General features: G+C 42.2%; 2 protein-coding genes across 7 annotated transcripts in view; one reads left to right on the top strand and one right to left on the bottom strand.

Annotated features, from left to right (window-relative positions):
• Positions 1–44326, top strand: part of camkvb (CaM kinase-like vesicle-associated b) — a 46171-nt gene extending 1845 nt beyond the window's left edge. The window contains exons 2-11 of one of the 2 annotated variants that reach the window (XM_061786029.1): positions 33617–33724; positions 35113–35244; positions 36408–36482; positions 36720–36858; positions 38011–38131; positions 38234–38309; positions 38918–39054; positions 39221–39299; positions 39404–39491; positions 40296–44326. In XM_061786029.1, the coding sequence (XP_061642013.1) occupies positions 33630–33724; positions 35113–35244; positions 36408–36482; positions 36720–36858; positions 38011–38131; positions 38234–38309; positions 38918–39054; positions 39221–39299; positions 39404–39491; positions 40296–40619 (1266 nt within the window). In that variant the 5' untranslated portion in view covers positions 33617–33629 and the 3' untranslated portion in view covers positions 40620–44326. The remainder of the gene's footprint in view (positions 1–33616; positions 33725–35112; positions 35245–36407; positions 36483–36719; positions 36859–38010; positions 38132–38233; positions 38310–38917; positions 39055–39220; positions 39300–39403; positions 39492–40295) is intronic. The other variant, XM_061786030.1, reaches the window with a different exon arrangement.
• A 7448-nt stretch (positions 44327–51774) lies between these two features.
• Positions 51775–137307, bottom strand: sema3fb (sema domain, immunoglobulin domain (Ig), short basic domain, secreted, (semaphorin) 3Fb). Of its 5 annotated transcripts, none has more exons than XM_061784456.1 (19): positions 136879–137307; positions 135139–135313; positions 79756–79916; positions 79346–79408; positions 78865–78984; positions 77612–77701; positions 76091–76184; positions 70125–70244; positions 69855–69994; positions 67524–67638; positions 63699–63768; positions 63436–63580; positions 62986–63208; positions 61507–61595; positions 61292–61333; positions 60536–60693; positions 55963–56030; positions 55542–55675; positions 51775–54123 (listed from the first exon to the last, which is right to left on the bottom strand). In XM_061784456.1, exons 2-19 carry the CDS (start codon positions 135254–135256, stop codon positions 53674–53676), a joined length of 2400 nt encoding a protein of 799 aa, XP_061640440.1. In that variant the 5' UTR covers positions 135257–135313; positions 136879–137307; the 3' UTR covers positions 51775–53673. The 5 variants fall into 5 exon arrangements, with proteins under 5 accessions (XP_061640440.1, XP_061640439.1, XP_061640442.1 ...); XM_061784455.1 differs by having other exon boundaries at positions 55963–56046; positions 60537–60693; XM_061784458.1 differs by lacking the exon at positions 77612–77701.
• Positions 137308–144179: the final 6872 nt, after the last annotated feature.

Genomic DNA, 144179 nt, shown 5'->3' with positions numbered 1-144179 from the left:
CAGCTGGGATAGGCTCCAGCACGCCCGTGATCCTAGTGAGGATAAGCGGCTCAGAAAATGGATGGATGATATTCTTGTGTGTTTTTAGCTGTCTTTATCCTATTGGAGGGACCCATGACCTGCGGTTGAGACAAAGCTTTCTGACGCTGGGCAGCACATTCCACTGGAACGAATGTCTTGACAGTCCCAAGAATTTTGTCCACGTGTCTAGTAAATGAGCAAGTTCAATGTCTTAGTGAAGGGGTTGAATCTAAACTAATGATATCAAATTTATTCTTTCTCTGGCTGCTGTACTGTATGCGGACTCAAAGAAAAGTGGCGCTTAAAAAAATGATTTCGAGTAGAGATGGTGCAGAAGCTGACTGCTTTATTTACCTAAGGTTACATTTACACTATGCTCCCAAAACGTTGTGCGCTGTGGGATTTTGGCCATATTTTCCGCCCATATTAAATTCTCCTGGTAAGGTTTCTCACTGCCTATCACCTTAGATGGGCCATGGAGGAATGGGGCTGCTGAGTCCCGAAGGATCAAAGGCGCATTATGTTTCCAATGGCGGTTTACCACAGATGCCAGTACATTCCCACTTGGCCTCTCACGTTCTAATGGGGTCCCTTAAGTTTGTCAAGTTCTGTCAAGGCTTTCTGTGGATGACACATGGACACGAGGCAGCTTTGGAGCGCATTTATTGTGGCTCCAGAGTCCGCCACAGCGTGGATGAGCACATGGGCTAAACTGCTGCTCAATAAATGTTTGATATTATTAGTTTTCAACTAATTCACTAATCCATCTCTTGTACCAAAACATGTACGATCCCGTTATTCACATTCATGCTGCACGGGCTCTCTCTCTCTCTCTCTCTCTCTCTCTCTCTCTCTTGCTCTCTCTTCCCCCCTCTATCTCTCTCTCTCTTACTGTCTCTCTCGTGCACGCTCTCTCTCTTACTACTTACATGTACATTCAACATTAAATGTAAACAGATATGCCACGGCGGGCAATTTAGGTGAATTAAATACATGGCTTAGCTTGAGAAAAACTATCGGTGACAAGTGTGAGATGCCGAGGAATTTAATGCTTTTCATCATTTTATCACACAACGGAGAGGCTGACACAGGAGCAGATTTGGACTCTCGCTCCCTCCCACTCCCAGAGAGATTGATGCCTTGCCCTCTCAGTCATGATTGAGTGTTTAGAAAACAATCCAACTCCCTCCCAGGGATTCATCCCATTCCCTTCCAATCCTGAACCAAAACTTTACAGAATTCCCACTGCAAACCCCCCTCACCCCCTCCAGTATGCACCATGTTTTACTATGGCTGACTAGGTTTCTCATTCACACTATGACTACTGTGGGCATGGGCGGTGATGGTCCGCGCTTTGGTTGGGCTGGGGGACCACCCTGAGTCCTGGGGAGTAGGTAGCGTCACCCTGACCAGATCCCCCACGGGATGGGCGCGCTGGCTTGGCCCCTCATTGCGGGCGAAGGGGGCCAGGCCCTTCCTTCCTCGGTGTGCCGGCACATCAACTCCGTACACCACTTGACTAACATGCATGTAATATGGTGTTTATTCACAAATAAGTTCCATAGACACGGTATAGGCTTCAAATGCTTGTGCTGGAACCACTAACAATAACACATGTTGTATTAAGATATCATAAAAACATTTCACCACACCACTCATCAGTAGCACTGCCTTGCTCATTTCAACATCCTGTCCTACCCTTTTCCCCTCTCTCATCTTGTCCTATTCGTTAGTTGTTGCATGTCATCACGACGTGCCCCCAGCCACTAAATTCCTTTTCTGTTCAGCTGCATTTTCAACAAACATCCACCCATCCATCCATTTTCTTTACTGCTTATCCTCACTCAGGTCGCGAACTGCTGGAGCCTATCCCAGCTATCGTCGGGCGGGAGGCTGTGTACACCCTGAACCGGTCAACAAACATCATAATAATAAAAAAATTCTAAAAATAAACAGAGGGAGTATTTCAATACACCCCACCCCAATCCCCCCTTTGCACAGCAAAACTGTTCCAACACAAAAGCCATACAGATCCACCATCCTGCATAGCCATGCAGTTGAACAGGACAGGTTAAAAAAAAGAATAATAAAATAGAACCCCTCCACACACACACACGCACACACACACACACACACACACACGTGACGTGGGATTTTCATGTAATGCCAGATCTCATCTCATCTATTATTCCTCACAGTAGGCACATTCAGTATTAAGCATACAGGTGTCCCCCACACTCTCGCCTCAGTTTGACATTGTGTATATTGTCCATACTGAATGCATTTTTAATATTTGTATACTGATTAGAACTAGGCGGCACGGTGGCCGACTGGTTAGAGCGTCAGCCTCACAGTTCTGAGGACCCGGGTTCAATCCCTGGCCCCGCCTGTGTGGAGTTTGCATGTTCTCTCCGTGCCTGCGTGGGTTTTCTCCGGGCACTCCGGTTTCCTCCCACATCCCAAAAACATGCATTAATTGGAGACTCTAAATTGCCCGTAGGCATGACTGTGAGCGCGAATGGTTGTTTGTTTCTATGTGCCCTGCAATTGGCTGGCAACCAGTTCAGGGTGTACCCCGCCTCCTGCCCGATGACAGCTGGGATAGGCTCCAGCACGCCCGCGACCCTAGTGAGGAGAAGCGGCTCAGAAAATGGATGGATGGATGGATGATTAGAACTATAATGAGACCTTACCAAGTCCCATGTTGCAAACCATTGGCATCCTGTGAGTACTGAGGGAACAGTGCTGAATGTTGACATCAAAACACTGCTGTTACACAGAACAAACATCAGAATAATAAAAAATAAATAAATAAATAAATAAATAAACAGAGGGAGTATTTGAATCCCCCTCCCCGTTGCACAGCAAAACTGTTCCAACACAAAAGGCATACAGATCCAGAATTCTGCATAGGCATGCAGTTGAACAGGACAGGTTAAAAAAAAATACAAATAAAATAGAACCCCTCCACACACACGTCACATGGGATTTCACGTAATGCCAGCTCTCATTGTAAAGTAGGAAATAAGAGAGCTTCAAAACAAGCTACGTTGAGCCCTCAGAAGAACTCAATCAACCTTTACTGTCCTCCAAAGGGGACATTAAAATTTACAGTGTCAGTGTCAGGCTAAGGTAAGCTATACACTCATGCTTTCCATGCATTATTGGAGAGAAGTTCTGTGAGCATGGTTACTGCCTTGCTCAGGATGTACGACGGCCATCTTTGTATAGCAGCAGCTACTGCCGTGCTCAACCATATGGAGTTATTCAATGATACTGTAAATACATTATTTTGGATAATGGGCTATACTGTCCTTGCATAAAAAATCAAACACCACCAGAGGTTACATTAGACTTGGCCTCAGTGTCGTTGAATATACCCAATCTGATGCACATTCAAACAAGCGGCTTAGGCACAATGGACCAAAAAAATAAGCATATACATAATAAGTAATATATATCTCGTAGTACGCAAGTATACATAATAAGCATTAACCAGGTTTAGACCATTTAAAATATGCAATTATTCTGGAATAATGAATACAAATTGCTGATAACTAATACAGCAGTGGATGAGAAGGAAAATGATGAGTGCCATTGATCATGAATGTGATGATTTAAGATACTCTTCGCAGTAATTTTCTACAGTTCACATCTTTTTGCTAACAGGTCATCATCATGATTCAAATATAGACAAACTCACTCAATGCTCACAACTCACATGAGAGCAACTGTAAACAGCTTGCATCACAAAATGTACAGTGCGTAACGTATTTCTTGAAACAGTTGTCCGTCTAATACAATTTCACTGTTTCATTTATTGAGCCAAGGCACCGATTTGACATTAGAAAAATCTCATGGCACAACACAAAAGAAATGTCAAAAAAGCATGAATATGGGAATAAAGACAAGATCATCTGAATGTACCCACAAATTGACTTAATCAGGGTGAAATGTTGCTCTGTTTGGGTGAACACAAAGCTGATATACTAGACTTACAGGAAGCCATGACTTTTATAAATTGCAAAATGTGGATACTAGGGCCACCACAAACGATTGTTTTGATACTTGACTAGTCACGATTATTTTCGCGATTAAGCAAACCAAAGGAAATTTTATTATATAGCGCATTTCATACACAAGGTAACTCAATGTGCTTTACATGATTAAAAACATTTTAAAACAAAGGGAAAAAATGCTTATAAACATTTAAAACAACAGAAAAACATCAAAGTACAATTAAAGCAATGTACAGTGCAAGAAATATGCTCTAAAATGTATGAGAAAAAAAAGAGTTTTTAACCAGGACCTAAAAACATTCACAGTTGGGGCTGAGGTCCCTTCTGTTGGCAACGTATTCCATTTGTGTGCAGCCTAACAGCTAAATTCTGCTTCACCATGTTTGCTTTGGACTCTATGCTCCACTATTTGACCTGAGTCTGTAGTTCTCAGAGCCCTACTGGGTTTATAATCCATTAGTATTTCTTTCATGTATTCAGGACCTAAACAAGTTAGTGATTTATAGACCAGTAGGAGAACTTTAAAATTTATTCTAAAGCTGACTGCGAGCCAGTGTAGAGACTTTAGAATTGGAGTAATATGCTCTGAACTCTTTGTTCTGGTCAGAACCTGAGTTGCAACATTCTGAACGAGCTGCAGCTGTTTATTGCTCTTTTGGGGGAGTCCAGTCAGAAGACCATTACAATAATCAAGTCTACTTGAGATAAAAGCATGGAGGAGCTTCTCCTGGTCTGCTTGGCACATGCAAGCCTTCACTCTGGATATGTTCTTCAGATGGTAGAAGGCAGTTTTAGTATTTGATTTGATGTGACTGTTGAAAGGCAGGTCGGAATCCATCAGTACACCAAGGTTTCGACTTGGTCTTTGGTTTTTAAAGACTCCAGGTATTTACAAACAGCAATCCTCTTTTCTTTATTTCCAAAAACAATTATCTCAGTTTTGTTGTGGTTTAATTGAAGAAGATTTTGGCTCATCCAGTTATTTATCTGTTTTAGACTGTGACACAAAACCTAAATTGAACTGTAGTCATCTGGAGACACTGCTAGATATAACTGTGTGTCATCTGCATAGCTATGATAGTCAAAATTAAAGTTCTGAAGAATTTGACCCAAGGGCAGCATATACAGGCTGAACAGGAGGTGTCCAAGAACTGACCCTTGAGGGACCCCATAAGTGATTGCCATTTGATGAGATTAAACACCTTCAATGGTTACAAAATAACTCCTTTCCTCCAGGTAGGATATGAACCATTTAAGGACTGTTCCATTTAGTCCTACCCATGTTTCCAACCTGTATATCCAGCAGTATATTTTGATCTACTGTATCAAAAGCTGCACTGAGAACCAACAAGACCAGAATTGACAACTTTCCTGAGTCAGTATTCAACCTTATATCATTTAGCACTTGGATAAGAGCAGATTCTGTACTGTGATGAGTTCGGAAAGCTGATTGAAATTTGTCAAAAAGTCAATTTAAGCTCAAGAAATTGTTGAGTTGATTAACAATAACTTCCTCATCAATCTTGGCTATGAAAGGGATTTTGAGATGAGTCTATAGCTTGCTAACATGGAAGCGTCCAGCGATCTATTTTTTAGAAGTGTCATGGTCTGTGTTTTGGTTTGGGTTGTTTAGTTTTGTTCCATGTTTTCCTGTGTTCCATGTTTGTCGTGTGCTCATTAGGTTGTTGTGTCCACCTGTTCTCGTCTACTTTGTGTTGACCAATCAGCTCTCTCTAGCCACTCGTCTTGTCCAGGTGTTCCTCGTTGTCTCGTCAATTTGTTTGTATTTAGTTCCCTGGTTTCTTTCAGTTCTCGTCGGTTCATTGTCGTTGTCACATGTCTTGCCATGTCATAGTCGCCAGTTGTTTTTGTCATAGTCGCCAGTTGTTTTTGTCATAGTCGCCAGTTGTTTTATCATTGTGATTAAATATTAAATATTATTATTTTGAGATTCCCGCGCTCCTGCCTTGCCTCCCTGCTTCCCTGCAATTGGGTCCACCATGTTCTTGCCTTGCGTTCCTCGCCGTCGCCCTAACCATGTTCATGACAGAATGAACCGACCAGAACAGGACCCAGCGGGAAGAACATGGCGTCACCCTGGACGCCACCAAACTGCCTCCCACCGTCCTCAACCTGCCATCCATACCTAGCCTCCTACAGTAAGCCCTATCATTCAGTCTTTTCTGTCCTTTTCCTCGGGTCCCCCCACTTGTCCTAGTTATTCACCATGCCCTACTATTGTACATCCACATGTTTCTTTAGATTCAGATTTTTCTGATTGTGAAGATTCTGTCATGAACATGGTTAGGGCGACGGCGAGGAACGCAAGGCAAGAACATGGTGGACCCAATTGCAGGGAAGCAGGGAGGCAAGGCAGGAGCGCGGGAATCTCAAAATAATAATATTTAATATTTAATCACAATGATAAAACAACTGGCGACTATGACAAAAACAACTGGCGACTATGACAAAAACAACTGGCGACTATGACATGGCAAGACATGTGACAACGACAATGAACCGACGAGAACTGAAAGAAACCAGGGAACTAAATACAAACAAATTGACGAGACAACGAGGAACACCTGGACAAGACGAGTGGCTAGAGAGAGCTGATTGGTCAACACAAAGTAGACGAGAACAGGTGGACACAACAACCTAATGAGCACACGACAAACATGGAACACAGGAAAACATGGAACAAAACTAAACAACCCAAACCAAAACACAGACCATGACAAGAAGAGGCTTAAGAGCTTTAAGAGACTTTAAGAGCTTTAGACTGAAGTGAGCAATTGATTATTTGCTGCAATTCAGCTAGCACAGACTTTGCAAAAGTTTTGAAAAAAAATCAGATGGTATTGAGTGAAGAAGGCTAGTTGATGGTTTCAGCTGCTGAACCATTTCCCCTATAGTATTTTGGTCAAACTCTATCACCATGTCAAATTCTGACATGGTGATAGAGTTTTTCCTGGGTGGCTTCAGATGTAGTACCATTTTGAGGACAAAAATGGGTATATTCTGGACAGGGAAGACAAATGGTTTGAAAAATAAGTGAGAGGCCATCTACGTGAAGGTGGAAAGACCATAACATAACAGGGGGCTTACGACATCTCCTACTTACAATGCCGTTCTTTCTTCCGTTCCAAAAAAACTCAATAAATCAGCCTCCAACAAATAGCACGACCTCCTTGACCGTTACGCAGCTCCACTACCACTTTACAACTGAATGAAATATTAATGGTGTTTTTACCTAACAACCCTTGTGAGTAAAGTAAGATGAGCCGTCATGTTCTTTTTGGTCAGCAGTGGTTTTAATTTAACTCAGCCATGGATGCCATTTTTGCCCAGTCTCTTCCTTATTGTTGAGTCATGAACATTGACCTTAACTCAGGAAAGGGAGTCCTGTAGTTCTTTAGCTGTTGTTCTGGGTTTCTTTATGACCTCCTGGATGAGTTGTCACTGTTCCATGTTTTCTCCGTGGATAATGGCTCTCACAGTGGTTCGCTGGAGTCCTACAGCTTTAGAAATGGCTTCGTAACCCTTTCCCAACTGATTTTTGTTACTTACTTTATATTTTATCTGTTTCTTTGGATCGCAGCATTTTAAGATCTTTTGGCCATCTCCATTTTGTCAAACATGTTCATTTCAGTGATTTCTTGATTGAATAGGTCTGGAGACAATCAGGCTTGGGTGTTGCCAGTTAAAATGAACTCACCTTTCCCAAAAAGGTGATTGTAGCCACAGTTAATTCATGATTTAACAGGGAGGGCATTTGCTTTTTCACATAGGGCCAGGTAGGTTCGGAAAGCTTTTTTCCCTTAAAACATTAAATCAGCATTTAAAAACTGCATTATGGTTTTACTTGGGTTATCTTTGGGTTGATGGTCTTAAACATTAAAGTGGGGGAAATATATTTTAAAAAATAGAATTCGACTAGGAGGCAAACACTTTTTCACAGCACGGTATAGGTGATTCTTGTGAGACGTTTGTGAAAGTACAAGAGATACTTGATGATTTTTGCAGTTGTAGTGGTAGCTAAGTGTTTTAGCAATCTGACATTAGGTTGCATATTACTGAAAACAAATCTTTGCTTATGGGTCTCCTTATACACACATACACACATCAATTCTTACTTATGTCTCACATGTGTGTTAGCTCCATCTGTGCTTGTAGACAAGCCTTCACTCATTGTATCAAAGCTTTAAATATTCATATTGTTGGCACATTTCTACTAAGTACAAGGAAGCAGCTATTTAACAAAAAATTCTGGAGGTAATATCAAAAGATTTGTGCTCATGAATATGACTCACTAGTGATTGGCCACTTAGTGGGAGTGAAAAAAAAAAAACATCTTGGTCACCAGATAGGTGACAATAAAATTTGACAGGGATTTGGAAATTAATGTGTCATCTGATTGACTTGCAGCTCATTTCCAGGCACACCCAATAATATGCAGAGAAGTCAGAAATCCAAACAAAGATGAGTGACAGTGACAAGACAGATGGAACAGCTTGTATCACAGTTCTGTGGTCAAGAGCCATTCGAAACTGTAGCAAGGTCAGTCTTTCAGAATGTTACTGGAAAAAACACTGAGTATTTCAGATCCATTACAGGCCATTTACACTGGATATATATCTTTTCTCAAATGGGGGGCACAAGTCAGTGCAAACTGTAGGCCGGTCCCAAGCCCGGATAAATGCAGAGGGTTGCGTCAGGAAGGGCATCCGGCTTAAAACCTTGCCAAACAAATATGAGCGTTCATCCAAAGAATTCCATACCGGATCGGTCGTGGCCCGGGTTAACAACGTCCGCCACCGGTGCCGTCAACCTGCAGGGCGCTGTTGGAAATTCAGCTACTGTGGGTCGAAGTCGAAGTCAAAGAAGAAGAAGAAGAGGTGGAAAGCGGGTTCTTCGGCAGAAAGAGAAGAGGAAAACACAGAGCCTAGAACTGAATGTGGGGACTTTGAATGTTGGAACTATGACAGGAAAATCTCGGGAGTTGGTTGACATGATGATTAGGAGAAAGGTTGATATATTGTGTGTCCAGGAGACCAGGTGGAAAGGCAGTAAGGCTAGAAGTTTAGGGGCAGGGTTTAAATTATTTTACCATGGTGTAGATGGGAAGAGAAATGGAGTCGGGGTTATTTTAAAAGAAGAGTTGGCTAAGAATGTCTTGGAGGTGAAAAGAGTATCAGATCGAGTGATGAGGCTGAAATTTGAAATTGAGGGTGTTATGTGTAATGTGATTAGTGGCTATGCCCCACAGGTAGGATGTGACCTAGAGGTGAAAGAGAAATTCTGGAAGGAGCTAGATGATGTAGTTCTGAGCATCCCAGACAGAGAGAGAGTCGTAATTGGTGCAGATTGTAATGGACATGTTGGTGAAGGTAATAGGGGTGATGAAGAAGTGATGGGTAAGTACGGCATCCAGGAAAGGAACTTGGAGGGACAGATGGTGGAAGACTTTGCAACAAGGATGCAAATGGCTGTAGTGAACACTTTCTTCCAGAAGAGGCACGAACATAGGGTGACCTACAAGAGCGGAGGTAGAAGCACACAGGTGGATTACATCTTGTGCAGACGATGTAATCTGAAGGAGGTTACCAACTGTAAGATAGTGGTAGGGGAGAGTGTGGCTAGACAGCATAGGATGGTGGTGTGTAAGATGACTCTGGTGGTGGGGAGGAAAATTAGGAAGACAAAGGCAGAGAAGAGAACCATGTGGTGGAAGCTGAGACAGGACGAGTGTTGTGCAGCTTTTTGGGAAGAGGTGATACAGGCTCTCGGTGGACGGGAAGAGCTTCCAGAAGACTGGACCACTGCAGCCAAGGTGATCACAGAAGCAGGCAGGAGAGTACTTGGTGTATCTTCTGGCAGGAAAGGAGAGAAGGAGACTTGGTGGTGGAACCTCACAGTACAGGAAATCATACAAGGAAAACGGTTAGCTAAGAAGAAGTGGGACACTGAGAGGACCGAGGAGAGGCGAAAGGAATACATTGAGATGCGACACAGGGCAAAGGTAGAGGTGGCAAAGGCAAAACAAGAGGCATATGATGACATGTATGGCAGGTTGGACACTAAAGAAGGAGAAAAGGATCTATACAGGCTGGCCAGACAGAGGGATAGAGATGGGAAGGATGTGCAGCAGGTTAGGGTGATTAAGGATAGAGATGGAAATATGTTGACTGGTGCCAGCAGTGTGCTAGGTAGATGGAAAGAATACTTCGAGGAGTTGATGAATGAGGAAAATGATAGAGAAGGGAGAGAAGAAGAGGCAAGTGTGGTGGACCAGGAAGTGGCAATGATTAGTAAGGGGGAAGTTAGAAAGGCATTAAAGAGAATGAAAAATGGAAAGGCAGTTGGTCCTGATGACATTCCTGTGGAGGTATGGAAGCATCTAGGAGAGGTGGCTGTGGAGTTTTTGACCAGCTTGTTCAATAGAATTCTAGTGCGTGAGAAGATGCCTGAGGAATGGAGGAAAAGTGTACTGGTGCCCATTTTTAAGAACAAAGGTGATGTGCAGAGCAACTGTGGCAACTATAGAGGAATAAAGTTGATGAGCCACACAATGAAGTTATGGGAAAGAGTAGTGGAGGCTAGACTCAGGACAGAGCAACAGTATGGTTTCATGCCTAGAAAGAGTACCACAGATGCATTATTTGCCTTGAGGATGTTGATGGAAAAGTACAGAGAAGGTCAGAAGGAGCTACATTGTGTCTTTGTAGATCTAGAGAAAGCCTATGACAGAGTACCCAGAGAGGAACTGTGGTACTGCATGCGGAAGTCTGGAGTGGCAGAGAAGTATGTTAGAATAATACAGGACATGTAGGAGGGCAGCAGAACAGCGGTGAGGTGTGCTGTCGGTGTGACAGAAGAATTTAAGGTGGACGTGGGACTGCATCAGGGATCAGCCCTGAGCCCCTTCCTTTTTGCAGTGGTGATGGATAGGCTGACAGATGAGGTTAGACTGGAATCCCCGTGGACCATGATGTTTGCAGATGACATTGTGATCTGCAGTGAAAGCAGGGAGCAGCTGGAGGAACAGTTAGAAAGATGGAGGCATGCACTGGAAAGAAGAGGAATGAAGATTAGCCGAAGTAAAACAGAATATATGTGCATGAATGAGAGGGGTGGTGGGGGAAGAATGAGGCTACAGGGAGAAGAGATGGCAAGGGTAGAGGACTTTAAATACTTGGGGTCAACCGTCCAGAGCAATGGTGAGTGTGGTCAGGAAGTGAAGAAACGGGTCCAAGCAGGTTGGAACGGGTGGAGGAAGGTGTCAGGTGTGTTATGTGACAGAAGAGTCTCTGCTAGGATGAAGGGCAAAGTTTATAAAACAGTGGTGAGGCCAGCCATGATGTATGGATTAGAGACAGTGGCACTGAAGAGAAAACAGGAAGCAGAGCTGGAGGTGGCGGAAATGAAGATGTCGAGGTTCGCTCTCGGAGTGACCAGGTTGGATAAAATTAGAAATGAGCTCATCAGAGGGACAGCCAAGGTTCGATGTTTTGGAGACAAAGTTAGAGAGAGCAGACTTCAATGGTTTGGACACGTCCAGAGGAGAGAGAGTGAGTATATTGGTAGAAGGATGATGAGGATGGAGCTGCCAGGCAAGAGAGCTAGAGGAAGACCAAAGAGAAGTTTGATGGATGTCTTGAGGGAAGACATGATGGCAGTTGGTGTTCGAGAGGAGGATGCAGGAGATAGGCTCTCATGGAAAAGGATGACGCGCTGTGGCGACCCCTAAAGGGACAAGCCGAAAGGAAAAGAAGAAGAAGAAGATATATCTTTTCTCAACGTGTTTGGGAGATTTTGTTATTGTCCGATGTAACCAAAGTTGACCTTTTTGGCCAAAATTCCAAAAGGTATGTTTCATGCAAACACAACACCACTCATCACCAAAAGGACACAATACATACAGTGAAACGCATAGTGGTTGTAGCATCATGCTCTGAGTTTGAATGTCATTTTTTTCTTCTGAACATAGTCAGATCCCAGTCATAAAAGAGTGAGATTTTTTTTTTTTTTTCAACTACATATCATGGCCATCACAAAAACCTGTTATTTGAATGAGGGTGTGTAGACTTTTTATACCCATTTTATTTGACACACACTTTTTTTTTTTTTTTTTTTTACACAGGGTTAGGGTTCGGATTATCTTTCTTTTAATCTCACAATCACAGAGTGCGTATCTTGGTCGTCCTCAGTGTCGGCCACAGATATAAAGATTCTCGATAGCAAATATATAATGCCTAACATTTACAATTGTCATCCATGACCATTTTCCTAGCATCTCGGAGAGGAGAAACCACTCTGAATTAGTCAGGATAATCTTGAGAGACATCTGATTATTGGGTCTTTGCTGAGTTTGAAAGGTGGGGATCTGGCCAAAAATTGTCCCAATAATACGTACCGGTATGTACAGTATGTACTACGGCGAGTCAAATATTTATGCCTTAATTCTGTACTGCAGCAGTCCATTACTGTGCCCTTTTTAGCCTAACTGACCTAATGTAAGACTAATAATTTTTTCAGAGTCAAAATCCAATCTAAACCATTAATTTCGTATAGGTAATGTACAATGAGTTTGAAAGTATATTAAACTTTTGGGGGATTATAGTTTGTGGTATAATTATGGTTTAAACAATTAATACAGCATCGGCGATGGTAAAAATTTTGGGGTACTGTTGGTGTCAATGACTCACAGTGTTTTCCTATTAGGTGTTACTTTACATCAAATTTGTTTTGCTTGTCGTGCATCTGACTGTCCATTTGTATACGGCGTTCTCCTAGGAAATAAATTACAGCAATTTGGAAGTGGAGACCTCAGCTTTTGCAGACAGAAAATTATAATGCTGAAATTAGTTTTATTTTTTTTAAATTATGAGCATTACTACTTCTAGTAGTGCTACAGTATATGTTTTTCCTTTAAAATGTTGTGGCCCTCTAGAATGTTTCTCATGTGGTGACCAACATGTGGCACATATGGCACTGGCAGGGACGAATCATTCTCTCAATCAAGAATCATTTACTTTAATGACACATTCACTGCTCATTCTTTTCATTACACAGAAATAGTACACCCAATCACAAATTGAATTGGATTGGAATTGCTTAAAGCATCATTTATTATTAATGTCAAGCAATCCAACAGAGGGGATTGTCTGCCCTTAAGTATTATCCATAGTTGAAGGGTTACTCACGGCATCCTGGAGCTTCAAAGAGCCATCCTGCCTATCATCCACAAATAGAAAGTTTGAAGGGGAATCTTTAAATGGAAATGGTTAATATTTCCCCTTGACATTGATTCATGCCGAGACTGTAGCCATGTTCCTCTGCATCGCAGATTTAATTTATATCGTGGATTTTTTGCTGTATCGCAGGATTTTGCAGTGATTTTGTTTTCCACACGGACTGTTACTGCAGAGCAATAAGCGCAAGCCAGGAGGAAAGAGTGCATAAAAGACTGTAAAAGAGAATGTCCAAAGTTTTGGTTCACTTCACACTTAATAAAATAAGCTAAAGTGCAATGTGCCTATTGCAGAGGACAGCTGGCATAAGTTATGCAACTGCACATCTACAGTAAAGTAAACATCGGAAGCTAATTTAATATAGCCTACCACCACTATTTAGAACTAATTGTAATTCCCTCAACCCAATTGAGCTGCTAGTGCACTTTCAATTGCTTTATATATATATATATATATATATATATATATATATATATATATATGTGTGTGTGTGTGTGTGTGTGTGTGTGTGTGTGTGTGTGTGTGTGTGTGTGTGTGTGTGTGTACTGTACGTTACTTTGGTTGCTTTTCAGAAAGGACCAGATCCTGAATATAGTTCTCATGTGAATCACAGGATTTATTGCTGCTCTCAGTGCTTGCGCCTCTACTTGTTGTACTGGAATACGTAGCAGTTTGCACAGATGAAGGACAGGGGAAATCTATTTTTTTATTAGTTGCATGACGACCGGATGTCACATGACTTTAATCGATGGCGCGCCATCATGCTGTAGCTGATAAATTTGTTATTGTTGTTTTTTTTAATGAAAAAGACAATAAAACATTCATCTTGCTCTTTTCTCAGGGTGCAAAAGTTTAGTGTTGCAAAGAGCAATCACCAAAGACAATCTGGTGACACCTTTATAACTTTTAGTTCGACAACTTAAATTGTTTTTTTTTTTTTTTTTTTTTTTTAGCAACAAGTCAACACTGGACATAAACCATGTTAGAAGCACACACTTGTTCTGAAATACTGTACAGTATCTGTTTTTGTATTATTATAATTATTTATTTTTTGTATCTAAGTTGTTGTATCAGGCCCATTTATTGTTTTTAGTAAGTATAGTCCATAACTCAAATGCTGTTCATTAGATAAGTCGAAGCTGGTACTATCCTGTATGATACTTTCATTGGTCAACCATTCTTTGGAGGTCTTTTTCAAATATTCATCAGTGAAAAAAAGTCAAACAATGAGCAGGGAATACGTTTGATACATTATTGAGAACGCATGTTTTTTTTATTTGTTGCACCTTCAAGACATAAGAAAATAACTGTAAAAAAAAATAAATGTGCCCTACATTTGTGCAGCATAAAACATTAACCCACCCCCCTGCATTTAAATTGTGTGAAGCAGAAACAGTACAGTATTGCCATGCCACACACAATGACTTTGTAACCAAGGCAACCAACAAAATCCACAGAGAATGGTCAGATTAATTACTGAGGTGTGAGGAGGAACCGTTTTTCGATTTTACATGAAGCTACTGTAAATCGCCAAGCTGTTTTACATTACTACTATTAAAACAGGAATACCTTGGTCAGTTGTTAGTGGCACAGATTTTATGACCCAACCAGATCTGGAGATGTCAGTATAGAATTGGTTGTTTTATTAATTCAATCACACAGAAACGCCAGACTTCTAGTTCAAAAGAATACTGGCATTAGTTTTAGTGGGAACAGATGAGCAAAGCACAAGGATCAGGACAAAAATCCTGGTGGGTGGTGGTGAGTGCTCCATTAGCAACAATAATTCACACCACAGTCGAACATCTCCCAACCTCTCACCATGCCGACCTCCTGTCACATGCTCCCATGTGGCTGGCTTGACACTGCTATGCCCGGTTTGTTCTTTCAGCATGTTTTTTGCTCTCCTCATTGAGCATCGCCACACACCATATTACAACAAAACAGATTAACTGCATCACTGCCAACACGAGGCAGAAAAACAGTATATTTAGGTACAGACTGCTACGATTGACTGGAGAAAGGCCTCTAAGATTACATTTCTTCATTCACGTGGGCGGAAAAGATGCTTGAGTCGAGCTTTGTGGTACATAGAAGATTTTTGCAGTGTGCCGTGTCTGCTCTTCGAGCCCTATTAGTTTATATGAAAAAGGCCAAGCATGCATCAGAGGACCAAACCCATGGGCTTTTAGTGTTACGTCTCCAGTTTTCTCCGCACACTTTGTGCTGCAGCCACTTGTTTGCTTTAGACGAGTCAGTTAAAAATGGCTCCATTATGCCCGCAGAGTTGCATTTCATTAGAGCCAATGTTGTCACAGAACAGAACAAGTTATATTGTAAGTGGAAACAGAATTTGAATGTGATGTTTGAAATACATTAAGCCTAACATAAGAGGGAGAACAGCATGTTATGAAATTGATAAATGCCTTTTTAGCAAGAGTCATACTGTACACTGTCAACCCGAATAAGTTGAGTTTACTTAGGTAACCTCCATCCATCCATCCATTTTCTGAGCCGCTTCTCCTCACTAGGGTCGCGGGCGTGCTGGAGCCTATCCCAGCTGTCATCGGGCAGGAGGCGGGGTATACCCTGAACTGGTTGCCAGCCAACCGCAGGGCACATAGGAACAAACAACCATTCACACTCACAGTCATGCCTACGGGCAATTTAGAGTCTCCAATTCATGCATGTTTTTTGGGATGTGGGAGGAAACCGGAGTGCCCGGAGAAAACCCACGCAGGCACGGGGAGAACATGCAAACTCCACACAGGCGGGGATGGGGATTGAACCCCGCACCTCAGAATTGTGAGGCTGACGCTCTAACCAGTCACCCACCGTGCCACGCCTGGATAAATAGACTCTACTTATTTAACTACTCATTTAACTCAGTTTGTTAGGTACACATAATAAACCCTGGCTAAGTAGACTCTACTGCTTGTACTACTAATTTGACCCAGCTTGTGAAGTACACTGCGAACCCTGGATAATTACACTGATGGGTATTTCATAGTTTTTGGTTTTTTTTTGCCAGTAAGTTACTGGCAACATGGCTGTCGTTAAGTTACTGTCAACTTGAATTACAGTAACTAACAGGCAACAGTGTCAAATCAATGCTTTTAATCATTGTCGTACTGATGACCAGACCGTCACTCTATTGCATACAACCGACAGTCAGGGTTTCATGAAAAAAAAATTGCTAGAAGTAACTAAGACACACATCCAACAAACTATGTGAAACATAAACACATGATCAACATTACGTTAGTCCTTATTGTTGATACACATTAAGGATTAACGTCTTTATTACGGCAACAGGTCAACATTTTATGGTGTAATGCGTGATAGGAGCCGCACGGCTTCACAATTCTGCTGCATGCGCAATACAGTAACTCTGTATGACGTCAACCAAAATACCATGATGCAGTGGAAACTGTAGTTAATTACTGTATCATCACTTTGAAGTATTTCATTCGGTAAATAGCTGTAGAATTTACAGGAATGTCTAACAGTGTGCTTTATCTTAAAGTTCAAAATCAGATCTCATCGATCAATGCCTCTCTGTCAAAACTGGCTTGAACTAGATTTTTGGTGTACCTGTGTATGTGCGGGGGCAGGGCCAATGCACCTGCATTGTTTGAGCTCAAACATTCTTCATGCATCCGTTTTCTGAGCCGCTTCTAATCACTTGGGTCGCGGGCGTGCTGGAGCCTATGCCAGCTATGATCGGGCAGGAGGCGGGGTACACCTTGAACTGGACGCCAGCCAATTGCACAGCACATATAAACAAACAACCAATCGCACTCACATTCACACCTACGGGCAATTTAGAGTCTTCAATCAACCTACCACGCATGTTTTTCGGATGTGGGAGGAATCCGGAGCGTCCGGAGAAAACCCACACAGGCACGGGGAGAACATGCAAACTCCACACAGGCGGGGCCGGGGATTGAACCCCGGTCCTCAGAACTGTGAGGCAGACGTTCTAACCAGTCGTCCACCGTGCCGCCTGAGCTCAAACACATAATTACAATAAGATAAGCAATGAAAAAGTACCATTTACTCAAATTTCACAAAAAATATTGGTAATTTAGTAATACAAAATAAATTGGTTTTAGTAAAAACTATTGACTGGACTTAAAAAAAAACAACACAATTTCAATAAGAAAGCACATAAAAAAGTTCAATTTAATCAGAGTTAACAAGTAACGCCAACAAAATAGATCAATTTAAATTATATATACTCGTCTCTTTGAGTTCAATACAAATCTGGATTTACAGTGTAGTTCAAATTTGCAGCCAACATTTTTGTCAAAAAACTTCATGATGATGACAGAGCGAATATGAAGCAATACATTTGAGTGGTTTTAATGTCATGTCCAAGGGGGATCTGGACAATACTTTGGGACAGACCAGAATTTATCTAATAGCAAATTCTTATTTCCATATATTTTGAGAATGAAAATCAACCTTTTGAGCCTCCAAGTTATACATTTACAAGCTGCTCCTTGATGATTTATTGAATTTAAATATTAAGGTATATTATTCTGATGACCTATATCATTGTTTTCTATTATTTTAGCTAATGGGAGCATATAATGTAGATGTTAAACAGTAGAGGCCCGAGGATGGAACCTTGAGTAACTCCACGTGATTTACATTACATTATTACTGTACTCATTGTAGTAGCTTTGTCAATCTATATTATTTGGATCACTGTTGTTGGTTACTACTCGCCACTTATATACTTAAGGACTCTGCATTATTTGCACAATTTTCACCTTATCAGACTATCGCACTAATTGTTAAATTTAAATTGCTTTAAATTACTTGACGACTGCATTATTTGCGCACTTGTTATTGTACCAGCATTACCACATTACTTTACCCTTTCATTGCTCCATGACTCTCTGTACTAAATGTGCTTATTGGTGAGATTTTGAATCTATATTTTGTCATAGTGGATGTTTTCTGTCGTACTAGAGTGGTTCCAACTACCGGAGACAAATTTCTTATATGTTTTAACATACAGTAAGTACTTGGCCAATAAAGATGATTCTGATTCTGTCTGCTTAGACTATAAATTACCTATTGACACAAAGTAGTACCTGTTTTCCAAATAGGACTACAAGCCAAGTACAGTAATACACACAATTCTCTAATCTGTGGCATAATATGTTATGATCAAGCAGTCGGCATTTCCCACACACATGAAGCTTTTTGGTCTTAAATATTGAACACGTTTAATATTTAAGATTGTTGGCCGCGACCCATTTCGAACCCTATTATTTTGACAATCCACTATTAACACACCTTAGACCAAATGTTAATCTTATAGGATAAACTTATACAGTAAAACATAAAATAGCCTGACGTTCGACGTCCTTGGTCTTGGAAGGGGCAAAATCAGGAGAAAAACTGCCTGTTTTTCTTTATGTGTGTACCGGGCCCAAAGGGGCTGGCTGTCTCTCGTGAAAGTGACTGATAGTATACCCTGCCCCATATACTGCCAATGGTGAGTCCAGCTGTCATAACCTTGATAACTGGGTGCAAAACCCTGACTACAGTGGCTTTTATTTGTGATATCAGAGCCCAGAGTGAAGGGTAAAAAACAAGCGTGGCTAAAAACTCGTGGAGGCAGCACTCACGTACACTATACTGTGTGTATGTGGCACAATCACCAAACACAAATACTCCACCATCGTGTTGAAAACTCCACAGAGCAATTTGGACTCCAGCTGTCACTTGAAAATGCCTCTGGATCTTCACCCTGTCCATTTCATGAGCAGAGAAACTTGAACAAAAGATTAATTTCGCCCCAGGGACTTGAGAGACACATTTTGTCGACACACTGGTACATTTTCCATGATACTATGTCTCCAGCTAATGGCCGCAAATAACAATGTTTGCGTTCTGTATCAAATTATCGTTACTTCTTTCCCAAAGCTCATACATTCTCCAAACTTGATATAATTAGTCATTGCCTGAACTTGACTGTTAGTGGTGGTATTCAGTGGTGTTTTTATGTGAAAAACTAGTACTAGCCACATTTCATGCAAACTCAAGTTACTCTCTCTTAATGTCTTGATGCAACTTATCAATATAAATTACGCAGATATGATTTACTATGAAAGAAGCAGCAATGTAGACCAACAAAACACACAAAACTGCTCTGAAAAAGCTGCCGTTCTGCTCCTAATCAATGAAGTGCACTGTGTGAATTTCAAATCACATTTTGGCTTTGCCGTCATGTTTAATACCACAATTTAAGCGCCTTTTAATTTTTTTTCTGTTTTCTTTGTGTTGTGTGTGTTTCACAGAACAGTTAACATGGTTTTGTTAGTTGTTTCCACGTGGACAATCCATGTGATTCCTCAGGGTTCGTCAAGGCCATATGCACAACTGCTTCTAACCTCTAGTGGTTCTGTTCTCACAGTAGGACATAAAGACATGTGCTCACCCTAATTGGATGAGTGGACAACAGCAGGCAAAGTTCTTTTTTCTTCAAGAATATGTCGTCTCCTGTGGATAGAGGCAGTCTCTTTCTGGTAATGCAGCAGTGTTACCATGGTGACAGGGCTGATATCTAGCATTTCTGTTACACATAAGCTTTTAAGTCACATGGTTCTGTGACTCCGATGGTTGGAAAGCCAACAGCGAGGTCGCCAACAACTGTTTACCAGCACAGAAACAGACCCACAAACACAGCTGCTCAACTCTGATGAAATTTGTAAAACAACCACTAATATGGCTTCTCTTAAGAAGAATCCAAAAGCATGCTGCAGTAACGAAATCCTATTTCTTATGAACATTCTGTCAAGTGAGATCATATTGCATTGTTTTGTTTTTTTTTCCCAGCGAGAAATTAGTTGGTGAGACTGAGAAGCACATTACACATTTACATTATATTTTAAATCATTGCGCAGTTTTAGGAAAGTCTAAGGATGTAACTTCATTGCAAGCTTTGAATATTACTTCTGAAAGAAAAGCAGAAACGCCATTTGAATAAAATGTGGTTCACCTCTTATATTGTGTAGTAATATATACACATCAAACATAGCACACAACAACTTCTCCACACCAATAAAAGCAATATAATACTATCCCTGTTTGGTTCTTTTCTTCTCCTTTTCTCTCAGGCCCATCACACACTGAGCAACATGGTTTAACATGAGTGAACTGTTGTACAGTGTGCGGGGTTCTGCAACTAGTTTTCATAAGCGATCGACTGTCGGCAACACTGTTTGAATGGCGTCGGAATATCGCAGATTTAACGGCCAATCAGAAATCCCATGTCCTATCAGCTTTCACAACAAAAATTACAATTTCTGGGCAACAAACATGAGCCATTCGGCCACCGCCAAGCAGAACCAATACAGTTTTGTGCAACAATAATAAATAATTATGTGTGGCTGAAATGCACGTGTGCAGTCAGTGAATAAAGCCTCTCAATATCCACACCCTCTCGGCGGCAGCCGGCTGGCTCTCGCGACCCAGAAATGTTTATTTTGTTGTGAAAGATCATGTGATGCGACATGGTATTGTTGATTGAGCTTTATATCTGTTGTGACGCCCTTCACCTGTGATTCAAATTCGCAGTAAAACTAGTCGCCTACAGTCAGCCACTCTTGAAAACATTCAGATCACTGCATATTGCACAAGTTCAGATATGTTCAGGTGTGTCGCTTGGTGTAGAGCAGGTGTTAAGAAGACAAACTATTGATGTTGCACAAAACATTTAAGCTGCTGATGTTTTGTGTTAATTTTCAAAAACTTTAAATCTGTCCCTGTTAAGGCAAAAGATAAGCAGTTGTTGCATTGTGTTCCCTTTTTATATCGAATGTGTACCCTATTTTTGCCTTAAACTCAAAGTACATACCAAACCATGGTTTTTGACGTTCAGGTACAACCCCAGTAATTATAAAGTACATTTATGCGCTTTCACTGTTTAACTAGCTGCCTAAAGGCAGCCATAACTATGATGTGCCCCACCATGAAAATAGGTGTGATACCCCGAGTTTATAGTCTGATAGATTACCATTTATTGACTGAGAGGACATCGGAGCAAAGGTGGTGCTACGGTGTCGACAGTGAGTCTTGTCTCGGCTGATTCTGGAGGTCCATGAAGATGGATGATGATTCTCTGATCAGCAGGGATATTGGGAGAAACCGGTTATTATTTGGAGGAGGTCTGCCCCTTGGAGAACGCTTGATGGAATTTATGGATATGGATGGTTATCCACTGATATTGTCTTACACTTGGTTATGTTTTCACATTTACTTTTTGTGTTTGGACAGGCATTAAGTACAGTACTTAGTTTTCAGTAGAAAATTGAGGTCCAATACAAGGAATCAAAATCTTACCAATATACACTAACTTCAGCAATGAGTGCATTAACGAGTAGAGCTGCACATCAGACAACAAAATGCAAGTTTGAAACAATACCCCCCAAAGGCATTTTCATGCTGTGGACTTCTTATTTTCAACTCACTAAAATGGTATGAGACTCTTTGAGCAGCCTCAAACCTAACGAGAAAATAACTTACAAGATGGAGCTTGTCGACAATACTTTGAAGAAATTAGAGCATTAGATAGCAGATACTGGATCTGCTTTTTTGTCAAAAGTAAGGACGTCACAACAAGCTATGAGTTGAACGTTTTTGTGCCTGGAGTTACTGGGTGTCTTTGTGATTAAGTCATTATAAGGCTATGTGACAATTAGCATACTAATTGGTAGTCTTGGCATTGCAATATTGCTGCTAAATACCAGCAAGCAAATATGTAATACATTTCCCCGTGTAAACTTGCACTTGACTTCAGGGCTGCACTGTCAGTAACCGGAGCAGGAGAGCTTGTGATGTGAGGATTGTGTACGCGACAACATAAAAATATACAAAGGAGCACAGGTACAGAAACCTACAATATACAGTACTTTCATCTTTTTTCCTTCTGAAACATTACTGTTTCTGGTGGCAAAAGCAGCTTTGGATCAGAGAATATTAAAGCCAGAGGTGGCAGTCGCTGCAGGTGAGGACTCAAAACTAAGTAATGAACTTGAGATAACTTGCCTGGTATTTAATTTAATGTGATTATGCGTCTCACCACCTGCTCACAGACACACAAAGAAATAAGGTCTCCTGCTGGTTATCACTGTATTTTGCAGTCAAATTGTTTGGTCAAATTATTAAATCTCGTATAGCTGAAATATCATGAAAGCCAGTATACTCAGATGTCACACAGACAGTCTAGTCCACTGGAGGTCATCTCTTGATCTGGTTTCGACTGTATACAATGAGGCATTCAACATGGTGTAATCTTGTTGATTTTTTGATGTTGTTCGTTTACAGTTTCTCAGTTTCCTTAATGCGCTCTATTAAATTTCCAACTCATAATTGGCAGAGTCAGCATTTGTGGGAGCCTTTCAATTAATGTGAGTTCGACATTTAAAATGTGTGAGCTTTATTTACAACAGCTTTTAGGTTGTGATCGCTCATGTAATGTTGATTTTATGTGCGCAATTAACATTTCTGTACACACAAGGTGTCATGAGCCATCCTGCAGTACTACGGTTGGAGCCTGGGTGGCACTTTGCGCCCTCTCTCTCTCCCCTACCCTCTCCTCTTTCCAGCACCTTCCTTGAATGCGTACCTGTCACCAATTAGCCTTCGTTACCACATGCATAAAAGCCTGACCAGATCCCGGAAAATCTCGCCAGAGTATTGAAGCTTCCCCAGCAGTATAACGGCTCCCCAGTATCCATGTAAACTACGCAAATCCTTGTCATCATTCTGATCTCTGCCATCACGCTGCCAAGCTAAACGACTGTCCTCGTCACTGCCTGCCACGCATTCTCTGCCTCAACAACCCACCAGCGCATATCAAGTACCATCTACATTTCCCTTTTCAATAAACTATTCATCACAACCTCTCAGCCTTCGCCTGCTCTTGGGTCCAGTATCCATCCATTTGTGACAAAATACTGGACCCAGCAACCCCGGAGGTGCTAAAACATGCGCTCACCCTCGAAGGCGCCCACATAGGGCGACAAGACAAAACTCTTCAAGAAATCATGGAATTTCTACACTCCCTTACGCAACAAGTCACCCTCCTTTCCTCGAACATGCAATCCGACCATCCCCCAGTAAGTACTACTTCCGAGCACGCAGCCTTTGAGCCACCACGCCTCCCGTACAAAGAACCTCATGTCTCTCTGCCCGAGCCCTACTCCAGGGACCTAAGTGCATGTAGCCAACTCCCTAGTTTTTAACCTTCAACCGTACAGTTATCCCACCGAACAATCCAAGGTCGCGTTTGTCACTAACCTTCTCCGCGGAAAAGCAGCGAAATGGTCCACCAATTCATCATCCGCTCCATCCATCCTACCGCTTATCGGTTGCGGGGGCAGTAGCTTTAGCAGGGACTTCCTTGGCTCAAAAAACATAACCCCGAAATAGACTGGACGCGCTTATCCATCACTGGATGGAGCCCTCACTGCCATTCTCACTGCCTGCTTTCTGCTATTCCGCCCTCTGGAGACCCATCACCATCTGCCACACCAGCTGACCTCTCCCAAGTCTCCGAAGACTATCATGATCGCTCTCCGGTGTTCAAAAAAGACCTGGCCAGTTCTCGATGGACATTGGAAGAGTGGAGGCACTGGCTGGAGGGGACTGATCATCTGGACAGATCACAAGAACCTTTCTTACCTCCGTTCCGCCAAATGCCTTAATCCCCGTCAAGCTTGCTGGGTCCTCTTCCTAAACCAATTCAATTTCAGCCTCTGCTTCCAACCTGGATCCCGCAACAGTAAACCTGACGCCGCATGTTCTCACCCCCATCCAGCCCTGCTGAACACGAGACTATGCTCCCTTCCTCCTGCTTCGTTGGTGCTGCCTCATGGAAAATAGAACAAATTGTCAAACGCGCCCAAAAGTCTCACCCTGACCCCAAGATCGGACCTCCGAACCGTCTTTTCGTCCCCGATTCTGCACGCTCTGATGCCCTTCAGTGGGCCCACAACCATCCAGCCTTCACGGTTTTGTGCATCCTCGACCTGAAGCCCAGGGGGACGGGTTACCAGTGCATGGTGGACTAGGAGGGGTATGGTCCGGAGGAGCGTTCCTGGATTTCCCGGAAGCTTATCCTTGATGATTCCCTGCTATCAGACTTTTATGTGGCTCACCCGGGGAAGCCTGGCAGGATGCCGGGAGGCGGCAGTTGAGAGGTGGTTACTGTCACGAGCCATCCTGCTGTACTACGGTTGGAGCTTGGGCGGCGCTTTGCGCCATTTCACCCTCTCTCTCTCTCTCTCTCTCTCTCTCTCTCCCCTCGCCTCACTCTCTTTCCAGCACCTTCCTCGGCCACGCATCTGTCACCAATTAGCCTTCATTACCACGTGCATAAAAGCCTGACCAGATCTCGCCAGAGTATTGAAGCTTCCCCAACGGTACAACGGCATGTAAGCTACACAAATCCTCGTCATCATTCTGACCTCCGTCTTTTTCCTAGTCCACAGTATTTCATGTGTCCCTCGCCAAGTAGATTACTGCCACCATGCTGCCAAGACAAACAACTATCCTTGTCTCTGCCTGCCACGCATTCTCTGCCTCAACCACCCGCCAGCGGATCTCAAGGACCATCTACATTTCCATTTTTAATAAACTGTTCATCACAACCTCTCAGCCTCCGCCTGCTCTTGGGTCCAGTCTCCATCCATTCGTGACACAAGCAGCATGGAGGGATGAAGACTAACAGCATTGGCCCAGAACTTGTGTCTTCTAATGTAAAAATATACAACAGGCCAAAAGACGTGTTTGGTGACCCCAAAGTTTAACAAGCATTGCAATGTTTAACATGAGAATGCAAACAGAAAACTCTGGATGTATTGAGCGAAGTTAGAGATAGTGGATATATTCTTAGTAAATAGGAGAGGACATACTTTATGCTTTGCATATTGGCTTTTAGGCATGCACTCATGTTTGTACAATTTCATACTGTCCCCATGCCCCCCAGGATTGATTGTAGCTGGCAGTTTTTATTAAACTAAACTGGCACAAGTTGTCACACACTCGCTACAGGGAAACACATGCAGTATTTACCATGTTACCCAAAGAACAAAATATGTGCAACTAAACAGTAACAGTATATAGCACAGCAAAGGTTCTCCAAGTCGAGCATCAAAATGTATAGCACTGATTGTAATTTTCACAGAAATTACACTGCAGGTCTCGTTACATGTATCTTTAAAGTGACACATTTTCTCCTAATGCTGCCATGATGCATATCCGAACTTTGCCAGCAAAAATATAGAAATCACAGTAGGTTATGTCACTTTACCCAGGTCATATAAATCCAGCCTTTGTCCCAAATATCTGGAAACACAATGTCAAGAAAAAAGATACAATTCTATTGTATTCTGACTATATTTATTGGTCATATTGCATAATTAATTAAATATTAGAGGGGACATATTTTACTCCCCCCCACACACACACACACATGCACACACACACACAAACAATTTAAAATAGTTTCCAGGTGTCCGTGACATACAGTACTTTCGTCAAAATTCCCCATGGATCAACTCTTACATTACACTTTTCTCCTTCTAATTCAAGCTGAGCTGAAATTACCCAATTCTGAGGGGGCGGTCCTGTCTCATATGAATGAGCGATTTTTCACCTCGCCCACTCTACTGAAGGACCACTTCGGAGTAGGACTTTCAGTTCCATGATTACTAGGAGCTGAGTTACTAGGTGGCTACTAGTTAAAAAAGCCAGTGCAAACTGGCATTTTCACTCATGAAGTAAGCACTTCATTACCAAGCATTACTAAGCATTAACACTCTTGTCAATGAGTGTGCTGATCCATATATGTGGTGCATGCAGCGGATAAACCAAAAACAAATACGCGCCACCCACCACAAGGGTGACATCATCAAACATTAGAGTACATTATTTGTACACTTATGATGAAAATCCTTTATCTCTATGAATTATACAGAATAAAATATGAATGAGACATGATAAGAATGTAGAAGCAGAATCAGAATTAGAATCAGAATCAGAATCATCTTTATTTGCCAAGTATGTCCAAAAAACACAAAAGGAATTTGTCTCCGGTAATTGGAGCCGCTCTAGTACGACAACAGACAGTCAATTGACAGAGAACACTTTTGAGACATAAAGACATTAAGAAAAACAGTCACTGAGCAATAAAGGGTTGCTCGTTATCTGGTAATGCCGGTACATTTTTTTGTTTTTTGTTTTTTTTTGTCCACTTCAACATATCAAAACATTAAATATGTGTAGATCAGTGTTCATGTAAAACATACAGTAATGTTTTTGAAAACCTAGATTTGTTTGCAGTGTTTCATTACATTTTCATTTCATTACAGTTTTTTCTGATTTTTTTTTCCATCAGACTGACGATTTCTAAAATAATTCCAATAAAAACAATGTTTTAGGATCTCTCTACCAAAATAAATCTTCTCTAACACCATCCATCCTTCCATCCATCCATTCTCTACCGCTTATCTGAGGTCGGGTCGCGGGGGCAGTAGCTTTAGCAGGGACGCCCAGACTTCCCTCTCCCAAGGAGGAGGAAGCAGTGCACCATCAACACTGTGTATAGTGGGGATGGGGCACTGATGACCTCAACTTGAGACGTTGTGACTCTGGGGGCCGAATACTACAAAGACCTCTTCAATTCTACCGACACGCCTTCCCAGAAAGATGCAGAGTCTGACTACTCTGTACTACTCTTATCTCTCGGGCTGAAGTCACCGAGGTGGAAAAAAAGCTCCTTGGTGGCAAGGTCCCATTAGTGGACGAGATCTGTCCGGAGTTTCTGAAGGCTCTGGATGTTGTAGGGCTGTCCTGGTTGACACGCCTCTGCAACATCGCGTGAACATCGGGGACAGTGCCTCTGGATTGGCAGACCGGAGTGGTGTGTTCCAGCTATAGGTGTATCACACTCCTCAGCCTCCCTGGTAAGGTCTATTCAGGGGTTCTGGAGAGGAGGGTCCATCATGAAGTTGAATCTCAGATTCAGGAGGAGCAGTGTGGTTTTCAACCTGGCCGTAGAACAGTGGACCAGGTCTACACCCTCGGCAGGGTCTTTGAGGGTGCATGGGAGTTCGCCCAACCAGTCTACATGTGTTTTGTGGACTTGGAGAAGGCGTTCGACCATGTCCCTCGGGGAGTCCTATAGGGGGTGCTTCGGGAGTATGGGGTACCGAACCCCCTGATACGGGCTGTTCGGTCCCTGTACGACCGGAGTCAGAGTTTGGTTCGACTGTCCCTTGGGGAGTCCTATAGCGAGTGCTCCGGGAGTATGTAGTATCGGACTTCCTGATACGTGCTGTTCGGTCCGTGTACGACCGGTGTTAGTTTGGTCTGCATTGCTGGTAGTAAGTTGAATACGTTTCCAGTGAGGGTTGGACTCGGCCAGGCTGCCCTTTTGCCATTTGTCACCGATTCTGTTCATTAGCTTCATGAACAGAATATAGGTAATATATATATATATATATATATATATATATATATATATATATATATATATATATATATATAGGTGCAGCCAAGGGGTTGAGGGTTTTTGCGACGTCAGTATTATGTCTCTGGTTTTTGCACGATGTGGTTCTGATGACTGCATCAAGCCGCGATCTTCAGCTCTCAGAGCAAGCAGTTTGCAGCCGAGTGTGAAGTGGCTGGGATTTAGATCAGCACCTCCAACTCTGAGACCATGGTCCTCAGTCGGAAAAGGGTGGAGTGCCCTCTCCGGGTCGAGGAAGAGACCCCGCCCCAAGTGGAGGAGTTCAAGTATCTCAGAGTCTTGTTCATGAGTGAGGGAAGAATTGAATGAGAGACCGACAGGCAGATTGGTGCAACGTCTGCTGTGATGCGGACTCTGTATCGCTGTTGTGATGAAGAATGAGCTGAGGCGCAAGGTAAAACTTAGAATTTACTGGTCGATCTACGCTCCTACTCTCACCTATGGTCACAAGCTGTATGTGTAGCTGTGTCCAAAAGAACAAGATTGCGGATACAAGTCGCCGAAATGAATTTCCTCTGCAGGGTGTCGGGGCTCTCCCTTAAAGATAGGATGAGAAGCTTGGTCACCCAGGAGGGGCTCAGGGTAGAGCCGCTTCTCCTCTGCATAGAGAGGAGCCAGATGAGGTGGGTCGGGCATCTGGTTAGGATGCTCCCCCGGACGCCTCACTGGTGAGGTGTTCCGGGCGCGCCTTCCTGGGAACGCCTCAGGATTCCCATGGAAAAATTGGACGAAGTGGCTGGGGAGAGGGAAGTCTGGGCTTCCCTGCTTCAGCTGCTGCCCCTGCGATCTGACCTCAGATAAGTGGCAGTAAATGGAGGGATGGATGGCTGGATGGATGGATGGATGGATTGTGTAATCTAAGGCAAAATTCAACAAAATATGTTTTGGCCTGTGATTCCCAGAGAGGAGCTGCTTGGGTTATAAAACCATGTACACTGGAAAACTGACGATTGTTTCCAGCAAGTGGGAAATATGGGAAGGCTATGCAATAGAATCAGCTGTTTTACAGGTGTGACATCTCTTTTCAGAAGAAACAATCATCAGTATATGTTCCTGTACCCTGGTTTTATTGCAAGCAGGCTCTGAGGTGCTGTTCACTGGCTTTTCAATTACATAAATATGATTTAAATTGTTCCGCTTCTAATGAGGCTATGCTTTTTCTTCCCTGCTCTGAAGAAGAACAATAATGTTCAGGTGGGTAGTGGGTAAAGAAGAACAGTGCCAGGGGGTTGATTGATGTATAGAACTGCAACTTGTTTTGTCTTTTTCTGGCGTGTTCTTATAATTACACCTCGTTTTAGAAAGCTGTTTGTCAGGACAGGTTGTGCTGAGTGAGGGAAATGTTGCTTTCTTTACACAAGCTGTTACTCATCAGGACCTTGAACAAGATCCTCAAATTAAATAGCATTCCTCAGGCTCCAATTCTTTGTGATTTCTGGCAAACAAATGAGAAATCCAATCTGAGAGATAAACCATGCAGCACGCTGACGTGGGATTATAGGTGAAAGGAGAAGCCTGATAATTATTACTACACTGCCAGAGCTCCCATGTCTGTGCTCCTTGCATACTGTAAAAGCAAGCGCTCCGGGATACAAAGATTCTCAATACAAGTAAAACATTAATTGCGGGCCTAGTGAAACACATTGTAGATAAGGAGACTGGCATTAATAATTCAATCGTGTATGCATCGCCACTCTATCTTTTTCTCTTCATGCGATAGCCAGCTCTTTTCTAATCGTTCTACACTCCTCATCGCTGCTGTCCTCGGCAGCTTCTGGTGAATACAACTCTAATTAGTGCACTGAGACGTCAAGATTTTCCCTTAGTCAAATATAAAAAAATGAGGCAGTCCAATGTTTATGCAGGATGTTGCTTTATAATGCCCAGTGATGTTTTGAGTAGGGTCGCCTTTTTCACACTAAAGCCTGCAAAATTGATGATTCACAACCGTACTACTGTGTCTTTTAAACAGAACCCAGCGAAGTGGGACTGCCATCACAGCATTTGGTGTGATGTATAAAATAACTTTCAACACAATAGAGTGGGTCTCAAGAGTTTACGCCCCTATCTTGGCATTGCGGAAACCCCTCACGCATTTTTATCCACCTCTGTTGCAGCTGTGATACTACCTCAAAGACTTTACAGCCAGTGTGTAAGGGGGCTGCGTAGTATGAACGGAATCAGTGACGTGACAACAGCCAAGTGGGCGTGACTGGCACCCGATTTAGCTCATTGAATTCTGCCGTCCCAGAAATGATCATGCAATGATATGATGTGACGAGAAAAAAAATAATCCAAGCAATTGAGCCGGATAGACAGCAAACATTTTATTTCAGTTTTATAATGAATCACAATTGCTACTGCAGTAGGAAAACGATTCAGAATACAGTAGACTTCCTTTTATGTTGCAGAGGAAAGAGGTTGGTGCCTCACCATTTTGTTAGTTAGCTTAGTTAGTTACAGTAGTTACTTAGCCCTTGTACACACATTAAGATAATCAGGATATTTTGGGCCCAATTTTGCCCTTTCCCAACCAAGGACGACAGATGCCAGACTAATTTATGTTTTATAAGATTATCCCATCAGATTATCCTGTGGTCCGAGGTGTGTTTAGAGTGAATATGTCACAATAACAGAGTCCGAGACGGATCGGGGCCGACAATTTTAAATATTAAACCTGTTCAATATTTATATAATAGTTATATGCCTGATAAACAACCTTTTAGGATAGGAAATAGCCTTATATGTGTACCAGGCCCAAGTTATTTACTATTTGTGTATGTATGTATTTTGTCATTTTGTTACTTCGTAAGTTACTCACAGTTGTTACACATCACAAACATCTTTATACTATAGTGAAGTGGTTCACATTGCTGTCATTTGTGCAGTTGGGGATGGATCAATTCTTACTCAAAAAGCTCTTTACAATCGTGCTATATTTAACTAGAGACCAGTCCAGGGTGTAGTCGAAAGCTTTAATTGGCTGAGATCCACCCACTGTTTTGATCAGCATATGACATTTGTGTCCATCTCCTCTTCCACCTCGTTCGACAGCGAGAGTTCCCAGCAGCCGGCTGCTTGCTTCCATTAGTATAATCAAAGTGCGCGCAGCATGTAGAAAATAAGAGAAGTTCACTCTTTGTATATGGTGCATTGACACATTGCCAAACACTGGCGTGGAATTCATTGACTGTCAATGTCTCATTCACAAATGCTCTGTGAATGAGTAGTGTACATCACCTTTAAGACAACCCTCAACTGGATAAGCAGTAGAGAAAATGGATAGATGGAATTTGTGTTTCTGTTGACTGATCTCTTTTTATACCCCCCCCCCCCCCCCCCAAAAAAAAATCATCATTTACAGCAACACACCTCACTTGAATTTGAAAAAAAAGAAGTAACTGAGGCAAAATGTCAGTCTTGCTGTGTTGAAATTTACGTTGACCTTTTGCGGGTAAATGTTTTATTTGTGTTGCTTTCGTACACACTCATCAAAGGAAACGCTTTTCATCTTGCTCATGGGCGAAGGTTTGTATAAAATGTAGTTTGTGACTGCTGAGACTCAGCACTGTTTAACTCCACTTTCGTAAATCAGCAATGGCTCCTGGTAGTCAGCAGTTCAGTGAAGCCAGAAAGAGTGTGGAGGCAGGGGGGCGGCAGAAAAGGATGGATTTGAAAAGTAAACATTAAATAGATGCTTTCCAAACCTTGCTGATGTTGATGCATTAGATTGAGCTAGTATTTGATAATTGCTCACATTAGAGTAATGATATTGAACATTTCCTGAAGATGTAGTTCCTTATTATTGCATAGCAGCAGAAGAAGTAATCCCCTATTCATTTCAAGCGCATGCAAATGCTGCAGCCTCGCAGTAAGCTTTAACCTAGACTCATGAATTTACGGTTATGAAAAGGCAGAAAATCCCTCATATGCTCCCTTAATCTTGCCTGGACTGAGCTGTCTTTGCCAAACTGAACTAACATCTTTATCACAGTCCATGTGAACTCTCGTAAATTTTAAATGCTCCACTATGGTCTACTGCAGAAGACAACTGAGTAATCAAGCTCGGCCAGACATTGATCGGATAGTCCATAGAATTGAGAACAGACGGAACAAGGGGCGATAATGCCCAAATGGTGCCAGTAGTCGTCGGTGTAAATCACGCCATAATGGCGAGCCTTCTTTTTTCATGAGAAAGCCTTTCACGATTACCTTATATGGACATTTGCAGTATTCTGCATCATAGCAGACTACAAACATGACAATTTTTAATATCTTTGTGTCCGGCAACAGCGCATACTACAAGCTGCTTCTTGATTGGCTATCGTTCCGTTTCACATCACAGTCACGTATTCCGTGGCTCAGTCAACCCCGGTCGGTGTTGACCACACACAACGGAAATAATGAACATATTGAACATTTACGATTGTTGGCCTCAAACGCTTTCCGACCAGATTGGGGAGGAAAAATCACTCTTAACAAAGCCCACAATACAGGATAATCGGTGAGGATAATCTCTTTGAGATAGCTGGGAATCTGGCCTTTGCTGACTTTGATTGCAAGGAGGGAAAGGCTCAAATTTGGCCCGAATGTTAAGTGCATAAAGGGACGCAGCCTGTTGATAGTTTGTAGCTTCCTGTTTAAATAATGATTTTGCCTTACCGTAAACCTTCTTTGTTTCCTTGCATCAGCGGTCAGAAACATTGCAAAATGCTCTTTTGCTCTTTTCGAGTACAACTTTGCTGAGCCCAAACATTCACCACATGGACGGTATAGTGCAAGTGACACCAGGAGATGCAGAGCCAGCAAAGGTCACCCACTCACATTAAGTACACGACACAGACTCATGCCTCCCATGAAAACAGGGAGTCCAGAGAGCACATCTATCGATCTATCTATCTATCTATCTATCTATCTATCTATCTATCTATCTATCTATCTATCTATCTATCTATCTATCTATCTATCTATCTATCTATCTATCTATCTATCTATCTATCTATCTATCTATCTATCTATCTATCTATCTATCGATCTATCTTAAAATAAATCTCCCTCAGGGGGAAAAAAATGTTTTCAGTCGCATGTATGAGAGCATTTGAGATATTTTTTGTATCTATCCATCCATCCATCTTGCTGGCTGGGCTCATTTTTGGGTTTGCATCTATAATAGAGGCTGCCAGCACCAATGCGGTGTGATATGAGGAAAAGCATACATTTGACTCTTCGCTCAGTTGGAGAAATGTTAGAGCACACTGACTTAGCAACACTCTCCTTTTTATTCACGCAGATTTACTGATTTTGTTCAATTCATTTCTGCGATAGCCATTAAGCATACAAGAAGCTAGTGTTCAACACTGACAAGTTCCCCTTGAGGAATTTAGTGGTAGTTGTTTTAACCTCATGTGAAGGGATTTAAAGCAGAGCAACATTCGCTGATCATTTGCAACTGAGTTCAGTGTAAAGGCTGACGCGTCTTCCAAATTGTAAGTTGTGTTTTCGTATACAAATATCATCTTCAGTTGTGATTGCCTGGCAACCAGTTCAGGGTCTACACCGCCTCACAACCGAAAGTCAACTGAGATAAACCCCAGTTCACCTGCGACCCTAAACAGGTTAAGCGGCAGAAAATGAATGAATGACTATCGTTTTCAGCATAACCATAAATTATTTATGGTATTAATGCTCCCCCTGGTGCAGTTTTAAGTCCCGTATTATCTTCATATTCAGCTCTTTTTCTGTCTGTCTCTGTCTATTTGTCCCCACAGGTCAGGAGTGGCCATGCCATTTGGCTGTTTAACAATCGGCGAAAAAAAGGATTACCACAGTCCTTCAGACGTGACGGACAAGTATGACATGGGTCAAATTGTTAAATCGTGAGTGCTGTACATATTTGCAAACATGTTTTACATCATACAGAATCATCATAGTATAAAGATCAGAGAAGATTACATCATCATAGTATAAAGATCAAGTGGAATCGCTGAGATCTGACTGTCTTTGTTGTATTACTGTTTTCATGGTAAATAATTCAAATTGAACTCATCCATTTCAGCGTCATGCATTTGCTATCACTGTTATTAATTTCAATGGCAATGTTTTAAGTGACTAATTAGTATTCAAATTGTTGTTCATTGTTTAAAATTTTGAAGGATTGGTAAATGGTAAACGGGCTTCCGCTCGTATAGCACTTTTCTACCTTCAAGGTACTCAAACCCCTTTAACACTGTTTCCTCATTCACTTACTGATGACGCAGCATCAGGAGCAACTTTGAAGTAAAAAACAGTTAAACCTTTCTTTGATGACGAGTGACAGACTTGGTGATTTGTGATATTTGATACTACCGATTTCCTTTCGCTGATTAAAATTCTAGCTGGTATTGGCAGTCCCGATCTGATACAAATATTTTTTACTCCTCTAATGTCCAAAGCTCCGCTTCATCAAGAAGTGTCTCATATTCTGTGTTGTGGTTTAACCTGAATTGTTTACGAGGTTTGTTGTGGTGCTACAACTTCTTACATTTTTTTCACAGTCCTCACAAACCACGTCTTGGCTGTTTGGAAGTTGACATAATGTAGTTTCACACGACTCCTACTTAAGATCTGCCATAATGCCGTTGTACAGACTTGCCTATAGGCTTACACAAACGGAATAAAATGTTGTTCCCACCAAGATCTCAATATACAAAGGTATCAATATTTTGGTTTGGGAATCGATTTGAGAGCACAAAGGCCTGGTGTTGGAGTTATTGAAATTGTTGAGAGGGAGATTTACTAAAGGTGGATTGCATCATGTAAAGACTTCTTTCAACTTGTATGACACGCGATGAGAACTGAGAAGAGGGAGATTACTGCTACTGAGTTATTTCACATAATGACGTTGGAAAATGTGGAAGTGTGGACTTTCCACTTTTAATTTTTATTTTATTTTATTTTATTTTATTTTATTTTATTTTATTTATTTTTTTATTTATTTTTTTATTTTTATTTTTATTTTTATTTTTATTTTTATTTTTATTTTTATTTTTATTTTTATTTTTATTTTTATTTTTATTTTTTAAATCTCCTATTGAGTTAGCCATGTTGTACTTAGATGCTAGGACAGAGACATGTATTGTTTGTTCTACATTTGATATACATTTAATGGGTTCCTATAATTCAGGACCACATTCAAATTGTGCGACTTCAGAGGCATTCAACTTTAGCTGTTCCAATGTACCACTTCATCCATATATTAATATCTCCATGAAATGCTTATTTCCAGGGAGGAGTTCTGTGAGATATTCAGAGCCAAGGACAAAAATACAATGAGAATGTACACATGCAAAAAGTTCCTCAAGAAGGATGGAAGGAAGGTACGCAAAGGTGCAAAAAATGAAATCCTCATCTTAAAGATGTGAGTTCCTTTACTTAAATTCACCACTGTTTTGTAATCATGTAATCTCTCTGCTTTTATTTGATCATTTAACAGTCCCTTTAACAGCATATTAGCATTGGACATACCGCCTAATAGCAAACAAATAAACTACCAGTCAAAGTTTTGGACACACTGTCCAGTGCTTTTGAATGTGAAACTGTGTCTAAACCTTTGACAGGGAGTATCACTAAACCAAGAAGATGATACAAGTCGTGTTTCTCTGTAAATAGCCCATTTAAGTACGGCTGTAGCTAAATGTAGTTACATTCCAGAGGCATGCAAATTGTGGTGTGTGTATTTTTCCCTTGATACTTACAGAAATGACATTCTGTAATCTTTCAACTGAATTGTGTATTACTTTCAAACTGCAACTCTGCTTTGAGACCATTTACATATACAGTGTGTTTAATGTAAATGTCTATCCATTAGGTTGGGGTAACCTAATTGTGTGCCAACCCCTGGTGTCTAGTTATCAATATTATACAGCTGTGTGATTTTTTTTTTAATCTCTCCGTCGGTGGGCCTTATGCTCAACATCTCGTGACCAAGCCGGAATACAGGTTGGCGGACGTCTCGTGTGCGTAGGGAGAACTAAGACAACTACAGGCTGATGACATGATGGTTTGACCCCGAACTTGCTAGAATATATCAGTGATAGTTTAAACATATACGGATGATAGTATACGGAAACATGAACAAAGACTAAACGTATGGTGATCTTTGGTAGCTCTTGCAGACATCTTGTGTAGATGAAAAGGCATTGTAGACATTTAGCATTTCTAATATTTTAATATTTTAATATTCCTACAGGTCCCAGCACAGTGCTTCATTCTGTTTTGCTGAATGCGCATGTTGGTTGCGCATAAGCCTGATTGCTTATAACTCCAGTGTACCTCTTTTTTTTTTTAACCGTCAACAAGATAGAACTCGGCAGTTTATTATTGTCAAGGGAAGTAAATAATAGCAGGGAAAGGCAATTAGGTAGCAGCACATTAACGCACATTTGCCTCATTCAAGGCTTAATGTGACATAGTTAATCAGTAGGGCAAACCAGAATTAGGCTCCTGTCAAATCCTCCTTTTTTAATGCTGCTGATAGTAACACATGCTTACAGCTAATCCCTATTACTTAAATCTCCTCAGGGTGAAGCATCCCAATATTCTCCAACTGGTGGATGTCTTTGAGACTAAAAAGGAATACTTCCTCTTTCTTGAGCTGTAAGTTTGACGGAAGGAGAAAGGGCTATTTGTGTCTTTGTGGTCATTCTGGGTTGCTGTGTTGATCATTTACTGTACTCGTGAGTAGCAGCTTCAGTCATCACATACAATATGTTACAAATGTTTAAAGAGTGACATCCCAGCTTTTCAAATTAAATATGTACAGTATACTGTTTACATAGATATACACCTTCGACAAATGTGCGACATAATAAGGGAATTCCTCTTCTTCCTCAGTGCAACAGGCAGAGAAGTGTTCGACTGGATCCTGGATCAAGGCTATTACTCAGAGCGGGATACCAGCAATGTGGTGCGCCAGGTCTTGGAAGCTGTCGCCTACCTCCACTCCCTGCACATTGTTCACAGAAATCTTAAGGTAACACGTCACTCACAAGAGAGCTTCTTCTCTAGATTAAACTCATTCACTTCTAAGCCTCAGAAAACATCCAACACATTCCTTTGAATATCCAATCAATTATTCCGTTCCTATTAGAGAAAAGGATGTGCACACACAACATTCAACATTTTGAACTAAGTTCATCATAAAATGAACAAAGTTCATCATTTCAAAAATGAACTACTTAGTTCCTCTTGTTTTTTTAGTCCCCTGAAAGTACTGGCATTTCATTTCCCCATTGGTACCACCCATTCACTCCACACTAGTAGCCAGCTGCAGCTTTCACACTACAATATCAAAAACATGAGGAAAAACGTGTTGCTCAAAGGTTTTTGTTTTTTTTTTAAATCAGGAATTAAAACAAAAACAGGACTTTTGTCCTTAATATGCAAAGAAAAACACACAACACACTATGACAGAAACGATGGTGAAAGGACATTGATAACTTTGCATTCCTCGCAGCTCTGCCTGACTCTTAAAAAAATATTGAAATTTATCTATTCTTATATTACAAAACAAATTAAATTCCCTATTATTAAAGAGTGATCATACAGAGTAAAAATCATACAAAAAAAAAAGTGTTTCGTTATCTATTTTCTGAAATCTACTCCATGAAAAGTCTGGTTTGTTACATATTTTTTAGGGTATATAAAATGTATATACGTATAAAATTCCGTTTTGTTACATAATGTTCGGAAGATGCTGCATAACAATTCCGGTTTGTTACATATTTACAAAAGCTACTGCATAAAATGTTGTTTGTTACATATTGCTGGAAAAACTACAAAAAGATCCCGTTGTGTTTTGCCAAGAAAGCAAATGCATAAGTCTGGTGTTTCATCGTGGAAGTTAAATATGAACGCTCATATTTGCCTCAAAGATTTATTAAGAGCCATTATGCAATTTAAAATGCTAAATGTTTCTACTGTTTCTATCAAATTGTAGCCCTTAACCCCTGTGTTCATTCTTTGTTAGGGACAAAGCGGTGAGTATTTCAGCTGTCCTTTTTTAACACGGTGCATTCAAAGCAGATTACACTTCTCAATTTTTGGGAGATCCTATAAGCTTTTGAATTGTTCTTGACCACTACTTTTAACATAATTATGACGTTACTGTTTCTAATTGCCACAGTTGGAGAACTTGGTTTACTACAACCGCCTGAAGCACTCTAAAATAGTCATCAGTGACTTCCATCTTGCCAAGCTGGAGAATGGATTAATCAAAGACCCCTGTGGGACTCCAGAGTATTTGGGTGAGTTTTTGAAGGGCATATACAGGCAAATAAGACAGTACAAAGAACTGTTGTTATTACCTAATAGCAATCAATTCATCCTGATTCTTTGTTCCTCTGCAGCGCCCGAGGTGGTTGGCAGACAGCGGTACGGTCGGCCTGTGGACTGCTGGGCAACAGGTGTCATAATGTACATTCTGTGAGTTACGAGATTAATTGCTTGTGAGAGACTGAGTCTGTGATACAGTAAAACTGCAATTTGTCGAGTGCTGAGTTATATTGATTAAGGTTCAATCCTAAACTAGGTGTAATCCGAATGTTTTTCTTTAATTTTTAATTGTATTGTGTTTTAAACAGATTCATCTCTATAATATTTAAGTGTCAAAGATAATTCCTCTGTCGGCTTTGTTTTGCCAGCTTCACAGAGATTTACAGAGTGAAACTTTCAAGTTGGGTCACACATACTAATTTTTAACATCAGACAGCACACATGACGAGGACTAAAAATGGCACGCGTGTGCTTACTGCTCCTATAGTGTGTGGTGTGCTTGAGATTGCCAACAGAGCACACCGCACACATAGCGATATCTCCAGCGACAATCGCAATTGTCCTTCCCAAGCCACACGTCTGTTCCAACACTGAGCTCTGAGAGGCAGCGTTCCACACGGCATCCACTGGGCCTTTTGTGTGAACCCCATTTAAGATCTTAGTCCTGTTTCATGATAGGTCAGTGTTCTTAAAATATATATGGTGGTACACACGTATATGTTGTTTTCTTTCTATTTCTTTTCTCTTTGCAACTGCAGACTGTCGGGCAACCCTCCTTTCTATGATGAGAGTGATGAGGATGATTATGAAAATCATGATAAGAACCTGTTCCGAAAGATCCTTGCAGGCGATTATGAGTTTGACTCTCCATACTGGGATGAGATCTCAGATTCAGGTATTTTCATGCTGAAGAGATTCACCATAATGACACCACTCCATGTATGCGTTCTTTTTTTCTTTTTTTTTGTAAAAGCAAAATAAAATAGTCCAATATAAAACCGCTGACATCCATCAGAAGAATAAACCCTTTGTTGAAATTTCCATTCATTTCCCTCTGACAGCTAAGAGTCTGGTTGCACGTCTGATGGAGGTGGATCAAGACCAGAGACTGACGGCTCAGGAGGCTATAAACCATGAATGGTAGGTGTTTTAGAGCACATGAATCGCATTCTTTGTAAACATGATCCAAGAAATTGAATAACAATAGTGTTTCTGTGTTCCCTGTCCCTGTTTTTATAAAACAGGATCTCTGGTGGTACAGCTTCAGATAAAAACATCAAGGAAAACGTATGTGCGCAAATAGAGAAGAACTTTGCAAGAGCCAAATGGAAGGTAAGTGCTATGTGTCCTCTTCCAGGTGGCTCTTTTTTCAAAATTTTGAAAACACATTTCTTAGAATATTGACAAAAACAAAAAAACAATAATACTATTGAGTGAACAGTCACAATTCCGTCAAGCAATTATACTGAAAAAGATAATGACAAAGGTGTTAAACAATAATTGCAGCCCTTGTTGAAGCACTTGTTGGGTTGATTATAAACAGTGTGTTATGGTGCAATAGCAGTAGGATGGGGGTGAACACTTGTGACAGTTTTAAGATGGCAACTGAAGAGGAAGAACACAAATGCCTGATATTGAAAGACATTAAGGATTATGACACAATTCAATGCCATTTGTGTTTGTGTGAAGAATTTATTATTCAACTTTAGGTAGCAGGGGCACGGTGTACAACTGGTTAGCACATCCGCCTCACAGTTCTGTTTATTTAATTGTCATGTTTGCTTTTGCAGGCATTGTGTGACAGTGTCTGCAGTGCTCGTATGGTACAGAAAATATACATGCTAATGTTAGCTGGTTATTTGCATTTACGTTGACCCACCTTTTAAGTCACTGTTTAGCTTGTTTGCTGCCTTAATGTTGACGTAAGACGTATGTTATTTTTTCACTCAACCGATTGACTTCACTAAAGTTCAGCGTGCTGTCGTCTGAGGCTCGGAGTGGGAGGGAGCAAAGTCAAAGACGGTACCGTGTTACTTCTGGATGTACTTCAGAGAAAATCGACCATGGGGTGGCTCGTTAAAAAAACTCTTGTAAGTCAAGTCACCAGTTCATTTAGCCTGCTTTCTACTCCTACAGAAAGCTGTACGGGTCACCACAATCATGAAGAGACTGAGAGCAACTGAGCAAAGTAACACAAAGGTCTCCGGTACGGCAGCCAGCGCCACAGCGGACCCCGCAGCGCCCGAGGCTGCCGCAGACGCCTCTGCATCTTCACCTGCTGCCGCCACACCACAGGAAGTGGTCACGGAGATAAACAAGCCTCTTCTAGAGGCCGTAGATGGGGCAGAGCAACAGCTGCCGAACCCACCGCCGCAGGAAGCAGAGCCCGTATCTCGCTGCAATGGAGATACTGTGGCTCCGCTCCATGTAGGCAATGATGTGGGGGATGAACAGGGCTAAGCCCCCCTTTGCCCTTACTGCTGTGACCTCTGCATACCTGCCAACTCCTGCACACTGTACATTAGCTGCTAGCATGGTGACACTGACTCTGCTTCTTACTTGCAGCATTATTATCATCTGGAGGCTGTGTGCTACCTTTCCTGAGTGCTCTGCGTTGCATCAGCATTCTATTTAACTGAATTGCATCTTATTTTCCTAGCCCCCAGTGTACAACAGATTCTATGAAATATTAATTAATATTAGTTCGAAGGGGAAGAACAGATTTGCTGTCAAGTTGTGGCTTAACAAAGACTTTCTGTTATGTCTCTCAGTGATAAGAATTTAAGAAGTCTAAATCAGTGATGATTCCTTTTTAAAAGCTGACTTGGGAAATATCTCTCTGCCAGCATTTGTTCTTTAAAACGGACAAAGGTTTAAACTTGATAATGTTAACGCCACGTACCCCCGTGACCCGAATAAGGGAGGTTGTTCTGTCATATCCACAGTACCTAACAGTTACTATATGTTGGACAATGCTGAAATAGCCGAATATTTGGCCCCTGTGTGACCTCACACAAAAGCACAAAAGAAGAAAAACAGTTTGGTCATTTGCTTACTCCCTGATCAGGAAAGAACCACATAGTTGTAGGTCTAAAGATTTTGTACATGGAGAACTTTGTAGAAGTAGCTGAAAAAGCATGCATTCTCACTTTTTGCTGTTTATTTTGCATTTACAGTGGATAGAAAAAGCCGACACCTCACTTTTCAAATGATATATATTATTTGTGAGATTAAAAATGACACTAAGATAAACCATTTCAAAATCGTTTCCACCATTAATGTGACCTATAGCCTGTACAACTCAATTGAAAAACAGTAAAAAATAAACAACTTTTAAAAATGTGCTCGTAAAAATGTGCACAGTCGCTTGTAATTGGGATGTAGCTGTGGTCACAATCAACCAATCACTTAATGGTTCAGCCCACACCTGCCACCATGTAAAGTGCCCCTTAACCCAAAATAACACATACCACAGCAACACATTTTCCGACGTGTTTGGGGAATTTTGTTAAGGTCCGACGAAACCAACATTAAACTTTCTGGCCATAATTCCAAATGGTACATTAGGTGCAAATGCACCACTGGAGTGAAGCACCTTTTGACTTCTGCTAGAAATTTAAAGAAAAAAAGCACCCTAAGCCTAACCACTAGAATTTGAACCTGAAATTGATTAGGGGTTGATTAGAGGCCCTTTAATTGGTTAGTGCTGCCTATTTAATAGCAGTTTGAATGTGATGGGTTAACTCTGAACACAGCCACATCCCCAGTTTTAAGCAGATGTGCAGACTTGTGCAACCACACCATTTCAGTTGCTCAACTTCCCCTCTCGAAAAGATAATTTGTTTTCCAATTGTTTGATCCATATTTTTTTTATACCACAAAATCCTGGCATCTGAACAGGGGTGTGTAAACTTTTATATTCACTGTACACAGCCACTTGGTGGTTAAAGACACACTGGTTCCAACTTTACACTTGACACATGGCGTGTTGAAACTGTTTTAAGAGTGGCCTTCACTCTATGTGCTGTTTTATTTTGTGCCCCACTTCATGTTCATGTTTGCCTTATAAAATATGAGCAGTATTCATCACGTGGCAGTTCTATGCAGTTAAATTAGTTTGTAGCTTTTCTTTGCTAAAAGCACCACAGTAGACTTAATGACATCACAACTGATCATATTTGAGAGAGTTATTGTTTTGCTACATCCCAGTTTGCCTTGGTCTACACTTTGCATTGGGGTATTTACTCCTGTGCCACAACGTCTTAATCACACATTTGTTATAGTAATAGTAGTAATCAATATCAATGCATGTGTACCATTTCTTGTCAATGGTACCTATAAGCATTAATAATGATCAACAGAAGGAGTGGAAATTGCGGTATATTTGACAAGCTGCAGAAACACGGATTCATGATGTCCTTTGGATTGTCCATGTTACTGTTGGAAGTTTGTAGTCCCTGCCAGCTGCCACTTGGCCATTAAATCAATAGGAGACTGTTTAATTGCGTGTGTGCGTGTGTGTGCGTGCGTGTGTGTGTGCATGCATGTGTGTGTGGGTGTGTGTGCGTGCGTGCCTGCATGTCACAAGTGGATTTTATGTGGTGTTGGTGTGGAGGCAAAACAGGTGGAGCCAAATTCAGGGAAGGAGGAGAAGCAAGCCAGGGGAGGAGGTGTATCGCCCCCCCCAAAAAAAATTAAAAATTAAAAATTAAAAAACAAAAAACGCAAACAAGGCACATTGGCTATTCAAAATACTTAATTAACGAAGTCCCCCTCCCCCCCCCCAAAAAAACCTTTTCAAAGTAACAAACAAAAATGGGGAGTAAACTCCCCACGACGACAGAAACGTGACATATGGTGACAATGATCTCACATAGATTGAAAGAAACCAGGGAACGAAATACAAGCAAATTGACGAGACAATGAGGCCCATATGGAGGCTGGAGGAAGCCCATTGGTAGACACAAGGAGCAGGGTTGATGAGAACTGCTGGGGACGAAAACCTAACGAGTAGACACGACAAAAAGGGACGCAGGCAAAACATGACATTACATGAAATAAAAACTAAATCTAATCAGAACAAAGTCAACCACAACAAATATCATGGCAGTGTGTGTAAGTATGTAACAAAAAAAAAAAAAAGGCTGAAGGCTGATGGACGCAATGACAGAATTTACTCTGCATGGTTCAAATGACACAAAAAAAAAAAAGTAACACAAATTGGATATGTGTCAACTGTATAGGAGTGGATATCCTTAGATTTGAATCAGGCCTCTTCCAAATGTGGAAATCTGCATCGTGAATGGACTGATCAGGTATACGACGTTGATGCCATCGAAATACACCGATTTATATACACTTGTGTCTGCCCAAACAATGCAAATAAACACTTTAAAATGTGTCGATTGAAAGCAGAGACAATTAAATATGGTCTAAGTAAGGCACATCAGAGGTGTATGAATGATTAATTGAGAAAAATGATTGCTGACGGCAGCTGGGGAAGTCCAATGTACCTCCGCATATTCGCAAGTTCACCTTTTCACAGATATTTGGGGGGAACATATACGGTGCGTGTGCGTGTAAATATGTTGTTATGCCTGTGTCCCCAGTTGTTCTTCTGTGCGAACACGTTGAAATACGACTCTATAGGAAACAAACGGTGACATACAAAATGTGCGCATTTTTTCTTCACCAAAAAGATTGTCCATAATCCAGAATTAATGAAGAAATATGTATTTTAGATACAAATGACACAAGATTTGTTAACATACATTTCAAAGTGATTTGTTGCTGCAAAACCATATTCACCCTGTGTTTAATCTGAATCCATTATTATTATTTTTTTATTGTGTCTTTGATAAGAGGTTCATTCAGAATTTCAGATAGATGATTTGATGTAAGTCATCCTGTTTGTTTAGATGACAGATACAGTAAATACTGTACAAACACTGTTACACTGTTTGAAGTAATGCTTTCGCCCCATTACATTTCTCAATGTAGTATTCCATGTCTGGTCATTTGCCACACATTCACAGGCGTATTTTGTTGTTGTGATGTTTTCTCGGACCAGTGGTCAGCTGTAGGTCCTATCTTGCATTTCTGGGCTCTGTATTGTACTACTTGACTGAGTTGATGACTTTGGTGGTAATAAAATATGATTCACCCGATCTCTGTGATCATTTCTCAGTGCAGATGTGATTCAGTTAAAAAGGAACAGGATTTCAGAAAAAGAAAAAAATATATATGGTTGAGCTTGAATCATTATATGGCCGATTTCAATGTGGGTTACATACAAACACATGCGTACAAACTTCCTGGGCATGCATGAATTTCAGTAGTTACCGCAGTGTTATCTGACAATACGCTTCACAATACTTCAATCAGCTTGAAACAACATTCCACGTTTCTTGGAATTCTGGGGTTTCCGTGGCTTTTCATACTTTTAAGTCAATCCATAATAAACCGTAATACTAATCATGCTATGTTCTTGTGCATATGGACATCAGTCGTGGGAGGGTGAGTGGAATGACACAAACCAGCATTTAAAAAAAAAAAAAAAAGCAAAGATTGAATACAACCTGTCTTTTCTGGAAACGAGATGCAATGTTTGAGTCACATTTTTCGGCAAAATATCAACCAACAAATAGTTCCTGCCAAAGCAACAGCAGATTAAACAGTCCACACACTTGTAATGACGTCACCTCTCGAGTAGCTTTACTGAGTAGAAAGAATTATAATACTGTTAGTGGCGGATGAATGTCGCGTGTATTGCACGACTGTCCTTTGTGATGTAATATGCACAACATTCACAGGTAAAAGTGAGACCGATGGAACCTTTTACCCAAACAGCTCACACTCTAACTACAATATAACATAACATATAACAGATTGGTGTCTGTAACGGAGAATCACACATTTTCCCACTCTGTAGCCAAGTGAAAATTGCATTATTCATATTTTCATCACAATGGTTTGCATATGTATTTGTTTTCACACTATCCAGTGTATATATGTTCAGGTGGATAAGTTTTAGCAGTACCTGTGTTATGAATATATTCCGTGTGACGTGCGGGTCGGCAGGTCCCTTAGCATGTCGTGGTTGGTCTCCATGTAAGTAAAGCAACAATTAGATTTAGATTGTCTCGGCAGGGTAGGTGCTAAATTATGACCAACCTGATAGCAGATAACAGAAGAAGAATCTCTATTCCTTGGGAGCTGATTTGACAACAAGCGGATAATAGAAGCAATGCTTAGAGGAGTATCACTGGTAACAGACTACAGCTCCTTAGAGAACAAAAGATTTCATTCCTGTTGACCTCTCTCATCTGTGCAAGAATAGATAACCAAGACAACTTCTAGTATTTTCTACATGAATAATTCAAAGACATTTTAGTTGTGACTAGCATCCCATATCTGCATTGGTGTTATCCATTGGTATTCTTTTATAGCATTACATTTTGCAGGTCAATGTTAGTCTTTGGTGTGTTTCCAACCTTTGCTGCAGACGGCACTAACAGTCAAACTGCACATCTTTGTCTCTCTCACTGAATGTCTTCTCATGCATTTGAGACAACTGGCTTGCCTTGCATATGCTGATGGTTCCCTCTAGTGTTAGCGCTGTTTTCCTCAGCAGCCGGTCTCAAAGCTTTTTATATTCTCATATGATTTGGTACCTTCATAGGCTAGATTTACACTGGGTGTGCCAGTGCCCAATTACATTTTAATGGAGGGGGTTCATTGTACTCAGCAAGGTGTCAGCAATGATTTTCCTTATTTAATCATCGACACACATTTAACGTGGCATATTTAGGCCCTTTTTGGTTGTCTATTCTTTGTATACTATGCTTTTGTTTATTTGTGTTTTTTGGGGAGACGCGGGTTTATAGAGTGGATATAAAGTCTACACAACCCAGTTCAAATGCCAATGATATAAAAAAGGTGCCAAGAAAAATTATTTCAAAACCTTTTCCACCATTAATGTGACCTACTGTATAACTGGTACAACTCAAAAATAAATTAAATCTTTTAGCTTGGGGAATTAAAATGAACATTTTGAGATAATGTGGTTGTGTTGTGTGTTTTATATCTGTGGCGGTGTTCAGAATTGACCATGAATTCAAACTCATGCTAAATTACCTCTGATTAACCCCAAACAAAGATCTTGTAGTATGATTTTCATGATATTTTAGGAATCACGTTACAGCACAGGCGGCACGGTGGACAACTGGTTAGAGCGTCAGCCTCACAGTTCTGAGGACCTGGGTTCAATCCCCGGCTCCGCCTGTGTGGAGTTTGCATGTTCTCCCCGTGCCTGCGTGGGTTTTCTCCGGGCACTCCGGTTTCCTCCCACATCCCAAAAACATGCATTAAGACTCGAAATTGCCCGTAGGCATGACTGTGAGTGTGAATGGTTGTTTGTTTATGTGTGCCCTGCGATTGGCTGGCAACCACTTCAGGGTGTACCCGCCTTCTGCCCGATGACAGCTGGGATAGGCTCCAGCACGCCCGCGACCCTAGTGAGGAGAAGCGGCTCAGAAAATGGATGGATGGACGTTACAGCACAATGTTTGGTCTCCAGAGAGCTTCCACAACATCAGAGGGCTGCCGCTGTTCAAAGGAATCAGTCAGGAGAAAAATACAAGAACAAAATTTTCAAGGCATTTAATATACTATGGAACACACCGAAGACAGTCATCAAGTTGAGAACATATGGCAAAACAGGGACATTACCAAGAAATGGACGTACCTCCAAAGTTGATAATAATATTTTTTTTAAACTGGTAAGGGAAGCTAACAAAAGGCCTACAGCAACCTTGAAGGAGTTACAGGAATTTATAGCAAGTATTGGCTATTTAGTACATCTGACAACAATCTCCTGTCTTCTGCATCTGTCTGGGATATGGCGTAGCCTGGCAAGATGGAAGCCTTATCTTACAAAGTGTGTTGTCTTACAAAAACATCCAACCCAAGCTATAGTTTGGAAATGATAAAATGTCGCATGGTCGAATGAAAACAAGGTTTAACTTTTTGACGGGGGAAACCATAATGAAATCCAGGGCAATGTGGGACCAAGGGTGAGATGGGACGGGAAGTAGATGCAGTAGACCAGCCAAGGACCCATGGGACGGTTTGTTGTGGGCACAGACAGAGCAGGCGGTAACAAATTCCTTAACGTCCTTCCTAAGACAGGGTCACCAGAATCTTTGGCCAATGAGAAAGTGAGTCCTGTTGACGCCAGATAGCAAGCCACTTTTGAACACTGTGCCCACTGGAGAACCTCGGGTTGTAGGCGAACAGAAACAAGCAGTTTATCCACAGGGCACCTTTTGGGGACCTGTGCCTCTCCTGCCGTGCTGGCCACTGTGCTCTCCACCTCCCACTGGCGAGTCCCGACAATCCTGTCCTCTGGTATGATGGTCTCTGTAAACCCCATCCTCAATGATAGAGCTGCGGATCATGGACAGGGCATCCGGCTTGCTGTTCTCTGTGCCTGGACCGTAGGTGAGAGTGAACTCAAACCGGGTGAGAAACAGGGCCCACCGTGCTTGACATGGATTAAGTCTCTTGGTCGGGAAAATGTAGGAGAGGTTCTTGTGATCAGTAAGGACCTAAAATGGCATCTTAGCACCCTCGAGCCAGTTCCTCCACTCCTGCAACGTGAGAAATATGGCCAGCAGCTCCCTATAACCAACATTGCAGTTACCTTCTCCAGAACCGAGGTGACGCGAGAAGAAGGTGCAGGGGTGCAGCTTCGACTGGGGATTGTTGGGACAGGATCCTGTATCTGATGCATCAACTTCAACAAAAAATGGAAAATCTGGATTAGGATGAGCAAGGACAGAAGCACTGGTCAATAATGGTTTTAGCAACCCCAAAACGGATTCGGCATCTGGGGTCCAAATAAAAGGCACCTTAGAGGATGTTGGCCTTGTCAGACGTTCCGCCTTACTGCTGTAATTGCGTATGAACCGCCTGTAGAAGTTGGTGAACCCAAGGAACGTCTGCAAGTGCTTTCTTAATATAGGAGTAGTCCACCCAACCACTGCCTGTATCTTAACTGGATGAGCTCTGAGTTGGCCCTTCTCCAAAGAACCCCAAAACGGATGTCACATGTAAATGACATTGTTCAGCTTTGACATAAAGCCTGTCCTCCAATAACCTTTGGAGGATGAGTTGAACATGCTGGACATGTTCCACGGGATCTCTGGAAAAAAAATCAACATGTCTTCTAAATAAACCAGGCAAATCCAGTTTATCATATCTCGTAGTACCTTATTGATCAAACGTTGGAAAACCGAGGGTGCAATGGTGAGTCCAAAGGGGATGACAACGTATTCTCAAAGTCACCCAAGAGAGTATTAAAAGCCATCTTCCACTCATCCCATTCCATGCCAAATGGCAGGCGTTGCGCAAATCAAGCTTAGAGAAAATGGTAGCATACTGTAAGGAAGTAAAGGCGGAGTCCATAAGTGGAAGGGGGTACCTGTTCTTAACTGTTACATTGAGCCCCCTATAATTAATGAGGGGCAAAGAAGAAGTATGAAGAAGGTCGAATGACACCAACATACAGGTGGTGCTGAGAAAGAGATTGTGCTTTGTCTTTGCTAAAAACCTCACATAGGTCGTGATACTCGGAAGGAACACAGATCAAATTGATTTGTTCTACCCCCTCCATATCTGAGGATAGGGTGGAAGAACTAGCGGACAAAAGCAATGTGAAGGGCAAAATGGACTCCAATTTTCAATCCGCAGTATATCCCAATATATGTTAGGGTTGTGTAATTTGAGCCAGGTCATACCTAAACTGTGGTGCGGCCGACACAACCTGGAGCTGAACACGCTCAAGTCTGTAGAGATGATCGTGTACTTCAGGAGGCATCCTTCACCACAGCTGCCCCTCACGCTGTCCAGCTGCCTTGTGTCAACTCTCGAGACCTTCAAGTTCCGTGTCGGGCTAGGCTCGTCTACCCAGAGCTATACGCCATTAATCGAACGTGGGTGCTGCCCAATAAATGTGCCTTTGGGGCTATAGCGCCAATGCACGTGTGTTAACTCCTGGACTCAAGACAGTGTTTCAACACCGCTGCATTATGGCTGAATCAGACTACAAGACAAAATTGGTCTTTCCTGATTGCACTATGTCAAACTACTGGCATAAAATCTTGCCGTATCTTGGTCAGACAGTGGCAACACAACATGATATGTATTCGATACCACTGCACCCCGTCTTTTATGATGACTGGGCTTTATCTTGTCAAATCAAATACTGTAGGAGAGGCGGAATAAGAAAATATGTCACCGTTCAACACAACCAGATACACCCGTTACCATGGCAATGACAACAACACGCCGCGCCAATCTATTTTGTGTGTGTGGGGGGAGAACAAAATTAGGAAAAACGTGTGGTGGTCGTCACTGGTGCTCGGGAGAGGGTGTTCATTCAAGGATTGCTTGAGGTATGGTCACAGATTTTTACTACGATACGGCTCGCAAGCAGGCAACATAACGTTATGCAGCCTAGCTAGCTAGTGCTAGCACTAACGGTGGTACGTAAACATGCCGGTGTTCTGTTGAATCATGCTCTAAAGATTCAGTAAACATTGGTTTGTGTGCATGAGTAAATGTTGACAACGGCGACCCAGGATGTTGACAAGGGCAAGCATGAGGGGCAAAGCGCTGGTCACAATACGCAATCCTATTGGTCGACGTCAATGTGCACCATCAGAGAGTTGTCATTGATATGTCACACGACATGGAAGATATCCAAAATCAAACATGCTGGACTTTTCATTTTGGCGTCGTAGAGCTATTGTAGGGTCAAATCGTTGGTTGTGTACTATGTCACACGACATGAAATTTTGTCGTTCCCGACAAAATATGTCGGGCCAGATCTGGGAAATCGGCTACGATAGCTAATTGGACCAATATTGGGGCTAAAATCCTGCAGTCTGATCTAAGCATTACAATCTCAAATGTTTGTTTGTTTGTTGCAGACAGGATCTGATTATTACATTAATAATAATTTTATTTCTTGAATTAATTATTTCTTTTCACACTATATTTTAGTTTCTGAAGATGGCGAATTTGGGTTTTTTATTTGCTGAGCTATAATCCTCAAAGTAATACATATATATATTTTAAATGTGAAATATTTCACTCTGTGTGAAGTGCATCTATGAGTTTCACTGTTTGAATTAAACTCCTTAACGAAATTAAGATTTACACTATTCACGTGTGAGCATAATCGACATGCGTGTGAGCGTGATTGACATGCGTGCTTTAATGTTATTGACATATATGCATGAGCGCCAGTGACATGCGCACGTGAACGTGATTGACATGCGTGCATGAGTATTAATGACATGAACGCGTGAGCGCTAGTGACATGCACGCATGTGAACGTGGTTGGCATGTGTACCTGAGTTTTAATGACATGGACGTGCATGCATACATACATACATACCCCATAGATAACATCTTTGCTTTAACAATTCATTGTGTCCTGGAACTATTCATTGTGACAGACAGTGCCCCACAGAGGGCGTCTGTCTGTTTCTGCTACATAAGATTTTATTTGGAAATAAAACACAGATGAAAGCGACATCTGAAAAGCTAAGTGCATGGTGTTCGTGACTGTGGCTCGTCATAATGACACTCGGGAGATCGTAACCCACAATCCCCGTATGTGTATCTGCTGCTGGATTTCAGTATTGTAATTGAAGTCCAAGTTACAGGACTTGACATCCTGTGGTTGTGTATCTGATAGATGATAACACAGATAAGAGCCAGTGTAATGGAGGATGATTCTGGAAGTTTCCATGTCATCATCACAGCTGCCAGACTCTTTGTATGCCTTCTGCTGCTCTTCGGAGGGATCAGATACTAAAATGTCTATAAGAGAGAATACCTGCATATACTGTATCGGATATCTCTTGTGTTTTTGCCACATTCTCAAACTTGTGCTGTGCGGTGCCTTGTAACAACTGTATGCTGCCCCATCTCGGCTCAAGCTTTATTGTGTGGACTTTATGGTTTCTACATTATAGTGGGTACTCTGATCCCCCAACAGTCCAAGCACACGTTTGGTTCATTTGGAGACTGTACCTTGGCAATGGGTGTGAACGTGAGGGTGTATTATTGTCTGGACATGGAGGAGTCAAGTCCTGCATATACTGTATGAACAGCAAAGCTCACAGCACTACAACCACAAGCGCGCCTTCTCGAGGGCCAGACCGAGAAGAAAATAATTACGTTTGGGATTCCAACAGACAGACTTTAACAGACTTTAGACCAGCAACTGTTTGTATGAGTCAGAAGTTAAAAAAAATATTGTAATAATATTTGTATACATTTGTATTGCACAATAAAAATGCGTACAAAGTGATTTGTTTATTGGCTATTCCTGCATTTCACTGTGGCTTAAGTTTTATTACTTTACCTTTGTCCAAATTATAATGTTCAGTCAAAGCAGTGTTTTAGTCTTATCCCCCACTCCCGCTTTAAGGATTTAGCTATTTAATATCATCTAAATGTTTTAATGGGTGATTATTTAAAGACTTTTCACATCTATAACCCTTACCTAACAACAGCAGAAACATAAAGATAAGACAGGGAAGTAGGTCTGTTCTTGTATTTATTGGGAGTTGTTTATCTGCAAATGCGTATTTAACACAAATGTGCATACTGAACACGTCAACAGATACAACTTTATTCCACAGTTCTGGGCAGAACATAGAAAACATCCAGTATCAAGTTAATCACAATGAGTGGGGGAAGCATTTAATTCTTATAAAATATAGAGCTTTAATTTATTAGTTAGCAACAACAGTTGAACGGGATGGTATGAGTAATTTACACATTTAGGTCAGTACAATAACATCAACTCATTTCATTTTGTATAGTTTTTTTTTTCTCATAAAATCTGATAATGTAAAAAAGAATGCATAAACTAAAGAAAACCTTGTTTTGTTTATTTTTGCTGCATATGTGGTCTAATTTAGGGATGCAAAAAAATGTGAAATTGAGAAGCAGCAAATTTGGCTGAAGCATCTTCAGAGGTATACAGGATTACTTTTGTGGACCCAAACTCCAAGTGACAAGAGAGACTTAAAGGCCTAATTTGTAGAAATTAACTAGATGCTTCTTTGTTTTGGATATTTTATTTTTTTTAATTACTTTAGGACTGTCACATAATTTATAATAACTAAATCATTTACAGTGAGAGTACAAACGGTCTCAAATGGTGGATTCCGTCCACATATGAACGTAAAGTCATTTGAACACATACCCAAAATCTTACATGTCCAGTTAAAACATGTTTTATGACTGTATGTTTGGAGCTACAGCACATGTACATTTACTGTTCTACCAAGTGTACTGTACTAGCAAAGATTCTCATATCCTATTTTTCATCCCTTAGGGTGGTGAACAGAAGACGAGCAGACCACACATACATCTTATCAGAAATACAGTACAAATACATGTTCATGCACACAAAGAAAGCCAGCTTCCCAATATTTGGTTAGTGTCACAACATTGTTACAATGCTCAGTTGTGTATACAGTAAGTGGAAATTTCCTTTCCAAACATGGATGTCAGAAGACAGATGCACCTATGGCCAAATTAAACTATTTTTTACAGTATTCACAGATGTCCACAAAGTGTGCTTGTTGCATTTGGCCGCAGCCATTGGCCCATAAAATTAAAAGAATTCCCTTTGTACAAATTCTTGACTCTTTATTGCACCACAGTCTCAGTATATATGAAGTTTGCATTTGGTAAAGCCCCACCATTACTGTACGTAATCTATTTTAATGTACTGTATCGTTCATCGAGGAATGACACACAGGAGAATACATTTGATTAAAAAAAAAAAAATGTCCTGATTAAAACTGTGTGAATATTTGGATATTATTAAGTGAAAGAACTGCTCCTCCACAACAATTGGGAGCATTCTTCATGTCCATGGTCCCCTAAGTATCAGTCCACATGCTTCCGTGTCGGGGTTGTGCACCAGGCGTTCCTGCAAATGTCCTGGTACTGCGTCAAAACAGTCAAGAACCAACAGCGATCCCGTCACCTCTTATCGACAATACATTTTTCCCTGTCACACAAAGAGCTTCATAGCTGGGTTCCATACAGCTTACGCGCTCAATAGCACAAACTGTTTCCAGTCGTATGACAGACGAGCCTTGTAATGACAGTAACAACAACAATAAACGTAACAACAACAATATTTGCCCCCCAAGTTACCTATACACAAAGAGCCCATTTTCTTTTAAGTACAAATAAATCCACAGAATGTTAGACCTACTATGTACAACCTACAATAAATACTGAGTAGCATATGTGTTACGGTTCGGAACAATGGATGTTGGGGTTTGTGTCTAAGCCTCTTTTTGTCAGTTTCTTTTAATATTTTTTTTTTCCTGGTTTGTGAATATTTTTTGAGTCTCTCCCAGTTTTCAGCGTAGGGGGCAGGTGGTCGAGGCTGTTTCGTACATAACTGGCCTCCTCATGTCTCTACATCATCCTGCTCTTCTTTCTCCGCTTCCTCCCCATGATGCCGGCGATTCCGGGGCTTCTTCTGCTCCTTGAACTCTTTCAGGTCTTTGACCTTAAGGGCACCTAGCATGGGGTCTCCAAACTGCCAGTAGTCCTGGCAATACTGGTTGATGAGGCTCATCTCTGGCTGGCTCAGAATGGTCAGCAGGTCCTTGTACTGGCCTGTGCTGGCCGTCCACTGGGTGCTGGAGCGGAGAGATGATGGCAGTAGGCCTCCTGTGCCTTCTACCAAGGCGTTATTGACGGCACGGCTCGACAGCACCACCAACTGCAGCTTGACGAGGGTGTGCTTGAAGTTCTTTTCTGTGGCAGTGCACTGGTACATGCCAGAGTCAGAGGGCTGCAAAGACCGCAGGAGCAGACCTTGCTCTGTTTTCAAGATCCGACCATCAGAACGCAGCTACAGAAAGAAAAAAAAATACGTCTCTTTCAAGCGGCATCAAATTTGTTTTTGTGCTATTTCCGTTAATGTTCATCAAGTTTAAGCAGCTTAAGAGAGGTACACACATCCCAGTTATTGGGTCTTATTTTAGGGGTTTTTCCTCTCTTTCACTCAAAGTCAACAGAGGCTTTATTATCGGATGTCTCTTGAGCAATGATTCCCAGCCAGTTTCCTGCGGCACATTAGTGAGTAATCACGTGTGCCACGGGAAATGATCAAAGTTCCCTCAACTGGTTCCTAAATGATTATGTATTAACTATAACTGATGCATTTTTTTTCATCTACTGTATGTATGGAGATGGTTACCATTAATGTGTGTATCCACCTGTTGCCATTCAAACAACAACAACAAAAAAGCTTTGTGTTCAATTAAACAGGACCAGATTTCCCACTACGTAAATCTGTGCGTGAACTGAGACAAGATCGTCATTATTTTAGTATACTGTACATACTTTTGTGACATTGTTGTTTGGTGGTGGTGCATGAGATTTTTCTAATGTAAAATGTGGCTTAGCTCAAGGAATGTCAGGTAGCACTGCTCGAGATTATCCTGATTGATTATCCTGTGGTCTGGGGTGTGGTAAGAGTGACTTTTCCTCCTCGATCTGCTGGTAAAATGGTCGACAATCGACAAATGTTAAACACGTGCAATGTTTCTGATCACAAATCCGCGTGTGTGTGTGTGTGTGTGTGGTCAATACAAATGAATGAAACGGAGCGAAAGCCAATTAAGAAGTGACCTGAAGCCCGCGCTGTTGTCGGACACAAACAGAGGGGCAATTGGTTGTGTTACGTATTTGTGTAATGTGTCTCCCAAGTCTTTCAGCACAATCAAAAATGACAAGAAGAGTTTGCAACCGCAAACCCAACAATTTGCCTAGCTTCTTCTATTTCTTTTTCCACTGCTACTCTTTTCTTCCTCGTCATGTGTGTCCTGTCCTACACAATATTAAAAACTGTGCCTCCGAGAACATTCTATTTTCATGATTCCCTGTGGAGAAAATTGCGTTAAAATCTGAGTAAATTGAAGGCTGAATAGCCTCTGAGAAAAGATTCAGTGTTGAGTCCAGGGGCCCACAGTATGCATATTATGTGACCTTTCAAATATTTTCCATAACTAAAAAGAGGCAGGGTTCCTGGATTCCTCAGAGAAATATCCCCTAAAATGCCAAAGGACATCTGTGGAAAAAATAGACACGGAGCGTACTAGATTGAAATAATGGTATTTATCAACAGTCTGTAGGCATTAGACTGGAGTTGTATTGTTATAGTCTTCAAGTGGAATTATTTATCTCTTAATTTGGAGCTGTTATAATCGATAAATCAACAATGCCATGTGCTCACTACCATTTGAAAGACATCGTCTTGCATCTCACCTCCTTCCTGCGGTCGCTGTTGTCTCGCTGTAGATGCCATTTGATGATGGCATGTGGGGAGCGGGCCTGACACTCCAGGAAGGTACTGCTTCCCTCCACCCCATACTGTACCATCTCAAGAGTATTCTTATTAGCTGCAGGGCAAAAAGAGAGAGGCGTTATCATGGCAACAAAACAGTCATTACCATGAGCTCCCATCACCCAAAATGTTAGGAGTGGCAAATCAAAGCACTTGGTTTCTACAGATTACCATAAAGCTGAAAGAATACAACCATGAAAGCCCATTAGCTCTATGATGGTTTTTAAGTACCAGTGACATACCATTACTTCCACACTTCTGAACTGATTCATAGACAAACATCGTCAACAAAAGCTGAAACATGAACTTGGGGACGGTCAGAAGAACAAGCACCTCACTCACCGTTGGAGTTGAAGCCTCGACACTGGCGAATAGGGTTCCCGTACTTGACGTCTTGTCTCCGGCTACGTCTAAAGGGGTCAGACCAGTGTTGCGGAAAAAAGAGAGGGAATAAAAGGGCATAAAGCAAACTGACAGCCATTCAAAGCATTCAACAACTTACTCTATGATGAATGAATGTATCACATTCCACAAAGTATAACCATAAACCAGTGTCAGTATGTCACATACCACAGCAAATTAACCTTGCAAATTTTTCAAGAGTTGAGAATTAGCGACTTTTTGCCAATTTATTCCGATAGTTATTTTGTATGCCAACTGTTCTGAAATTTGTTACACTAAATACCCAGTCAAAAATCTGTTAGCTCACCAAGTATCACCATAATGACCAATATTAAAATACAGTAGCGTAGTAGGACTAGGTTTTCATGAAGAAGGAGGCAGAGGGTTTATTCCAAAAAGTATGCAGTGGTGCCTTGAAATACAAGTTTAATTCATTCTATGACCATGCTCGTAATTTAAAACAAATCATCGTTCCCCATTTAAATGAATGGGAATGCAATTCCTCCCCCAAAACATTTTTGTAATGTTTTTTAATGAGAAAAATGGCACTCCATAACAGGGGTCGGGAAGTTATGGCTTGCGTGCCACGTGGCTCTTTTGAGGACTGCATCTGACTCGCATATCTTAATTGTCTTACCTGACAATTCTTAACACAATAAATAACGAATAATTCCGCTAACATTCTAAAATAAAACAGTGCAGAAATCACAGTGTTCAAAATGACGTTAAAAATAAAAACTATTCTCATGCATTTGAATCCACCCATCCATTTTCTACCACAATGTGGGTGGCTCGAGCCAATTACAACTGTCCTTCCAGCTACAGTGGGGTCAGACTATTTTTATTGGATAATGCGGTAGCCTACTCGGGTCATTGTGAGGTCAACAAGTAAACTTCCCTCCTTTTAATCAAATAGTCGGGTATCTTTTGACGAAGAAGATGGTGAAAAGAAAGAAAAATGAGGAGGACCGTAATTTTCAGCAAGAATGGTCAGAAGAAGTCACCTTTGTGGAGAGAGCAGGTACAATATAAAGCGGCACTTTGACACACGCCATGCTACATTTGCATCAAAATATCCAACGGGGTACAACAGGAAGAAGGCATGCCTAGCGCTACTGTGCAGACTACAGGCTAGTCAGCAGCAACTCCGTGCAGCCATTCCCAGATGGCAAATACGCCAAAGCATTCATGCTCGATGTGGCCAATGAACTTTTTCATGAATTTTCAACAAGAAATGTATTGTCTATGATTTTGTTTTAGCTGATTTAGGACTATTTTGATGTACTGAATCCGACTATCACATTTGTTTTGCTCAATCATTTTGCTTAACTATGGCCGCTTTTTTTTTTTTTTACATTTTTGTTTACATGTAGAGGTATTGTCCTCGGGATACTTTTCCCTCACTGGCTGAGTCGACAGATGTGAGCCATTTATCGCAGTTCAGTGTTCAGACTTATTATATTCTAAAATTGTTGGTCTTGCTTAAAAATGCATGCTTTTGTATTCAGTGTTAAAAAATATAATATGGGCGTCATTCCGTATATGCCGTCAGCACTCTCGCTGGGGACTCCATCGTTCTGCTGGGGGACTTCAATGCTCACGTGGGCAATGACAGTGAGACCTGGAAGGGCGCGATTGGCAGCAACCCCCCCCCCCCCCCCCCCCCCGATCAGAACCTGAGCGGTGTTCTGTTATTGGATTTCTGAGGTCATCACGGATTGTCCATAACAAACACCATGTTCAAGCATAAGGGTGTCCATACGTGCACTTGGCACCAGTACACCCTAGGTCACAGTTCGATGATCGACTTTGTGGTCGTGTCATCGGACTTGCGGCCGCATGTCTTGGACACTCGGGTGAAGAGAGGGGCGGAGATGTCAACTGATCACCACCTGGTGGTGAGTTGGCTCCGATGGTGGGGGAAGATGCTGGTCCGACGTGGCAGGCCCAAATGTATTGTGAGGGTCTACTGGGAACGTCTGGCAGAATCCCCTGTCAGAAGGAGTTTCAACTCCCACCTCCGGCAGAACTTCACCCACGTCTCGTGGGAGGGGGGGCACATTGAGTCCGAGTGGACCATGTTCCGCGCCTCTATTGCCGAGGCGGCCGACCGGAGCTGTGGCCGTAAGGTAGTCGGTGCCTGTCGTGGCAGCAATCCCCAATCCCGTTGGTGGACACCGACGGTGAGGGATGCCGTCAAGCTAAAGAAGGAGTCCGATCAGGCCTTTTTGGACTGTGGGACTCCTGAGGCAGCTGATGAGTACCGGCTGGCCAAGCGGAATGCAGATTTGGCATGGGAGGAGTTCGGTGAGGCCATGGAGAAAGATTTCCGGACGGCTTTGAGGAAATTCTGGTCCACCATCCGCCATTTCAGGAGGGGAAAGCAGTGCACCATCAACACTGTGTATAGTGGGGATGGGGCACTGCTGACCTCAACTCGGGACGTTGTGAGTCAGTGGGGAGAATACTTCGAAGACCTCCTCAACTCCACCGACACGCCTTCCCATGAGGAAGCAGAGTCTGAGTTCTCTGAGGCGGGCTCTTCTATCTCTGGGGTTGAGTTTACCGAGGTGGTTAAAAAGCTCCTCGCTGGCAAGGCCCCGGGGTTGGATGAGATTCGCCCGGAGTTCCTCAAGGCTCTGGATGTTGTGGGGCTGTCCTGGTTGACACACCTCTGCAACATTGCGTGGCCATCGGGGACAGTGCCTCTGGATTGGCAGACTGGGGGGGTGGTCCCCCTTTTTAAGAAGGAGGACCTGAGGGTGTTCCAACTACAGGGGGATCACACTCCTCAGCCTCCCTGGTAAGGTCTATTCAGGGTTGCTGGAGAGGAGGCTCCGTCACGAAGTCGAATCTCAGATCCAAGAGGAGCAGCGTGGTTTTCGTTCTGGCCATGGAAGAGTGGACCAGCTCTACACCCTTGGCAAGGTCCTCGAGGGTGCATGGGAGTTCGCCCAACCAGTCTACATGTGTTTTGTGGACTTGGAGAAGGCGTTCGACCGTGTCCCTCGGGGATTCCTATGGGGGGTGCTTCGGGAGTATGGGGTACCGAACCCCCTGATACGGGCTGTTCGGTCCCTGTACGACCGGAGTCAGAGTTTGGTCCACATTGCCGACAGTAAGTCAGACTCGTTTCCGGTGAGGCTGCCCTTTGTCACCGATTCTGTTGAGAACTTTTATGGACAGAATTTCAAGGCGCAGCCGAGGCGTAGAGGGGGTCCAGTTGGGTGGTCTCAGTATTGCATCTCTGCTTTTTGCAGATGATGTGGTTCTGTTGGCTTCATTAAGCCCTGATCTCCAACTCTCACTGGACCAGTTCTCAGCCGAGTGTGAAGCGCCTGGGATGAGAATCAGCACCTCCAAATCTGAGACCATGGTCCTCAGTCGGAAAACGGTGGCGTGCCCTCTCCGTGTCGGGGATGAGATCCTGCCTCAAGTGGAGGAGTTCAACTATCTTGGGGTCTTGTTCACGAGTGATGGAAGAATGGAACGGGAGATCGATAGGCGGATTGGTCCTTGTATCGGTCCATTGTGGTGAAGAAGGAGCTAAGCCGAAAGGCGAAGCTCTCAATTTAATGGTCTATTTACATTCCTACCCTCACCTATGGTCACGAGCTGTGGGTCGTGACCGAAAGAACAAGATCCTGGATACAAGCGGCCGAAATTAGTTTCCTCCGCAGGGTGTCCGGGCTCTCCCTTAGAGATAGGGTGAGAAGCTAGGTCATCCGGGAGGATCTCAGAGTAGAGCCGCTGCTCCTCCACATTGAGAGGAGCCAGATGACATGGCTCGGGCATCTGATTCGGATGCCTCCTGGACGAGGTGTTCCGGGCACGCTGCAGAGACTATGTCTCTCGGTTGGCCTGGGAACGCCTCGGGATCCCCCGGAAGAGCTGGAGGAAGGGGCTGGGGAGAGGGAAGTCTGGGCGTCCCTGCTAAAGCTACTGCCCCCGCGACCCGACCTTGGATAAGCGGTAGAAAATAGATGGATGGATGGATGACTCTCATGCAAATATATTTTTAAATATGTGGCTTTAATGGCTCTTTTAGCCACAAAGTTTCACGACAAAAAGCATACAGTAATGACATAATTAAATACAGTTAAACAGTCTTTGTCACACTTTATCCAATGCGCATTGTGCTGCTCATTCTGGTGTGTGCGCCTTGGCTACCTGGGAGCAGTATAAGACAGACATACAGATATACTGTACTGGACTCTCAGCTCCTCTCTCGTATTCTCAGTACGGAAGTAATATTTGTCGTTCTTCGCAGAGGATAAAGAATATATGCCTGTGAGTATTGGTATAGGCTACTATCTATCAGCATGTATTGCTGACGTTTGTGTTCAGATACCCGTTGCTTGAAGGTTAACAACAGAATCACACAATATTCAAATGTCAATGACTAATGTTATCAAAACCAACCATTAAGTCACACTACTTTGGAAATCATTTAGTGCATCATTAAGTCACTCAGCTTTTACGTTTGCGTGCTAACGCTAGTGTTGGTGGTCACCTCTTCTGGGAAGCGGAGTAACGGGAGCACGACTTGCCGTCCCAGGCGCAGTAAGGGTCTCTGGCCAAACAACAGTCAGCACACGCTTCCCCGTAAACATCACAGCGGTGAAGCGCTAGCTGGGTCAGCCCAACCGCAGATGACACGTACAGCTGTTGCTGTTGAGAGAAAATGTTATTACAATGTCAAATTAGGCAACACCACACAATTTGATGCCAAAAACAATAGTACAACAAATGTGAAAACGCTTATCTACAGGGTTTATACAATTATTCACAGTTAAGATTCAATTGTGGTTTTAAAGAATCTTATAAATGCTTTTTCCACACACAGTACGTTAAAAACATACTCTATGTGTTACAATAGCAGAGGAAGAGTAAATTTAAGGTTGACCAATATTTTCCAACGTTTATATGCATCTAAATTATCTCTAGCAAGTAAAGTCAGGCAGATACCTCTTTGGAATATTAATAATTTCACACATTCTAAAGCATTTTATGTCAAATGTAATCACCTTTCAACACGGAACAGTCACTTACAAAAAGTTCTACCAACTGTATTAAATAATATAATCCCAACAAAGAGGCTTTAACTGAGCTTTAAAATCTAATCATGTTTTCATAATCTCGCCGGAGATGAGTGTGATGTGTGATAAATGTTTTGACTGAACAAAAAGGTGAACCACACCTATGTTTTTATCATTGACATGTTTGTTTACTGTACACCTAAACAAATCCGTTGCACAGACATGCTTACCCTTTTCGAGGATACCTTCATTGTTGTAATTGGAGTTGCAACCTTAAACATAAAAAGAAACATTTATTATTGAAGTAGGTTGTCTATCTACTATGGAAATTGTAAAAACGAAAGGAACGGTAAAGGAAGAATTATAAAGACTGAGCTGTAGAACATGTAATATATAGAACAGGTAAAATAAGTAAATAAATAAATCAATAAAAACAAATGCTAACCCTGTACACCTCTACTTCCTCCAGTACCAGCTCTTCCGTCTGCAGGTCATCTCTGGGAAGAACGATAACTTTCTGAACTGTCCCCTTGTCTGTGGAGCAAAACACATTGACACACAAACACGTACGTGCCTGTCAGCCCCCCCCTAGAAACAGTAACATTACTCTTTTGCTTCCAATGCTTGTCTGCAGTGTAGTAACGTTCGACACTGGGTGGCGCTAACTGAATAAAGCAGGCTTTTTGCTTCTGAAGGTGGTGCTCAGCAGTGCAGTGCTGGATCAAGTCTAGTGGGATCCAGGGTCATTGGTTATCCCAAAATTCTAAACATGCTGGAATGTAGGCTTTGTTTTTTTCTTTTAAATATAATAAATAGACAATTGTAACTCATCAATCACAACTGAAAATTAGTACCTTTTATAAAAAGAAATTCCATACAACTCTTGGATTGGTTGGTCATTATATATACAGTACAGTGCAGTATAAATATATATATATATATGTATATATATATATATATATATATATATATATATATATATATATATATATATATATACTGTATAATATTAATATTTACAATAATATAAATAATAGTAAATATATTGTGCAGGTGGTCATATTGGCTGGACAGTACTTTATACTTCATTTTATTTTTTTTATTTTTTAAACCTGTCCTCACATAAATATTATATAATTGCTTCACAAATATTTGCCTGTCTTGCACTGATTGATTGGTTTGAGCATATTTAATGTGAAGAATGAAGAAATGGGCCCCCATATTCTTGTTTTTTTTTCACTTTCGGTGTCTTCCTCCTTTTTCGTAAGACATCAATAGTATGCTTGATTTCTGTTGGCATTCCTGTGAGCAGGATACATAATTTATTGTTATGACTTGTGCAGGGAGTCTTCAAAGGTGGGCTGAATGGTTGTGTCTGACAGCAGCTGAAAGCCAACACATTCCTCCAGCAGGCCCGGCATCCCACATAAAGACATGAGTCTCCTCCCCATAATGCACAAACGAACAAAGACGCCAGTTGGGAAGGGGCAGAATGCAGTATGTGGGGGCTGCTTACTGTGAAATTGCTGTTGTCATTATGTATGTCACCCCCTCTTCTTTTTACCCCCTGCATCTTCCTCTCCTCCCTGATGTTAATCTGCCATTGCCCTCAGGTACAAATCCACAGTTGTTTTGGTGAATAGAATGAGTTAGAAACAACTCGAATTAAAGTTAAACCATTATTTTCCATACCAGCACAAAAGAAGTTCATTTTAATGATAAATGATGATGGGGGAGAACGCCTGTACTTATATGGGATTTCTTTCAACAGGTCTACCTTTTCCTCAATTTTTCAACTCCATGCTGACACTGGTGTTATCTCTTCAGCGTGATCAAAGAGCCTTTGACTTTAAGTTATCACTACAGATACTTAAATGTTTAGTGAGAGAGAAAAGGAGGTGTCTCCTAGTATTTGTGAACTCACCAGTTCCTAAGAAAAGCACCTCATAGTTGCCATCCGCAGCAGTCACTTGGTCCACTGCGATGGTGGTGAACTCATAGTCCACGTTGGTCCGCACCACTAGGGGGCGCTTGTGTACTGGGTAGATTGAATTGTACATGGCAGGGTGATTCCTCATGAAGTTAATCACTTCATCTGGATAGTCCTTTGTGGACTTCATGTTGGGGGTGAATGTACCCCCAGGGCACTACAGAAAGAACAGAATCAACAACATTCAGCGTGCTCAGGTGAAGAAAAACATGCACAAAGACCTGTGTGAAAGAAATACTGAGTTTAGTTGTGCTGACACTGCGTTTTCGTAACACACTTTCTATTTGTGGTTTAGGTCAAAGAAAAATCAATGTTATGCCAGCTTGCTGTGGGATTCATGTGTGGGGTCCATGCAGGGTTAGACCTTCTATAGGTGAGACTTACTGTGCCTGGGCGGGGGTAGGGGATCTTCCCAGTGTAGGCCACCCACTGGTAATTGGGACCTTCCTTGTGGGCAAAGGGTCCATTGAAGACCATGCGAATGTCAGCCACGGAGTAGACACAAACAGCCGAGCCTTTGAAGACAGAACTATGACAAGGATGGGACAGAAAATATTGTCATTCAAAAATTCAGTTATTATGCTTCAGCGTGAATTGGAATTCAATACAACTTTTATGTATTTGTATTAAGCACATAGAAAACGAACCCAGAGACAGAAAAGACTCCATATATAACGGGATTTTTGGGGTCCTGTGTTGGCTGTATGTAAACATCACCTGAAAGACAAGAGAAAGGGGTCACATCACGTCACTGCAAAGAGAAAAGAGGAGTGCAACAACGTGCGTATCTTGAATAATATTTACACAGGTTTCTGTGAACCCAACTTTGCAGAGCACAACCCCCCTCCTACCCCCACCCCAAAAAGAAAGATACTGAACTTTCATCCTTGTTGAAGAAACACCCTACTGATTATGGGATGTGGACAAAGTGGGATTGTGTCTTTACGCTTTAAAAAGCATTCCACATGAAGCCAAAGGGTAGCTATAAAGGTCAAGTGAGTTGTGTGACATTTGAACACGAGTTTAAACAAATAATGTAGTCTTACGTCAAACTCCATCCATCCATCCATCCATCCAGCCAATTTCTTTAGCGCTTGTCGTCATTAGAGTTGCAGGTGAGGGCACAAAATGCGGCACGGAAAAAAAAAACTAACAGCCACCCATTGTCATTAACATCTACGGACAGTTCAGAACTTTAAAGTCTTCAATTAACCTAGCATGTATGTTTTTGGAATGTGCAGGAAGCCAGAACGCCTGGAGAAAATGGAAAACATGCATACTCCACACTGAAATGTCTTAGCCGAGATTGGACTTAAAACCTCTCGACTGTGAGGCAGATAAAAAAACTAATATTCCTCCTCTGATATCAAATGCGGAATTAAGATTAACTTAATTTAAAGAAGCACAGAAATATGTTTCTATAAGAAAAGCTATAATATGTCTCTCGTGCCTGAGTTGAATACTGGTCTCTTTTGGAATGTCCTCTACCTACAAAAGAAACAAGAGCTTACATCACTAAATTGAGAATGTGCCATGAGCCTTGTGGTGTGCGGGAAAATGGCAGCGGAATATACTGTAGGCACATGTGACAAGCAAATGATGGAAAGCTACTAAAAATACGAATGTTAAGAGGTAAAAAAAATGTCAGAAAAGGAGAAAAGCACTTGTCCTACATAGATCAGCATGGGAAATTAACTGTCAGAGCGCTAAACAAACAGAATGATGCATTGAGGGTGTTTGAACAGTGCCCTCAAATCTGAACTGCAAATCTCCTGTTCCTATCCACAGAGGAGTGTCTGTACAGTGTTGCATTCCTCTCGGAACTTGAATTAAATGTGAGTTCATTCCTGGGAAAAACAAAGCACTAACTATATTTCTTAGTAAGAGAGACAAACTCAACTTCATTCATAAAGCATTTAAAAAAAAAACAAAAAAACAGCTGTAACAAAGTGTTGTACATCAAATTTCACATAAATCATAAAACACGACAAATCAAATTATATATAAATACATCTTTATTTCCTAATTAAAATACATATTGGGCATACAGGAGGTCCAGAATTTTATTCCCTCTTGGTGCACAGTCTTCATGTTGTGTGAAGTTGTTAGTCGATGAGAGAGAGAGGCGCACGACCACTGACCAGGATGAGGGCCCTGCTGAAATTGTAACCTCTCGATCACAATGTGTATGATGTCGTTCGTGTTTGCTACAGAAGCTGAAGTTTGAATGTAAACAAACAACTGCAAGTTTTTAACAGCCGTTACTTCGTCCGTTGGCGACTACCACACATCCAGAAGGAATGGTTCAACTCTCCTGTCCTATTTAGTCCTCTCTCTTGCCTCCTGTTACTACTTTATTTAAGCACTACCTCTCATACCTCTCAATATCTCCTCAGGGATGCATTCCTGACTGAGGGGATGCTGGCCGGCTTCATGTTGGGGCGAAGCTCCTTACGGTTGTAGCCTCGTAGACAAACAGGGAAAATCCAATAGCGCAGATATTCTCTGCCTAAAAATGTCACAGCTCAAACGCTACAAATAGTTCATATCATGTTAGCACGGTGAAAAATTAATACTAAATGGTTAAAAAAAAAAAGGTGGAAAAAGTACAAATCAGGAGCATGTTAGCGGAGCTGCCGACTCACAGACGCCTCTTTGAAGAAATTTTTGAAGGAAACACGCAGTTAGATACCCCCATGTCATAGCTGCCTAGTGATGGTTAATATGTCAAAAATACAGTACAATAGGCTGTAATTATGTCACACTATTTTGCCAAGACATATTTTTACAAAAGGGCATCTACAGTTGCCAATCTCCCACAGCTCCCTAATATTTTGCTGTCTGAAGTAAAAGTTGACAATGGTAGAAGATAAATGAGGTTGAAGATAAATATTGATGATAAAAGACGATATTATACTACTTTAAAACTACAGTAAATAAAAAATGTGTGGGGAACTGGTGGTCGAATGAATACACTTTCAGTGCTTTTTAAAAATGTGATTATTGTCATTCAAATAGCTCTCTTTGTAGTACTGTCAACGCAATAAACACTTGCAGATAAAAAAAAAAATGCTAACTGCAAGGCGAGGTAGATCAGCTGTCAAATTAAAATCCAGTCTCACCCCTTCTCCCATTTTGTTTTGATTTTGGACACTCCATCAACCATGTTTTCCTCTGAATTTTACAGGCAAACTGTGTCATTTAACTGCCAAAACCATCAAGTCCTGAAAGTACGCTGCAGACATTTGCCCTTCATCTAATGAAGTTGGAAGAACACTGCACAGGAGTCCATAGCATGGATGGTTACCACTTTGACTCAAAGGGTAAAAATCAATGCCTGAGCCCAAATCTTTATCCAGAGTCTCATAGAACAAGTTGCAGTGGAAGAACCTGTTATACACTCTACAGTTTATGTCCATGTCAGCACTGACTACTAAAATCAGAACCCCATTTGTTAAAAAACAAATGAGTCATTGTTTTGCGTGATAACAAATGTGTAACATACGGTATTTCTTAAGAACGAGTCACCTTTGCAGTTCTTCAGAGGGTTTGTAATAATTGTCACCAGTAAAAAGCAAACTGTGCTTTATGGGATTGCAGCTGGGTTGAGATGAAAAAATAAATAAATAAATGGGTCATGATAAAGCAACCTAAACTCTAATCAGACACCCTGAGCATGGCACTTTTCATTCTTGACATTAGGTCAAGAGCATTAGCGAGTTTGTGCACCAGTCCGCAGTCATGGCGTGCCTTTATTTTAAACCAGTGAGACACATAGGGACATGCCCAACCCCCTCATCCAGAGAGGCTACTGTTCTCACAGTCACACACATTCCTATTTGGTGATCTGATCTGCAGACCATCAGTCACTCTTTTCACAAATAAAAAAAGACTTGCGCAAGACATCTTGAAAGGACATGATATGGCGAGGGGTGGCCGGGGGGGGGGGGGGGGTTCCTGTGTAGCATTACAGGACCCTTGATGGGTCATAAAATGGAAAGAAGGAAGAAAGAAATGTGGGCCGTTTTTGCGTTACTGTGTGTGCATGTGAGACACTTTTGGCAGGTGCTGCATTAGAAACAGAACCTATAGTTTTGCTTTTAGCAAATCAGATGTGATCGTACTTGACAGGTACTTGGAATTAAATATGGCTTTAATAAATCCCGTCATTTTGTCTTTCTTTCTTTCTTTCTTTGCAATTTGATACTTGCTCCCCAAAATGATTAACTTGCATGATATATAAGATTTAAAGCATAGGTAGTCACAATAGTTCCTCGCAGATTTAACGTTTCGAAAGTGTAGTTTGCGGTGATATGTTAAAGTTCTGTTCCCGTTTAAAAAAAAACAGTAGACTTTCAAATTTGGTCTAAAATGACTGTTGAAATGCACTGGATAGGACAATAGGGGAATATTAATGTGTTTATAGCAACATTAATGGATAATGCAAAGAGCAGAGCGTATGTTGTACTCACGTAGTTCATCAAAGTGTGTCTCCATTCCATCTGCCCCGGGCACCGAGCAGATGAGCCTGGCCTTCAGGAACGTGCTCCACTTGTTGACAAGGCAGCAGTGACCACCGTCATCATTCTGTGGGAAAAGGTGAGAACACAAAACCGTTTTCCCATCGTTTGGCCACACGCACATCCTATCCGCCTACTCATCTTCAAACTTCACTGAAAACAAACCACAGGTGGAGTCTCCCACACAAAGCTCAACATGTTGGTTTGCATTATGAGGAAGTTTAGCGGAAGATGGGGGTTGGGAGGATTAACAGTCTCCTCTTATTTATACGTTTTCCCATCTGTGGTGGAGTAAAGAGCAAAATAAGACTAATATGGCTTTAGTCAACAATCAGCGATAAACAATAAACTTTGATTGAGCATATTTATAATAGTTTTATTGCTCCATGCCAGAATAAAAACTCTATTGAATTGGAACATGCTCAATACTTCCTAGTTAGGCATCCATCCATCCATTTTCCAAGCCGCTTATCCTCACAAGGGTCGCAGGCGTGCTGGAGCCTCCATCCATCCATCCATCCATTTTCTGAGCCGCTTCTCCTCACTAGGGTCGCGGGCGTGCTGGAGCCTATCCCAGCTGTCATCGGGCAGGAGGCGGGGTACACCCTGAACTGGTTGCCAGCCAATCGCAGGGCACATAGAAACTAACAACCATTCGCACTCACAGTCATGCCTACGGGCAATTTAGAGTCTCCAATTAATGCATGTTTTTGGGATGTGGGAGGAAACCGGAGTGCCCGGAGAAAACCCACGCAGGCACGGGGAGAACATGCAAACTCCACACAGGCGGGGGCGGGGATTGAACCCCGCACCTCAGAACTGTGAGGCTGACGCTCTAACCAGTCGGCCACCGTGCCGCCGTGCTGGAGCCTATCCCAGCTATCTTCGGGCAGGAGGCGGGGTACACCCTGAACTGGTTGCCAGCCAATCGCAGGGCACACATAAACAAACAACCAGTCGCTCTCACAGTCACACCTAGGGGCAATTTAGAGACTTCAATTAACCTACCATGCATTTTTTTGGGATGTGGGAGGAAACCCCGGTCCTCAGAACTGTGAGGCAGACGCTCTAACCAGTCCTCCACCGTGCCGCTAGTTAGGCATATTAAACAAATCTTTCTCTCAGGCACATTATAATTGTGGTTTCCCTTAAAGGGCCGTTATGACTGTGAAACAATCTAATTGTACAATCGCCTCATCATATTATTACATAGACGTAAAAAATGACTGATAACTAGTTTTGAAATACAGTCAAGGAAAACAATTTGTTCAACTATTGTTTGTTTTAATTGTGGAACAGCTTTTAGCAAGAAACATGAAGTAGGCGCACATGATGGCGGCAGGCCGAATCTGGCCTCCGCCCAGGCCTTGTATTTAGCACCTGTGTGCTACATAAACTAGTGGACAGTGCACTCTTCTTATGGTCAAATTATTTCAAGAGAATCAAAAGCAAAAAAAAAAAAAAAAAAAATCTTTGCTTTCCTTGAGCAATTTTGTGGAATGACACTTTTTGATAGAATCATTATGCAATTTTATGTAAATACTGGTAAAGGCTGTAGATAGAGTGCAGTTTAGAAGGCCAGACTACACACAATTGCACAATGAGTGTCGAGATGCGAGTTGAAGTAAGAATGACCGCAAGGACCGTGACAAATCCCACTGTGTAAGGGATGGGTGTTTGTGTGCCGGCTCAATGCATGACTCCCTCAAATAAATACAACATTAAACAGCAAAGATGACAATCTCATATTTACCATATTTTCTAACATGCTCTTTGGTACATCGACTCCAATGTGTATGCAAATCCACACAGACAGCATTCCTCCACTTCCCGAGATTTCCAGAAATCTAGACTACTTTTTTCATTTCATCTGGTCACTTTGTATTTTCTGAAGCATGCAAGTTTAGATTAACTCATTCGCTGCAAGCCTCCCCCATGGATATTTGACTTCCATAGCTGTAAATGGCAGTGATTAATGAAGTATAACTCTGTTACTTTTAACTGGTCTTTACACTAAACGTTGTAGAACAATCATGCAGAAAATGCCACGAGGTCAAAAGGTGAGAGGGTCAAAGGGCAGTCTAACAGACAGAGGGATGCATTGTAGACAGGAAGGTTAAAGACACATGTGGATTCCAGCACATTGGCCAAACACGAGTTCAGCACGTAAACACCTAAACACAGAGGGTGACTCTGGAGACTCAAGACTGTTTTCATTTTGATGCAGGTTTTCTTTTCATTATGTTTACACTACCAAACAAATACACTGCGTAGTGTACACACCAGGCAGATGCGTCCAATGCGCGACTGAGTCACAGGACTCTGACCCATCTCAGAGGATGTCTCCCGGAAGAAGAAATACAGCTTGTCGTCATTTCTTTCTGCGCTGTCAGGGATGAGTTGTACATGGACAAAAGTGGGATCTGTGGGTAGAAGAGGCTGACATATTTTATAAACTGAAGGCATTTTCTGATTATCTCTTGTTAAGAAACTCCTAATGGATGGAAGAGTCGACTATTTCATGGTGGTTTTTTGAAGAAATAAGACATTTACCATTCAGCCATCTGGAGTTGTACTGATCGGTTCGCATGGCAGTCTTTTTCCCTAAAGTTCGGAAAATGGCTGAGTCTGTTCCCATAAAGTCGACATAGACTCCAGCATAGAGTTCACCATCTGAAAAAGAAATAAAATAATTCAGTTTAGTAAAAAATTACAATTTGTTATTTTACAGTACTGTATTTTCTAAATTAGATACTTGCATTCAAAGTGGTTTCAAGCTTCGTTTAAACTGTATGCCCTAAAAATAAATTTCTGAATTGTGGTTCAAAAACATAAGGCAAAGAAAGCATGCAATTATTTTCCAGTTCAGTAATATGCCTTATATGAGGTCAATATTATAGGAAAGAATTAGCTTTGGTAAGACAGAATGTCACTCCTAGGCAAACTAAAGCAAACGCTTATTCCGTTTTTCTTTGCAATTAGGTTGGGTAAGTAGGACATACTATTCTAAAATATTTTCACAGAATAACATTTTAAGTGTGGATTCAAGTATATAATTTGGAGAATTTAGAGAAGATAATCCACAGTTTTTTTCTTTCTTTTTTGACTGGAATACAGGGCAGCACGTTGGGCGACTGGTTGGAGTGTCTGCCTCACAATTCTGAGGACCGGGGTTCAATCCCCGTCCACGCCTGTGTGGAGTTTGTATGTTCTCCCCGTGCCTGCGTGGGTTTTCTCCGGGCACTCCAGTTTCTTCCCACATCCCAAAAACATGCATGGTAGGTTAATTGAGAACTATAAATTGCCCGTAGATGGGAATGTGAGTGTAAATGGTTGTTTGTTTATATGTGCCCTGCGATTGGCTGGCGTCCAGTTCAGGGTGTACCCCGCCTCCTGCCCGATGATAGCTGGGATAGGCTCCAGCACTCCCGCGACCCTAGTGAGGAGAAGCGGCTCAGAAAATGGATGGATGGATGGACTGGAATACAGGCAGCTTTAATGTATGCGTGCATGTGTATTGCATCTTAACAGCTTACCAAATACTTTTTCAACATCACAAAACAAATGATTAAAAACTAGTAAACCACTGCTTGCAGATAAATTGTGTTAAACCTCTTCAAGAAAGCCTTCATGTTATTATAACATAAAATATAAGCACATGCATGTATGTGCATGGCTGAGTTTTATGTAAATGGGAGCCCACGGGAAAGCAAGGTGATGGTTCTCCAGCAGCTCTGTGGGGACCATTGGTGAGCAGGTGCGACAGCAGGAGGTAGTGCAGAGGTAACAAAGATCTATGTCCCCTTTTACAGTTCTGTCTCAGTTCTCTGCAGCATGATGTATTTTTCCATCCATCATTAAAATGTTGACTGACGATCAAATCTAATGTGTAATGTAGTGTAGAGCTGAATAGCCAATGGTAGTCTCAATGCTATGGCACTCAGCTTGACAACATAGGCCAACTATGATGATGCCAACTAGCAAAAATGGGCTGTTAATCCATTTTACTGTTGATGACATGATTTGTTCCATGCATGTCAGTTGGCAGTCATGAAGGAAAACAGCACCAGCCATTTACATCCCACAGAGAGAATTACAGTGGTGTGAACAAGTGTTTGCCCCCTTCCTGATTATTATTTTTTGCATGTTTGTCACACACACTTAAATGTTTCCCATCATCAAACAAATTTAAATATTAGTCAAATACTTGTCTTTGACTAATATTTAAATTTAATGTTGTCACGAACGGATGGAGACTGGACCAAAGAGCAGGCGTAGGCTGAGAGGTTGTGATGAACAGTTTATTGAAACAAAGGGAAATGTAGATGGTCCTTGAGGGGCGCTGGCGGGTTGTTGAGGCAGAGAATGCGTGGCAAGCAGTGACGAATACAGCTTGGCAGCGTGGGTGCAGGAATTCACTTGGCGAGGAACACGGAGGGAACACTGAGGACAAGGAGAGACACGGAGGTCAGGAAGCAGACGAGGAATTGTGTAGCTTACGTGGAGACTGGGGAGCTGTTGTACCGCTGTAGAAGCTGTAATATTCTGGCGAGGATTTCCGGGATCAGGCAGGCAGGCAGGTGGTAACGAAGGCTAATTGGTGACAGGTACGCGGCCGAGGATGATGCTGGAAAGAGAGAGGGGAGGGGAGCGAGAGAGCGCGAAAGGGCGCAAAGCGCACCCAGGCTCCAACAATAATACGGCCGGAGGGCTAAGAGTGCAGTTGGAGACAGGCATTAGCAATGATACGTGGATGCTAGGATGAATTTTCAGAGACTGCGGGAGTTGGAGCTGAACAGACGTGGGATTGATCATTTTAGTGATGGGAAACAGACCAGTAAAGCACGGAGTGAGTTTGGGGGATTCTGTTTGGAGCGGGAGATCACGGGAGGAAAGCCAAACGGACTGACGCACCTTGTACTCAGGTGCAGGGGAATGACGAAAGTCCACAAGGCGTTTATTTTATTCCTCTCAGCAGATCGGACCAAGGCCGCTCTGACGTCCTTCCACACGGACTGGACCCTCTTCAGATGATTCCTCACCGCGGGAACTGCCACCGCATGGCTCCTGTCCCTTAAATAACAGGGGTTGAAAACCGTAGCAAGCCATGAACGGAGACATACCAGTGGCGGAGCTGGTGAGGGAGTTGTGGGCGTACTCAATCCAAGGAAGGAATGAGCTCCAGGAGGTGGGTTTGCGTGCGGCAATGCAGCAAGGGGCTAATTCCAGTGATTGATTCGCCCGCTCTGTCTGACCGTTGGTCTGTGGATGGTAACCTGAGGACAAGCTGGCTGCTGCGCCCACCGCTTTACAGAATTCTTTACAAACCAAGGAGGAGAACTGGGGACCCCGGCCCGAGACTATGTCGATGGGAATATCGTGGAGTTTGAAGACATGATGAATGAACGAGGAGGTTAGCAGTTTCAAAAGCAGAGGGTAGCTTGGAAAGGGTTATGTCATGGACATATTTAGAAAATCGATCGACAACAGTGAAAATGATAGTGTTACCTTCAGAAGGGGGTAGGCCGTTGATGAAGTCCAAAGCGATGTGGGACCAAGGGCGGTTCGGGGTGGGTAAGGGGGCCAGCAGACCAGCTGGAGGCAGGTGTGAGGCCTTCCCGCAGGCGCAGACGGAGCAGGCTTGGACAAATTCCCGGGTCTCTTTGACCAGGCTGGGCCACCAGAAATGTTGCTGATTTGGATAGTGCGAGTGATCCCATGGTGACACGAGAGCTTGGAGTTATGGGTCCACTGAAGGACGTCAGAGCGTGCGGAATCGGGTACAAATAGACGGTTCAGAGGTCCAGTCTTGGGGTCAGGGTGAGTCTTTTGAGCTTGTTTGACTATTTGTTCAATTTTCCACGTGGCTGCACCAACGAAGCAGGAGGAAGGGAGGATAGTTCATGTTCTGCAGGGCTGGAAGGGGTGAGAACATGCGGGATAGGGCGTCAGGTTTACTGTTGCGGGACCCAGATTGGAAGGAGAGGCTGAAATTTAATTGGCTTAGGAAGAGGCCCCAGCGAGCTTGTCGGGGGTTAAGGTGTTTGGCGGAATGGAGGTAAGAGAGGTTCTTGTGATCAGTCCAGATGATAAACGGTACTTCAGTCCCCTCCAGGCAGTGCCTCCACTCTTCCAATGGCCATATTATGGCTAGCAGCTCTCGGTTGCCTACGTTGTGATTCCTCTTGGCAGGGGACAGGCAACGGGAGAAAAAAGGCACAGGGATGAAGTTTCTGGGACATGGGGTCCCGCTGCGAGAGGGCGGCCCCTGCCCCAGTGTCTGAGGCGTCAACCTCCACCACGAACAGGAGGGAGGGGTCGGCGTGGCATAGGATGTGAGCACTGGTGAAAAGTGTTTTGTGTTGGCAGAAAGTTTGGGATGCTGCCGGGGTCCATTGAAAGGGGGAGATGGTGGATGTAAGGCTGGTGAGGGGAAGTGCGACCTTGCAGTAGTTGCGGTTTAATTGGCGAATCCGAGGAAATGTTGTAGTTCTTTCCGAGTGTTGGGGATGGGCCAGTCAATGATTGTGGAATTGTGTAGCTTATGTGGAGACTGGGGAGCCTTTGTACCGCTATAGAAGCTGTAATATTCTGGCGAGGATTTCCGGGATAAGGCAGGCTTAAATGCAGGTGGTAACGAGGGCTGATTGGTGACAGTTGCGCGGCCGAGGAAGGTGCTGGAAAGAGAGAGGGGAGAGAGGAGAAGTAGGGCGAGAGGGCGCAAAGCGCCACCCAGGCTCCAACAATAGTACTGCAGGGAAGCTCATGACAAAAGTGTGACAAACATACAAAAAAGTAAGAAATCAGGAAGGGGGCAATCAATTTTTTACACCACTGTAAAGTATGAGATCTAGATATGACCTTGGACCACCTTCATGAATGTAAGAACAGAAGAATGTTGTTGGTTTCCTTTTTAATGTCATGATACAAGCAGTGATAATTTTAGGAGGAGTAGGACATTGGCCAAAGAAAAACTTGTTACATTTTGGTGCAGATGCAAACCTTTCACGCATTTTAATTCATATTGACACAGTCATTTTTCAATGATCAATTTTGGGATATTTTCAAAATTCCTGGATATACAGGAATATATCTATATATCATATATCTATGAAGGTTTACAATTTGACACTGATCTGAAAAAGGATTGTGCGGCCTTGGCATGGAATCTGCGCTCTAATGAGTTACATTCTACTTTCATATAAAACCTCAAAATAAGATGATCCCCTGGTTTTAGCAGTCTTCATCATTAAACATTTTTGTTCAAGCATATCTCACAACGATACATGGAACGGTCATCCGTTTCAAGGTATTAAAAGGTTTCAGCTTCAAAACTGCTACAAGGTTCCATCAGCGATATGAGCCATTTTTTCATGTTTGAGTTGTCCCCTTGTCAAAAAATTGGCAACTTGTATGGTACCGCGGCTTGGTAGAGGAAGGATATGCAAAATGTGCTTCCAAAGAGCGTCTTCTAGAAGAGGCAATACTTCCAATGTGATATCACCTTTAGGAAAACGGCACCCAACACGCTTCGACAAATTCAAGGTATATAACCTATTATTACCTGTATAACGCTGTCCTGAAATGAACGTTTGCAACCAGCTAGAGATTTAGCGCGTCTACAGTTGGTAAAAAATGCTATGCAATAAAATAAATACGATAGACTCGCTACCAACGCAGATAATATTGCTAAACAGCATGGCTAACATCAGCCTGTTTCCGCTCTGACGTTACTTCACAAAACAACGAAGAGTAGAGAAGTAGTTACTCATTTTCCGAGGAATAACTACTTTTGCTACATTTAGATTTTTTGTTTTGGGGGGGGGGGGGGGGGGAATTACATTGTCCAATTTATTTTTGTTTACTAAGGTACCAAATATTCTCTATATTGTTTGTAACTAAAATAGTTTACGTTCAGTGGAAAAAACGTTTTGGTTATTCAAACATGCCTGTGAATATTCTTATAAATCCTGGTCATTTCATTCTCAAGGCATTGAACTGATCGCAGTTGGACTGTTTGTCTTAGAAAACGTTTCACCTCTCCAAGCAGGCTTCATTAGTTCATGCAACAAGGCTACCTAGGACAGCACTAGCCTGGGTTTTTGGTGTGGAGATTAAATTATTTATGCTCCAAGTAGGAGGAACGCCACAAACCTAGAATGGTATAATTCTTTTGGAATGCAAAACAACAGTCGTTAGCATGCCTTGCAGAGAGGGCACTGTCCGTCAACATGAGTTGTTAGGTGGAAATTCCCCAAGTTGTTGTTATACGAACCTTTCAAAATAATACATTTTAGAGCTTTAATTGCAATACCCGTGATACAGTGAAACCACAATATTTTTGCCCAAGGTTATAATGTCATGGCATATCAGAATCTGATACCGTCCCTTCTTAAAACTTTCCCACATGCCTATCATCCCATTCAATACATGTTTGGAAATATAAAGGTGAAACGCTACACTGCACGTCACATAATAATAATAATAATAATAATGACATCTTAAGACACTGTACTCACTAATTAAAGCTGAAACACTGTTGAGCTTTGGGTCATAGGAGCACTTTCCCTTCCCAGACTCCACTTTGCCAGGCTCCAAATGGAAAATTTCTTCCTGCAATTGGAAAGATGGCAATAAAATCAGCACTCTTGATCTTGTCACAGTTATTCCCTTGTGTAGGGAAAATGAGGCTCCCTCCGACTCCTGTGGGACCTTTAAGGCCTGATGGGGGATGGAGTATTAGAATAATGAGTGTGCACTCACACAAAAAAAATGCAATGCGGGGTGAAAGAGGAATTTCAAATCCATCTTAAAGCTTCTGTAATGCAGAACAATGTGCTGTGTGCTGCTTTCTCTCAGCATAATTTAGTCTATGCCAAATTTTCCGGTTTCTTGATGCCTATGGTAGTACAGGTCTACTCTTGACACCTGTAATCCAGCACACTGAAAGCAAGCCAAAGAAAAGTTGCTTGATGGATGCCCGATGCATCCCGGCACGCCAGCACTGAAACGTGATTGCTAGGAATTTATGAGAGGGAATAATTGAAACAGTGGCATGCAATGGCATGTTCTATGGCTGCGCCTCGAAGACCAGCAAATTATGTCATATCCTCATTCTGTCATGGTCCATACCAAAGCGCAGGAAAGACTGCTAAACTCACTTCATCATATATACCCCTCTACATATTCCAACTCAAAGTTGATTAAAATCACCACTTATACAAACAAGAGCATGATGGAAGCTCACTCTCAATCATGCCACAAGTTGACATACTTTTTTTTTTTTTTTTTTTTAAAGGTCCAAACATTTAAGGGTTCTACAAGGACACTTGCCCTAAATCTTTACACAACCTGCTGTAATTTACAGTATATGCTACAAGGTCCTACAAACAATAGGACAAGCAAAGTTTTTCACTCAAGCTACTAGTCAAATATTTTGTGCTTAAGTCCTTGGAGAATTCAAACAGGGGAATATATTCAAATACGCGGCTCTTTTATTGCCTTTTCTGCACAGCCAGTTATGGCTACAGATGACTGGTGTTTGCTTTGTGCTAATATTGCCTGCTGGGGGAGTGGGTAAGATGCTGACGAAACCTGCTGCCACTGTGGGAGAGACTGCAAAACACTCTTGTGGAAGGTTGAGGATTGAGTGGGATTTCACAGCAACTATGCCATGCACTGAAGCCTTTGTCCTGCCAACATCATTTATAAGTTTCAGCTGGCTGAGTACATTCTATTTGAATCCAACCCTGGTGCATATATGGCTTGTCTAAAAAAAAAAAGAAAAAAAAAGAAAAAAAAACAGTATGGATAGGAAAGAATGATGAGATAATGGGGTTAGCATAAAGTAATCCAATTTAAACTCAAGGATAAAAATTAGACCACAAACAAAACAAAGTACATGAAATGGTCAAAAAGCATGCTTAGGGTTGAAAAGGTAATCATGTGATGGCCAGAAACAAAGGAATGGCACATGTAGCTTGTGATTATGATCCCAAGCAGCATGCAGGCCTGCGGTGCAAACAGGGCTGACATCACACCTTTAGTCCAAGTGTCTCATGTACAGTGCTGGGTTCAGCTGCACGATTAGCCCTTCCTCTGGCCTGGGCCATCTGTAGATACATGGGTGTCTAAAACAGGAGATAGCAACATAGTCTGGGTGTTATGGCACTGAATTGGAAAGGGTCTGGGAACCTCTTTAGAGATTGTTTGTGGAAATGATTAGAGGCTTCCCGTTTTATAAATTACAACAATGTACTCGCATGAGAAAAGTGTTATATGAAAAGATTTTACTGTGCATTTCTTCAATTAATTTCATGAAATGTAGTTTGAGGTTCTCTCAAAGACCAGATACCTGGAAATCTGTTAACAAAGCCATGCAATGTGCCTTAATTACAGGACAATGGTCCGTCTGGAAATTTGTATACATACATACAGCCATACACACACACACACACACACACCCACAACCCCAACCCCCACCCCCTTCCACACACCCACACACATACACACACGAATACATGCAAATTCTTTGCTTGGCTGAAAATTGGGCTCATGGGATAGCTCAGATATGTGTAATATGTGTGAAAATGACAACATTCTCATTAACGGACAAAATCGTGACCTTTCCAGTGGCACACCATAATGGGAGCTCCCACTTCCAATTATACAAGTTCTCACATAGTGGAGTCTGCCAGAGGTTCTGGATGGAATAGTGAAATGTGGATAGATTGGTGACCGAAAGGATGGGAGACCTTTGCTAGAAGAGGTCATATAGAAACCAGATGCAATAAGGAACTCATAAAAGCCACACTTGTTGCTGCATATTGTGCACACTCTACTCTCTAATCAACTCTCGAGGGATGCCCCAGTAGTGAATTACCTCTAATATGATCTTTTTATTGAAGGCCCATGGTCATCATTGGGAAAAAAGTGCAATACGGAAAGAAGAATAAGGTTTTAAAGTGAAGTTATAATTGCTGGCTTGGTTTAGGAAATTCAAGTGGTGCCATTCAAGGCTGAGGCTAAACAGACTGTCTTTAACAGCTCATTTGGGACAACAGCTGTTTGTGAGTAAATCTGTGGTACCTGCTTACAGGCAGTGTACCACAAACTGTTTAAATAGTGTTGGAAAATCATTCGATAACACATAAGTACCCTAGCAAGAGTTGGGTAGAGAGTATAATCTTAGGTAAGATAATACTGAGGCCACAAACTGTCCACGATGATTGGAGAAAGATGTTTTTATTGTTGTTGCATTCCTGGCCAGTAGTTTCCACAAGTAAATTCTTACCTGAGATTTATGCCCCCGGTTGACAAAGGTACAGACTGGATTGTAAGCGCCTGTCCCACAGACATACAGCTGTGTTCTGTTCCATGGCTCAATCAAGCGGATGAAGTTAGCACACTCTTCCTGGAGAGATTAAGAACATACCAAAATTGTTTCAAAATAGCAAAAAAACAAAACAAAACAAAAAAAAACTCAGTTTTATTCTTCCAGCCATGCAAAAATACAAATAAACTTCTAAATATCTATAATGTCACCCTAGATGGATGGATGTAAAGGTATCTTATTTTTATGCGTTTGTCCACAGCCCAAAGATGAGTGTCATTTGAATGTTTTTCAAATTCCAGTGATGTAAAATTATATTTGGGGTAACTGCACACTTTTAACTGAACACATATTCATATAAAGGCTGTCTAGCCCATGGAAATAATCCAAATCTAATGACTTGTGTTGTGACTATAGGTTTGCTGTCAACAGGCGTACTTACATTGGCGTCTTTCCCACTTACGAGGCATTCCATCTTTCTTCGTTCAGACACTGGCCAGTGGATCTATGAGCAGGAAAATGTTTAATATTCGCAAACCTTTACACGTCGCTTGCATCTATGGGCGTTTCAGTCGAAATCTGCGGTGGACGTCCACCAAGGCTAATATTAGTCCTGTAGGAAATGTCCTAACCCAATAACAGCCTTTTCATGACTCACAACAGGAAAAGTGAATGTCAAAAAAAAAATTTAAATTATATTTCAGCTAACACAAATGGCTGCTGCTGGTGTATTGGAGCAGTACATGTTGCCGTGAGGGCAGCTGTGAGAGTTGAAGTAACACGACTTGCTTCATTTCAATGTTACAAAGACGGTGAGGGGGAATGCGTGAGAGGAAAAAAAAGAGTTCTTACAATATGAGGAGCCTTGTTTATGTCATGGAGATCCAGGGACAGGATATGGTCCTTGCTACCTATGTACATGCGGTCATAGTCCTCATCCATCCGCAAGATCCGGTAATCAGATGTGTTGAGGAGGTAGGCAAAATGATGAGCAGTACCAGTAGATCTCAGCTCTGTATGGAGGAAGAAACACTGTGTTCCCATTTTTCAAAAACGTGGTGCACATGCATTCCAAACATTCTTCATGGCACTTCCACATATCCGTTTGGAGCTATCACACTGATGTAACTTAACCCCGTGCATTAGGAAGATGTGCTACTGAGCATCTGTCACAAGGTGTTGATGGCTTAATACCACCTGAGTGGATCTGAAGATCTGGAAAGTCTTTCATCAAAGGTTGTCTATGACTTCCATGAAAGAGACACTGTCAGAAAAAATCCTACAATGACATATCACATCTAAGCCCCTTACATACTGGTCATCTTAGCAGTCTTTTTAGTGTGTAAGGTACCAATGTGCAATTGGGGGTTGATGTTGACACGCGAATATGCCATCTTCCGAGGTAGTATGAGAGGCGTAACGCCGCAAGGGTGTAAGACGAGTGTGAAGTTTTACACCTGAGACTCACTGCTCGCACATGTAGCGCTGGAATCGCCAAGCATCTACTAATCTGAATGTGCAAAGCACACACACACTTCGGACTACTCAAGCGCATATAATGTTGATGGTGGGTTTAGGCGTCTTCATTTCTACTGAACACAGTTTCGTGAAGGTCAGCCTGGAGTGTGCCTTTGGTAACACAATGCAGTAAACATGTCCTCTCATGTTGAGAGTAACCCAATCTTCCAACAGCTATCTGTTGGAGTGTTTGTTTGATACGGTCTTCTGGGTTCAGCAACCTCCTACAAGCAAAGCAAGGAGGCCATGCCACACCATGGGCAAACACACTCCTTGACAATCAATAGGGGAGAGGCATTAGTGGTTAGAATTTGCATACTGTTGGACAAACACAGAGGTTCCTCTGGAACTGGCTGGAAGGTCTATTTCTGTTTCGCCTTCATTCTACAGACAACATCAAGTTGAAAGAGAGAACTCCACTTGAGGTTACCCAGAATCCGGTTTTGTTGATTTAAGAACCAAAATTGTGGTAGAAGGAAAACAGAGGACTAGCTGTCAAATAAAGTAGCTTTCGTGGACCATTATATGTAATGCATCAAAAAGACATGCGACAAAAGAATTAATTAAAAACTGTTATCTCAACTATTATAATGATTTTCATAAGCTTTAAAAGACTGGCCATGTATTTTGCATGACATGATTTGCATGACAATTTGGGAAACATACTTTTTAACTGTCAAAATGTCCACAATTGTGTCTTAAAATAAAGACCTTTGTGACCATTGTGAGACCTTTACAAAGTGACTCATCATGGAAGCTGATATCACTCAGTTTTTTGTTTTGTTTGTGTTTTTAGCCAAAAGTAAATTTAAAAGGTTTACACCAATAAGCAAACATTTCAAAAAATTACATTTGCTATATTTGGGAGGATTGATTTCATAACAGTGCCCACCAAGGGAATGTTTACATGTCAGCAAAGTGATGGACAGCTGTCAAAGCCTTGTGCAGTGGAACTCAAACATATGGCCTGACCCTGTGATTATTTGTGTTGGAGACTTAAGTTGAATGATGAGTCCCAATGCACTCAGTCAAGCTGCTGTGTTTGTGTCTCTATGTGTGTATGACTAAGAACACAATGGTTGCACACATATTGCACATGCACACACATTCTGAGGGCCAGTTAAAGTCCTTCCTGAAGCAAGTTTTCAGCAACTCTTCAGTATGTTTATTGTAGCTGGATGGGACCTTCTGCCAGCTGAGGCGGGAATGTGACCAGTACATAGCAACAACTCTCTGTACAGAGAACTACACGTTCTCAAACTCATCTGATGAATACATTATATGGTGTGGTCTTAATGTACTACACAGCAAGATTGGCATCTGACTGTATTCTCTATTTCTTATGTACAGTCCATAACTATAGGATTTGAACACCTACAGTATGAGGTGATGGTGTTGTTGAGGAAATCTAAGCCTCCGCGGAAACTTTGCTCTTTCATTACTGTGAATGACTCAGAGCTTAAGTCTTTGACACTGTTCAGACCTGACATTAATGTGCATCTCAGGTTATCCGATTACAAGTGGACGCGTTAGCTCACGCCTGGCATCTGAGTAGGACTAAACACGTGCCTCTCGTGACCACTTGTGAGTAGATGTCACTCCCCTGCTCTATTAAAATAAACACTGACATCATTTATTTTTACGTGTGAAGACAGAACTGTGATTTTATTCAGCAGAACGCAGTACCGGACTTCTCCTTCCTTGTTTGACAAGGTTTTTAAAAGTGGCTTTCAATACATCCATGAAGGGTCCATTAATATGCACCATTTTTATATGAAAATGGATAAAGCATGTGTTCTTTTGTACACGTTTACATATCAAGATTGCTTTGGAGCCAGAGAAGTAGACTTTGGAAAACTGGTCTGTAAGAGGAATTTTTTGAAGACGCTAAAAACAGAAGACGTGTTTATGTTAAGTGTTTAGTCTGGGAATGCTTACGTCACAGCCAAAAAAACAATGGTGGACCCAGAACTGGTGTTGCAGTTGTGCTCCTTAAGATAATTGGTTTGATAACACTTCCTTTCAGCAACATGTACACACCAGTGACTACACTAACAGTGTGTCCAGGGAGAGCTGCATTACATTAACTGCATGCAGAAAACCCACCACAACAACATATAGTTAATGATAAGTCAAGGTGTTTCATTCATCTACGTTGTCTGTTTTATAATAATGATGATGATAATAATAATAAGAAGAAGAAGAAGAAGAAGACCCTCCTTGAGCTTTCACCTTATCGTGGTGGAGGGGTTTGTGTGTCCCAATAATCCTAGGGGCTAAGTTGTCTGGGGATTCACGCCCCTGGTAGGGTCACCCATGGCAAACAGGTCCTAGGTGAGGGACCAGACCAAGCACAGCTTCAAAAACCCCTATGACAAACAAAATAAATGGACATAGTTTTCCCTTCCCCGGATGCGGGTCACCGGGGCCTCCCTCCAGGCCTGAAGTTGGGCTCGAAGGCGAGGGCCTGATGGCGGGGCCTGCACCCATTGGGCCTGGCCGGGCACAGTCCGAAAGGGCTACGTGGGTCCCCTTTCCCGTGGGCTCACCACCTATGGGAGGGGCCATAGCGGTTGGGTGCATTGTGAGCTGGGCGGTGGGCAAAGGCGGGGACCTTGGCGATCCGATCCCTGGCAACAGAAACTGGCTCTAGGGACGTGGAATGTCACCTCTCTGGCAGGGAAGGAGCCTGAGCTGGTGTGTGAGGTCGAGAAGTTCCGACTAGATATAGTCGGGCTCGCCTCCACACAAGGCTTGGGCTCTAGTACCAGTCCTCTCGAGAGCGGTTGGACTCTCTTCCACTCTTGCCCACGGTGAGAGGCGCCAAGCAGGTGTGGGTATAATTATTGCCCCCCTGCTCGGCGCCTGTACATTGGGGTTCACCCCGATGGACGAGAGGGTAGTCTCCCTCTGCCTTCGGGTGGGGGGACGGTTCCTGACTGCTGTTTGTGTCAGGAACCGCACCAAACAGCACTTCAGAGTACCCACCCTTTTTGGAGTCCTTGGAGGGGGTGTGCTGGAGAGCACTCCCGCTGGGGACACCATCGTTCTGCTAGTGGACTTCAATACTCACGTGGGCAATGACAGTGAGACCTGGAAGGGCGTGATTGGGAGGAACGCTCCCCCCCGGATCAGAACCCGAGTGGTGTTCTGTTATCGGCTCACCACGGATTGTCCATAACGAACACCATGTTCAAGCATAAGGGTATCCATACGTGCACTTGGCACCAGGACACCCTAGGTCGCAGTTCGATGATCGACTTTGTGGTTGTGTCATCGGACATGCGGCCGCATGTCTTGGACACTTGGGTGTAGAGAGGGGCGGAGCTGTCGACGAATCACCACCCGGTGGTGAGTTGGCTCCGATGGTGGAGGAAAATACCGGTCTGACCTGGCAGGCCCAAACGTATTGTGAGGGTCTGCTGGGAAGGACTGGCAGAATCCCCTGTCAGAAGGAGTTTCAACTCCCACCTCCGGCAGAACTTCACCCACGGCTCGTGGGAGGCGGGGGACAGTGAGTCCAAGTGGACCATGTTCCACGCCTCCATTCCACACGGCCGACTGGAGCTTTGGCCGTAAGGTAGTCGGTGCCAGTCGGCAATCCCAGGACCCGTTGGTGGACACCAGTGGTGAGGGATGCCGTCAAGCTGAAGGAGTCCTATTGTGCCTTTTCTAGGCGCAGGCAAGGCATAGAGGGGGTCCGGTTTGGTGCCCTCAGTATTGCATCTCTGCTTTTTGCAGATAATGTGGTTCTGTTGGCTTTATCAAGCCGTGATCTCCAACTCTTACTGGACTGGTTCGCAGCCAAGTGTGAAGCGGCTGGGATGAGAATCATCACCTCCAAATCTGAGAGCATTGTCTGCAGTCAGAAAAGGGTGGAGTGCCCTTTCCAAGTTGGGGATGAGATCCTGCCCTAAGTGGAGCAGTTCAAGTATCTTGGGCTCTTGTTTACAGGTGAGGGAAGAATGGAATGGGAGATCGACAGGCGGATCGGTGCAGTGTCTGCAGTGATGCAGTCTTTGTATCGGTCTGTTGTAGTGAAGAAGGAGCGAAGCTCTCAATTTACCGGTCGAGTTACGTTCCTAACCTCACCTATGATCACGAGCTGTGGGTCGTGACCGAAAGAACAAGATCCCGGATACAAGCGGCCGAAATGAGTTTCCTCCGTAGGGTGTCTGGGCTCTCCCTTAGAAATAGGGTGAGAAGCTCAGTCATCCGGGAGGATCTCAGAGTAGAGCCGCTGCTCCTCCACATCGAGAGGAGCCAGATGAGGTGGCTGGGGCATCTGATTTGGATGCCTCCCGGACGCCTCCCCGGTGAGGTGTTCTCGGCACATCCCACTGGGAGGATACCCCGGGACGACTGAGGACACGCTGGAGAGACTATGTCTTCCGGCTGGCCTGGGAACGCCTCGGTGTCTGCCCGGTAGAGCAGGATGAAGTCTCTGGGGAGAGGGAAGTCTGAGCTTCCCTGCTAAAGCTACTGCCACCCCGACCCGACCTCGGATAAGCGGAAGAAAATGGATGGGGGGATGGATGATAATAATAATAATAATAAGAAGAAGAAGAAGAAGAAGAATGGATTTTATTTGTAAGTGCCTTTCGTGACCCTCAAGGACACTGCACATAAAAAGCAACAATAAAAAACTGAATTATACGGACAGAATAAAACAATTACATAAAACAAAACAAAAACAGGGCAGTGGAGTTACAGTCAGTAGGCGGTCTTCAACAGGTGGGTTTTTAGTTTCGTTTTAAAGGTGGTCAAAGAAACTGAGTTGCAGAAGTTTGGTGGCAAAGAGTTCCAGAGCTGCTGAGCAGAGCGACTGAACCTAGAACCTAGAAACTTCCAATTTTTTTCAGTATTGTTTCTTTTTTTTTTTTTTTAATATTCAAATTCACGTAATTCATGTCTAATGAATAGCTTGAAAAGGTACAAACTAAGATAAGTGGCAAACTTCCAGAGGTTGTAAAAACTACACAAGGTTGCCAAAAACTGAAAATTAATGCACTTTTCAGAATTATACAAAAAGTCACAGTCTACGGACTTTAACTTAAAACTGGACAAAAGAATAAAAGCAACACAACCTATAAGTGCCACACAATTATGGGAATTTCCACAACAGAGTTGGGAAGACTTTTTTGACAAATATTACCGTTCCATTTTAGAGATAATGCCACATGGGTGTTCAGCTGTTATATACGCGATGAGTCAAAGGTTTAGAATACATTTTTGTTTGTAGATTGAGTCCATAATCTCTTTTGTAACTTGAATAGTTTGTTCAGTTCGTTCATTTCAGAGTGATGTGAGAAGTTGAACTGCGTAAATTTCAATTTTAAAAAAGCTGGAAAAATTGGGGTGTTCTAAAACTTTAATAGCAAACTGTCCATCAACTAACTGCAGGGTATGATGTCTGGTAGTATATTTTTTACTCTCTTTATGGGGGGGGGATCGCTTTCTTCAAACTCTGCCTTCGGCCGTTGTGGGAAATTGGGAGAGCAGTAGCTCATGTCATGCAGGAGCCATCCAACGCCCCCCCCCCCCCCCCCCCCCCCCCCTCCACCAGAAAATGTGGTTTTCAAGTCAGCATTCAATTGAGGGTGAAAAGACTGTTGTTATTCTTGATCCCTGGGGTATTTTGACAAAAGCATGTCAGAAACATGTTCGGCACCATAACTGTATCATTTGTGGAAAAACTCTGATAGTATCTCCTTTAAAGGAGCCTATTATTCTGTGTACGGTTTGGTAAACTTTGTTAGGTCTACACTCACACAGGGGAGCTTTGTCTCATGAACTGACCAATTCCCTCTATAGTGCTATTAGTGGTGAAAGAAAGGGGAGGGAATAAGATCCTTGCACTCAGCATTACTTCAAGTCATGCACCTGTGTACTGATACTTGTGTGGTGTGCAGGTGGCAGACACGAGCTCTGTCTAAGGTTCAAAAAATAATAATAAAAGCATCCAGGCTACTCAGTCTGCTGAACAAAGACAAGAGTTCTCCAGATTCAAGGGGCAGTTTAGAAAGATGAGTTCTGAAGATATAGTAGTTTCATGTCAACTGCTGCAAACGAGACATGGGTCCCCACGTAAAACCGCACACCGAGCGATGCGGTCAAACCCAACTTAACTCTCACGCAGTGTTTGGGTTTCAGCAGCTATATTACAGGCGTGGGCGATGGTAGACCACTTGTTTCGCGGCAATTCCAATTTCAAAAAAACTGTTTGCAGACCGCAGTCCTCTCCAAGTTGGGGAATACAATTAATATGACAAGCCACTTGATGAAGCATCACCCGGAAATTATTCTTGATGTTAAACCAAGAAGCAAGATTCCCTTCCAAGAAACAAAAGAAATCTCGGAAATTTCACCTGCATTGTCCAGTAACTAGGTTTTTATTTCACAGGCAGATTGGTTATATTTTTGGCTAAAAAGTTATTGAATCAATTATCAGCCACGTCATCGTTTTGGTTCGTATCGTTCTCAATGAACTTATATTGTCCTTGAATAAAATTGGCAATTACGAATGATGATACAAATTGAATCATTGTTAAAATAAATTATTACACCCCTACATTATATATACTGTATGCTGTTTTACAACAATGTTTCACTATATTTATTATTTCATATGTACCTGTGAATGAGATAGTGAAGCGTGCAGTCTCACAGAAATGCACGCAAGTGATGTACAGAGCGTGCCAGGCATAGTCAGTAAATGGGGGCGAGGCAGTCTGTCAAAATATCCCCACTCTCTCCTTTACTCTCACCCACTTCATCTCTTTGTGGCAACCCGCTTCTTCCTTGACCATCACTCTGTGGTTTTATGGTTTAATAAAAGTGCTACAGTACAATATATTGTCAGTGGAGCATCAAAATCCAGCGGGTCGGTAGATTTGTAGGGCTCAATGTGGGCATGTGAGTTGCCAACTGTCACTTTTTTTTTTTTTTTTTTGCAATGGTGCAGTCCAGTGGCATTCGGCTGTATCGCGCATGTGCAGTGGGCCTTCAGGGAGCCTAATTGGCATACTGACTTCAGCGATGTCCAACAGAGATGTTGCCCGTGAACTGAGTGTTTATTTCTCTACCATAAGCAGTCTCCAAAGGCATTTCAGAGAATTTGGTAGTACATCTAATTGTGCTCACACTACAACAGCCAGGACCTCCACATCCAGCATCTTTACCTCCAAGATCGTCTGAGACAAGCCACCCTGACAGCTGTTGCAACAACTGGTTTTGCATTACAACTACACATTACAATACAAAAAAAAGGAAGGATTTTAGAGGGGCCTTTTTTGTGGCATATGGAACACCTAGGCAACAATTATGCTGTCCAATTATGCTGTCCAATCAGCATCTTGATATGTCACACAGTGAAGTGAACTGCTAATTTACACTTTTGTGTATATAAAAAAGTGGAAGATCTTTTGAGTTCAGCTCATGAAAAATGGGAGCAAAAACACAAGTGCGTAGGTATGGAGGCTGGGGCGGGCTTGAACCCATGCAGCTCACATTTACTACAAGACTGATATGAATCGATATGGATCGTCGAGGAAATATTGTTGGAGCAAGCTCAAGCCTTTGGACTTGTTTCTGTTTTAACACTGAAAATACAAGTCTGTGAAAATGGTTGATAAATATGTGCATGTTAAGTGTTCACTCTGGGCATGTGTGAGTATGTCACACCTGAGGATTAAATCAACAATTCTGTCTATTTAAGTGTTTTAGTAATTAAGTGATAGAAATACCTTAACTAACCCCGAGCACATCACATATTTGTTAGTCAACCTGAACTGTGTCCTGAGGCAGTTTCCAACATTTTAAGGAGTGTTACATCACACAATAGAAGGGCAGCAGCAATAATTAGGGTGTTTAAGAGGGGTGGGAATGGTGTCATGCTCTCACACATCAAAGGAAGCCTGTGTCAGGATTCTCCACCAAATATTTTCAGTGTTCAAGAGAAGTAAAAAAAAAAAAAAAAAAAAAACCCAAAAAAACAACAATATAGCAAATATATTGTTAAAAAAAATATATATATATATATATATATATATATATATATATATGCAGCAATGATGGAATTACCTCTAGAATGTTGAAAATTGGGTCAACACTAAAGCTGGCAAAGTGTCTTTGGTGAAATGCATTATGTTTGCAAGAATCAGGCACAGACAACACATAGTTGGACATTCACAGATTTTGCCAGAATTATCTTAAAATCTAACCACAACCGTAAATCCAATATCTTTTTTTTTTGTCCCATGGAAATATTTAATAGTGCATAGGACAAAACTGAAAACGACATTTAAAGAAGGGCATCTAGCTCCCTTGACGTACACTCAGCCTCATAACTGAGACACCCTTGAAAAAGGTCATCGGTAATGCTTGGTTGATTTCATCCACTTTTTCCACCCTTCTCTGTGAAGTCTGATTGAAATTGGCTCTTTGGGCAAAATACACTATTTCTGTCTCCGCTACTCAAGATGGCCATGATGTTCTGTCAGCTTTAGCACCACAGGTTGACAAGGAAGAGTAGCATGTTTCAACTTAATCGAAAAGGGATAACTTTCCAGCTGTGTAGAACCCTAACTTTTTGCGCAGAGAAGAACTACCTTGGCACGTGGTTACAGTGGCACTCAAAGGTAAAGAAAAGTATGTGAACATTAGACACGACTACAAAGTTCCTTTTAGGGGTGTCACAATTAATCGATTAATCGACAACTAAATAATCAGCAAATTAATCAACAACAACTCTGATTTCATGTTTTCAACAGTAAATATTCTCTGGATTTATGTAGTCCTTCATGAGAGCAGACTGATTATCTTTTGTGTTATAATGTCAAAATAAGACAATTGCTAGCATCTGCTTTTACTTACGACTGGAAACAATACATTTTCCCTATTTCTGATGGATGCCACTGACTTTTAATCCAAGCCACAACTAAAGGAGATGACACAGTGCTGATTAAACCTATCAGCTCCTCTAACATCTTGCTGTATTTGTCAGTATTTGATTTTTTTATTTAGTGAATGCCCGATTCATTTTCCGCGCTGCCCCACTTGGTGGCGCACCGAGAATAACGGCACAGAAATGACGCATTTTACCTAGCGTTGGGAGGAGCGTTTCACCTTGTCTTTTGTTAAAAGCTCAGGAAACATTATTTTGCATTTCTGTAGCATAAAATAATCATACAATAATTACTGTGTTAACGAAAACAATAATAATAATAATTGCAGCTTACGCGGGAAAAAAAAAACAAAACACTTTCCAAGGGTCTCTTTGCTGCCCAACAAGGTTTTTAAAGTACAGGTACACTAAAGGTACATTAAATACATGCACCGAACAATGCATGCACAAACGCAGCAATATTAAGGAATGACTTACTCTGTCTGCATTGTACTGCTTGGGATATCTCTGTCTGACATCTTCATCACAAATGAAGACACGCTTCAATGATGAAAGAAAACAATAACATCCATCTGCTGCGACCAAAATCCACACGTCTTCCTGAAGACCCCTTAGCTGCCCAACAAGGTGCATGACGTAAAATAAGCAAAGCTCAGTAACATCCGAGCAATGGGTGCACAAAACACAGCAATTATAGTGAATTTACAACAATTGCCTCTTCTAAAGAATCTCTTTTGCCCCACTGGGTATCCTTCCAAATAGAATAAAAATGTTGTAGAATATTCACATACAAGGGGTCCCCTACGTCATATCTAAACGACGGTTTCTGTTGTTGTAATACTGAATTCCAGCCAAGTGGGCGAGAGAATTTATAGCTTTAAACCTGAATAGTCAGTTTACTCTATGACGAAAATTATCGTTACTTGCAGCCTTAGTAGAAATAACCTGTAATTGACATGTAGTTCAACCTGAAGCAGCCTCAGAAGTGTACTGTACACGTATAACTAGTAGCCCTTCAGTAGCAGTCATTCTCCTATCTACATCAAAACCTCAAGAACAACCATGAGAATGGGTGGCTGTGACTCAGTAGGTAGAGCGGGTCGTCCAGTGACCGAAGGCTGTTGGTTCGAATCCCGGCTCTGACTGTCCGCATGTCGAACTGTCCTTGGGCAGGACACTGAACCCTAATTTGCCCCCAGTGGGCCTGGCAGTGCCTTGCATGGCAGCAGCCGGCCATTGGTGTATGATTGTGTGTGTGAATGAGTGAATGTGAGGTTTTGTAAAGTGCTTTCGGCACTGTGATAGTGTAGATTAAGCTCTATATAAGTGCAGTCCATTTACCATTTAACCTACGATCACATTTAACGGACGGAAGCTAAAACGTCTGCATCAGGCTTATCTTCACCTCGTATCAACCAGATTACAAAGCCGTCATGACGCAAAAGCAAGCAGCACCAGACGTTGTATTAATTTCAGAGTGGTGTTATATTCTAAAATTGTTGGTCTTGCTTAATAATGTACCTTTTTAGTTGTATTCTGTGTTAAAAAATAAATAAATAAAAAACATATATATATATGTATGTATGTATGTATGTATATATATAGCTCTCACACGAATGCATTTCAAAATATGTGGCTTTCAGGGCTCTCATAGCCAAGAAGCTTTGCGACCCCTGTGCTAGAATGGAAAAACAATGCCAGGAAAGGTCTATTACAACTGCAAAAAAAAAAAAAAAAATGTAGGGTTAATCAGAGGCAGTTTAAATGGTGGCAGGTGTGTGCTGACTACCATTAAACATTAGTTTGAATGTGATTGGTTAATTCTGAACACAGCCACATCCCCAATTATAAGAGGGTGTGTGCAGTTGTGCAACCACATTATCTTTGTTAATTTTACTGCTCCTCTTGGAAAAAAAAAAAATATATATATATATATATATATATATATATATATTATTTATTTATTTTTATTTTTTTTGTTCTCTAATTGAGTTCTGCAGATAATAGGTCACAACGGGCATGGTTGGAAAGGTTTGGAAATTATTTATCCTGGTCTAATTTTTTATACCGCGAAAACAAGTCATTTGAACAGTATAGACTTTTATATCCACTGTATGTCTTTCTATCCATATGCTTTAAAAAGTGTACTTATTTAGGCTGATTTAGCAAATATTTATTTCCTTATCATCCAATCCAGTGTTTCCCAACATTTATTGAGCTAAGGCACTTATGTTACATGAGAAAAATGTCATGGCGCAACACGAAACTACGTCACAAAAAGTATGAAAGAAAGCTCATATACTCGCAGGAAACTGTGATTTATTGTATTTTAAGAATGGCAATAGGTAAATACACTGGTTTATTTTCCCTTCTGCCATTGAATGGAAGAGCATTTAATTGTTCTGCTTGTCATTACACATCGCTGGCATCGATGAACACAGCTTTATTAGTAGTTAATAAATAATATCGTTTGGACAAATTTGGTGGAATTGGAAAATTTCCCGCGACACCCCAGATTATCTCTCACTGCACACTATTACTCAATTACTGAATGCAATCGCTTGGTTTTCTTTCGTGCATGGAAATGTATAGACCAGGGGTGGGCAAATGTTTTGGCTCAGGGGCCACATTGACTTTTAAAATTTGACACGCGGGCCAAGCCAGGACCAGATGCTTACATATAAAAAATAAACCAAAAAAAGACATTGGAGTGTTAATACTTAGATTTACTTTTAATGGGAACATTGTTGTTTTGTTGATCACCTTTTTTTGCCAGTGCATCAAAGTCTGGTGTTAGTTTTGTGGTGGAAATTCTCAGAACACATCTGAGGTGTTCATCACTCAGCTGGGATCTGAAGGCTGTTTTGTTGGTGTTCATCACACTAAAAGTCTGTTCACACACATATGTAGAGCCAAACACCACCAGCATCCTCTGTGCCATCATCTGGATTTTTGGAAATTTGTCTGCGCTTAATGAAGCATAAAAACTCATCCAGTTTGAGAGTTGAACTTCTCTTTTAAGACAGTATCACATTGGAGATCAATCAGTTCCATCTGCAGCTCCCGTGGCGCTGTTTCAGGGTTTTGTGTGAGTGGATTTTGGATGGCAGTTTGTCAGATAAAGGTGTTTTGCTGAGCCTGCAAGCTTGATTTTAACCGCTGAGCCGGAGCCATCAGTTCCTGTGTTGATTGGCTGTTAGCATAATCAGCATGCTTGGTAGAAAAGTGACGGCTGATGTTACATTCCTCTAAAACTGCAATGGTTTCTTAACAAATTAGACATACAGCCTTTGACCGGACTTCAGTGAAAAAGTATTTAGTAGTCCATTATATATTAAACATTCGGCACTCACTGTCGACTTTTTCTTTGGCCACTTCATGGTTGAAGAAGGGTTCAGCGCAGTAGCAGAGTAAAAACAGAACAGCCAAAGTCAAGTCAATGTATCACTGTACCTACTGCACTACCTGGTGGAACCACTGAGCATTACAGCACAACCTGGTGGAACCACTTGGCATTACAGCACAACCTGGTGGAACCACTTGGCAGTACAGGACAAGGTCAAATGAATGCAGTCATGATTTTGATATGATTTGGGCGATTCTGTACCAATCTTTGGCGGGCCGGATTGAAATGATCAATGGGCCGGATGTAGCCCGCGGGTCGTAGTTTGCCCACCCCTGGTATAGCCTATGGTGTGCTGGTGTTCATGAATGTGATTGTAAAGGTTGTGCAGGTCATGATCATAATCTTGGTCTTAATAAATAAATACACTGCAGAGCATTAGAGCAATAAATCAAAATTATGACCTGTCCAGTAGAAATCGTACGCTAAATTAAATAATGCTAAATGAGCATGATCCTAGATCATCAGAATTGGCCCCTGTCCAGCAGGTTATATGTAAAGGTGCTGTGGTTTCCCGCGTTATCTATCCAGCTGAAGTTTCTCACGGTGATACCCAGTATTAGCATGATAAGGCAATACCTAATACAGTATAAAGGCAATCAGTGAACACACCATCAGGAAGATTAGAAACCTGCTCCTCCTGCATTTGGTGTGTATTCACTGCATGTGGCTGCTTTTTGTCACAAAATCCAAACTCTAATCAGTGGAGCCACAGTACGTTCCCACACTAAACAGCATCCTTTGGCACAATTTGTGTTTGGGTTAGACATTCACATGGGTTGTTTAGCTTTGTGTAAGTTGCACTTCAAAGGCAATAAAGGAGATGACGCCATAGTTAAAGTATGTGATTTCTGTGTTTGTGGCTAGCTTTGCTCGTAAATGAAAAGGAACAGCATCGAAGCACAACACCTGTTTTCTGCAGTTTAGGGACGCTGTGGGCTGGAGAATAAAAGTGCAACCAGAAGCTAAGACACTTTGTGTCACATCAGATTGGGAACATTCATCAACTAACAAACATCCTGAGATGAGCCACCATAGTGGTCATGTCAAGGATAGAGCGCATTGCCCACAAATAATTGTTTATGAAGTGTTCTCAGAAGCTTGGTGACACTTTCTTTGCCCTCTTTGTACAATTGGTCTGACAGAAAAAGTGTTTAAGGTTTGGCCTCACTCAAGTCCTAAATTAACATTTGATGCAAGAGGCAAGATGCAACACCTTTCCTTAAACGCATTTAACATCACTTACAGTATTTGTACAGTATCTAAGGTACACGCCAGAATGGTCATTATTTGTAAAAAATCAAACACGAGTGTTGCAGAACATTTCGGAATACAAGCTTGCAACCTTGAAAATATAAACTGACTAACATGACTCACTGGCCTCGCTCAATGTTACTGTGTTTTAGTCAACGTCACATTCATACAGTATGTAAGCATCTTATTAATCATTGTAAAATTGTGGGGAATATGATGAAATCATTCCCCACTAGCACTCACCCCTTTCTAATTGCTGATATGATAAAATATACATTACACACACAACATGCAGTCCTATACCACTGCAAAATCATTCAACTGTATGATTCAATACCTGACAATGTCAATCAAAACTGAGCAAAATTAACTTGGAAAGAAAGAATTATGATAAAACTCAAAATTATAATGCAAATAAAATTTATTTAGATGGGGAAACAATAATATCAGAAAAATCTTCATTAAGTGAATTTTATGTCTATTTTTACTGCACAAGTTGTTAAAGAAGCTGAATCAAGTCAAGCTACTCTCCTTCAGCCTGTTTGTATTCTGTTGCTGTGAGCGCTCTCACAAGGGAAAAGGTGTGGACCTCTCATGTCTCAACAAGTTACATGCAATCCTTCATAATGGGTAAGTGATACGGGTGCTACCATATCACTAACTGTCTTCATTAACTACCACACTTGACCTCATAGGGTCCTGTAGATGCACTGTGTCCTTTTAAGGTATGACACTTCTTGTTTACCACCACAGGCACCTCGTTACCACCATGCCCCCTTCGTGTCCAGACACTCTCGTGCCGACCTGGGGTGCTCACCCGCTCTAGAATTAGGAGCCACTGTAAGCCCCATCCTCACCTATCCCCTGTCACTCCTTTGCTAATGGCACCAATTTGTATTCGCTGTCAGCTCTGTTGAGCTCTCATGCGAAAAGATGGTCTTATCACAGAGCTTCTGGCTACCGTCACCTAAGCTCCGCTGTTACCTGCCAAGCCCTGAATGCTGATGGACAGGCAAAAAAGAGTGAACGAGTATGGGTGTGGGAGTGCCTGGTGACATTTGTCTCTATTTACAAGTAAATTCTAAAAGCACCAAAGCAAACTAGCATGAAGATGTAATTTCATGTAATCTAGTTAAAAGAAATCAGTGCTGTATGAAACCACTTTACTACTATTGTTGGGACAACACAAACACACATTACCGCGCACACATACAAATTAAGCACCTATTGACTAGTAGTATAGCAGCATGGCAAGGCACTGAGGATCCTGGGCGAGGAAAGACAATCCTGTGGGAGCCATCCACACCGAGAGGTGCCACAGCCCGCAGCCACAGAGGACTGACTTTTGCCCTACACTTCAGACGATACACTAACATTGTATTGAAAAACGAATGGCGGTTAATTTAACTGCAACAACGCTACTACATCACCCCCAAATACTAATTTACGTCACTGCTCGAGGAGCATAGATGTAGACATTGGATATTAAACTACATTAAGATGTACAACACAACAGTTTACATTCCTTTAAAATTGGTTGTTTTATCAGATATTTTGACAGGATAATTGTGTTTTATTGTATTTTTATTTTATTTTTTTATCCATTTAATTGTTTTTCTATACAAAATGTGTATTATAAATAAATGGAGAAAACAGAGAATATTGCCATTAAATTCTTGTAATTCTTATTGGGATATACAGTACATTTTCATCTGGATATAAAATTACCTATATTGGGATATAACATTTTCTCCATATGACACAGCAATATGCAGAAACACCGCACAAGTACTTGATAAACCCTTCTTATTCTACAGACGAAATCAGATGGTTTAACTAACTTAACTGTCAGTCTCAGAATTCAATATCTCGGTGACCACGTTTAAGCATAATAGCAAAATTTGACTTTGATTGTAAAATGTTTTTCTCAGTATCCCCTGCCAGCAGCAATCATTCAAAACAGACATAGTTGTCCCAGATAGCCTACTATGCAGCAAAGATCAAGATGAGGATGACGTGGAATGTGGAGGAGAACTTGCAGGGAAGGACATCCCCCCCAAGAGTGTCTTCATATAAGAACACACATCTGCACAAGCGGGGTTGTGTTTTAACTGACGGCTTTTTATTAACCGTCTCCAGCTCAGCATATTATCCCCAGGTCCCTTTCCAAATGTCATTTCCTCCGGTCATCATCATCTTCTACTCAATTTGCATTCTGAGTTGGATGAGACTGCCAACAAGTGATTGCTTGACTATGTATAATAATATTAAACTTTTGTCTGGATTGCTATAAATAGTAAAATTCCCCACCAGGAGCTGGCTTTCATGATGCCGGTCGGCAGGGTTACTGTAGCCTGAGCCAGGAGACATGAGCAGGTCGCTGGGAAGCAGTGGCAATGCTTTATGTTCTGGTTTAATCTGGGATTAGCTCAGGGTCAGGTTTATCTCTCCTCAGCCTGAGTGGAATCAGGAAACAGGGATTGCCTGGGGTAGAGTGGCATTACAGGATAGCCTGCCCAGAATCACAGTGAATATGTGTTTGACAGTGCTGAAGGTACACTGATTGACAAAATGTGTCCCTCTTAATGAACACAAGGTTGTATCCTCTCAGCCCTTCTAACGATTCCAAACCCGTGTTCCAGCTGGGCAGAGATTCACATGCTTTTTGGACGATAATTACTGCACCCAATAACCCATTAATCACTGGTATATTGTGTCTGTCTAGCCACGTTTGTGCATACTTTCTGGTTTCCTGACTAGTTTGCATGGTTAATTCATTTTAATACAGATACGACAGTAAAACATACATCTGTATCAAAGAATGTTGTGTCCCAGAAAGAAACATCTTATTGGAAGTCATCAGAGAAATTGCAAGAAGACAAGAAGACTGAATATTAAGCCTTGCATGAATGAGCAATATTACCTTTACGCCTTATCGTGGCATGTCTCAGCATCATGTCACAAAATAATCATCACATTCTGGACACACTCAAGGGAGGTACACACTTCACATCCCCGTCTGGTGTCTCGGAACCAGACATATATATGCGTTTAGAACAGCTTTGCTGTAATGAAGATGGAACCCCCTCTCTCCCACTGTGGAATGTTGTAATAATGAATGTCTTGAAATCAGTCACTGTGGGAATGGTGCAACTTTAAATTTAACATGGAACCCCAAAATAAATCAGTAGATTTCAAACATACTACATGCTATTAAAAATGTCCAAAAATATCTGTTTTATATGAACCAGCAGCCACACCGAGAAAGACATTACTAACATCCATCCATCCATCCATTTTCTGAGCCGCTTCTCCTCATTAGGGTCGTGGCCGTGCTGGAGCCTATCCCAGCTATCATCAGGCATTTTTGTTATATTTAAATTGTATAAAATTTAAATTAACACACACACACACACTCACACAGCTAGCTACCAATTGTTAGCAAACTTACCTGCAAAATTGAAGAATAAGGTAAGGCAAAATTTGAAACGCCTTTTGCGTTTACTCTGAGGAGTTCCGCAGTGCTTGCATTGCCGGACAATTCTTTGTACCGTAATTTCTCGTGTATAATGCACAGCCATATCTAATACACACCCCCAAAGTTGACCTCCAAATTCTGTATAACCCTTCTACCTATGTATAATGCATTTTTACAATTCATTATTTTGCTTCTACCCATATGATCAAAACATGAAATATCTGCATTTTGTTAGTTTTTTTAAGAATAATTCTGAAGTTAAGCACTTTATTTGAACACAATACTTTTTTTAATTTACTTGCTCTTATTTTGTAATTCACAACCCTACTTTTATTTAGTAAATTAGAAAACACACAGTTATGCTCATGTTTGATTACCCCGGCAGAATTTGTAAGATGGGTATAATACTTTAAAGACAACATGAAGGACCAGGCAAACTACATTTAATTTTATTTTAATGGGATTCAAATTAAATGGTCAAGCATTTCAGGAAAGCGTTATCATTAAACAAAACATAACCATGAAGAAATTAATGATGGTTGTTGTTCAGTTATCAGTCATATTTAAAAAAAAAAAAATAGTTCACAAATTCTGCCAGGGTATGTAAATTTATGAGCACAACTGTACATATATGCAGTCATACATACCCTTGTGATATTGGAATGAAAGTGTAGGCTACACTTTTTTATAACCACTGGGTGGCGGTGGCATATTAGAATGAAAGTGTACACCTTTCTCATAACCTCTAGGTGGCTGTGCCATTTTGGAATGAAAGTGTACAGCTTTTTCATAACCACTAGATGGCGGCATACATTTATAAAATGTGAAAGTTGTTTCCATTACCTATGTAATATACCTATATATACCTATGTATAATGCGCACTATTGATGTATGACAATTTTTTGGGGGGAAAATTGTACATTGTACATTGTACAATTACGGTACTTCATTCACCGTAACTTTCAGACATTCACGTAGATAGCGAGTAAACTTTCATGAGCTTGACTCTGTACAATGCACATCAACACCAAATGTGGGAGTGCTGCTTACGCGCATTGAAAGACGCCAAGCGTTGGAATGCTGCTACTGGAGACAACTGCGCAACTCATACCTACTCAGACAACAAACGAGCAAAACCGCTGTATTCAGCTTTAACCCTATACTTATCCTGCTCATCTAACAATAGATATATTTAAAATTATTTTCGTTTTATTTATTTAATGTTGACCACTGGTGTGGCGGCGCCATAGTGCCCTTGATTGACCAGTCACCATAAAACTTCTCATTAACAAAATACAGTACAAGAGTTCAAGTTTAGGTTTTGAATCTTTCTTGTCTTGTCCGTTTTCAGTCAGAATATTAGTTAAAAGAACACTTCTTTGAAAGAAGTAGGTATTTTAGGTAACAAACCTGTGGGGGACATGAAATGTCTTAATGAGACAGTCACTGCCTCAGGTGCATCCTGAGAAGTTAGTGGAAGATTTACAAGTAGACAGACACAGGATACAGAAGCCTTTGGATGTGACACCCACTGCCATGCCCTATAGATAGGAATTCCTTATTTGTTGAACCAGTATGGGGTCACAATGTGGGAGTCCAGTTGTTCCAGCCCCTTCCTGAGAATGACAGGAAAGCGGGACAGATTGTGACAGCAGCCATTGTGGCTCATGGTCCAGGTTTCTTCCTCCTACTTTGCTCCTGGTGCTCTCTCACCCTATTAGTTACCACCACAGCAAAGATCCTCCTTTTCTTAGGGTGAGCACAGTGAATAAGTAGTTTTAATAGGAATGTCTGGTTAAAAGAGTAAATTATAATTTATTATTGTAATGGATGATCATCAAGTCATATGTGGTGCAGACAGGTGCTGATGAAAACAGAATCCTTTCTTTCAGGGGATTGGATTTTCAAAATTAGCCAATGGTGGTATTCTGACATTATCATTTTCTTTTAAACAATAACAAAAAAAAATAAATACTTGATCAAAATATTCTGGTTTTCGAATCTCAGCTGAAACTTATCTGTGTGGAGTTTGCATGTTCTCTCTGTGCTAGCGTCGGTTTACTCAGGTTTTCTTCCACCTTCGAAAATAAAAAAACTAATCAGATTAATTGAAGATTTTAAAATTCCGCATAGAATTGAATGTGAGTGTGAATGTTTCTGTGTCCTGATTGGAAAACAGTCCAGGATATACGCCACAGGCAGCAGGGATGGTCCCCAGCTCACCTGAGACACTAAACAGGGTAAAGCCATAGAAAATGAATGAATGAATGGCATGTGTTTGCTGAGAAAGGAAATAATTAATTAATTGTAATTATTCAATTTCTCAAAACCTTTAGGTTCTCTAAGGGCTTGTTAGAATCTACTGTATAACGGTCAGGTGTTTATACACTTTTTCTTCTAATCATCCTACAGTGGCTCAGCCTGTTGTTATCTCTAAGCAAGTAGGTTGTAATCAGAATGAAAAGGTTAGTCCTGCCACACTGGCACGCCATTCCACACCAAAACAAAGTAAACCTTTTGTTCACTCAGTTTTTAAACAGTGGTAGACAGTTGAGTTTGCATGTGCCTCAGATTCCCAGACCTTCGGAACAGGAAGCGGGATTAGATGACAAATCCTAAATTTCAAAGAATATGTCAGCACAGTCTCTACATTTTGCCTCATCACTTTCTTTCTCTATTCAAAGAGCAGTCATCTAAAATAAATGTGATTAGTCTTCTACAAACAGTTCTGTGTTTCTGGCTTTTACTGTCTCTCTGGAGCATTCAACCAAAGGAAGTCCAAACTGGGCAGAATCACCCATAGGGTCACAGCATTAACCCCTTGTATATACAGCACTGTTCAACAACCACTGCGGGCCGCCTGTACTGAGGTCACAAAGCAGCAAAGAGCAAAAGCCACTAATTCCAACATGCACTTTGATGGCATAAGCCTGCTGTTCCTAAATCATGGTTGTTTTTAAAGGAATTCTAAGACTAAAAGCTCTTATCCTGTTTCTGAGGCAGAACAAGATAATTGGTTCTTGAAAGAAGTGACTAATCAATCTAGAGGGAGGAGTTGTCCCCACCTGACCAGAAGCATTTAATAGCTCTTTTAGGCTGGATTTGCACTGCAGGTCCAAGTCCCTAATTCTGATTGAATGTGTATATCAGACAGTGTAAATTCAGCCCTACTGTTTCTGCTTCAATTAATGTAAAAACAATCATTAAACTATATGTCTTGGTATATGACAATACTCCATAACCACATTGTCTTAAGATGGTAACTACTTTCAAATACAACATGAACATGCGTAGCGTGAAATGCGTGAAGCGTGTATCTTCAGCTTTTTCAGTAATTTGTTTGAGCATTATCAGTTTTCAGACAGTAAATTGGATTTGGAGACAACCCTCTATACCTATGTAAGGTGGTCCAAGCGAGATAATAGATAAGAGGAGATGGGGGGGGGGAGGGGGGATAATCGGGGGCATGTCGGGTCAGTGAGTTTGCCAAGCTGATTTAGCCATCCCAGTTTGTCACTGTTAATCTCTGTGCAACCAACAAACAGGCTGATAGAATCAACCTGATAACTGCAGGAGATGTAAGAATAAGACCGAGTGAGTAAGAAAGTGATTAGATGTGAACTGTATTTGTTTGTGTGTGTGCTCATCAGGGCAATGGGATGCATTCTTGGGCCTCATGCCTGTTTTCCACACATGTACAAATAATATGCATAGCATGCCGTTTCACACACACACACACACACACACACACACACACACACACACACACACACACACACACACACACACGTCGCTTACAAACAAGTGTGACATACAATGGCTTGGACATTTGGCAGTCAGTGGCATTATACTGTTTAACATTGTGATAAGTAATGTAATGGATAAAAATGTGTGTAATACAGTAATTCCATACACATGCAAATGTATACTGGCACTATATGGAGAGATTGGCTGCTAATCGAGAGGAATACATTCACCCATTGATTGCTCCTGATAGGCAGATTAGCACTTAACATAGCAGCCAGTTAGTATAAATTGGCGTTCAATATATGTTTAGTTTTTTTTTAAAGCAGCATTAAAGTTCTACTGCATATAAATACAGCCCATTTACCATCTGATTTACCCAGGTGGAAGATACAGCATGAGTAGGCAATATAGTATATGCACGACAGCTCATTCTTCAAGCCCCATTAAGAACTTTTTATACCCCACCATGAATGAGCACATAATGTCTTTCCCAATCCAGCCAATATGCTTTCTAAATCAGGAGAGGTTTCTCCAATTCCCTGCCAAACAGCATTTCCTATATAATAGTGAGAGCTCTGTGAACATGACATTGCTGCCATCCCAAATCACACCTAATCTCAAAGCTAAGTGAGCAACATCATGGATTTTACTTTTGCCACGGCTTCATTTACCTATAAGACCAGCTTGTATGTCTTTTATATGTTTATAATCAGGGAACGTTATTTGGGAGACCCTGTATTTCAACAAGTTCAATGGAAACATGCCTGTCAAAATATATTGAGAGTACAACTCAGTTACTGGTATGTGTAGTAACTTTTTAGGGTGGAACTCAACTTCAACAGTTGGTTTGGAGGAAGTCCAACTGCAGCATTGTATGCCTTCTTTACGACACAAATCAGATGGCAAAGAAAAACACACTCAAAATGGTCGTTTAATCATTCTGAAAACATTTTACTGGTGCACTGAGGTTGTTTTTAGCTTTGCTGGCAGCATTAGTTGGTTGCACACTAAAATCAGGCAAAGATGTTCCCAATTTGTCCTTTCAGAGGTGTTTGTTTTGTTCTATAGATGGACACACCAAGTCTCAATCCAACCGTCCGGTGCTAAATCAGAAGCTAAAGAGACAAAACAAGCCTTCTTTATCATTTGTCACCGCTTTGCCCTGCTGCTCTGCTTCCCACAGAAGTAATCAAAGAAACCTTGAATAGCAAGTTGAAATAGCAACTGTCAATCATTGATTACCAGGAGGCTTTATACATTCACTTAAGGGCTCCACTTTCAAGTTTGATCGATATCAGACAAAATGTAGTAAGAAAGTAACACATGAGTGGGTATTAAAGGAACATACTAAGCCTCAGGGAGGACACACCCTTGAAAACACATATGCAGGAGAATATGAGGAGAGATGCGTTTCAGCACACCATTGCAACCACCTAACCGCGTAATAATGTTTGTTAAATTGGTACTATAAAACAGTAAGTGTACATTTTGTGGGGTCCTTGCTTCAGTTCGTTAAGAAAATTATCTCCTTCTCATTTGCCCCATTTTGTGGAAATTCATGATGACAGAATAAGGAGCACTTGTGATCTTGGTATCTTCCTCAAGAAGGTGGCCACCCAGCTACTGTATCCTGCTACAACATAAATTGTTTCCAAATACAGTGGAACCATTGTTCATGAACTTAATCGATCTGAGACTCCGTAAATCTTGAATGAATGGAAATTGGATTAATGCACTTGCTTCATCCTCATTTTTATGTGGTTAAAAGAAAATACAGTACATTATATAAGTGAAATTACAGTACATTATATATGTATACATTACATTATATAAATAAGGTAAAACACATTTTAATATGAAGAAATTACCTGGTATGTTCACTAAAAAAATTACTGAGCAACATCTTAGCCTTCTCTAAATAGACTATATCGATAACTATTACGAACACGCTAACGCTATGACCAGTGAGCTGATTTTTAAATTTATCCACGCCAACAATAATTGTTCTACCTCTTCTATAATTTGAGGTATTTGCTTGATCAAAACAGTCACTCCTTGAGCCACATAGAGTGCCTTCAGCGCCTCTTTGTTTTTAACAATTGTACAGATACTTGACTTAGCCAACCCAAATTGAAGATCACAAACATTAACACCATTTAAGTTTAGCTATTATTTTTCTCTTTTTTCAACAGTTAGGGCAGTGATTCCCAACCAGTGTGCCGTGGCACATTAGTGTGCCGTGAGAGCTCTTCTGGTGTGCCGCGGGAAGTTATAAAATTTCACTTAATTGGTCAAAATATTATTTATTTACAACAAATTATTATTTTTTTAATCCATCCATGCCAGCGGCATATAAGGACAGACAGAACAAATACATGCTATTCTATTAGATGGCAGAAAGTGTATAATTGACTTGTGTATCCACTTTCTGTGACATTTTTGTTTGTTGGTGTGCCATGAGATTTTTCAAATGTAAAATATGTGCCTTGGCTCAATAAAGGTTGGGGATCACTGAGTTAGGCTTTATAAGACTATCAGTAACAGTTTTCAGTTTATTTGGAGCTCTACTGACGGCTCATTAGGGGTCATAATACTGCATGCATGTTGAAATGCTCACATTTTACAACAATAACCAATTAGCTGTAGTGACTGGATTTTGCTGTAAATTGTGATGTGTGTAAATTGTGTGTCCATATATATACTGTAGACCCTTTCCAAAAAATTTTAATATCATGGAAAAGTTTATTTATTTCCATAATTCCATTCAAAAAGTAAAACTTTTTTAGATTATAGATTCAGGGCCCACAATTTAAACAATTCCAAGTATTTATTTGTTTATTTTTACATAAGTTTGGTTTCCAGCTCATAAAACCCACAAAATCAGGAATTCAAAAAATTTGAATGCTGTGAGGAAATCACCATTTACTTCTCAGTTTTTGTTGAAGAAAAAAAAAAAAAGGAAGAAATTAGGGTCATATTAAATCAATCAAAATATCGTACTTTCCAAACGATATGTAAACCTTCAATACTTGGTTGGGAATCCCTTGTCTTAATCATTGCCTGGATGCGCCGTGGCATTGAGGCAATCAGCCTGTGGCATTGCCTTGGAGTTACAGTATGGAAGCTCAGATTTCCTTGATGCTTGCTGTGAGTTCTTCTTTGTTTTTGGGTCTGGTGCCCATCATTTTCCTCTTGATAATACCCCATCGATTCTCAATGGGATTTAGATTCGGCGAGTTGGCTGGCCATCAAGCATTGTGATGGCATGGGCATCAAACCAGGTTTTGGTGCTTCTGGCAGTATGGGCAGGTGCCAGGTCCTGCTGGAAGATGAAATCTGCATCTCCATACAGAGCCTCAGCAGAAGGAATCATGAAGTCCTCTAAAACATTCTGGTAGACTGTTGCAGTGACCTTGGATTTAAGAAAGTCTACCAACACCTGCACTGGACATCGCATCCCAAATCATGACTGACTGTGGATATTTCACACTGGACCTCACGCAGCTTGGGTTCTGTTCTTCACCCGTCTTTCTACAAACCACTTGGACCTTGATTCCCGAATGAAAGGCACACTTTACTTTCATTGGAAAAGAGGACCTTGGACCACTGGCCAACAGTCCAATTCTTCTTCTCCTTGGCCCAGTTGACACGCTTCCTACATTGACTCATTCGCTCAGAAGTGGCTTAACCCAAGGAACCCGACAGTCGTAGCCCATCTCCCGGATGCGTCTGAATGTGGTGGTTTTTGAAGCTGTGACTCCCGCCTCATTCCACTCTTTCTTGATCTCTGCTAGATTCTTGAATCTTCTCTGTTTGATAATCCGCTGAAACTCACGGTCATCTCTTTTGCTGGTGCATCTTCTCCTGCCACATTTTGTCCTTCCACTAGAATTTTCATTGATATGCTTGGACACAGCACTCTGTGAACAGCCAGCCTCCTTAACTATTAATGTTTGTGGCTTAACCATCCTATGGAGGGTATCATTGATGGTCTTCTGGGCAGTTGTCATGTCTGCAGTCTTCCCCATATTGAACCCAAATGAGACAATTAAACCAAACTAAAGCAATTTAATGACACCTGGGGAAACCTGTGCAGGTACTTTGAGTTTAGTCGACGATTAATGTGTGACACTCCGTTTAAAACATTTATGGCCTGTAAAATTTGGGCTGATTTCGTCACAGTATTCAAATTTTTTGAATTCCTGATTTCGTGGGTTTTATGAGCTAGGAGCCAAAATTATGTAAAAATGAACAAATATATACAACCCCAATTCCAATGAAGTTAGGACATTGTGTTGAACATAAATAAAAACAGAATACAATGATTTGCAAATTATGTTCAACCTATATTTAATTGAATACAGTACAAAGACAAGATATTTAATGTTCAAACTGATGAACTTTATTGTTTTTAGCAAATAATCATTAACTTAGAAAACCAACATTGAATGCCTGTGACCTTTGATCGCTCAGTCGGCACTGCATCAAAAATCGACATCAATGTGTAAAGGATATCGCCACATGTTCTCAGGAACACTTCAGAAAACCAATGTCGGTAATGTCAGCCGAACTGTATTTACTGACATTGGTTTTCTAAAGTGTTCCTGAGCCCATGTGGTGATATCCTTTACACATTGATGTCGATTTTTGATGCAGTGAGCGATCAAAGGTCACAGGCATTCAATGTTGGTTTTCGGCCTTGCCACTTACATGCAGTGATTTCTCCAGATTCTCTGACCCTATTGATGATATTATGGACCGTAGATGATGAAATACCTAAATTCCTTGCAATTGTACGTTGAGGAACATTGTCCTTAAACTGTGCGACTATTTTCTCACGCACTTGTTCACAAAGAACGCTGCCAACACTTCATCCTCGACAGCACAGGGACCTACGCGAGGATCCTGCTCGTGGACTTTAGTTCTGCGTTCAGCACCATCATACCCGGACTACTCTTCTACAAGCTTCTCCAGCTCAGCGTCTTGCCTGCCATCTGCCAGTGGATTTACAACTTCCTGATGGCCAGGGCACAACAGGTGAGGCTGGGTGACACCACCTCATCCACACGCACCATCAGCACCGGGGTCTCCCAAGGATGCGTCTTCTCTCCACTACTCTTTTCTCTACATGAACAGCTGCCACCTCACCGCACCCATACGTCAAACTCCTGTAGTTTGCGGACGACACCACAGTCATCGGCCTCATCAAAGACTGTGACGAGTCTGTGTATCGACAGGAAGTGGAGCTGCTGGAGCTTTGGTGCGGCCGACACAACCTGGAGCTGAACACGCTCAAGACTGTAGAGATGCTTCAAGAAGCATCCTTCGCCACAGCTTCGCTCATCCTTCGCCACAGCTGCCCCTCACGCTGTCCAACTGCCCTGTGTCAATCGTCGATACCTTCAAGTTCCTGGGAACTACAGTCTCTCAGGACCTGAAGTGAGAGACCAACATCAACTCCATCCTAAAAAAGGCCCAGCAGATGATATACTTCCTGCGGCTTTTGAAGAAGCATGGCCTGCCACAGGAGCTGTTGAGGCAGTTCTGCACAGCAGTCATTAAATGACTCCTGTGTTCATCCATTACGGTGTGGCTTGGTGCTGCTACAAAAAAGGACAAACTCCGACTGCAACGGACAGTCAGAACTGCCAAAAAAAATCATTGGTACCCCCTTAATTCTGGCACGCTGCCAGAATTAAGACAAGAGCATGCAAAATCCTCTTGCACCCTCCACATCCTGGTCACCACCTCTTCCAGGTCGTTGCCTCAGGTAGGCACTATCGAACAATGCAAACCAAACCAGCAGACATTCAAACAGCTTCTTCACTCTTGCCATCAACGACTTTAACAGTTAAATGAGTATCTTAATTAGAAATACAGTTTGTGAAAAATCGAATTTATTAGTGTGTGACTTATTTTTGTGGAGCTATGTTGAGAATTAATGACGTTATACTGTTTTACTCTAATTTGAAGGTGTTTTTTGACCAGATTTTCTATAGTCAATATCACACAAAACCTTTTTTTCCCACACAAAAAGCTCAATTTCTCCGAAACCTACAATCTGATTTTCAAAATTCCAACCAGACTGCATTTTGACAGATTGTCATTTTTTGGGAAATCCTGTCACGATGAATGATTGAAATTATCATAAAAAGCTGCCATTTGAACACAGGTGTGTAGGCTTCGGCTGTGTTCATACTGTCAATTCAGATTTTTTTGCCCAGTGTGACATGAATTAGATTTTTTTCATGTCAATGTGAACAGTACAATTCGGATTGTTTTTATATCCGATCCAGGCTTCTTTCATATGTGGATATAAATAGGATATGTTTCTGATACGAGGGCAGCATGGACACACAAGTCACACTAATCCGACCAATATCTCATCAAAAGGCGACAAACGTCACAATTGTTCAACAAAACAGACACGCCACAAAAGCAACGGCGGACAAAGGAGCACAAAACAGCGAGTGGCGAAAAGATGATGCTTCAAAGGGATAAATATAAGAAAAAGAAGGCTCCGGTTGCACAAAATCCTTGAAATTGCCACAAATGCGTCATGACGATACCTACGCGAGGGGCCATATTTACTTCCATAAACACGGTGCCTCGTGTTTGTGCGCATGCACAAGGTGATGTTCTGTTTTTCCCATCTCATTCCATGCACAGTAAAAGTCGCATTTGTTTTTGTAATGTAAACGATTACATAAAAAGGCTGACAGATTTAACAAAAACTACAAGTAGGCATCATGCCCTGAAGTGTGAACATAGCGTTTTTATTTCCACTGTATAACCCAACATTCAGTGAAGTAAAATACACAAACCCGAAAAAAAACTTGTCGCTTTCTCTGGTATTTTAAAACGTTTTATGTGAAGTGGTCAACACTGTCATCATTCTTAGATAGCAGATCGGAGATGGAATTTAACAATAATCCAGAAACAATCCTTTTCTACTTGGACAGCCTTGCCGTAAATCAGTAGGAAGAGATTGCTGGTAGACGTTGCTGTCTGACTATTAGTATTCAGAGGCCCAAAGCTGTGCACTCCCCATAATGACTGATGTGAGCTCTTCAGTCCCATTCAACCTTATCTCAGCAAATGGGGCAGGATCATAGTCAGTCACAAGGTGCAATAGCAAAAAGAGACTCAATGCAATCTTTTTTTTCCTTCTTCTTCTTTTCTTTCTTTCTTTCTAAATGCAAATCTGACATTGGAGCTGCTGCTTTCCAGGATCATAAATTCTTGTCCACCTTACTTGATAAGTCAACGCCTTGTTAAGAACCATCCTTTTATCATCACAGTGAAAAACTTCACAAATCCATAACTCTTTTCTGTGCCTGATAGCCTTATTTTGACCCCAAGCAATTGATGTTTACAACGAGACTCCCCTATTCAAACAAATGAAAGGCCGGCCGTATTATATTATAACTTGAGGCTGGCACAGAAGGGACCAAGTGAGGGAGGGTTGAAATGAAGCAAGCTTTAATAAATTTAGGTCTATCCAATGATCCTACATTATTACACATATTTTCTCCAAAATAAAATATAAAATGGAAGTGAAGGATAAGCCTCATCTAACCTTTCTGTTTAAAGCACAGTAAAAACTCGAAATTCAAACGCCTCTGACATCAGACAATTCAGTTCCACCAGAATCTCTGGGAAAAGTCTTAGATGCTTATTGTTTTGAGGTAATTTTTTATGATCGTTAAGAAATTTAAAAAATGTGATAACAATTATCTAGAATTATGTCATAAATGAGAAAATATGTTATCCATCCATCCATTTTCTGAGCCGCTTCTCCTCACTAGGGTCCCGGGCGTGCTGGAGCCTATCCCAGCTATCATCGGGCAGGAGGCGGGGTACACCCTGAACTGGTTGCCAGCCAATCGCAGGGCACATACAAACAAACAACCATCCGCACTCACATTCACACCTACGGGCAATTTAGAGTCTCCAATTAATGCATGTTTTTGGCATGTGGGAGGAAACCGGAGTGCCCGGAGAAAACCCACACAGGCACGGGGAGAACATGCAAACTCCACACAGGCGGGGATAGGGATTGAACCCCGCACCTCAGAACTGTGAGGCTGACGCTCTAACCAGTCGGCCACCATGCCGCTAGAAAATATGTTAATAAAGCAAAAATATATTCTTTCAATACTTGTATGTGCATACCTAAACCAAAAGTAAGGGTGGGGCAATATGGTCCAAAATTGATATATCACAGTACAGGAAGTCCTCGAGTTACGACACACTCGACCTACGACGTTTCGACTTTACGACGCCCGTGCCTCGTCCGCCATTTTGTCCCAGCACCATAGTGTTTCCGCTTACCTAGTGGATAGTGCTTGTCTGTGTTTGTGCGCCGGGAGTATCTTTGCCTTTTTCGCCCTCCTTTTTTCACACTCTCAGCAGTAATGGTAAGTACAGCATCTTATTTTTTTTATTTTAATGTATTTTAGTTTCTTTATACGAAGTGTTAACCTTTCCGTCTACAGTCATCTGACCGTGGTCGGGAGACGCAGGTGTTAACTCCCTTCTCTCGTTGCACAGCTGAGCTGGGTGGCGGCAACAATAAAGGCACGAAGCACCGATTTGTTGCTTTAATGGCTTTATTAGCTCCTCTGCACATTCAACGTCAACGGGTCCTCCGCTAATTGCGACTCTTCCCCGGTCGCCGTCACTACACTTGCTACTGTACACACTCGCACTGGCGTGCACTGCTTCCTTCTTCACAGTCCCGCCGAACGACGCCTGCGCAGTCCCGTCACTCACACATCGACGCACACGCCCACACACATTGAGCTTGCTGTCACAATCATGTGGGACAATACCCGTAACAGAAGTATTTCGCCGTAAATTTCGACTTTAACGGTGAAATCCGACTTACGCAGAAATTCGTGTTACGTCGCCAGCGTAGGAACGGAACTCGTTCGTAAATCGAGGACTTCCTGTATCAAGTGAATCCCTTCACTGTAACGGTATAAATATAGCAATATAAACTCAAGTGTAAAAATTACTATGGAAGTATTTCTGAATGGGAAATATAGTCCCTTGATCAAGCTAAATTGATTAAAAAATATAAAAAACAAAGATAGAGTGTAATTTTGAGAACATTTATTGTGCAGGTCTCTCAACTCAAATTTAAAACGCAGCACTCTATGGTGCAAGATAGTGCAAACGAACACAAGTAACAATACAAATATTATATATATTTAATATACTAATATGCTTTTGACCTGAGAGGCTCCTTGTCCTGGCTGACCTACGCGGTAATGTACTGATTAATTTCCTATTTTCAAAAGTGCTGCTAATACCTACCTGCCGTAACGTGGTTCTAGCCCAATCTTTGTTGAGTGTACTGTTGGCTACTACCTAAGCACGTATTAGTGTTTCGCTACGCTACATTTAATATTAGCTTAGCTGTTGGCATGGCTTCTTGATCTTCTCCTGTTCTCTCTCCTTGGGTTGTATGTTGCATGCTTAGTTACTCCTCATCCTCCTTTAGTTTGCTACTTGTCAGAAATGTAGCTTATTCACCGCCATGTAGGCGAGGATTAGTGACGTAGAGGAGAAAACCTCCAATGTGGAAGAACAGTGTTTCGCCTCACCAGGTTGCCTGCAGCGTCTCGTAGGAAGTTATCTTCGAGCCCATCATTCCCCCGGTTGTTACTGAGCAGCGTGAAGGAAGGGAGAATGGATGACTCCTCGACGTGGACACACCGTTTTTTTAACCAGCTCGTAGAGTCCAAATCTCTACCATAGTCCAAATTTATATCATCTACCGCAGATACTGCACACCCATACCAGAGGTAATTCAGAAATATTAATTTATGACCGCAAAAGCAATGCCATCTGTGCCCCACAGACATCTAGCTCTTCCCATCAACATTGTTCTTCCTCATTAGCCAAGAGGAAAACTGCTTGTCTAATCTCAGTTGAGCCTGAGGTGACAACCATACAGGGTAACAGACATAGACAGTTTGACAGCTGAGGAAATGTACTGAGGTATGACAAAATCAAAATTTTAATGACCAACCAGTCTCTCCACACTTGACTTTCAATTCAAAACTGAAAGACACAACTGTCAGACTTGACATTTGACTGACAGGCTGAATATCCTATGCTGTGACCTCTGCATGAGCGATTCCAGCAGGGGCTAATGAGCTACAGGCCTGAAAGGTTTTTTTCAAAGGATTTCTGTCACCAACAATAGGCCACATATCTTTTCTTCTTAAAAATGAAATATGAGAAAAAAGGCAAGAATTTAATTTTGATGGGAAGGCTATACCTACTGACTTACCTGGTTGGAAGATATATTTAAAATCTGGTTTGAGTTACAGTGGCAAAATAGTGAGATAAGCAACCTCCTCTACATAGGAAAAAGCGTATTCCAAACAAAACCTCAACTTATAATTGTGTGTTATCATTTGCTTTTATTGAATGATTTTTCTTTTACAACCAAAGATCTAGGCAAGACAAGACACTGATGCTACATTTCTGAAATAACACACTTTAGCTTCACGTGATGGGGTATTTAAATCTTAATTTGGGAGACTGTGTCTTTAAAAATTAAAAGTTAATAAGATTTGAATCCAAGCATACAACTTGTGTGTGCATGTTTGCTGGTGACTCTATTCACACGGCCCCTTGGAACCTGGAGCCAATATACAGCAGTAAACAAAAGTGCTCTCCCAGCAATTGCATGTTTCTCTAAAACATTTTAATTGATAGAAAGTGAGACAAGTCAAAACAGAGATCGTGGTAAACCAGCTAGATTATCTTGACAATGTTGAGTAACCAACATAGATTTATTGCTTGTGTCTTTTACCACAAATTGATCAGCCCAAAAGAAAATATTTGAGGTCTTCAAATGCACGCAACCATCGTCCAAGCCAAAAAGCCCACTCTTTAAATAAGAGTTAAATAATTATCCCCACACGTGAACATCTCCGTAATATGCAGGTATTTTAGGGTCTGTGTAATATTTTTTCAAGTCATTAATGAAATGGAAAAGCTAACCACTTGATTTTTTTGGTCTCAACAGGATAATATTTTAAGAACTTAGTACTGACTACTATTACACATTACAGTGAACCACCAAAACAAAAATAGAAAAATATTAGCACATATTTAACAGGAATGGAAACACCCGCCGAGTAAAAAAAAAAAAAAAGTATTATGCAGGTTAAGATTAGTTGATGAAGATTTAATGAAGGGCAAAAATCAGATACATTCTAGGGGTGGGTAAAACTATCGATTCAGCATTGCATTGCAATTTTTCTTTTCGCAATTCAGTATCAATTAGACTTTAGACCGATCTGATTGGCTTGATCGGTATCGGGCGATAATTAGCATTTTATGCTGATCGGCTTTAATGTCATTATTTGTCGATCCAATCAATGATGTCATTGGTCGGCTCCGCAAAAGACGTTTATTCTGCGTCACCGTCATTTACGATCACTGGGATTTGTCAAATCAAACGCGACCGGATACACTCGAAAACTATTTGAAAGAGGACAAAAGCAGATGCATTCAAAATGGGCTTCAAGTTATAAATTCAAAACTACAGGAGCTCAGATTGTCTCTCTTTACGGGGGGTTCGGGGGCCCTTCGTGGTGGGCTTTTCAGGGGCTCGGGTGCGCTTTGCAGGAGCTTGGTTCCCATTGGCTCCCACATAATTCGAACCCTGATCCACAGTCAAGACAGCTCTATTCAGTCAGACTTGCCCTCTGATGAAGTGAATTTCCTCATCACCTCAAGAGGCCATTGCCAAGCTGCCAGTTCATGTTGCTAAGAGAGATCAAGGACGTGTTAAAATAAAAGCAATGAGGAGGCAGGTTAGCCCCTGGAGTGAAAGGCTTGTCGCTGCGTCCTGCTGCCCACTGTTATTTTAGAACATGTCAGAACTCAATCCTCTTCCTGCTCTCTTAACTACATAAAAAAGATGTTAACTTTATCTTGATAGAATAGCTATGATTACATGCGTCAAATATTAATGGACCACCATGTGGACTGTACAACTATGCTGGTTTCATTTTCCTTGCTGTACAAGTACATTCACATTCGCCTCCAGAATAAATATCTGACCATTTAACCATCCCAGAAATAAAAATGCATTCAGATGCATATACAAATGGCAACAACAAATCAATCTATTGACACAAATGGCAACAACAAATCAATCTATTGACACAAAGTGGTCAAATATAATACTTTGATATTTCTATACAGCACAGCAATCAGTCTGAACATGCCTTTGAGATTGTCCACAAACACATGACTGAGCTTCACGGTGGGCATGTAGCCTCAACAGACTTACTGAAGAGTTAAATCCATTGCACATTTTATCCCCAAAATGCGTCATTAGAAGTGTCACATCTCACCTAACCATTATTTATCTCTCAGAGATAATTAATTCCAATCAATTACCTTTTTCAATGTCTCTTCCATGAAAAACAGCAAGAGCCCTTTATTCACTCCTGCTCATTTGCCTGTCTTCCTTTACTAGGTTTCAGCATCTTTTTTTTTTTTCTTCTTGATGGGGTGTCTGCATTGAAAAAAAGCCATTGCTCACCACAGAGTCCAGGCATGTTACAGAGGTGGGCGCTGAAATCTTTCTCTGGTCGCACACTGTGATGGGATTGGGTGGGAACTGCCTTAATTGCGGGTGTTAAAATGACACTTGTCACAGTTGAGCTCTGTCTGACAGACAATCAAACAGAGGAGTAACATTGTCAGTCATTACGCCTAAAGTAGGATTAGGACGTTTATTGTAGCAGTGAATGGGACAGTGGAAAAAAAACAATCATTACAAGCATATGACTGTCTAATTAACAGTAGATGAGCCTGGTGCATAGTGCTCAATAATGAAATATGGTCACACAACTACCAACTAAAGATGATAAGAAATGTGTGTATGTCAGGAGAAATGTATTCCCAGGTAAAGACCCATCGACTGCACTGTAACTCACTGACTCCTTGGTGAGCACTCTTGCTTGGAGATAAGAAAAAAAAAAGTAATGTATATTGAAAAGGTATGATGAGAGAGGGAGTGAAACTTGATCCAAACTGTTAGCATAGGGGAGAGACTTTGGATTGTCTCCTAGAATAGGTGAAAATAAGTAGAAGTCAGGGTGAAATCCTAGCCAGTACCCTGCCTTCCTTCTTTCTCTGTGCACATTTCTCTGTCTCTGGCCCCCTCGGTCAGAGCAGTTCATCTTGGACTCGAGGCCGTTTGTCTTTCAGAGTTGAAATGCAAAGTAGGCTATTTGGAAACTCTGGGAAACACCACAGGGCTTCCCTGGGGGGGATACTAAATATGGCCACTGATAGCCACATGGTAAACTGGCAATAAAGTATTCATTGCCTTTCCATTGAATGGCTGAGCAGAAAAACAGGCAATTGGGAAGTCAAACATGGACTTCGTAGTACCACCTTCTAATGCAGAGATTTACAAAACAATGAGTGTTGTCAGAGCCATAGAGCTTATGCATCTTGCGCAAACAAGTAGGGAAATGAGACAATCAAAAGGTGCGACGAAACAAAATGCGCAACATTAGGGTATTACCAAATAGTTTTACAGACACACCCCTAATACTCCTAATCCTCTGTCATTTTATTTAACAACACATCACCCACTTTCTGTTCAGCACAGTTCCAGAACCGGTTGGTATATTTAAAATGTTACTAGTATCATTTCCCCCACAATTTAAAGACCTCATTTTTAAACTCTATTCTAACCTGCTGTCCCCTCTTTACAGCTTCACTGTGTGCTCTTTGAACGTGGACTGGGGAATCTATAAGATTCACAGAGGCAATCCAGTGGGAGGCTGTGTGCCACATTCACTGACACAAAAAAAGCCTGATGCCAATTTGATGGCCACCCCCAGGTCTCCCAGAGCATGAATGAACTTCTATGAATAAGACCCAAACCTACACAAACACCCTTGCAGCTTTAGGTCCTTCATAGGGGAGAAGTGTGTGGGTTAGGCCAAACAACAACAACAAGGGGAATTGCATGCCAGAGTTCCCCTGTTTCACTTCATCACCAATCACGAGGAGGCACCGCCACAGGAGAGTCAAAAAGGATGGGTCATTGACAAAAACAGCCTTCCAGGGGGTCACCGCTGGCTCCGGCCAAGTCTCAATGGATGTTTACTAAAATCCATGCCGTCGGGGTCCCTTCCCGGTGGGACATGCCCAGAACACCACACATTACAATTAACACCTACTCCAAAAACTGGCAGTAGGAAGGAATAGAGAAATCTCCAAATCAGCATTTCAAAACAACACGGCCACAAAGACATCAAAGTGCATGCATTGTATTACACCCAAGGGCTCTTATGGGCTTAACCCTTCAGTGTCATTCAAACAGCCTCATTTCCTCTCATAAGAGAGAATACGACCTCCTCACAATCGCCATCATGACCAGATGAGAAAGATGAACCTGCTGAAATGATTAGGCAGGAAGAGGAATTCATGATGCAGTGTTGAATTTAGCTTTATTTGAAGTTTTTCTAACATTTTTCGATCACTGGGATTTCTAACATTGAATAAAGTTGCTGAATAAATTAGCTGAATAAATAATGTAGTAACTGAGTCTTTTGCTTTTGAATGTCCTAAGATGGTAGTTCTCTATGGCATTTCTTCTCAGTTATTGTCATCATATCTCAGATGAAATTCCCTTTAAATGTTTCATCCATCCATCCATTTTCTGTACCGCTTATCCTCACTAGGGTCGCGGGCGTGCTGGAGCCTATCCCAGCGATCTTCGGGCGAGAGGCGGGATACACCCTGAACTGGTCGCCAGCCAATTGCAGGCCACATACAAACAACCATTCGCACTCACATTCACACCTACGGGTAATTTAGAGTCTTCAATCAACCTACCGTGCATGTTTTTGGGATGTGGGAGGAAACCGGAGTGCCCGGAGAAAAACCACGCAGGCATGGGAGAACATGTAAGCTCCACACAGGCGGGGTGGGATTTTAACTCCGGTCCTCAGAACTGTGAGGCAGATGTGCTAACCAGTCTTCCACCGTGCCGCCTAAATGTTTTGTATATATAATTATTTATTCAGGGATAAAAATTAAAAACACCATTCTACTATGTAGCAATGAAAAACCCTCGATCCTGAAATGCCTGTGTGCAGAAAATTAAAATTACAACACAAGTAATGTGTCACTCTATGCCGTAACAACCTGTTTTACATGAATATGACGCTACACACAACTCTTAGCAAAGCAAAGCAACTTTATTTTTATAGCGCATTTCATACACAAGGTAACTCAATGTGCGTTACATGATTAAAAGCATTTAAAAACAAAGGAAAAAAACAGCTTATAAACATCTTTTAACACTTCATTTTATAGTTTTGCATAAAATAAACTATTTTTCAAGAGTGTTCGAATGGTGCCAATTCGTACATTGTTGTAAACCGAAAACATTTGGGTTTGACATCAAACGATTAATATCAGACAAGACATTAAAAGTTTTATTTCCTGGGAGATCTGGATCTGACACCCAACTGAGAATAAGGCATTATTTGAAATGAAACCCTTTTTTTATTCATTTAAAAAAATAAATTGTGACATTGACATAAAATAGATTGCAGTTATCTTTTGATGTCAAACCCTCCGTCAACAGCAAAAATAAAGGAATTGGCCTCACTGTTCCAAAACCTTTAGTGTATATACAGTATTTGTTGCATGCGTGTATATTAATTGTGTATGTTATAAAAGGAGACACATTCATTAATATTTTTCAATCCCCCTATTTTTCAAAGCAAGAAGTCCCATCAGTGAGCCAACAAAAGAGAGTGCTGCATGTTGTAACTGTAACTCAAATTCCCTAATGACAGAAAGAGTGTGATAAATTATATTAAGGCTGTAAATCAGAGTGGGGGCATGACCTTGACCTGCCCGGTTAGGCTGGCATCCTTCCAATTGACCTTTTTGACCATCTATCCATTTTCATTCGCTTATCCGAAGTCGGGTCGGGGTGGCAGTAGTTTTAGCAGGGAAACTCAGACTTCCCTCTTGCCAGAGACTTCATCCTGCTCTTCCGGGCAGACACCAAGGCGTTCCCAGGCCAGCCGGAAGACATAGTCTCTCCAGCGTGTCGTGGGTCATCCCCGGGGTCTCCGCCCGGTGGGACATGCCTAGAACACCTCACCTGGGAGGCATACAGGAGGAATTCTAATTAGATGCCTGAGCCACCTCATCTGGCTCCTCTCAATATGGAGTAGCAGCGGCTCTACTTTGAGCCTCTCCCGGATGACCGAGCTTTCGGTCACGACCCAGAGCTCGTGACCATAGTTGAGGGTAGGAACGTAGATCGACCGCTAAATTGAGAGCTTCGCTCCTTCTTCACAACAGACCGATACAAAGTCTGCATCGCTGCAGACGCTGCACCGATCCGCCTGTCAATCTCCCGTTCCATTCTTCCCTCACTCGTGAACAAGAGCCCAAGACCTGGAGAGGTCTTTTCTGACTGAGGACCATGGTCTCAGATTTGGAGGTGCAAATTTTCAACCCAACCGCTTCACATTCGGCCGCGAACCCCTCCAGTGAGAGTTGGAGATCACAGCTTGATGAAGCCAACAGAACCATATCATCTGCAAGAAGCAGAAATGGAATACTGAGGCCACCAGACCGGACACACTCTACGCCTCAGCTGCGCCTAAAAATTCTGTCCATAAACGTTATGAAAATAATTGTTTAAAAAGGGCAGCCTTGGGGGTGTCAAACCCTCACCGGAAGCAAATCTGACTTACTGCCGGGAATGCGGACCAAACTATGACACTGGTCGGAAAGGGACCGAACAGGCCGTATAAGGGAGGTACCCCATACTCCCGAAGTACCCCCCACAGGACTCCCCGAGGGACACGGTCGAACGCCTTCTCCAAGTCCACAAAACACATGTAGACTGGTTGGGCGAACTCTCATGCACCCTGGAGGACCCTACCGAGGGTGTAGAGCTGGTCCACTGTTTCATGGCCAGGACGAAAATCACACTGCTCCTCCTGAATCTGAGATTCAACTTCCTGACTTCCTCTCCAGCACCCCTGAGTAGACCTTACCAGGGAGGCTGAGGAGTGTGATCCCCCTTTAGTTGGAACACACCCTCCGGTCCCCCTTCTTAAAAAAGGGATCACCTCTCCAGTCTGCCAATCCAGAGGCACTGTCTCTGATGTCCATGTGATGTTGTAGAGGCGTGTCAACCAGGACAGCCCCACAACATCCAGAGCCTTTAGGTACTCTAGGAGCTTTTTAACCACCTCAGTGACCTCAACCCCAGAGAGAGGAGAGCCCGCCTCAGAGATCCCAGAATCTGCTTCCTCATGGGAAGGTGTGTCGGTAGAAATGAGGAGGTCTCACAATGTCCCAAGTCGGGGTCAACAGCGCCCCATCCCCACTATACACAGTGTTGATGGTGCATTGCTTCAGCGACCACCAAGGCTGCATTCCGCTGGGCCAGCTGGTAACCATCAGCTGCCTCAGGAATCCCACAGGCCAAAAATGCCCGGTAGGACTCCTTTTTCAGCCTGACGGCATCCCTTACCGCTGGTGTCCACCAACAGGTTCGGGGGTTGCTACCACAACAGACACCGACCAGCTTACGGCCACAGCTCCGGTCAGCCGCCTCAGTGTTGGAGGCGCGGAACATGGTTTCACGGTCCACCTTCACCTCAATGTCTCCCGCCTCCTCTATAACGTGAGCAAATGTGTGTTGGCGGTAGCAGTTGAAACTCCTTCTGACAGGGGATTCTGCCAGATGTTCCCAGCAGACCCTCACAATATGTTTGGGCCTGCCACGTCGGACCGGCATCTTCTTCTACCATCGGAGCCAACTCACCACCAGGTGGTGATCAGTTGACAGCTCTCTCCCTCTCTTCAGCAGAGTGTCCAAGACATGCGGCCGCAAGTGACATGACATGACCACAAAGTCGATCATCGAACTGCGACCAAGGGTGTCCTGGTGTCAAGTGCACGTTCATTCCTCCCAATCATGCCCTTCCAGGTCTCACTGTCATTGCCCACGTGAGCATTAAAGGTCTATAAATACTGTCAATGGACCATGGCCAATGAAACTGCATGGTTTAAACTGGATCCACAAACCTGTCTGATCTACTGTATGTGGAGTATTATTCAACTTGTCACTTTAAAACATCACAAGAGAAACACCAGTGCTAAGAAGATGGTCTGTTCAGCCCAAACAGCAGCCCAGAGATGAAGCCAGTCTTATTTCCCAACATGCTTATCCAGTCTGCAATAATATCCTATTCGCACACAACTTTACAACTGACAAAAGGTTTGTAGTTCCATTGCATGTTTAGATCCTTTTGAGATGGTCTCTGAAGGGTTGAACAAACAAAGTTTTCTGCACATTTATGAAAATGTTCATAAAATTGGCAAAACTCCCAAGCGTAACAGAAATCATCTTTAGACCTTGCCCCGTCAGCTTTTTTTCATTTCAGCAAAGAACCCAGTTCTGTTTCACGTGGGTTTAACATATGGAATCATTTTATTTTATGAATGTCTGCAGATAAACATCCATGTTTTAAATATGTGCATAAAATAAGTTACAGGGAGAATGTGATTCATCTGATATTGTATTTTAAGTCTAGTGCGGAGGGGTTTGGGTGAGGCAGAAGATGCAACAAACACAAGACTGACAGACAACACTGGGTCCTCAGTCTTTTGCAGAGCAGGTGTCAGTTTCATGAAGGCTGACCACAGACAGAACACGTAATGCAACTCCGCATGTTGTACAGGTGTAACCCTCTGAAAAGAGGCCACAAAGTGCAGTGAAGACCAATTTCACCACATATTTAAATAAAGTAGTACTGCCATGGCAGGAATCCCAAACACTGTGATCCTGCCATTTTACTGTTCCAGTGTGAAATGGTAAAGAGCCTTAACTGCTTTAGGAAACTGAGAATTCCAAGCGGGTTTAGCCTGGACTGATGGTATTCTGTTACTTTCACTTTCGTCTGAACTAACTGGGGGACGTAATAGAACCGTGTTAACTGCTATCTTTGAATCACCTGCACACATGCAGTTGTCAGACGTTATAGAATCACTGATACTACTTCCTATTTATCAAACATAGGACCACCCAAGCAGCAATTGATTCACTTTGAACCTCACAGCCATATGGCATATTTACGGAGAACCTGATAACATGTACCTGTACCCTATAACAATCAAATATAATTAAGGTTGGGCATCGTTTGAATTTGAGCAATTCTAGTTCCTATTCCGGTTCCTTATTTGGATTCCAGTTCTGAACGATTCTCGATTCCGATTCTTTTTGGGGGTTTGGGTCAAAAAAGTTTGCATGGTTTAAATAAAAGGTGTCCAAATTATGAACATCCATTTTCTTAGCAGCCCGCAGCATAGACTAAAATGCACATTTGACTCAATGTTCTTTATAACCAGTATCAATATCAAACCTATGAACTAAAAGGAAATGTGTGTGGAACTAACTCAATTTACTTAATATATTTTAATTAATGTTTCAGCTAAAAGTTAAACATAGCATTGTTCAAATCGTTAGGGTCCTGTAGAACACTGCCATATATGATAAACAGTTAATGTTGAATACAAATCACATTTGTGGCACATTTAATTGTGATAATACATTTTTATGCAAAGTTACTGAGGATGATTATTAAACACATGATGTAAATCAATGTGAAATATACATGGAAAATAACTAACAGTTCTACCTGTATAGAGTTGCTGTTAGTCCATTGATGAAGTTGGTCTATCAGTCATCTCCCAAATAGGGGTCATGGTTAGAGGTTAGGTTAGGTTAGAGGTGCTCACAGACATGCAGCTATCCATCCATCCATTTTCTGAGCCGCTTCTCCTCACTAGGGTCGCGGGACATGCAGCTAGTCAATCTCCAATTACTCACCTGTCATCTTACCATCACTCTACCCGCAGACTGGATTTCAACATAACACAAACTCTACCTCAACAGAGCTTCTGTTGGTTTTCTCACTAGAGAACACCCACACACACAAGTAAAAAGGGACCAATAATCGAAGATTAAAAACAGCTCTCACATCACAGACTTACCAGTAAACACTCAATGCTTTTGGTTTTGCACTCAGCTTCTTGCCAGCTAGCAACACACAGTGGCCTTTACAGCTTGATCAGAGCAAAGTGAAAGCTGCACTGTACCAAGATGTGTTCATACTTAACTGACGTCATCACTTTGCCATCTGAATTCAATAGCTAATTATGGCGTGGTAAATGCTGTTTGTCTTATGTAGGGGGATAGATAACAGTGGAACACATTTTTACTTTGCTATAACCTGACTTGCTGTATAAACAGATAAAGGGTGAGGTCCGACCAACAATTGTAAATGCTTTTTTCACTGCTATGATGTCATAATTATTTAAACACTCTTACAAACCATAATGAGAGAGACCTGTCACACAAAAGCAACAAGCTACAGGAGTCATGATTTTGTGGGCTTCTACATGTGGTCTAACAGTGTTGTAATATCAGCGCTAGCGTAAAAGTGGTGCATGTTTGAATATTGGGGGAAATTAAGACTGCCGAGAAGAAAGAAACCTATTATTAGAGACAATCACCTTGAATTAAGTTGCATTTGTGTCACAGTGAGGCAATAATTACCCTGATAAACATTTAGCTCTGGAGCAACATCATATCGACTTATTCGAGAAGACAAGTGAGTTAACATCAGTTTAGCTGTGATCAAGGTAAAGATAATTGCTCATTGTATCACTAATGTGGAGTGAATAGAAAGTGGCCACTGGAATGTGTTGTATGAACAAACAGTAATAACCCCTTAAACATTTACTAGTTTAAGTGACGAATCGGTAGTAAAAAGACACTCCTAGAGATGAACTGACAGTGAACTGCTGACAACAACCCAGAGTGGATGCACTTCTAAACTTATTTTCAGCTCACATCTTCTTCGCCTGTTCCTGGTATCAAAGTTTAAATTACAGACCCCCCCACCCCACACTTCCAACCCCCCACCCCTCCACACCCATTTTTCATGGTTCGGCATTCTGCAATTCATGTATTCACAATTTCTTCTTTGTTTTTTGCAGAAAAACGTGCATATTCGCATTGCCTTAAATTTATGAGGCAAAATGGGACCATTTAGGGGCAGTATGGAGCTCTACTTTCACTTCATCTTGCACACAGAGCGAAAAAGGCGCCACCCAATTTCATCACATAGAAGTTGGAAAGCGCTGTGCAGACGCACTCTTAAAATACCGGTATTGAAAATATGAGGTATCACATAATTTTTTTCATGATGTATTGCAGTACATTTTTAGGACCAGTATACTGTGCAACCCTATCTGAATGCATGAGATTTAACTACAAAGGAGGGTTCTTACTAGGGTTGGGCATCATTTTAATTTGAGCGATTCCGGTGCCGATTCTGGTTCCTTATTTCGAGTCACATTCCAAACGATTCTTGATTCAGATTCTTTTAGGGGGTTGGGTCAAAAACGTTTGCATGGTTTAAATACAGAGTGTCCAAATTATGAACGTCCATTTTCTTCGCAGCCCGGCAGCATAGACTAAAATTAACATTTGACTCGGGATTCTTCATAACCAGTATCAATATCAAACCTATGACCTAAAAGGAAATGTGTGTGGAACTAACTCAATTTATTTAATATTTATTAATTAATGTTGCAGCGAAAAGTTAAACATAGCATTGTTCAAATCGTTATTTGGGACTCTTTTACCATGTCAAATGGCTTATATGTGCAAGTTTTAACTTGACTTCCTGTTTTAAGCATGTAGCCTTTTATTTTGAAGGGTATGCACCGGAACCCAGCATTTTGGCACAAAAAGTAACTTCATTTTGTATTTTTTTAAAATGTCCATCCATCCATTTTCTGAGCCGCTTCTCCTCACTAGGGTCGCGGGCGTGCTGGAGCCTAGCCCAGCTATCATCGGGCAGGAGGCGGGGTACACCCTGAACTGGTTGCCAGCCAATCGCAGGGCACATACAAACAAACAACCATTCGCACGCACAGTCACACCTACGGGCAATTTAGAGTCTCCAATTAATGCATGTTTTTGGGACGTGGGAGGAAACCGGAGTGCCCGGAGAAAACCCACGCAGGCACGGGGAGAACATGCAAACTCCACACAGGCGGGGCCGGGGATTGAACCCGGGTCCTCAGAACTGTGAGGCTGACGCTCTAACCAGTCGGCCACCGTGCCGCTTTTTTAAAAATGTATTTATTCTTATTTTTTTTTAATGGATGGAACCAAATGCTATAAAACGCTGATTCCTTTCCCGATTTTCACTGTTGAGGCACAAGGTTAGTATTTGTGCTACTGTGACACAACGTTTATGTGAATTTTGTGATGTAAAGTTGCTACGGTGAAGTTTTAGGTCAATGTTAAGCTTTTTTTTTCTGTCATTGGCTCTTACGTTGGTTTGAAGACTAAAGTAAATGCTAAAAACCATCAGTGCAAAAGTGCAACCAACCGTTTACCTTGTTAGCTGTCTCAATGTTGGCATTTTATTATTTCAGAATCAGAATCATCTTTATTTGCCAAGTATGTCCAAAAAACACACAAGGAATTTGTCTCCGGTAGTTGGAGCCGCTCTAGTACAGACAGTCAATTGACAGAGAACACTTTTGAGACATAAAGACTGACAAAAAAACTATCACTGAGCAATACAGGCTTGCTAGTTATGTGGTAATGCCGGTACATTATATATTGTTTTTTTTTTTTTGAAAAATGTGCAAAAAGATGCAGAGTCCTCTAGCACTTACAGCAGTTTGAAAGACTAATATTGCAATAGTCTGGTGCAATGACCATTGTGAAAAGGGTGCCGAGACTTCAAACGAGTAGTGCGATAATCTGGGACAATGTTGATTGTGCAAATGTTGCAGATACTCCTCAGTCAGTGTGCAAATGTAGCAGATGCTACTCTGCCATGAGTGGCCAGTATTGGTCAACAACAGATATGCAAATAGTGCAGCGTGGCGAGACTACTACAGTGAGTGCACGAGTAATGTATAATTGGCCCCACAGAAATGTGACAACAAACTCAAGTCAAAATATTGCCAGCATGTTGTAATGGAATTGTAGGATAGGTGTTTAAGAAGTTGATTGCGAGAGGGATGAAGCTGTTGGAATGTCTGCTAGTTTTAGTTTGCATTGATCGGTAGCGCCTACCTGAGGGAAGGAGCTAGAAGAGCTGGTGACCGGGATGTGGAGGGTCCGAGAGGATTTTGCACGCTCTTGTCTTAGTTCTGGCAGCGTGCAAGTCCTCAAGGGTGGGTAGGGAGGTACCGACAATCCTTTCAGCAGTTTTGATTGTCCGTTGTAGTCGGAGTTTGTCCTTTTTTGTAGCAGCACCAAACCAGACTGTGATGGAAGAACACAGGACTGATTCAATGTATAACTGTGTAGAACTGCCTCAGCAGCTCCTGTGGCAGGCCGTGCTTCCTCAGAAGCCGCAGCACTTCCTCTTCCTCTGCTGGGCCTTTTTGAGGACGGAGTCTCCTGAGAGACTGTAATTCCCAGGAACTTGATGGTCTCGACGGTTGACACAAGGCAGCTGGACACCGTGAGGGGCAGCTGTGGCGAAGGATGCCTCCTAAAGTCCACGATCATCTCTACAGTCTTGAGCGTGTTCAGCTCCAGGTTGTGTCAGCCGCACCACATTTCATAAAGGTTGAGGCTACAGAGATCATTCTCACAGTGTTAAATCTCCAAAGCAGCCCTCTGCTGTACATTAAATCTGCTTTCCAAAGTGAATATTTACAAGGTGACGTTGACCACCTGTCTTTGTTTACCTGCTCTTTGTTTGTGTTAGCAGACTCATAAAAGCCCACGAAAGAGCTGTAATGTAATTTAAAGATTTTGGGGCCAATTACACTTCCAATGCAGCCCTATGGGGGGCACAAGCCAGTGCAAACTGTAGGCCGGGCCCAAGCCCGGATATATGCAGAAGGTTGGTTCAGGAAGGGCTTCCGGGTTAAAACTTTGCCAAACAAATATGAGCGTTCATCCAAAGAATTCCATACCGGATCGGTCGCGGCCCGGGTTAACAACGTCCGCCTCAGACGTCGTCAACCTGCAGGGCGCCGGTGGAAATTCAGCTACTGTGGGTCGAAGTCGAAGAAGAAGAAGAAGAGGTGGAAAGCGGGTTCTTTGGCAGAAAGAGAAGAGGAAAGCACATAGCCTAGAAGTGAATGTGGGAACTTTGAATGTTGGGATTATGAAAGGAAAATCTCGGGAGTTGGTAGACGATGATTAGGAGAAAGGTTGATATATTGTGTGTCCAGGAGACCAGGTGGAAAGGCAGTAAGGCTACAAGTTTATGGGCAGGGTTTAAATTATTTTACCATGGTGTATATGGCAAAAGAAATGGAGTCGGGGTTATTTTAAATGTCTAATGCCTAAGAATGTCTTGGAGGTGAAAAGAGTATCAGATCGAGTGATGAGGCTGAAACTTGAAATTGAGGGTGTTATGTATAATGTGATTAGTGGCTATGCCCCACAGGTAGGATGGGATATAGAGGTGAAAGAGAAATTCTGGAAAGAGCTAGACGAAGTAGTTCTGAGCATCCCAGACAGAGAGAGAGTCATGATTGGTGCAGATTGTAATGGACATGTTAGTGAAGGAAAAAGGAGTGATGAAGATGTGTTGGTAAGTACAGCATCCAGGAAAGGAGCTTGGAGGGACAGATGGTGGTAGACTTTGCAAAAAGGAGGCAAATGGCTGTAGTGAACACTTTTTTTCCAGAAGAGGCAGGAACATAGGGTGACCTACAAGAGCGGAGGTAGAAGCACGCAGGTGGATTACATCTTGTGCAGACGATGTAATCTGAAGGAGCTTACCAACTGTAAGGTAGTGGTAGGGGAGAATGTGGCTAGACAGCATAGGTTGGTGGTGTGTAAGATGACTCTGGTGGTATTAGGAAGACAAAGGCAGAGCAAAGAACTATGTGATGGAAGCTGAGACAGGACGAGTGTTTTCGGGAAGAGGTGAAACAGGCTCTCGGTGGACAGGAGGAGCTTCCAGAAGACTGGACCACTGCAGCCAAGGTGAGCAGAGAGGTAGGCAGGAGAGTACTTGGTGTATCTTCTGGCAGGAAAGGAGAGAAGGAGACTTTGTGGTGGAACCTCACAGTACAGGAAATCATACAAGGAAAAAGGTTAGCTAAGAAGAAGTGGGACACTGAGCGGACCGAGGAGAGGCGAAAGGAATACATTGAGATGCGACTTAGGGTAAAGGTAGAGGTGGCAAAGGCCAAACAAGAGGCATATGATGACATGTATGCCAGGTTGGACACTAAAGAAGGCGAAAAGGATCTATACAGGCTGGCCAGACAGAGTGATAGAGATGGGAAGGATGTGCAGAAGGTTAGGGTGATTAAGGAGAGAGATGGAAATATGTTGACTGGTGCCAGTAGTGTGCTAGATAGATAGAAAGAATACTTCGAGGAGTGGATGAATGAGGAAAATGAGAGTAGAAGAGGCAAGTGTGGTGGACCAGGAAGTGGCAATGATTAGTCAGGGGGAAGTTAGAAAGGCATTAAAGAGGATGAAAAATGGAAAGGCGGTTGGTCCTGATGACATTCCTGTGGAGGTATGGAAGCATCTAGGAGAGGTGGCTGTGGAGTTTTTGACCAGCTTGTTCAATAGAATTCTAGCGCGTGAGAAGATGCCTGAGGAATGGAGGAAAAGTGTGCTGGTGCCCATTTTTAAGAACAAGGCTGATGTGCAGAGCTGTGGGAACTATAGAGGAATAAAGTTGATGAGCCACACAATGAAGTTTTGGGAAAGAGTAGTGGAGGCTAGACTCAGGACAGAAGTGAGTATTTTCTGTATGGTACCACAGATGCATTATTTGCCTCGAGGATGTTGATGGGAAAGTACAGAGAAGGTCAGAAGTAGCTACATTGTGTCTTTGTAGATCTAGAGAAAGCCTATGACAGAGTATCCAGAGAGGAACTGTGGTACTGCATACGGAAGTCTGGAGTGGCAGAGAAGTATGTTTGAATAATACATGTACGAGGGCAACAGAACAGTGGTGAGGTGTGCTGTAGGTGTGACAGATGAATTTAAGGTGGAGGTGGGACTGCATCAGGGATCAGCCCTGTGCCCCTTCCTTTTTGCAGTGGTGATGGACAGGCTGAGAGATGAGGTTAGACTGGAATCCCCATGGACAATGATGTTTGCAGATGACATTGTGATCTGCAGTGAAAGCAGGGAGCAGCTGGAGGAACTCTGTCCTCAGAGTGTAGCACTAGAGGGAAAAAACTGGGCACACTGAGTTGATATCTTAAAGGGTTTAAGATACAACGGCACTTGCATGACTGGAGACTCCACTCCACTCCTCTCCTCTCACACAATCCTTTCTCATATTAATGCTGTATAGAAGCAGACTGATGTACAGTGTAACCTCAGGTTAAAAACAACCTGGTTAACAAACCAATCGGATCACATAACACTTTTGGAGAAAAAACACCTAAATTGACAAACTATTTTCGATTTGTCATTTAAACGACCTGGAGAAGGATCTGTTGTGATTCATCTTGCACTGCGTAACCATCATTGGCTCTGTGCCTCACTCATTCCAAGGAACCTGCAGTATCTTTTATGCTTAGAACGGCTTCTAAGAAAAGGAAAACTGCTAGCGATAGTGTTTTTAGGAAGATAATTACGATATAAACAAGGAAGTTACAAGAATGGAGTTATTTTGTGGTCTTGCTGTGCAGTTTGTACTATTGTAGTAATAATAAATCAATCATGTGTGTAACTCTTTTATCAACACCCAAAGAAACCTAACATTGCTGCACACAAAGAGAGAAAGTAAAAACAAAACTTTAAAAAAAACAGTAAACCTTGAAGTAAGGCAGTGAAGTCCTTCTGTGGAAGCTAGAAACAGCTAGCTAGTGTAGCATCCGAGGTGTAGTGCTAAAAGTTCCTCTTTGACAGCCAAAGATGCAGCAACTAGTACTCTTTTAGAACAAACGCAAGGCATTTGCTTCAGCCACACACAACTAACAGTTGAACACCGCAACAACATAGTCACCTCTGCAACAAATCACCCCAGCATACAGCATTGTTTCCGTTCGCTATAGCTACACATCCCACAATGCGGCTTTCCCACATAGTTGGATGTGGTGCCCATTATCTGGTTAGAGTTGACCATCCATCCATTTTCGTCCGCTTATCAGAAGTCGGGTCGCAGGGACAGCAGCTTAAGCAGGGAAGCCCAGACTTCCTTCTCCCCAGCCACTTCGTCCAGCTCTTCCGGTGGGATCCCGAGGCGTTCCCAGCCCAGCCCGGAGACATAGTCTCTCTAGCGTGTCCTGGGTCGTCCCCAAGGCCTCCTCCCGGTCGGACATGCCCGGAACACCTCGGAGGCGTACAGGGGGATCCTAACCAGATGCCCGAGCCACCTTATCTGGCTCCTCTCGATGCGGAGGAGCAGCGGCTCAATTCTCATCCCCTCTCGGATGACCGAGCTTTTCACCCTATCTAATAGGGAGAGCCCAGACACCCTGGCGAGAAAACTCATTTCGGCCGCTAAATCTTGTTCTTTCTCGTGACCACAGGTGAGGGTAGGAACATAGATTGACTGGTAAATAAAGAGCTTTTCCTTTTGGCTCAACTCTTTCTTCACCATGACAGACAGATACAGAGACCGCATCACTGCTGACGCTGCACCGGTTTGCCTGTCAATCTTCCGGGCCATTCTTCCGACACTCATTAACAAGACCCCAAGATACTTGAACTCTTCCACTTGGGGCAGGATCTCTTCCCTGACCCAGAGAGGGAACGCAACTCTTTTCTAACTGAGGACCATGTTCTCTGATTTGGAGGTGCTGATTTTCATCCCAGCCGCTTCACACTCAGCTGCAAAGCGCTCCATCAAGAGCTGAAGGTCACGGCTTGATGAAGCCATCAGAACCACATCATCTGCAAAAAGCAGAGAGGCAATGCTGAGGCCACTAAACCGGGCCCCCTCAATACCTCGGCTGCGCCTAGAAATTATGTCCATGTGGTAATGAACAGAATCGGTGACAAAGGGGGCCTTGGCAGAGTCCAACTCTCACTGGAAACGAGTCCGACTTACTGCTGGATATGCGGACCAAACTCTGACTCCGGTCGTACAGGGATCGAACAACCCTTATTAGTGGGGCCGGTACCCCATATTCTTGGAGCACCCTCCACAGGACTCCACGAGAGACACGGTCAAACGCCTTCTCCAATTCCACAAAACACATGCAGACTGGTTGGGCGAACTCCCATGTACCCTCGAGGACACTTCTGAGGATGTAGAGCTGGTCCACTGTTCCACGGCCAGGACGAAAACCACACTGCTCCTCCTGAATCTGATAATCGACTTCCAGATTATCCATCCTCTCCAGAACCCCAGAATAGCCCTTACAGGGGAGACTGAGGAGTGTGCGTCCCCTGTAGTTGGACCACACCCTCCGGTCCCCCTTCTTAAAAAGGGGGACCACCAGCTCGGTCTGCCAATCGAGAGGCACTGTCCCCATGAAAGCCCGCATGGAGTTTGCTAAAAAAAAAAACATAAAAAAGATGGTGGGAAATAAGATTCTCTGGTCCGATGAGACCAAGATATAAATTGTTGGCCTTAATTCTAAACGGTATGTGTGGAGAAAACCAGGCGCTGCTCATCACCTGTCCAATACAGTCCCAAGAGTGAAGCATGGTGGTGGCAGCATCATGTGTGGGGGTGTTTTTCAGCTGCAGGGACAGGACGACTGGTTGCAATCAAAGGAAAGATGAATGCAGCCAAGTACAGGGAAATCCTGGACGAAAACGTTCTCCAGAGTGCTCAGGACCTCAGACTGGGCCGAAGGTTCACCTTTCAACAACAATGATGCTAAGCACACAGCTAAAATAATGAAGGAGTGGCTTCAGAACAACTCCGTGACTGTTCTTGAATGGCCCAGCCAGAGCCCTGACTTAAACCCAATTGAGAATCTCTGGAGAGACCTGAAAATGGCTGTCAACCAACGTTTACAACCCTAACAGAACTGGAAAGGATCTGCAAAGAGGAAGGGCAGAGGAGCCCCAAATCCAGGTCTGAAAAACTTGTTGCATCAATCCCAAAAAGATTAAAGGCTGCAATTAGCTCAAAAGGGTGCTTCAACTAAAAACTGAGCAAAGGGTCTGAATACTTATGGCTGTGTGATATTTCAGTTTTTCTTTTTCAATAAATCTGCAAAAATTTCAACAATTTTGGGGGTGCCGTGTGTACAGTATGGGGTGCCGTGTGTACATTAATGAGGGGAAAAAATTATCTTAAATGATTTTAGCAAATGACTGCAATATAAAAAAGAGTGAAATAATTAAGAGGTTCTGAATACTTTCCGGCGGCACGGTGGCCGACTGGTTAGAGCGTCAGCCTCACAGTTCTGAGGACCCGGGTTCAATCCCCGGCCCCGCCTGTGTGGAGTTTGCATGTTCTCCCCGTGCCTGCGTGGGTTTTCTCCGGGCACTCCGGTTTCCTCCCACATCCCCAAAAACATGCCTGAATTGGAGACTCTAAATTGCCCGTAGGCATGACTGTGAGTGCAAATGGTTGTTTGTTCCTATGTGCCCTGCGATTGGCTGGCAACCAGTTCAGGGTGTACCCCGCCTCCTGCCCGATGACAGCTGGGATAGGCTCCAGCACGCCCGCGACCCTAGTGAGGAGAAGCGGCTCAGAAAATGGATGGATGGATGGATGAATACTTTCCATACCCACTGTTTATATAGACCCTTTCCAAAAAAAACTGAATATCATGGAAAGTTGATTTATTTCCATAATTCCATTCAAAAAGTTAAATTATCATACATTATAGATTCAGGGCCCACAATTTAAACAATTTCAAGTATTTATTTGTTTATTTTTACATAATTTGGGCTACCAGCTCATAAAATCCACAAAATCAGAAATTCAAAAAATTAGAATACTGTGAAGAAATCAACATTTACTTCTCAGTTTTTGCAGAAAAAAAAAATTAGTGTCAGATGAAATCAATCAAAAAATGGTACTTTCAAAACGGGGGCACGGGGAGAATATTCGAACTCCACACAGGCTAGGCCGTATTATGATGGACAGTCGTCCAAATGCTGCCTATATATATATATATATATATATATATATATATAAACACAAACGGGAGGGGGGGAAGACGGTTGGTCGGTGATCGTTTATGATTGACCCCAAAGATCCTGACAGCCTGTCTTTTCATAATTTGGTTGCCTTATTTCTTACTCACGAATTCAAAATTTGCAGATTTTTAGAAGTTCCACATTTACTTTCTTGATAAAATACGTCTTTCTGGACTTGTTGGCGACAGCAGTCTTGTCTCAACTCATGTTAAAGTGTCAACTGATTAACTGTGGATTGATTTGTTTCACTCCTGCACCTCCTTCATTGACAAAGTTCTACGTCTAAAGTTTATCCCTCAGACCTTCTTGGCTTGTTGGAGATGATACATTTTCAAACATACATTCACAGAACAGTTTCACATTTTTGTTACAACATCATTCATTGCCTGCATGCATTGATTGCCCTGTCATAATGTACAACTGGAGTGTCATGTGCACAACTGAAAGCCATTGTAATGTCATTTGATCCCATTTACTACTTTCAGAGAAAAGCCACCCAAAAAAGAAGACTTAATAGGAATTACCTCCCCAGGCTTTTCAGCTACTGACTTAGTTGACAGCGAGCATGTTGTTCAGACACTTTAAAGCATCAATTTAAGGCTTAATAATAATTAAAAACAAGAAATTTACAACACTATTCTTCTGAAGTTGCAGCACCTTGCTAAAGCCAAAACTCCACATCATGATGCATCAGAGGAAGTACAGCCAGCTTGCCAAGGTGAGGACTACATGGGCCTCTCAAAAAGCAATTAAAGGAGATAGAGTTGCAATATTGAATGTAGGGGGTGCATTCCTCTGAGAGAAAAAGCTTCAGTCGACTGTGAAATTCATATTGACTGGAGAGCCAAAAACAACCAGGTAGGCAAGGCAGTCCAGCCTTTTTTTTTATTTTTAATTGTATTTTTTTTTTAAACCAAAACCACAGTCGTGCCTGCCGCAGACAGCAAATTATCTTACTTCAGTTCATCCATCACAGATGTGCCAATTTTAAAGCATCTAATAAGTAACTTCACTATGAACCGGTTTCTATGGATCAAAAAGCCCACACAAACACAAAGTAGGCACAACAACATAAAATTGTCAAAAAAAACACATGCTGCGTGTAAAAAGCTTTCTAAAATGATACTTCAAATGAAATATGAAAAAAGCTGGGCTCAGGATGTGCTCACTGATGTGTTAAATCCTCCTTGATTAAAGAAGGAAAACGACTTCAACAATGAATCGTGCGGGTCCACTTAATTAAGTCAACTTGTTCGAGGGAGTGCTGGGAAATGGAAAGCAAAGCAAACAGGGGCGCTTCTGCTCAGTTCCTCTGCTTTTCTCTTGATGCTAATCAAAGGCTTGATCTCAGAGCTGGACGAGCCTCAGGGATCTCGCTCTGCTTGACTGATCCTGGCAATTTGCTCTTGATAATATGGTGGACCCCTACAAAATCCATCTCACCTCTTCTGTACAGCCACAAACACACAAACGCAGACCATAAAATACACATCGCCTGGGAATGATCACATAATGGCCAGAAAGCCATTACACACATCATATTATCTCCCTTAATTGTACAGGGAAATGTAAGAAATGTGATTAAACACAGTCTGCAGTTAATTATCTGAAACTAGTGTATATCTCGGCGGCATAATGGCCGACTGGTTAACACATCTATCTCACAGTTCTGAGAACCCTGGTTCAAATCCAGCCTCTCCTGTGTGGAGTTTGCATGTTCCCCCCATGCCTGTGTGCGGTTTACTCCGGGTAAACTCCGGTTTCCTCCTACATCCCAAAAACATACATGGTAGGTTAACTGAAGTATCTACATTTCCCTTAGGTGTGAATGTGAGTGTGATGATCGTTTGTCTATATGTGCCCTGCAATTGGTTGGTGACCAGTTCAGGATGTACCCCACCTCTCGCCCAAAGTTAGCTGAGCTAGGCGCCAGCACACCCGCGACCCCAGTAAGGATAAGCGGTACAGAAAATGAAAAGATGAATAGTGTATAACTTATCAAAATCTGTGTATAACAGACAACAGTCTCAAATGTATTTTTGTTTCTCTAAATACACCTTGACAGATACAGTGGTTATTACAACTAACAACTAAAGGTCAGAACAAGGCCAGCAAATTAAAGTTGACATACAGTATTCTGCAACTTTTTTCAAAATTTAAAACAGTTTCCATGTGTCTTAAAATGTTTGTGATATGCTGTGTTTAAAATACCAGAAGCATCAAGAATAATATACAATACACACTTTTTACATCATTTTTCTTGTCTTGCCAAAATCAAGCGGTTTTAGGGCCTTCTAATGCAATCTCGCCCCATATAGTGCTGAGCCAATGGCGAGTCTGGCTTTCATTCAGATAGACAACTAGTGAGATGGATCTCACCGAGCGAGTGTTTGCACGTTCCGGCCGGCGTTTGGCAATCTCCTCTTTCTCGCAGCTCAGCGGCAGTGTGCACTGCATAAGGCTGCTTGATTTTACTTTTACGAAGCAAAGCCCAGAGTGTGGAAAACAAGCGAGCGTCCAAGACAATGAAAGCATTTTTTGTGGTGCATGGACACATTGCCAAACACGAACACCATTTGCCCCCTGTCCTACCAACAACTTAACCAAGCAATCAAGTTTTTTTTATTTCTTTTTTTTTGTTTTTTTGTTTTTTAAATCAGACGCCAACATTTTATCTAACACTCATCTGTCAACCCCAGAAAACCTAATGCAGCTCTGCTAACCTTTTGGCATTGACATGATGGTGCTTCGCCCACCGCTTCAAATGGTTCTTTCGCGCTAGAGCACAGGTGTCAAACTAAAGGCCCGGGGGCCAAATCTGGCCCACCAAATCATTTTATGTGGCCCGCGAAAGCAAATGATTCTTGCTCAAATTCTCATATGTAATAAATAGCATTGTTGAGCTATTGCAAGTTACTGTTACTGTTTACAGTAACTCAGTTGAACAAACTATTACCCTTGACTTCTGATTTCAAAACTAGGTAGCCATCAATTTGTTGTGTGTATGTAATAGTATTATGAGGTGACTAAACAGTTACATGGTTTCACAGTCAACGGCCCTCTGAGGGAAACCGTGACTACAATGTGACCCGCGACAAATATGAATTTGACACACCTGCTCTAGAGCCTTGCTGCCTAGTCATATGCTGAGAAACTCGGTGTGGGGATGGTTGTTATGTTAATTAGGCCAATTGCTTCGTATTTCAGACACATTTTCGGAAATAGGCAGACAACTAAAGATTTATTGGGTTGTTTAATGTTAGACTTCAAGAGTGGGCAGGCACTCTAGAGCCCCAACTATTTATATACAAGCATTCAAAAGTAAATTCGGTATCGATAATCTGTACCCTTTCAAATCATTCTTTCAGGCCATTTTAAAATGACAGTCTGAGTTATAAGTTCCTATGCAGTTCCACAATTATTCAAACCAAAAAGACTCCAATTATACAAATTTTAGCAGGCACACAGGAGTCCAAAAATTGGTGGAATAAAAGGAAGACTAACAACAGAGGGGGATGGATTGAGGTGAGAAACATCCATCCTATTCCATCAAATTCCTACAGTGCTTATTAAGTTCAGAGTCATGTTGAGGGTGGTGGGGTCCAAACTTGTTGCGTGTCAATCTCAGGGGGGGTTTTAATGAAGCATTGAGCCCGTGTTAGTCGCTACCCAGCAATGTAAACTACTGTAAAAATAATGGTCTGCAACAAGTCAGGGAAATAAATAAATGTAATTAAACATTAACAGGTCTTACCTTTGAAGGAGACGAAGACACGAGGTGCAGCCAGTGGGTCATTGCTCAATGGGTTCTCCAGAGCAAAGCTGCACAGTGCCAGCAGGGTGTGGACTGTCCACAGACTGTGCAGCTGCATGGCCGATCAACTTCCAGTAGCACACAATCAGTGATTTAACCAAAAAAAATAAACAATCTGCAGGAACAAAATTGAGCCCATGAGATAAAAACCTACATATTATAAATCTTACAGATTTTTTTTCCCGTTTATTTTTTATTTATTATTTTTTTATTATTAATTTATGTGCAATCTCAACACAGTGGCTCCCGCGGGGCTCATCCCTGCAGGTTTTGGAAACGCAGCCCTGAACTTAAACTGGACGCCTGACACAGTCAATGAAGGCAGATGGAACTGAGCCAAGCTTTTGGAGATTTGTTATACATTTCCGTTTGGCAAACAAAATTGTGTGTGTGTGTGTGTTTTCCATCTCCACAAAAAAATAAAATAAAAAAAGAAGCACATTCCTATCTAACAACATAATTTGAATCTAACAATTCTCAATATGTATTCACCTAACAGCATGTTATAACATGTCCTCATGGTTACTTGGGACATACAATGCATGGATGGCACGAGTGAAAATAAAATATCGTTTACATTTGCTTACTAACAATACAGTGGTTGCCAGCAACAATGATACATTTGGTTAAATAGTGATGGCAACCGGAGAAAAAACGCAATATATTTGGGACAAATATTTGTCATCTCTGGTGTCTGATGAATTAAAAATAATAATAATATATTTTTTAAAAACACACACACAATTCTACCAGACAGCACAGTGACCCAAGCGACTAAACCCTATACAGTAATTGGGATTATCGTTCTGCCATACACCCTGTACAATTGGACTTGGTGTCCACTTTTCAAAAGTCTGCAAAGACTATGGGCTCCCAAATTGCCTTGCCAGAGTGGATTTATGAGCAAAACCAGCTGTTTAAACCCGTTTTTGATTGACAATTTGTTAACCAGCCAGCTGTTTATTCTCAGACAGAAGCCAAGTCTTTCACACCAGCAGATGAAATCAAACAAGGCACTGAGAGCAGATGACAGTGAGGAGAGTAGGAGGTTGACTCTTTTCAAGGGAATCCATGAAAAGGTAAACATGTCCACTATTCACATTTAGTATTTTGTATATTTAAATGCATTCACCATAAGTAGAATTTGGGGCACCTCTGTAAACAAAACATTTCAGCTTTGGAAATAATAAATCATTAATTACTCTATGTACAGTATATGTACATTAAAGCAGCCGCATTATGGAGGTATCAATCTCCCAAATTGCTAAAGACTCACTCCCTTATAAATCCCTACCAGGATGATTAGATCCATTCCTCTAAAATCCCATTAAATATGAAAGGCTGAGGGTGAAAATAATAAAGGTGGGATGTAAAATGTTGCCGAAATGGGATCTAAACTGAGACGTTTGTGCGACAGACTGACAGGCTTGGCTACACATGGGCGACAGAACAGTAAACAGTCTGGTGCGGTATTAAGAGCACAAGTTCAACTGAAAAGCGGCACAACAGCATTTCATTCATAGTTTGAACACTCTCTTATTGAAATACTACTCAAGTCAAATTGAAAATATATACGGGAGGTAGTCAAATAGTTGATGTCAGCGAATATTATTAAATACATTGCAGCTACGGTCAACATGGCATGACGGCAAGCATTGTAACCGAAAAACAAAACCCTACCTGGCTATCACAGCGTCTAGATTAAAGGCCAAAACTTCAGATCCACTATTGGCAGTCAGTGAAGAAGAAACAAAACAAAAAATCCAATAACGATCACTTCCGAGTCCAAGTTGAGTTCAATAATACTTAAATCCCGGCCGGTGCTGATACTGAACGGTCCTTGTTTAGAGGCAACAGTGTACCTGTGCGTCCTCCGCGTGGCTATATCAGCATGACAATAAAATGAACAATTCAAAAGGAAAAAGGTTGTTGGCTGTTTTTTTTTTTTTTTCACTTCAGTCTTGACAGAGCGCGAAAGGCGAGCAGCACAATCCACATCTCTTGCTGGGGTGGAAAGCAGCGTGAAACTATTAAGTCCCCGAGGTGGAAGAGGTCCAGGCACGCAGCGTGGGTTCTTCACGAAAAGTTGGCCACTCCTGACTGGAGAGAGGCGGGGCGGGAGCAGGTGGATGCGGAGGCCGGCCGGTGGAGAACACACCCACGGGGCGGGCAACACCGAGGTGAGGCGGGCCGTCCTTTCGCCGACCGGCCGGGGGAGATACTGGACTTTCCTCCAGTATTGTACCTCTGTCATCCATCAAAGCAAAACGTATTTTTACACTCGTCCATTTGGAAAATGTGGAAGGAATAATTAGTAAAAAAAAAAAAGCTTCAAAATTTTAAGGCAACATTTGTATCGTATTTATGTTTTCCAAAGACAGAAGGCCTATCTAACCTTAAGATCAGTCTTGGTGGACAAAGCATCAGTATGTTATACATTCATTCACCAGACACACCTATTGGGGCACTTGCAAATTCTAATCTAATCGAAAACAAGTCAAACAATCTGCAGTTAAGACAAATCTGCTCAGTTTTGTTTGATTTAACAAAGGTCCATTGTTGTTGTTAAAATCTGCATTGATTAATAATTGGACTGCATCGGAGGTGTTTCAAATATGTGTCCCTCTCGTGTATGTTATAAAGGGCGCTTAAATGTTTAGAAACACTTGTTAGTATATTATCATATTCATATAATAAACATTTTGTTAAATGAAAACCTCTTCAACTAAATCTAAATTCAGCTACATTTCATTTTGCAAAACCTTTACTTTTTTGTAAATAAATCTACAGTATTGATCATGAAGCTGTACCTATTGATGTCCTACTGTGGTATCTTGACTTATGAGTTTAATTCGTGACGTGACCAACCTCGTAAGCGTAAGCGTAAATAGAAAAAAATAGTCAGAAAAACAGGTGGGAAAAAAATTAGTCAGAAAAACAGAAAAAAATAGTCAGAAAAACAAAGCCCTAAAAAATATTACTCAGAAAAACAGGAGTTTTTTTTTTTTTATCCAAGTGAATACAATACACTTCCGTAGTAACTCCATTTACTCACATGTCAAAAAAATTTCCCCATTGAAATTAATTGCCCCTATCACAAAGTCAGCTGGGATAGGCTCCAGCTCACCCATGACCCTAATGACAAGTGATATAGAAAATGGATGTTGGATGTAGAACAAACAGTACAGGGGTTCATAAGTTATGTGGGTTTCCAGCCTTAAATAACACAAAGTAGACATCCTGGAGTCTATTTTGTAAATCTGGCGCAGGGGGCAGCGTAAATCTGTGGGTCTTTTTTTTTTTTTTTTTTTTTTTTGTCCTGTTCGGCTGAAAATCTGTATCCCTTTTATGCCAGAACATTTTTACTGTGTCACAGTGGAGTTTTGATGCTTCCGCTTATAATTGAGGTTTATTGAAAATCAGACTTGATCAGTCGAACAGAAAAAAGTTTCTAGAAGGGAGAGAGAAAAAAAGACAAAAGACAAAGCACTAATTGTACACAGGATGAGAGAAGTAAATCATTACATCATCTACAACAATGAAACATTAAATATGAGTGTTGCATGGGGCTGTAGTGCTACACCCTGTGAGGGAAGGACAGGACAAGATAGAACAGGACAAGGACAGGAGAATAAGCATGCAGGACAAGGGTCGTGAACCTGGCCATACAACTGAAGTGTAGTGGGATTGATTATCCATCCATCCATCCATCCATTTTCTGAGCCGCTTCTCCTCACTAGGGTCGCGGGCGTGCTGGAGCCTATCCCAGCTGTCATCGGGCAGGAGGTGGGGTACACCCTGAACTGGTAGCCAGCCAATCGCAGGGCACATACAAACAAACAACATTCGCACTCACATTCACACCTACGGGCAATTTAGAGTCCCCAATTAATGCATGTTTTTGGGATGTGGGAGGAAACCGGAGTGCCCGGAGAAAACCCACGCAGGAACGGGGAGAACATGCAAACTACACTCAGGCCGGACAGGGGATTGAACCCCACTCCGGCCTGAACTGTGAGGCTGACGCTCTAACCAGTCGGCCACCGTGCCATCGGGATTGATTATGTAAATTATAAAAGTAAACAGGACGAGTGTATAAGTGAGGGGATACACAAGCGATTTGCATATTCATGAGTTATTTGTCGTATTAACTGCGTGACTCCACACCCAGTGAAAGAGTCCTAGGGGTGTGTGCCTGCGGATACATGCAAGTGAATTGACACCATTTTACTTGCACAAAGACTGACAGAAGTGTCCTGTAATTGCTGTGGCCGCACCGCGGTGGCTGAGGATCCCACCCAATCAATCGAGGGGTGGGATCAGGCCCAGGGGTCCACCCGAGAGCAGACCGGCGGACGGGACACGTCCCACACCGAAGGACCCAGGCCAGTCCGCCTGCCCATCCGAGGCGCCTGACAACCGACCACCCAGTGGGGGCCGTAGGTACCCAATGCCACCCCCAAGCCAACCAAAGGGCAGAGGGGCAGGGCACACGGACCGGGAAACAGCACAGACATGCTGAAACTCGATCTGACACCCACACCCATACAAATATCCCAGGAACCATTTGATATGTGTATTTGCCCAGATGTGATTAGTGAGAAAAATATATACAGTGAGTGGTGTAAGTGTGTGCTAAGAGAGTGATTAAGAGGCATGGCTCCTGCAGGTCGGCAACCACCGACGAAGAGGGCCACCCCACCCAGACCTGCAGCATTGATGTTAATAGCTTGTTTGTTTTTCCAGTTTAATAGAATTGTTTTCTTAGCGGTAGCTAACGCGACAAGTAATGATTATGAATATTTATTATGGAGGTCAATTATGCTTAAGTCGCCAAGTATGCAAAATCTTGGGGAAAGTGGAATCCTGCATTTCAAAATATATTTGAGAGTTTTTGTATAACCGAAGACCAAAAGCATTGAATTGGTGTACATTCCCATATAGCATGAAAATAGGTGTCTGGGGTATTTTTGGTGCATTGCACGGATATATTAGATGGAGAGAAGCCCATTTTAGTGTACTGAGGAAAGTATGTTCTGTGGAGCACTTTATATTGTATAAACTGTAGATTAGTGTTTTTTGTCATTCTAAACGTATTGTTACAAATCTGTATCCAGTAGTTATGGTCAGCAGAAATGGAGGTCTTCTTCCCATTTGGTGATTGGTAAGTACATTGATTTACTACACGAAATTAATTATAAACTTTTGAGTGATTTATTTTACATTGCGGGAGAAGCCTCATTATTTGCTTGACAAACTCCAGCAGTTCGAGGGTGCGCTGCAGTGTTGGTATTCTTTTTTTTATTGCTGCTTTTAATTTATTGTATTGAAGAAAGTTTCCGGCTGTTATTTGGAATTCTTGCAAAGTTCATCACGTGTCCTAAAACATTATTGTTAAATAGTTGTTGTAGGTGGTTAATTCCATGTTTTTCCGATGTACTAAAATGAAGAGGAATATTATTCATTTCAAAATCTGGATTATGACAGATTGGAGAGAGCATACTGGATGCTAATTGAGATCCTGTAGATTCTAAACTTTGCCACCAAGCTGTTAAGGTGGATGCAATTATTGGATTCTTGAAACATTTATGGCGTTTAAGACTAGTAGAAATGAATGGGAGTTTGGGGAGTTTGATGTTGTTGCAGTCTATTTGTTCCAATTCTAGCCAAGAAGAGGTATTGTAATTGGTTAGCTAAATAATAGTGTTTAAAGTTGAGAGCATTTAGGCGTCCCTCCTGTTTACTTTTCTGAAGAGTGGATAGACTGATTCTATTTTTCACATTTTTTGATTACAGCAGAATCTAGGGTTTGAAACCATTTAAATGTTGGTTTAAATGGAATCATTGAAAATAAATAATTTATTTGAGGTAAGGTTTTCATTTTTATTGTAGCTGTTCTTCCCAGTAATGATATAGGCAAGTTATTCCAGCGTTTTAAATCAGCTGATATTTTTTTCCAGAAGTGGTGTGTAGTTTCGATTGGTTATCTCTGTGAGTTTTGACGAAATATTGATACCTAAATACTTAATGTTTCCTATAGGAATAGGGTAATCTGGGATTTGATCTGCAGTGCAATGTCAATTCCACTCATGTCCAATCAAAGCGACTCCTCTCCTTTCTTTTAAACGAGGTGAAATGACAGTCTCACAAGGAGACATCTGTGTGCCAAAGAGGACGAGGCAATCTGTGCATGACTGGAGGATTTTCACTGCTCTTTGTCAGTGTGGCAACAGACAATGTGAGCGGGTACTCTTATAAAATACAGAATGAGCTGGTGATAACCGCTGGTGACTTAAATATTTCCGTGGGCCTCATGTATCTATCCCCACCCCCGATCCTTCATGCCATAGCTATGCCTGCCAGTAGGATGATTGATTGATTGGTTAATTAATTAAGTAAATAATTAATTTATTAATTATTAATAATAATAATGTCACGATCGGATGGAGGCTGGACCCAAGAACAGGCGGAGGCTGAGAGGTTGTGATGAACAGTTTATTGAAAAAATGAAAATGTAACTGGTCCTTGAGGTGCATTGGTGGGTTCTTGAGGCAGGAAATGCGTAGCAGGCGGTGACGAGGGCAGCCGGCTGGGTGCAAGGAACATAGAGGGAACACTAAGCACAAGGAGAGACACAGAGGTCAGAAAGGAGACGAGGAATTGAGTAGGCTTACTTCGAGATTGAGGAGCCGTGGTACCGCTGTAGAAGCTTTAATACTCTGGCGAGAGTTTCCGGGATTTGGTCAAGCTTATATGCAGGTGGTAATGAGGGCTGATTGCTGACAGGTGCGCGGCCAAGGAAGGTGATGGAAAGAGAGAGGGGAGGGGAGACAGCAAAGCGCCACCCAGGCCCCAACAATGGAACTGCAGGGAAGCTCATGACAGTGCCCCCCTCTCAACGGATGCCTCCCGGCATTTTGCCAGGCTTACCCGGGCAAATCCATCAGAAGGGAGTCATCGAGGATCATCTTATGGGAAATCCAGGAATGCGCCTACGGACCATACCCCTCCCAGTCAACCAAGACCTGGAACCCCCTCCCGCTGGGCCTCGTCGTTTGTTATGTTCCACGTCCTTCCACACAGCCTGGACCCTTTTGAGGTGATCTTTAACCGTGGGAACCGCCACCGCCTGCTCCTGTTCTTTGAATAATGAGGGTTGGAAACCGTAGCAAGCCATGAACATGGAAATACCGGTAGCGGAGCTGGTAAGGGATTTTTGGGCATATTCAATCCAAAGGAGGAACGAGCTCCAGGAGGAGGGGTTGCGTGTGGCAACACAGCGGAGGGCCGATTCCAGGGACTGATTTGCCGGTTCCATCTGGCCGTTGGTCTTTGGGTGATAACCCAAAGACAAGCTGGCTGCTGCGCCAATTGCTCAACAGAATTCCTTCAAGACCAGGGATGAGAACTGAGGACGTCTGTCGGGGGACAATGTCGATGGGGATACCGTGGAGTCTAAAGACATGCTGGACAAGGAGGTTAGCAGTTTCAAAGGCAGATGGAACTTTGGGGAGGGGCATATAATCAACATATTTGGAAAAGCGATCGATGATAGTGAGAATGACCGAGTTACCTTCAGAGTGGGGTAGGCCGGTAACGAAGTCCACAGCGATGTGGGACCAAGGGCAGCTTGGGATAGGCAAGGGACGCAGCAGCCCACCTGGGGGCAGGTGTGAAGACCTCGGGCGCAGATGGAGTAGCTTGGACGAATCATGGGTGTCTTTGATGAGGCTGGGCTTCGGTTGGGTCGGCTTTCGATCGGGTGGGTGGGTGGGGCTGTGGAGTGGGGCTGTGCCGGCGTTGGGATGGCTGGCAGGATGGGCGGCTGGCTGCGCTTTTGCCCTGATGGGTTTTGCCGTTTGTTTTGGTCTTTGGGCCGGCATGGACGCCGATGGCAGGGGGGGTGATAGGATGGTGGAGAAACTTAGCTTCGCTGTGGCAGCTTTGCGTCATGGTGGATAGGTACGAGGTTCGCATGGGCATTGTCTCACCGTGTCGCGGGTGCTGGCCTTGCGGCTCGTTGGGGGTGGGTCGGCGTTTTGTGGTGTTTGGTTCCATCCATTGAAGGGGAGGGGAGCCCCCCCACTTTTGGCCTCGCCGGTTCCGGTTCCATATTTCAGTTCTGGGCAGGCCTCTGTTCCGGTTCTGCGGTGGGTTTTTGGCTTGATATTGAGTGCCCAACCCTATGCACGACGGGCACTTAACTTGGGCTCGTTTTGGCGGGCTATTACTTTTTTTTTTTTGGGTGGCTGCTGGCTCCTGCGTTGGGCCCTGTTGATGGCTAGGGCCCCCAAGCTCTCCGGGAGTGATGGGAGCAGTGGCGGCGGTGGGGAGGGTTGGGCGTAGGGGGCGGTGGTCCGGTGCCCTTGCCCCTCCCCTTGTCATGGGTGTGTTACGGTTGTTGTCTTCCCAATGTCTTGTACACACCTGCTCCTGAGAGCATCTTCCCCACCTGTGCCTCGTTTACCCGAATTACCCCATGCATTTAACCTCGTGTCTCATTCTTTCTGGTCGCCAGTTCGTTGTACCTTGTTGTCACGTTCCAGCATTCCTTGTTTCCACATCATCGACTCATAGTAAGCCTAGACCCTGTTCTCATAATTGACCTTGCCTTTTTGCCTCACGTTTTTTGGATACTGTTGCCATTGCGGATTGCCTGCCTGTGTACCGACCTCTGCCAGTTTATTAAACCTCTCTTTTTTTAAACTGTCCATTTGAATTGGAGTTGTGCATTTTGGGTCCTGTCCTTTGTTCCGTTCATGACACCCCTTGGGAGGGGTCGGGGCGCTCCGGTCTGGCTCGGGACCTCCCTGGGTCCTGGTTGGTCGGTGGCGTACCCCTGGTTGGGTCCACTGCTAGACGAGCTCACTGACTCAACTGTTCTGCTGTGGTTCTCACCCCTAGTCCCCTTGTCCACTCTGTCCACCTGTCTGTCCCCTAAAACCCTTTTCTGTCCGGCTGCATTTTCAATAAACATCAGA

Source organism: Phyllopteryx taeniolatus, chromosome 9 (genome assembly GCF_024500385.1).
Source record: "Phyllopteryx taeniolatus isolate TA_2022b chromosome 9, UOR_Ptae_1.2, whole genome shotgun sequence".
Lineage (NCBI taxonomy): Eukaryota > Metazoa > Chordata > Actinopteri > Syngnathiformes > Syngnathidae > Phyllopteryx > Phyllopteryx taeniolatus.
The sequence above is the reverse complement of the archived record's forward strand: the minus strand, read 5'-3'. Positions and strand labels throughout refer to the sequence as shown.

What these genes read in the sequence shown, in the direction of transcription:
- sema3fb (XM_061784455.1), bottom strand. Translation starts at nt 135,256, where the DNA reads ATGCAGCTGCACAGTCTGTGGACAGTCCACACCCTGCTGGCACTGTGC. An exon ending in ACCGGGGGCATAAATCTCAG is followed by an intron (nt 77,702 to 78,864) that starts GTAAGAATTTAC and finishes CTCCTGTTTTAG; the next exon opens with ACACCCATGTATCTACAGAT. An exon ending in GGAGTCTTTTCTGTCTCTGG is followed by an intron (nt 63,581 to 63,698) that starts GTTCGTTTTCTA and finishes TCCTTGTCATAG; the next exon opens with TTCTGTCTTCAAAGGCTCGG.